The 101,536-nt window shown below is 38.1% G+C and overlaps 1 protein-coding gene across 1 annotated transcript; it reads left to right on the top strand.

Moving 5' to 3' along the window:
• The first annotated feature begins 2,806 nt into the window (after positions 1-2,806).
• On the top strand, positions 2,807-100,995 carry CTDP1 (CTD phosphatase subunit 1). The gene is made up of 13 exons (XM_030235430.2): positions 2,807-3,277; positions 16,232-16,315; positions 19,538-19,631; positions 21,075-21,203; positions 22,526-22,676; positions 27,889-27,979; positions 29,104-29,270; positions 30,586-31,671; positions 38,939-39,080; positions 41,221-41,451; positions 47,269-47,434; positions 69,704-69,882; positions 99,959-100,995. Exons 1-13 carry the CDS (start codon positions 2,940-2,942, stop codon positions 100,098-100,100), a joined length of 3,000 nt encoding a protein of 999 aa, XP_030091290.2. The 5' UTR covers positions 2,807-2,939; the 3' UTR covers positions 100,101-100,995.
• The last annotated feature ends 541 nt before the right edge of the window (positions 100,996-101,536 follow it).

Below are 101,536 nucleotides of genomic sequence, written 5' to 3'. Positions count from 1 at the left end.
CTCACTGAGGGTTCAAAGTTCAGTTTTTATGTGCAAGAGGACAATGGCATATTGCTCCAGTGCTGATTATTTTTATTTTCATTTTAGATTTTCAGATTTTATTTATTTCAGATTATGAAAGAGCAAATAAAGCAACACAAGTAGTAGAGAGATGGAATACTATGCAAAAAGTACCTTTTATGAAGTAGCTTTACCACGTGTAGGACAGCATGAAAAGAACTTTAAGAATAATACACAATACAATATGCCATTGTGTCTGCGTACAAGGAGCTGATAATAGAGGCATAGCAACTTTCACTCCAAAATTTCCCAGTCTCTGGTTGTTGGTGATGGTGGCTGCCTCACAACCCAAGGTCATAATGATGCTCATAGCAATGTCTTGCAGGTCCACTTCCCAACCAGTCCACACTGGTCTTGTTTTAAGGTCTCTCTTAACTAATGTTAAGAGAGAAAAACTTAGGAGTATCTACTGTTTGGAGACTGCCTGTAGACTGCATGCTGACAGGCTTCTCCCTGCTAAGGAAACTTCCCTGTCTGACCATCCAGCAGCCACTCTGGCAACACCTAATCTGGGACCAAGGCTTCTTTGGCAGCTACATGCCCCATACTCCCAGTCAGACCAGGTTTCCTTATGGGCTCAACCCCAGGTTTCCTTCAGCAGAATCTCAGGCATCCTGATCCTTAAAATAATTTAATCATGGTGCAATATCAAAATAACAGCTTGAAGTGGGTGCCTCTAAGGAGCAACAAAGGAAACCCTGGGCTTTTATGCCCTCAAAGTTCAAGTATGGAAAAGTCTGGAGTCACCAGCTCCTCCTGTGTCTCTGGGTTGCCCAAGTCCCCTGGGTGCATCACAGGTCCCCAGGCCCTTTGTTATGCAAAGGGTTGGCAGGTCATGGCCCCTCGCCTTGGGCTCAGGTTCAGGTTCCTGCCCCTCCAGTGCTCCACCTGCAGCTCACACTGCACCAGGAAACACCAATGAGATAAGAAGATTTGGTGCACTTGCTAAACAAGAACTAGAGATGCTGAGGTAGTTGAGCATTCCCATGGAAGCTCAGAGAATTTCACTGCTCCATAGCAGGCTGCTCAAGGCTTGGCACATGGCACGAGGCCTCCATACTTGGTGGGTAGTCGAAGAGATAAAAGTACCCTGCCACATGGCTGCCATGGGTGGGAAGCATGTCCATGGCACCTTTTGGTGGAGAACACATGCCCTTAGGGACATCTCTGACCTCAGCTCCAGTCAGCCCTGCTGGCCTTGTTAGGCTGTGCCTCTTCTGGGCCATGTCCATGTCCAAGCTCCTCCGTGGATACGTCCACATCCAAGGTCCTCCCTGCCAGACATCCCTATTTCTCCTCCCTGCCCTGCCAGTGTCCTGCGGTGTGGGGCCAGTGCCACGGGGAGCTGGCTGCTCTGCCAGGCAAGGGCACTCTCCTCTTCCACCTGCCCCCCGAGTCAGGGGAGACCCGGAGAGTGCTGCAGAGCTTCCACAGGCTCCTCAGGGTCCAGGCCTCGGGCAGCACCAGCACAGAGCAGTGAGGTGGCTGTCCAAATGTGTTCTGCAAAGGTGCAGCCTCATCTCGGCTGCTGTGTGCAGTTTTGGGCAACACAATATAAAAAACATATAAAGCTCTTATAGAGTGTCCAAAGGAAGTCCACAAGAATGGTGAAGGGTCTTGAGGGGAAGCTATATGAGGAGCAGCTGAGGTCACTTGGTCTGTTCAGAATAGAGGAGACAGAGGGGGGACTCAGCCCATAGCTTCCTCTCAACACAAAAAGGAGAGGCAGGCATTAATCTCCTCTCTGTGGTGACCAGTGACAGGACTCAAGGGAATGGCCTGAAGCTGTGTCAGGGCAGGTTTAGATTGGTGCTCTGGATTTTACTAGGGTAGAGTTGACTTCATTCACAGAGGCTGGAATGCGACTGTATTTTGGATTTGTGCTGAGCATAGGTTTGATAATTTAGAGATGTTTTTGTTATTGCTGAGCAGGACTTGCACAGAGACAAGGCCTTTTCTGTTTCCATACTGCCACACTGTCAATGAATGTGGGGGTGCTTGGGAAGAGACCCAGCCAGGACAGGTGAAGTGACCCCAGCTGACCAGAGGGATATTCCAGACCACACCACATCATGGTCAGTAAATAGAGTGGAGGGAGGAATGAGGAAGGGGGGACATCTGGAGTGATGGTGCTTGTATTCCCAACTTGTTACATGTGATGGAGCCCTGCTCTCCTGGGGATGGCTGAACACCTGCCTGCCCATGGGAAGCACTGAATCAATTCCTTGTTTTGCTTTGTTTGCGCACATGGCTTTTGGTTTTCCTGGTAAACTGTCTTCATTTTAACCCATGAGTTTTCCAGTTTTTACCCTTCCAAGTCTCTCCCAGTTCTGCTGGAAGGACAGTGAGAAAGTGGCTGCGTAGGGTATGGGTGCTGGCTGGGGCTAAACCAAGACAGTCGGATAACAGGAAAATAAAAGGGTCTTCACCCAGAGGACGGCTGAGCACTGCAACAGGCTCCCAGGGAAGTGGTCACACCACCAGGCCTGACAGAGCTCAAGAAAGGCTCGGACAACGCTCTCAAGCACATGATGTGACTCCGGGGGTGTTCTGTGCAGGGCCACGAGTCGGACCCGACGATCCCCGCGGGTCCGAACTCGGGATATTCCCCAAGTCCGGTTCTGCGACGCCGCTCGGGGCCGGCGGGCGGGGCGCGGGGGCTGCCGGGAGCCGTAGTTCCTCCCCGCGCCGCCCGCGCCTGTGCCTTTAAACGCGGCCGGACGCACGGTGCGGCGCCTGCGCAGAGTCGCCGTGACCCCGCCGCCGTCGGCGCCACCGGTGACTGTCGGGGCGTCCCGAAGCCCCCCCGGCGGCGGCAGCGCCAGGTCCGGTCCCACTGCTGGGCACCCCCGACTCACCCTACGCCCCCGGCTGGGGCGATGGAGGAGCGGCCGGAGCGGGGCGACGGGCCCGGCACGGACGGGCCGGCGTCGGTGGCGGAGATCCGCGCTCCCGGCCCGCGGCCGCTGCGTCTGCTGGAGTGGAAGGTGTCGGTGGGGGCGGCGGTGCAGATCGGGTCGGTGCTGGCGCTCTGTGCCCCGCTGCCGCCGCCGCCCGCCCCGCGCCCCGCCGGCCCCGCCGCCGCCCCGCTGCCGCCCGCCGCCAGCGGCGCCTCCGCCCGCCCGCAGCGCGGCGGCCCCGAGCGCAGGCTGCGCGCGGAGCGGCCCGGCGTGGTGCGCGAGCTCTGCGCGCGGCCCGGCCAGGTGATCGCGCCCGGGTGAGTGCGGGCCGGGGGCGGGCGGGCGGGCGGCCTTGGCGGGACGCGGCTTTCGCGCTTCTTCCGAGGGGCCGGGCCCGGCTCTGCTCACAAAGCAAAGGCCCTTCCTCCGGGGCTGTGCGCAGGGAAGCTGCTGTGCGAGGAGGAGGAGGAAGCGGCCGGAGGTGCCGAGGGTTCGCGCTGCACTCCCGTGTTTCAGAGCTGAGCCCTTCGCTGTGAGCTCTGTCTCAGGCAGCGGTGCGTCCCTCCTGCTGTGTCGGGGTTCTGTAAACACTGCGCTTACTGGAAGCACTACTTGGAAATAACAGAATGGGTTAGGTTGAACGGGACCACAGTGGGTCATCTGGTCTAACATCGCTGCTCATGCAGGGTCTCCCTACGGCGTGTTGAACAGGATTGCATCCAGATGGTTCTGGGATATCTGCAGTGAGGGAGGCCCCACAGTCTGGGAAACCTCTTCTAGAAGTTGTTCCCCGTGTTCAGGTGGAACTTCCCGCGCATCAGTCTCTGCCTACTGCCTCCTCTCCTAATATACTCTTCTTAGTTTGGCGGTTAGGTTGGTGAAAACTCGGGCAAACGGATCGTTTTGTGCTCCATAGAAGGAATTTTAATGGGAAGCAACAGTGCAGCAAGGCATTTTTAAATTATTAAGTTCCTTGCACGTAATATTGGCAGTCTGTCTTTTTAATACTGTCGATGTTTTTATGTATGAGACTTCACAAATACACCCAAGATTTTATCTTTCAGAAGAACAAGGAACTAAAAAATACTTTTTTTCCCCTATAGTTTAGCAATGGGTTTTGTCTTGATAAGGCTGTGAATGTTCATTGACTTTTAAATTCTTAAATACCTGCTAGTGGGGCACTCAGATTTCTAGGTTGAGTTGGGCGAATAGCCTGCTACCCTGTACTTTAAGCAGATTTATTTTTTCTCAGCAGGAAACTACTTAAGCAATCTACTTCTTCTGTTTTATGACAGCAAGCTATTTACTTTGATTGCAGTTCTCTTGATTTTTAGGGAGCAGCCAGGCCTAAACTTTCTTGATTGAAATTCTCTAGTATATGCAAAACATCTGTGTGTGGGAGTGCCCTGAAGGGTTCAAGAAGAAAACAGTCTGATGCATTTTTATATCAGTCAGTAATATAATGTGCCACTGAGGAAGTGCAACCTGTGTGTTTCTTGCTATAGAGATATCTCTTTCTGAGATAAGACAGTGGCTTTCCTTTTGTGCTGCACCAGCATTCTGCTATTGCCCATGCTGCACCAGATGCAATCTTTAATACCTGATGTAGGGCAAAGGTACTGTAAATGCTAGGTCAGACTAAAAAAGATCTTAAAAATACAGACTGAGATTTTAAAATGCCGTATGCATAATGAAATTCATGTTGCTAGCACTGAATAAAAGGGGAGATAATTTTACTGGTTTTTTTCATTGTGTTAGCTAAGCACTTGGAAGAAAAACCAAACTAAAAATATTGTAAGTGAAAAGTATAATCGATTTAAAGTAGTCTGGGTCTGCTGCTGATTTAGCAGCATTTTAGTTTTAGCTTTGCTCATTGTTAATTTCATGGACTGGAATGCACCAATTTTTATACATTGTTCTTACTGAATTTGTCTAGTCATGAGTCACTTGATTATAATTAGCAATTCCTTGCTTTAAGACAATTTGAAAATAAACGGTGTTCTTTATTACCGTTGTTCTTGGCTTCTGGAATATTTGTATCTTACACAACTGAAAGATTGTAGTTAATATTGACCATTGCTAGGTGTTGTGCTTCTGGAATTCTGACTGTTCAGTCAGGTTCCTCTGTTGCTTGTTGCTGTGGTATTTACTGGGTGAGTGCAAGGGAAAAGTTCAAGTGAAGAGGTAGAATAAGCATAAGAATAAGACCTAAGGGTAGTAAAACTGTTCAGCAATTGAAGACATAATTGCATTTCTTTGGTCACTTAAAAGTTTGTTTTGGCAAACATTTAATCTCTTGCCTGTGGCTTCCCATTTTGTGGCATTGAAATAATAACATTTCACTAACAGTATTTCAATATGTGTTAAGATTTTGCATTATTAAAACACAGATGTGATTAAAGTAAATAACAGCTGAAATTAATTCGTCATCTGCAGAAGATGCCCTTTTTTTAATCCAAACTATCCAGAATGGTAGGTGCCATGCTGCCTTTAGAAAAATTAACTTGGCTGATTTAGCACTGTATTCTCTTTGAACCAAAGATACTTGCAAGTATTTGAGACCCTTAAACACTGTAGAAGTCATGTTTCTATTCAAAATATTTTTCCTTTTCATTAGAACATGAGAACATAAGTTGATTAAACCTTTTTATTTGAGGATAAACAATATGAGTGGCTGAATTTTCTTCTTTGTCAGATCATAATATTTCTGGAAATAAAGACATCATTTAGCAGAAGTCTCTCCCAATTAAGAAGACACATTTCTAACTTTTGATTATTTTTCTTTCATATCAAGCATGAGATGGAATCTTTGGCTGCGTGAAAGTAATTTTGCACATTTGCAGCGCTTAATTTTTTTGTAGCGTTGACAGGGGTGCAAGCTTTTCCCAGGGAAGAGCCCAGGGCATGCAGGCAGTAGCTAACTTTTGCTTATTCTGGCAGAGGTAGGCTTGCCCCACATGTCAGACTGGAACTTGAGAGAGAAAGGTGTCTAACCTTTTAGGACTGTAAATAACAGGGAGTACAGGAAGCAGTTAATGAAAGGCCTTTGATGTTAATGAAGCATAATTTTGATGGGTAGCAGGAGCAACAAATAAAATGCCAAAAATCCTGCACTGCTCTATGTATTATTAGTGCCAGTTAGCCATCAGGGTTAATCATTCTGAAGGTGCTACAGGGATGGCAGGATTCTGGGTTGGGTCAGTATTAATGCTTTATGCAAATTTTACATAAGCATTTCTAATATAAAATGATTGCCCTGCTGATGGGACAGACTATTGCAAGTGTCTTGTTTGGTTCACATTAGAAGGGTCTTCTGAAATATTTATTACCTGTATATTTAATTTGGGTATCTTTGTGTCCTACCGCATACATTTATTAGCAAAAATTCACATTCTTTTACAGAGTACATTTGTATTGTAATAAAAATCTTGTTTAAACTATCTGAATCCTAGTGAAGCAATACTTGTTGGTTTTGGTTTTGGAGAAGACAGCAGGAAAGAGGTGGGGATTTGTTCTCTAAAATTCTAGATTTTTGTGTCATTGGTTGGTTTTTTTTGTGCCACAAACCTGATTATATTTTTTAAAATAATATCTTCTTTTGGTTATCTAATGTCACATAGGCTCAGGGCCTAATTTACTGTTCACTTAAGGCCAGACCCCAGTATCAAATATCTTAGTCTTCCAAGGGGGAAAAAATGCTAATGAATTGCAGTTTATTTTGAAGTGGTGACACTTTTAATAAACTACATGAAAATGCACCTTGCTGTTTGTTAGACACAAATGTTTTTGTAATATCCTGGCAAATATTTAAGCTATGAGTCTAAAAAACCCCTCAGTGCCAAACATTGAGGATTGTTGAATAATACTTAACAATCCTAACTTACTGTATCTCTTGTCTAATTACTTTTTATGCCTGAATTCATCCCATTATTTTTATAGTAAGTTTCAGCATGCATCTTTCTGACTTCAGTCTCTTTTATTTTCCCCTGCTTCTTTCTGCCATGTACTGTGATACCAAGAAACATTAAGAGAAGGCTCTCTGATGTTTGGTTGAACTGGATATTGAAAAAGATGCAAGTTCTAAATGAGGCCTTTTGTCTTTCATTGCCTTCTCTTTTGCCTATTCCTAGACACTTAACAAGTTGGAAGCCCACAGGATAGTTCATTGCTGTCTAGTTTCTTTGGGGTATTTTTGAGCTTTACTTTAATACTAGAGTTGTTTAGAAAACCAGTCTTTTTCAAAGGCAAGTGTGCATGTTGTTTCTTCTCAACAACTGAAATGTGATTTTCTGTAGTTTTTCTCTTCTGAGGAGAAAATGTATAAAAATAAAAATTAAAATAAAAATTCTCATGGGGGGACTGCAATGAGACCTTTAATTTTTATGTTGATCAGTACACAGATGTTTGGCCTGGGAAGGGTTGGAAAAGTTTGGGGAAGGAAGAGAGCAATAAGACTTCAGCTTTGAATTGTTCTGAAAGTTTGTCTTGACATACTAGCCTCAAGGTTCAGTAAAGGGCTACTAGCCATTAATTTTTGGGACCTCTTTTGGAAAATGATAATAGACAATTCATTGTAAGTTGTCACTTCTAAAGTATTCTTATGGTAATCTATTTTGTGTAGTTAAAAAACCAAAGGTTAAGTTTAAGTCTTCTGCTATATATGGATAGCTGAATTGGCTGTAGTTGCCTTTTGAAGCAAATAGGGGAGCATGAAATTACTTCCTGGAGAGCAAGTAATGCATTACAGGTTACAGTTTAAGGATCTTGATTATACATTTTATCTAAGTTTGGTTATGCTGAAGTTAGACCTATGGAACTGGAAGTAGGGGAAGGATAGAACTGTCACCAGCAGGAGAGACTGCTGGTCTTTAAAAGGCTTTGGAAGATAGAAAGGCTCCCCTGGTTTTCTTTAACACAGTGTTGCTATGTTAAAGGAAATGCTTCCTTTTTGAAGACAAGAGTTGGGATATTGCCAGGTCACTATTGCACTAATATCTTAAAAAAAAAAAAAACCAAATGGCTTTTCTACAACTGTTCTAAGAAACAGTGTAGCATAAGGCAGTGCTTTTGATACAGTAGAATTTAATAACGCCTATTTGTTTGCTTTCTAGTGTTTTCTAGTTTGAAAATGGCATCTAAGACTTTGCAGTATTTGAAAAGGTGTGAAAGGCAAATGGTCTTGTTCCAAGCTTAGTGGAATGAATGCTGTGGATTCTCATTCACAGAAGGGCCATGGAGGGGCAAGTGGCCTTAAGCAAGGAAGGCATTGCTCAAGAAGAGAACTTCATCAACTTTACCGCTATTTATCATACTTACCTTTAATAAGCTGAGCAGCTTTCTAAGTTGTCCTCTGCTTTCAGAGTGTCTTGAGTTTCTGGGTTCACGTGATGCTGTTGTCATATGGTTGTTGTCAAATGTGGAGCTGCTGCTCCTTGTTTGAACACTGTGGTGTAACTTAGGACAGTTTGGTTCATAACTGCTCTTAAGGATGGTAAAAGTTGTTAATTTTTCCTATGTAACTTTGTTGATCTGGTTTAGCAGCAAGTCCCAGAGGAGAGCATGCAGGATATAGCATCCAGCTCAGTTTGCCACAGGATCTATTAAAGGAAAGGATGGGAGGAAGCTGTTAGACTTGAGGATCGTGCATTCTGCAGTAAGCCTCTTCCCATTTTATTTGCTGTTTGGAAGTAACAGGCAAAGGGACTGTGATTGCCTAAGTGTGTGGTTTTAGTGGGAAAAGTGATAAAATGTTTGGAGAAGGTGTAATATTCTGTTAATAGATGCAGCTTTCCAAGGCAGAGGGGGAGCGATCACAGGATCCTCACAGGTTTCTTTGCACAGGAAGAAGTAAAGCCCGTGTTTATAGCTTTGGTGTCAGCTCTGTGTGTGTTTGTGCTTGAAACTCTCAGTCACCTTTCTCTGCTTTGGTGTCTAGGCTGTGTTGGTGTTCATCTGTTAATCTTTGTCTAGATGTGAACCTACAGGTGCAGGTGGCAAACCAGATTTGTTCTGGTAATTACAGGTGATCTTGACAGGGTGTAGGAGGAATGCAGTGGTTAGTTGGTCTGAGATAAGGGGAAATTATGCCTTTATCTGAGAGAGAGTTGTATGCCTAAAAAAAAAACCCCAACAATTAGCCAGTAGTGGAATCAGTCCAAGACTGTTCTCTGGATTTGCAGCAGCTCATCTGCAAGTACCATCTTTAGTAACTGATGTGAATGTTCAAGTGTGGTTTGAGAAAACTGCAGCTTTAGTTTCGTTGTTGTTCTGCCAATTAGAAGGCTATATGGTCAGTACTCAGTCAGTTCAAATTTTTGAGTAAGTGCCACTTAGATTGCCAGGGTTCATCGCATAGATTTGGATTCATCCTGCTGTCAGATGGATGTTCCTCGACTCCCAGGTGGAGTTTTGCAGCAGGTATTTGAGAACTGCTGCATGACTAATACTGCAGTCAGAGAGAAGTGGCAATAGAAAAGCAAATTCATAAAGGTAATGTCAGCATTTGACAACAGTAATGGGGGAGTGGGCTGCAGAACTGTTTATTTCTTAAATGAATTACTGAGATATGACAGCCTGTTTTCTTCTGTGATTATTCAAAGTACTTATTGCTAGAGATAAAAGTTACAGAATTACAGGCTTGCATCTTTCTACTTCTGAATTAATTCTGTGTGAGTTTGATTATTTTGAAGAGATTCTGTGTAAAAGCATTGAGAACTGTATTCTTACCTTCTCCCTTTAAAAATAAACTAGTCTTGAATTCTCATAAGTAATAATACTTCTGACTTAAAATGTTCTAAATAAAAAACATCATAAATAATATTTGAAAGATGTACTAGATCTAATGTAAAGATTATACATTGTTAACTCTTAGAAGTGGCTTTTTGAAATGTGCAACTGTTCACAGATGTCTGCATAGAAGGTGAAAGAGTATTACCTCTTTGCTTGTGATGCAAACTCTTCTCCAGAAGTAAATGGAAATACTTAAAGCTTTGTAAATCGAGGAAGTAGATTTACTTCAAGCTTAAGATATATTTTGGATTATAAATAAAACCCAGAAACTCCAGGCCTGTGTTTTTCTTGGCATTTATGACCTTAGTCTCAACCTGAATAGGTATTTTGCCTGAAAAGTAAAAGAAAAAAATTCACCAACACATTAACTCCTAGTTGTGAATAGTCTGTATTCAACAGAGGAAAAATCATCTCAAGACCGCTAATTTCCCCATTAGCTTTGGAGAACTGGGATGATGCCTTCAAGTGTGAACTGTGCTTTCTGTGAGATACTGCTCACAGCAGTTGTTACCTAGTTATCTTGGCTAGGGTGTGGGGGTTTTGTTTAGGTTTTGGGGGATTTTGGGGCCTGACTTGCTTAGGTGAGGTGTTTGGAATTCATGCATATTTGAAATGCAGCTCTGTGTGTTTGCTGTCCTTGAGTGTAAGTCAAGTGGCTGCTGTAGTGGACATTTCCTCCAACAGCTTGAAGAGGCTGTAGGCCGTGTGTTGCCTGGAGCAATAAGGGCCATTTGTCTTTGTGAATCCTTGGTATTTTTAATCAATTATTCAAGGACTCTCTCCTTCCTCACAGATATCAATGGGAGTCAGACATATAAATCCAATTGTTAAATACTCTTATATGGTGAGACTAAGGTGTTTCAGGCTTTGGAAATATCGTTGCTACAAAACTGGAGTCCTATGTAACAAAGGCTGTAGTTTGATGTAAATTGGTCACAAGGGCCCTTAGTAGGGGTTCTAAATGCTGCAGACACACACACTTCCTGATACCAGAACAAGATACTGTTCTGGTATCAGCAAACAAAAATGTCAGTGTTTCAGAAATCTGATTAATGAAACTGTAGAAGCAGGCTTTAGGTTGATTCTAACTAATCTGACAACTAAAGGATTTTGTGCTCATATTTGTTCTAGATCAGTTTGCTGATTCAGTAATGGTTGGTATTAATAATCATTAATCTGAAGATGTATTCATTTGGTATTTTTACCCCTTCACAGTTTGCCATTAAGATCCCCTTGAGCGTTCTGACAAATCAGGGCAGTGACTTCTGTTCACTTGCACACCAGCATTTCCTTTTGCTGCACTAGTACTCTTGGACATCTTCTAAGGCAAAGTGGAAGGGCATATGGCATCAGTTTGAGGGCAGCAGCTTTAAGGGATCACGGTCACAGCTTGGTCTGTGTGTTTCTTGTGGTATTTGAGTCTCTCTTTATACCAAACAGACCTGAGGAAACCCAGCAATTACTTGGCTGCCAGCACTCACATGGGATATGAGTCAGTGCAGGGCAGTACCTTCATCTTGTAAATTTGCACTATATTTGCAATGCCAGTGCATGGTACCTTGAAGCAGACTTTAAGATAATAAATAAAACTTAGGTTTCCATGACTTGGAGTTGTCCAAGCTAGTCTTTACAGACAGGCAAGATAAATGCTAACAAAGTGGCCTGGTTGCTATGGAGAGAAAATGTGAGTTGTTCAGACTGTGTCTTGCCTTGTTTGTGAAACATTTGCAGCTTTGATCGGTCACCCTTGCTGGACTGGTTCTACCAGCTGCTTGACCCTAAAACCAGCAGAAAACTTGGTTAGGACTGGTGAGTTCTACCTTGCAGGGTACTGAAATTGTCTTTTGTGGTAGTGCCAGAGGAGGAGGTGGGCTTTCAGAGGAAACACGAGGGTGGGGAGTAAAGAAAGTAGGCCATTGCCTTTCTCTGGCAGCATGACATTGGAGCTGTTGCCTCTGGAAGTGAAGCTAAGCTGTAATAGAAGGCAGTGGTTAATGTACAGTCAGGTTAGACTCGTTCTGAGTAACAGAGGGAACCAACCTCTCTATTCCTGTGTTATGCTGAGTATCCTTAAAATACAGAGCTTTACTGAAGACAACTAGGAAGGCATCTTGTGGCCATTGTACTCATGTGCTGTAGCTGGCCAGCCCCTCCTGATGCAGATAATAAACTTATTATGGAAAAAAATCTCAAGTTCTTGTTTCTATTCTTCTTTAACTCCTGCACCTGCTGCTGGAAGTGTTATATCATGCTGAAAAAAAATGACCAACCAACAAAAGAAAATTTAAGCAATAATAAAATGTTTAAGGTAATGCTTTTTGTTTGCAGTGGGTTCCCTTGATCCAGTAAACTGGTTGCTACAACTGAGGTGTAGCACAAATGGAGGAACTCTGTTTTGGCTTTCCAGTGTCAATCAGTTACCATGATCCAGTGCCCTGGTTATGCTTGATACAAAGTTCTTCTGTTTGGTGTCAACAATAATTACCAGGCCTTAGGAATAGCATGAGCATTGACTTCCTTTGTTAATAAAAGCAAAACCTTCATGTTGGATTTCATAAAATCTTTCCCCCTTGTTTTTTTTTTTTTTCTTTACCACGCTGCCTACTTAAAGCAGATATTATTAAAAGACTTGGTTTAGAAATAGGGTATGTGTAAGTACTGGGAGAACAGTGATGAGCTTATGATCAGTTGCATCCTGAGGTTGTTGGTAAATATCTGTTCCTATTCATGGTTGTGGCCACAAAACGTAAAATTTTACCTTAATGGCACACCTAATTTCTATGTTGTTTACAAGTACATCTGGAAGGAATGTGAGTGAGGGCCCAGACTGGGTTTCCTTATTTACTAGTTCAAGTTTCATTGTACTAAGGACACCATGTGGGTAGTTCGTGGTTCTGTGGCAGTCATTGAGCTATCAGACTGGGTATTGGAATGATCTACTACCTCCATGGTTGCTCAGAAAAAAGAGTTTGCTTGTCACAGTGCAGTGGTTCTTACCCAGTTGCTTCACCCAGCTCATCTGCACAGTCGGGACAGTTTGTAAAACTAGAATAAGATTTTGCATCTTTTGTGGCGATTTCCTTGGAATGCTATTGTTGAAGTAGCCAATTAGCTCTGCTTATCCCTGTGTGTATGCTGAAGAAGATGAAGATGCTGTTAATGTTGTCAGCAGTAAAGTGTGCCCTAGTTCCTCTTATTTGGAGGGAGTGGGAGGGGAAATCTGTTTTATCTTTGTAGTAATGGAATAGGGAAAAGCTTTGTTCTTCTGAGTGGGTTTCACTTACAACCCAGAGAAGAGAACAGGCAGAAACCTGACCCTGTGTTTGGTGTATGCAGCCATTTAAAACCAGACATGCACACTTTGATTCAGCTCACTTTTGTCTGATAATTGGCTTTGATCTTGGCTATTACATTTTGAAAATCCCTCACTTCAACAGTAAAAGGAGAGCTTCCAGGTGTGAAATTAAAAATAGTCATTCTACTTAAGGTCAGTGTTTGTTCCTTTTTAGTAATTAAAACACATGTGCTAAAACTTAAATATGCCTATGCCTTAGCAGAGTTCAGGCTTTCTTTCTGCAACACTATGTAGTGTTGAGCTTTTTCCCTGAGAGAAGTCTGCCTAAGATCCTGACAGTTGTAATTGAAACTTGACCCTTTGGTTATATGTTGCTTAGAAGTTTATCAGGGCTCTGGAGTTCTTCCTGTGTCCTTTGGATTAAGCATCACAGAGAACAATATGACAGAGGACTTTGTATCGTGTGCTTTTTGTTTTATCTCCAGCACACGTGGCCAGGAGTTCTGGTTATGTTTAGATTTTGCAGGAGCAAAACTGCTATTTAGTGGTCATGCTTGGTATGAGATAAGGTACAGAGGTTGTTTAGGAACAGTATCAATGAATAACGTAGAACTCTAATTTTTATATAAAAATCATGGCTCTTGCATGTCCAATTTTGAATCACATCTCGGTACAGGAGTATGCCAGCTTCTCCTGTTGCATTCCTGGAATGTGAGGTTACCTTCACTGTGAAGTAGAGAATGTCTAGGGATATTGTGGCTTCTAAGCTGGCACTGAAAGGCTTTCTTTCTTCTCAGCTATTGAAAACCAATTCACTTGGGGTATATACTCAGGCACTGTGAACTCTTAAGCATGTTTCTGTACCTTGTACCATGAGGAACATTTTTTGGCCTTCTAGGTGTGTCTGTAATTTCTGATTCATACACTGAACATATGGTGAGGATGAAAAATTCTGATATGGCCATTGGTGTGCATTGGTAGCCTAAAAAGGAGCTTAGTAGTGAATCAAGGTACAAGACAGAAAGACAGAGATATTGTCAAAGGGAGTGGGGAGAAGAGTCAAACGAAATAATACAAACATGGAGGGATGAGAGGAGACCAAAATTCTGTGAAATCTGTGAAATAATCACGCAGTGAATTGCCACTAGTGAAGGGCCACTAAAATACTTTGTCTTGTGCTGTTCTTTTAAAAAGCCAAGCAAATTGGCTTTGTTTTCTGTTTTTCATTGTTTTCTGGCAGTTTGTCTTCTGTGAAATACATACCATGTTTAAAAAAAAAAAAGGAGATCTAAGATGCCTACGCAGGAAGAGAAGGTGTAATTTCTAAGCAGAAAATGGCTGCCAGTGAGAAGGGCATAGATCTGCATGTTTCTAAATGGGAATACTGGTAATATGATGGCTTGTGAAGACTTCTTTTGAAATAAACCTGACCTGAATCTAGTTCTTGCTCTCAAAGAGTGAAATAATCCTCACTGTGGGCATGAACTGCAGTTTTTTTAGAAGAGTCATCATTCTTCTGGTTGTTGAAGAACAAGGGTCATGCTGCAAGTGAGCAGGTGCAGGTATTATTATAATTTCTGCTTAAAATTCCCAAATGTTTAGTAGTCAGATATATGAATGAGAGATTTGGGCATGCAAAACAGTTTTCTTCATGTTGCAGTCTGCTTATTGCAGTACAGGTTTCAAGCCACACTTCAAACACTGCACTCATTTATGAAAGAGCTCAGATTTTGTTTATTTTTTTGCTTTTTGGTTGGATTTTTTTTAGCTGCTTGACCTTTAATTTTTTTTTTTAAACATTAGGGAGATGCTGTAGCTCATTGTCACAGAGCAGGTGAAATTTTGTAGTAGCTGAACTACTGCTATCTACTTCTTAGAATTTTTTAAAAATAGAAAGTCTGAAAGATCAGTTTCTCCATCTGTAATGAAGGAAACAAGTCTCTTATAGTGACTGCTAAGTGTTTGAGATAAAATAAATAAAGATATTTTCATGACCAGGAATTTTGATAACTGGTTGAGGACTGCTTTAGTTTGACAACTCAACTGAAAAGTAGAGTTTGTCTTCTAAAGAATTTGTAGTAGTGAATGTCACACTTCTCTGTTTCCAGCTCTAATTTTTGGTTTGGTTTAGCCATTGTTTAAAAGAAAGAATAAAATATCAGCTCCTATGTCTTTATTTTAAGATGTGGTGAGTCAAGGCTTAAGGATCAGAAATTAAAATATTTTTATGAGAAGATTGAAGCGATATATGTCTACCATGAAAATAATAAGATTAAATTGGTATAGAACTTGTCTGCCCCTGTGTTCGGCACTGGTGAGGCTACATCTCAAATTCTGGGTTAAATTTTGGACTTCTCAGTACAGAAAGGACATTGAAGTCCTGGAGCATGTCCAGAGAAGGGCAGTGAAGCTGGTAAAGAATCTAGAGTACATGTCTGATGAGGAGCAGCTGAGGGAGCTGGGGGTGTTTAGTCTGGAGAAAAGTCAGTTCAAAGGAGAACCTTATCACTGTCTGCAACTGCCTGAAAGGAGGCTGTAGCCAGATGGGAGTTGCTTCTTCCAAATATCAAGCAATAGGAGGAGAGGAAATTACCTCAAGTTGTGCTAGGGGTGCTTTATACTGGATATGAGGAGACATTTCTTCACAGGAAGGGTTGTCAAGCAGTGGAATGGGCTGTCCAGAGAAGGGGTCAAGACACCATCCCTGGATTAATTTAAGACATGCAGATGTGGTGCTTAGGGATGTGGTTTAGTGGTGGGCTTGGCTGTGTTAGGTTAATGGCTGGATTCAGTGATTTTAAAAGAGAACTGAGCTGTTCTGTGGTGTTGAAGTTTCTGCATTTGGTTTTCATTACTGTGTAGCTCAGTAAGGTATTAATGGGGAGTTGTATGTAAGTGAATGTAAATTGTTTCTGGACAAACAATACTTGTTCTCATTGAACTTCCTTGCTAAACCATGGTTAGAAACTGACCTTAGTATATAATTCAGTGACTTCTAAAGTTGTGAAAATTAATAATTTGAAAGATGATAGTATTTTTGCCATGTTGTGGCAGAAGCATGTATCTTAAGGTTATGATACTCAAGTAATAACCAGAATTTATTCCTTGAATTAATTCAATCTGTGGGTTACTAATCTACATGTCTGCAATCTGCCTTCTATAAATGGAATGCGTACATCTTTTTCAGGACTGTCTTGGTGAGACTGGAAGGTTGCAGCCATCCTGTTGTTATGAAAGGCTTGTGTGCAGAATGTGGCCAGGATTTAACTCAGTAAGTATTGTCAGCTTTTTTTTTCCAACTTCTCCTTGCTTCTGATTAGGATATCAAGGTCTTCCTTTTCTTATCTAATAGAGTCATAAAATATTCTGGGCTGGAAGGGACTTGGAGATCATCTAGTTCCAACCTGCTTGCCATGAGGAGGGATATACCTGCCACTCAACAAAGTTGCTCATGATCCCATCCAGTCTGGCATTTAACAGGGATGGGACCATCCACAGCTTCTCTGAGCAAGCTGTTCCTTTGCCTCATCACCCTCACAGAGAACAATTTCATTCTTACAGCTAATGAGATGTACCCTTTTTTGTTTAAAGCCATTCCCCCTTCTCCTGTTTCTACACATCCTTGTAGATAGTTCCTCTCCAGGAGCCTTCAGGTTGCTAAAGGATGTAAAGAGAAGGCTGCTCTGAGGTTTCCACTCATTTAGGATTTAAGAACTGTGCATGCTCTTTTTTCATTGAGGTAGTATAGGGTGGCTTAGGTAGAAAATATCAGGAGCATGTGTAGAGAGGTAAATTCTCAGAACACTGTTTTTCCATGTGCTCACCAGAGACTGAGAGTTGTGTGGTGTGTCAAGAGTGGCTTGCTTAATAAACCTGAGAGCTTTGTCTGTGCAGGTGCAAATAGCTGAGAGGTAATAGCAGTCTCATTCATAGGACCTTGCTTCATTTGTATTGTGTCTGAATGGGAGCTAGCTTGTCTCCAGTGCTTTCAATTTAAGGCTTCTTAACTGTTTTCAATTTTTTGTGAAATGTTATGCCATGGAACTAAAGGAATTTAAGCCTTAGGCAAAAAAAGAAAGCAAATTCAAAAGATTATTGTATTTCTCCTTTGCTGTGTCTCATTGCTTGGAAAAGAGTATGTTTCTTATGCATAGCAAGTTACTACTTCAACAGCTGTTCCAAAACAAGCTGTATAGTTGCCTGGATTTTATAAATTATTGTTACATACTCATTTCATTTGGCTGGAAATACTTAGGTTTCATTTTAATTCATACTCATTGTTAAGAATTATTTTGTGAACATTATCCTACAAACCAGTACAAGTGAACTGAATATTGAGAGTTGAAGAAAAAGCCTGGTTAATGTTTGGATATAACTTTTTATTTAGAGATAAATATAAATATTTTGTGAACAAGTATTATTTGGTAAACCTAGCAAAGTTAGGATAATCATGAATAGGGCTTTGTCTGTCCTGAATGAATACTTGATTTGAGGTTTGGATACAGTCACATCTAAATATTGCTCTACTGTTATTGTTTCATATAATAAATCCAGACAAATTCAAGGTATCCAGCAAATTAAGTTTTATTCACTTATTAATTCTTACTATGTCTTATGTCTGTGTCTTCATTTTACACAAAATAGCTTATGGCTTGTCTGAAATACTGTGGTATGGCTGCTGAGCCTGCATCAGAAGACAATTCAAAAGCATTGATGCTTTTCTTGCTTGGAGAAAAGCCAGTACAGTGTTCTTAGTAGTCCTGCAACTAATGGTCTGAAAACAGTCAGTAATTTTTAAAGGCTCATTTAAAATGCCATTTAAAGATTAATTTTTCTGAACTCTGAAGCAAAGGATGTAAGATGCTAAAATGTACAGACTTAAGACCAAATAAATAGTTTTGTATTATTTTGTACTGGACATCAATGCTGCCATACACTATGGTATGGGGAAGGATACTTCTCTGTGGTTGTGTCTGCCTCAACTCAGCTCAGTAGAGTTGATCCTGAGCAGTTTGCTTGTCACAAAGTGAAATCTGGTTTAACTCTTGTTGTAGATCTGATACTAAATCTTGTCCTTGATGGGACTGGTACATGGGAGAATTAAAATATGTGCATGTGTCACCTAAGTCAAAATTTCTATGGCAGATTTTTTTAATTTAGGGAGCAATTAGATGTCAGAATTCACAATAAATTGATTGATGTAAGCTAGTGAAAGGGATCCTATACAGGGTTATTTTCTGAGTTTTCAAGCAATTTTTTACTTGTGTGTGCAGTCACACACACTCTGTCTCACATACATGTATGCACACAAGGGTAGCACCTATTCTGTGTTGATATCTATATCTGCACACATAATTTTTTTCCAATGGTATTTTTGAAGCAGCAGTCACCTGTAAGTCAGTCTGTGTGCAGAGAGTAACTTTGCCCATCCTTTGCTTATATTTTTCATATTCTGGCTTGGAAAACAAGGAGATAATTGCATGCCGGGTGATTGCAAAAAAGAAAAAAAAAGAAACTGAGTAGTTTTAAATTTGAGTGGTTTAGTAGTTTTCCCTTGTTTATAGCTTGTTTTTAGATGCAAATCAATACATAGCTCTGTTTCATCTTAGTGAAAACATGTGTTAGGAAACAATTGTATGGAAGTATAACTTTGAACAGTGACTTTTTGCACAGTTTTTTCTGGTGAACTTCTTTGATCTCAATCCATTTTGTCTAGTAACTTGCTGTCTTGGTTCAGGGCAAATTTGGGAGAGAACCTCCCAAAGGGTCTCCTCTAGGAAAGCAGATTCAATCGGCCCCTCCTCCCAGCTGGTCTGGGAGAAAATATCTCCTTGGAGAAAAGTAGAAAAAAACCTTTTAATTAAACAATCAAACCCCTTGCTGCTCAAAAAGAGATGACAAACCCAGAAAGTCCCCTCCCCGGGTTGCAGTTCAGCTCACTCAGTCTTTTATCAGTCCCTCCCCTGCTGGAAATGCCACGGCCCAGGCCTGGCCCGGTGCTCCTCTGGGTGTTCAGTCCAGAGCAGGTTTAGACAGGCCCAAGAAAAGGGAAAGAAAAAAAAAAAAAAACAGGGTCCAGGGAACTTCTTTGCCTCAGCTAGCTAAACTAACTAAAAGCAAAAAAGAGCTCTGTCCTGCTGTCTGTCCATCTGCAGATAACACAGTCCAGGAGCAGGAATGTGGAGGAATGAGTGCAGTGTCTGAGAACAAACTGCACGCTTCTTCTCTCCCTTGTTCACTCTCTGGAACAAGTCTTAAAGGTGCAAAACTTGTTATTCAGAATAAACAGAACAGACAACTGGGGATAAAAGCATCATATAGTCAACCTAGGACACTTGCATTAGCAAGAATTTGAAAAGTTGTGTTAGTTAAAATAGCTCTTTTTAATCATTTTTTTGGTGGTGATTAGTTTGAGGCTACAGCTTTTAGTCTGTTTAACATTTCACTAAACTTGTATTCTCTCATGTGATGGTTCTTTTCCCTATGTGATTAGGATACGAAGCAAAAATGGAAAACAGAACGTGCCATTATCCACAGCAACTGTATCAATGGTTCACAGTGTCCCAGAACTGAAAGTTAGCTCTGAGGTAAGTACCATCATGCTTTTCTTTGTTCACACCTTTCACAGTAGCTCCACAGTTGAGAAACTTAATTACAGTGATTTTTTAAATGTTGTATGTACTTGATACAGGAAGTTTGGCGTCCCTTTGAAGAGGAATTTGGGGTTGAACATTAGTGGCCCCAGGGTTTTGTGAGTTTATCTTAGCGTAGATTGATTTTTCTCATGGTTTATACTGGTGTTTCTTAGAGCTGTATACTGCAAAGATGTCAACTTGACAGCAGCCTGTAAACTTAATTGTTGAACATTTTTGTCACCAAGAGTGAACAGTTAGTGAAAAGCTTCATTAGCTGACATCTGTTCAAAGCTTGCAATGTCTCTCAAACCTAGCTTTAACCTTCACCTTGAAATTGACCCACTAGATATAGTGATGCTAGTTTGCTGCAACTTACCTGGATGGTAAAATTCTTTCATTATTTTTCGAACACTCCCAAGTATTCCGAATCCATTAATAGTTAAAACATTCATCTGAGTTATCAAAATATGCTTGTTTATCCCTCAGTTTGTGTAGGGGGAAGGAGCGTGTTTATTTTAAAGATGAACATTCTGTTTATCTTCTTTACCAACCTGGTGTCTTTTTAGTTTTTTATATTACTACTTGATTTTTTTTTTTTTCTGGTAATTCAAAGAACACCAGTGAGGGGAACTCTGAAGATGTAGGCAGCTAGAGGTGTCCCCATCACAGAGGAGTGTTTCAAAGGGCAGTTTGCACTTGATCCTTGCTGCTTTGTAGTGCTCTGACTTTAAAGTTCAGCTGTCTTGAGGGTAACACTGCAACTTGCTATCAGAAGTTAGTCAATGAATACAGAGCTTCACGTGGTACTTGGAAAGTTTGTAAATATGTGCAGGAGGAGTAAATAGTGACTGGATTATGAGGTCTTAATGTGAGTGCCTGTGTGGCACTGCATAATCTTAGCTTTTTATGTCTGAAGGCATACATTCTGTAGTTTGAAGTTCACAGGTATCATTTTGGTCACCAGGAGTGTCAGCTTTATACTTAGTGTGGGGTTTTCAGACATATTTTACTTAATAATGCAAAATTGCTGGACACAGCAGTGAAAAGTTCTCACACCTACTGATGAGTTTTCCTTTATGTTCAAAGCTACTGCTATTTCCTATCAGGACACTGGGCCTTAAATCAGTGGTTACTTATTTGTTGCATTTGAAAGTTTTGTCTTGAGTCTTTGAATTTTAGGAGTTAATAGTGTCACAAAGATCTGAGAGTAGACTTTGAGAGCATTTTTTTTCTGTAAAAAAATAGTTCCACAGCTGCAGTTGCTACAATTATGTTGAGGCATCATTTCTTGTGCAGTTAGTTTGTAGCAGAAGGGCTCCTTAAGTGTACACAAAAGGCGATCCAGCTAATGTATTTCTATGCAGCTAAGCTTAGCAATGAATATTTCTGTTACAGCAAGCTGAACAGCTGGGAAGAGAAGATCAGCAGCGACTACATCGAAATAGAAAACTGGTGCTCATGGTAGATTTGGACCAGACATTGATCCATACTACAGAACAGCACTGCCAGCAAATGTCCAATAAGGTATCTGGGGTTACCTTTCAATCCAGTATAACAACAGAAGTGTTTCTAACAATATTTAAATGATGGATCTTTTACAGAACATTCTGTGGTTAGGTAAAATTGTAGTTGAAGAATAAAAGAAAATGAGAAGCATGTCTTCTGTAATATGTTCCTTTTTCTCTACATTTAAATGGTCATTTTTCTTCCATTCATGCATTCCTGCACTTTTCCTTTGTAATTATTTTGAGAGATGTTTCAGGTAGCTAATTTTAATCTCTGCTTTCCTTCCTCTGCAATTCACAAGCTGAGTACTCAGTAATGAGACTACCAAGTCTGAGGCAGATACAGTGAATTACTGTTCAAACTCCCTTTTTCAGCAATCCTGAGTGTTCCTTTTTCAGTCATTCCAGGAGTATGTGTAGGGATTTTTTTTAAATCTTTTTTGGGGGAGTGAGGAGGGGAGAGGTTGTGTTTAATTTCTTCATGAAACACTTGTTATTGAACTGACAAACGGTATTGGCTTGTAGCATTTCTAATTTGGAAGCTCTAAAACAAGAAACATGTTGAAATGCATACAGTGTCTGGAACAAGAGGCTACAAACTCAAACATCAATATCATGCAAACTCTGATTGCTTAGTTCTTTTCTTTCCTCTTGCCATTCTTGCGTGTCCAGTAGGCTAAGCATATGTTCTCAATTGCTAGGAAAAAGCGAACTAGAAATGTACATTGCAATTAAGAGAAAAGGGAACCATGAGTATTCAACTTAAGGATTCGAAAATCTTGTGTGTCTGAAAAGCTGTGCCTCTATTGGTATAAATTCATGGTTTGGAGAAAATGATTTTTTTTTAATATTGTAAGGTTTTTTTTCCTGGGATCTTCATCTGTAACCTTCCTTCCTGGTTTGCTCTCTGTTGCTATGTTTCCATAGGCATATTTTGTTGGATGAAGAAAATATTTTATCTGAGCTCAATGCATATTGAAATGAGACTGTCAGAAGTTCACTGTGAGGTATTGATTGTAGTGCCATACTGAACTTCTGTGAAATGAGCACATTGAGAAGTTTCTCAGATTGGTTTGCCATAAGTAAAGATTTGAATGAAAGCCACTTGCATCATAAATTTTTCAGCAATACCGTTTCCTGCATTTGAATGCATTATTGTTGGACTGCCTGGCACAGAGCAAAAACGTGCTTTGGATTTTATTTATCTACATAATCTTGTGGCCAAAACCCACTTTGATCTAGTAGGACCAAATAAAGTTGAAGTGAGGGAAGAGGGTAGCTCTGGAATACTGACATTTTTGTTTGCTATTTTGATAATATTCAACATGGTTTTTCTTCTAGGGAATATTTCATTTCCAGTTAGGTCGAGGTGAGCCTATGTTGCACACACGTTTGCGTCCTCATTGTAAGGAATTCCTGGAAAAAATTGCCAAGCTCTATGAATTACATGTTTTTACTTTTGGCAGCAGACTGTATGCACATACAATTGCAGGTGAGTAGTATGTTGCATTTAACAATATTTACCTACCCTGCCTTCATACTCATATAACTAATTTTCTTTATGCAATTGTTCTCAAGTATTTGTTCTTTGTTTTGTGCAAAGCCACCTCCTAAACAGTCCTGTGGGTAGAATTCTTAGCTCGTGTACAAGGCAGTGCCTGTATAGCCTGTAATTTTAGAAATAATCCCTTTTTTTCCCCCATCAGATCTGCTTTGTTTCACTGATGGTTAGAGAATCAGATTGTTAACTAGTGCCTTCTTATTAAGTAAGAAATTATGTTGATGGACCCTAACAATGATCTGCAACTTCACTTGTCTTACAAATCTAATGTAACTGTTCTGTAAAATTCAGCAATGTGGCATCATTTCATCCTGTGAGGAACAGCACCACTGTATGGTTTGCTTTCACCAAAGGAAGTTCTGCTGCTATAAATCTGTTTACAGCAGTTCTCTTTGTGTCCTGGAGCTGAGAGACACTTACTTCATGAAAAACAGAAATCTAGCAATATTTTCACATCTTTCTCTCAAGAACTTAAAAATGTTTTCTCCAAGTGAAAACTTTTATTTGAATTACAACAATAGTAGTCTACTGTGTGGGTCACTGGCTCTAGCTGAAATGTGGTTTTCTTTGAGAAGCATAAAAGAAACCTGCCCTGGTTATGCGAATGTATGGGTCTGAATCATGTTAGCAGGGACACCATGAGTTTTAAACTATCAAGATGGGATAAAAGTCAATTTTAGTCTTCTCTGTCAGAAGAGCATTTTCTCCTCAAACTTCCTTTTATCAAATCTGTTGGTCTGAGATGATATAATTAACGCTATTTTAGATTATAACTCTGTCAAACTATCCATACTGCTGTTCCATGTCTCCTAGGTTTTTTTTAAGTTGTCTTTCACTTTTTTTTTTTTTTGTCATATCGTCAGGAGTGCTTTGATCAATAATGTCCCAGTAATCCCACTTCTTGGCAAGAAGGGATGATTCCAAAATAGTTGGAGAGCTAGCTATCCTAGTTAGCTCTAAAATACTTTAGAAAAAAAAAAGTAATCAAACAATTCTTTATGCGTGTTAAATACCATACAAGACACTTGTAATGACAATTGTAAGAGACTTCTGCCTGACAACATATAATATTTCTGTCATCAAAATGTGGTGTTTATTTGTGGTCTCCAGCTAATACTCATTGAAAAGTTTAAGGCATGTCCTCTCCTGCCAATCCAAGTGAATGTTTCTGTCGCTCAGTCTTTGATCATAGTTTGAAGAATCTTCCTAAAGCTTTGTCAGTCTTGCTGTTGGATTAAGTGTTGAGTACTGCTAATGCATGGACAATTCTGTGCCTTTCTGTCCTTCTTAGAATGTGTTTTTATTTTCTGTGGCAAAAGAGGAATAGTTTTCTTAGCACTAGGTTTAAATACAAGTGAGAGGACAGTCTTCCTCACTTGGATCTGTGTGACAAGATCTAGCCTAAGGTCAGAAGATGTATTGCAAATGGCATTGAGAGCCAGGGAGGAGTTGCAGAGGTAGTTAACTCAGGATGTCTAAGTGCTTTCCCTGTCTTCTCTCAATGTGTGATTTGGTCCTCTGCCCATTTTAGTCTCTGGGCTCCAATATGGATTACCATGCAGTGCCTGTGCTGCCACACTGCATGGTAATCCTCACTGGGGCTCAGAGACTAAAATGGGCTGACAATTATTGAGGTCATCATGCTCAAACTACCCCGTTTATTCCATAGAGGGAATAGCCACCAAATTAGGGTATTGCTGCTTCCTGTCACCCACAGACTTCTGGATTTCTGCCTGAAGCTGTCTAACCTCATCAAAAGCACTCAAATTGCAAGTTAATTATTTGTGCAGTGCTGGGGATCGTTTCAGCTGAAGCCTGTGGACAAGCACTGGGTGCAGCCTTTGGTCCACCTATGCAGCCAAGGTGCAGTACTAGGGAAATACATAGATGATACATATAGAGAACACTTGATGGCAGTATTGGTCAATTGGTTTCTCACAGAGCTGTCAGTTTGATACTTTGTTATCCCTTTGTTACATAAGGAAAGAACTTGTTATAAAATGTTGGGGATATTTTTCATAAGAAAAAGGTTGTTTGCTTAAGTCCTCTGTAGACATCCTATATATCTTTGTGAATTCTGATCTCTGAGCTGCTTCTTTCATGTCCTAGAGGGCTTTTGAAAAGAGATGACATCTTGTCAGTCCTTTTCTCTCATCTCAGCTGATTCCTGCTAGCTGTTAACTGGGATTAGATGGTATTTGTAAACACTATTTATATCTGCTGAAATAATTTATATTAAACCCTTTTTTAGTTTGACATGTTTACAAAGTGCTATCTGGTAGTATGTTTATGAAGATGAGCTTTGGATTTTATTATCTAGAGCTCCCTGGAGTATTTCTCTGCTAAATAATTTTTTGAGCAATTGTTACTTAATTTCTTTTTCTGCTTTCTATAGGAGAAGTTTGATATATTTAAAACAGATGTCAGCTTAAAAGCTAGCTGTAAAATGCCACAGAGAATTTTAAGTTCAGAAGCTGTTAAGCAACAATAAAGCAATGTGAAATCACTCCAGATTTAGATCAAATTTAGGAAGGAGGACCAAGTTGAGAGCATTCATATGTATGATTTGTTACAGCAAGTATATTACAGGATGTATACAGTGTGTGTGTATAATCACCAGTGTCTGAAATTGTCCCAGCTTTTGAAAGATTGGGTCAACAGCTCTTTCCAGGTTGTAAAGTAGAATCTCAAGTAGAACTGAAAGTAACCTGATTCTTCAGAAATTCTATTTTAGTTTTATTTTTATAAAAGGACTTATTCAAATTCATGTTGGTTCTAACTGTTATATAACTTCTCCTGGGAACTCCTGTTTAACACAATCTTTCTCTAAGATTTGAGACATCCCCAATATGAGTTAGTTCTCAACATTGTATCTTCTGATGGTTTTAACTTAGTTTTTACTTATTTTCGAATTTTATCTTTTAAGAGAGCAGGCAATAGGATTTAGTAAGTCTGTGTGCAAAGAGCCAGTCTGAGATGGGAAACAAGTGGGGCAATAATCTGCTACATGAGTCCTCTGGATAGTCCTTCCTAGTGTGGCAAAGGATAATTATAGTGTCTTCAGTTTGTTCAAGAAACTTGGGGGCATAGCTTGCACAGTGTCTAATTTGTGAGACTAAATGGAAGCTCAGTTTGTCCCAATCTGTCTTGGTCCCTATCTTAACCCACAAACCCTTCATTGTATTTTGTCTCCCCTGTCCCGCTGTAGAGGAGAGTGAGGGAGTGGCTTTGGTGGGTGCAGGTGTGTTGAAGAAAACAAATTATGAAATTAGGGAAATGTTACCTGCCCTTTCCCTGAGATGTGAAAACATCAAATTGTTCATGTTGATTTAGTTGACTAGGAAACATATAAAAGAAACCAGTTTGACTTGGAAAGAACTTTTTTAAAAGAGACCACTGCTGTTTTCTGTGTTGTTACTCAGGTAGCTTAACCTTGGACTCTCTTAAGGTGGGCTTGTATCTTTGCAGATGGGTCTTTGATGAGCTCTATCCTCAGTGTATTTTTAGTTTAGTGGTAAACTATTACTGGGAAGCTTAAGGAATGCTACCTTATCTCTAATCTCTGGCAGCCAGGCTTTCTGCATTTTGGACTTTTTTAGTTCAGCTTCATTTTTCTTACAGTTTTAGTTCGACAACATTGCAGCTGAGTGCCTCACTGAAGTTTTTCCATGTAATCATTGCACTTCTGTCTAATTCAGTGTAGAGAGTTCCTGTCTATTCAGACAATTAGCAGAGTAGAATTTTGTTGGGGAGAACAGAAACTTGTGTGACAGCTTTTGTAGTTTGTCAAAGTATATGTGTGTACAGCAATAAATCTTTGTAGCTAATTCTCTCAATTCATTATGCCTAGGTACTGCAAGGGTCTCACTACAGGGGATGATTCTACGAGTTTGCAGCAATTCTTAAGCATAGTCGGGTGAGTTAAGGTTGAACCTCTGTCCTTAACTCAGAATTTTCTTGCTTTTATGGGTTTTAAGTTATTCCAATTACACATCAATATTAATTACATACAGGATCAACTTTCAGAAGTGATGACTGATTTTTAGGGTTTTTTAAACTTTGTTTTTGAAGTCCCAACTTAAGGTACTCTTGGGAGCTAGACTGTTAAAAGGAGTTGAACATATGTTCTGTGCAAATCTGAGCTCCTTGAAAGAACATTAAAGTTGGTCCATAGAGGAACTACGTAGTCATTTTGAATTCTGTTTCTGGTTATAATATGGCCATCAATAAAGTAAAAGACAGTAAAACTTGAAAAGATGGTTCCCAAGTAAGTATTGACTGCTTTGTATTATTCATAAAAATAATGAGAAGTTGGTACTAGTTTCAGTACGAATTCAGTAAAACAAAAGTACAGGTTAGCATGTAATATGCCAGTTTCTTTCTAAGCAATTATGTGGCTGTGATCTGCTCATGAAGGTGAACTTCATTACTGGAGACTAGGTTCAGAAGCATGTGCATGTGTGTTTGTACACCCAAGTCAACATTTTCCTAAATAATAGCACTTTATTGAAGATCAGCTAGCACAGCTTCTGTTTTGGTTTTGGGTTTTTTTTGTTTGTTCATTTGCTTTTTTAAAGAGTGCAGTCAGAAAAGTTACTACAACTGGGCCTAAATTTCTAGAAGTCCTGGCATATATTCATTATGTGTAAATGTATTGAAGTAGTTGTTAGAGGTACAACTTAAAACCTACAAATGCAAGAGCTCCGGCTGGAACTGTCTCTTAACTTCCCACTGTGCTTAAATATTGCAGCACATTGCCGACTCTTGTGAGACTTCTCTGCAGTCCCTAGGCATAATGAGCTGAGGAGAGCATTTAGCTTTAAAGAACCAACTATAGAGAGATAAATGTAAGTTGTAAAAATCGTGTGTCTATCACCTGCTATATCTCTTTCAGCCTTATTTATTTGGTTGTCACAAATTCAGCTTTGTTGCCATCTTGAAAGAAAATTAGGTGGAATTTTTAAAATTAGTCTCGCTGAATTAGCTACAAATACTTGATCCACTGTATTTTCTCCCATCTGATCTCCTGCCTTAAAATTGTCAGTTAAACTGCTGTTGCACAAATAAAATAGCAGAAGTATATAAAATATAAGCAAGGACCAAACATCTTGAACATTAACTTTTTAATTTCTTTTTCCAAAAGGATTTTTGGACCCTGAAAAGAAGCTTTTTTCCCATCGGATATTGTCAAGGGATGAATGTATTGATCCATTTTCTAAAACTGGGAACCTTAGGTATGTATGTAGATCTTAGACATTATACAAAACACAACAACAAACAGAGAAGATATGCTAAATAAAATAAAAATGACTCCCTCTGCATTTAATGTGTTCATATCCTTCTTTGTCTGTGTCTTAAATATCAGCACCATCTCAGTAAAACTGAGGTGTTGGGCATTGCAGCATTTCCGCTACTTAATGGGTTCTGTGGTAGCAGAACAGTAAGTGTAATGCCATGGAATCATGTTTTCACTTACACTTCTTATTCTTGTAATAACAACCATATTTCCACTTTGTCTTGTGATCTTGCATAATGACTTTTATGTTGTGGGTTTTTAAATTAAACCAGAATTCTCAGTTGGAGTTTAATTCATAATTGAATACCTAGTATTCTGGCTTTCAAATGTGCTAAAAGCACCTTCTGTTCCTAGTGTTTCTTGAAATTAGGTCATCTAGAGCCTTGAATTCATATTCTAGTCTAAATTCACATTCTGATCTTTTTCAGAGTATTCTTTCTTTTTTCAGAGTATAAAGCCAAGATTTTTTTCTAAGACAGATCTGTTTAATGCAACTTTATGAAAAACTAGAAGTTATTGCCCTTCCATACCTGACTGTAGCAAATGAGAGGCTTTTTTTCTTGATGTTTTTTATATGCATTTTAAGTACTCTACCTCTTCTTCCTCCTAGGTGATGGGTGATATTAGTAATTCTGTTTCCTTTATCTTGGATTGAATGAATCTACTCTTTGAAAACTCTTGTGTCTTTTACCTGTCTATATATAGGTAGTGTATTGACGTTGTGAAAGTTGACTTTGGGCTATTGGTTGACAAAAACCAAAGAAAACCAGACTGAAATGTTGCAGTGGTTTGTTCTTACAGGTGTTTCTTGTTTTCTGCTTTTAGCCTTTGGAACACAGATTTTAAAAGAGCTGTTTCCCTTTTATCCACTAACTTTAATTTGTTCAAAACTTGTGGTTTGAATTCCATAATTTTAATATTGTTGGCTTTTTGTAAGTTTCTTTTGTAAGTTCCATGTTCTGCAGACATGCTCATAATAAACCAGGGCATCCATAGAAATTGATTCCATTGCTATATAAATTTCTAAAACTGGCTTAATTTATCAACTCTTTTGTCTCTTAGAGATCTCTTTCCTTGTGGAGATTCCATGGTTTGCATCATTGATGATAGAGAGGATGTTTGGAAGTTTGCACCCAATTTGATAACTGTGAAGAAATATGTATACTTTCAGGGGATAGGAGATATTAATGCACCTCCTGGATCAAGAGAAATGCAAATGAAGAAGAAAGGTAATTAGATTGAAAAGTGGACAAAGTTATAAACATGGTTTAAAAACAAACATGATAGATGTAAGTCATTGAGATGGTCTTAGTAATACTGCAGTTGTGCTCAGATGGGCAATCTCAGACTATTGAAGTTGACAGTACTAATGTGAGTAGCTTGGTAACACTGGACTGTTCTTACTGAGAGCATTCCTTCTGGCATCAACCATAGTAGAAGTGAAGCAGTAATAAGTGTTGTGGCTGAGACCTGATGTGGAAATACACCAAACTCTTGAAGAACATGTAGAGGGGGACTCTTTCTCCCTCGCACCCCATGTAAAACAAACTTTTTCTTCTCTATAGGTTTCACCTCTTCAGTCCCCTTCCTTGCCCTTGGGACTTGGAGGAATAGGTAATAAACTCTGGCCTCGACACACTGCTGAAAATGAATGTTGAAATCTGCTTGCCTCTCAGTCTAAATCATGCTAATAAAACTAGTGTGAATTTTCAGCACCTAGTGAACATGGTGTTCTGGCATTTGACACAAGAATCCTGTGTTCGCCAGGCTCAGCAGTGTAATACACATAATGGATTAGAAAGTACACGTTGGTAATTATTTAGGGGCAAAATGTATTTGAAACACAATGTCATAAGAAACAATTGTCAGGCTTTTTCCAGTTTAGCCAAGGGTATGGGTTTTTTTTTAATTGAGTACTTGTGACATTGCTCTCTTTCCCTTGTTGATAGAAGTGTCCCATACAATAGAAATAGTATCATCAACCTGAATCAGGTCACTGTGATGTGAGACCTCTACACTTGACTCCTATCATTACTTGCAGGGCAGGAACATGCACACAAAAGGGAGACAAAGTAGCGTGATTTCACAGTGTTCCCAGTGAATTTTTGTGACCAAAAATTTGGAAGTCTGCAGTTTCTTTAATTGTCTCTCTACTTCTGCAGACATCTGTGGACACATCCTAAAAATACTCTTCTGCTTTTGACTCTATTACCCTTTTACTTGCATTCCATCAGTCTTAAATTAAGCTTGAATGGCATCTTTGTGTTGCTAAAATATGTATGTCTTCTCAAGGACTAAAGTTCAGTTATTTTGTTATGAAAATTAGGTAATATGAAAGACATGGCTGTTTATTTATAAAGTTCTTGTACTGTAGTTCTGGATTAGGACTTTATGAAGAAACTTCTACCCATCTGCCCCCAATTGTTTATTTTCATTGCTCTAAGTTGTAATTGTAAAATTTACACTACAAGATAAATCCTTCAATGCTTGCAGAGTTAACAAATAATTACTTATGACCTGTGATCTTTCTTGACCATGTCTTAGCAAACCACTCTGCAAAACCTGAGGCATTGGATTCGGGAGTGATTTCAGCAAAAGATGTTGAAGAAATAAAGAATGTTATATGTGTAGAAGAGCACAGTAATGGTCTCAAGAAAACTGCAAAGGACACTTGCACTGCAAATGGGAGTACTTCTGTAAGCAGTGAAACATCTGATGGGGATGTGAACTCTCATGATAAAGTTAATGCCCAGGACTCCTTAAGTGATAGCACTGGTCACAAAATGGACAGTGAGGTCACTGATGATTTGGCAAATACAAAAGAATCTCAGATTTTTTCAGAACAAGTTGATACAACAGTTATAGAGAAGCAGCAAACCCAAGAGAAGATAACAAATGACTTGGACTTTGAACTGTCTAGTGACAGTGAGAGTGACGATGGATTGGATACCAAAAAGTCATCCACTTCTGTATCAGATAGTGAGAATGAGGAAAAGAGAAGTTGGAAGAAGTCCAAACAACCTCTGCAGGATGAAAATTTGGAGCAAGAGAGTTGCACTGATGTGAGTGAGAAAAAGGATGATCTGGTGAACCATTCTGGGGACACACAGTCTTTACCTAATGAAAATATCCAGGACAAAATTGATCATGAAGCACAAGAGGAAAGTGAACAGGAAAGCCTTTGTGATTTAGGAAATGGGTCTGGAGACAAGAAAGAAGCTGAAACAGAATCTCAGATTAGTGAACAGTCTGGAATTACAATGGGTGAGTCCTTAGACCAGAGCATGGAGGAGGAAGAGGAGGAAGATGATACAGATGATGACGACCATTTGATATACCTTGAGGAGATCCTTGTGCGAGTTCACACTGATTATTACACAAAGTATGATAAATACCTGAAAAAAGAGATTGAGGAAATTCCAGACATCAGAAAAATAGTACCAGAACTAAAAAGTAAAGTCTTGGCAGACGTAACCATAATATTTAGCGGACTTTACCCAACAAACTTCCCTATTGAAAAGACACGGGAACACTATCATGCCACAGCACTTGGAGCTAAAATTGTGAAGAATCTCGTACTTAGTGCCGATGATCCTGATAAAGCAACGCATCTCATTGCAGCAAGGACAGGTAGGTATTTGAGCAGCTTTTAGTCTGTTAAGAGTTCATGCCTAGAGCTCTTTTGTATAATCTACAGACTTTAATGTAACTGAGATTGGAATCAAAATGAAAGATTCTTCCTAAAACAATTTAGCAGCCTTTTTTTAAAACGATCTTTTTCTTCTTTTTACTCAAATGTGACTTGTAATTGTTAAAAGTAGGACCCACTAAATACCCTCTGATGCAACGTGTTGTCTCAGTTTTTTGTTAAGAATTGGTGATACTAATAGTCAGAGACTTAGAGTTGTTGAATAGAAACCTCTAATATTTGTGTCAAAGAAATGTTTCTGATCATCTTGCTACAAATGTTTCTGATCATCTTGCTCTCTTTCTCAGTTTCTCAAATTCACCTCTCATGGTTCAATTTCAGTTGGAATTCAAACAAATTATTTTAAGAGACTGCTAATACCCTGTCACTGCACTGTGCTTTAACTGTATTATTTTGTCAAAGGAAATGTAAGCGTTTAGGATAACTTTCAGGTTGTCTTTGACAAAGCTGCCTGGTTTTTTATAGCTGTAATGGATAGCAATGTACCATTGGTATCTGCCATAGAGGAGCTACCAGTCAGCAGCTCTAGCTTCTAGCACACTGGTTTTTATGGGTGCAGCCTGAGGCTTGGCTCCATCATTGCTGGCCTTTTGAAATTACATGGAACCCAAATATCTGATAGTCAAATCCATGAAATCCAAAAGTAAAACTGCATGTTTTAAATCATCTAAAATTTATAGGTACTTTTAGGACACACAGACATCATAAACAAAGAAATACATTATCTGCCACCTATTGGATTTTTTTTTTTTTTACTGCTATTCATGTGGGGTTTTAGTACATCAGAAGCAGCTTGGTTTCATTGTTTTGTATTTTAAAAGTCTGTATGTCAAGAGGCATTTAAGTATTAAACACGTATGATAAATGGAGATAGACACTTTAGTAGTAAAATGACCTCAAACTCAGGAGATGGAATTAGATGCATTGAGATGAGCTGGGATTCTGGGTTGTGAAGTTGTGATAATTGCAACAGTGAATGTGAAGTTTTGAAATCAATGGATGCATCAGTTTGGGACTCCATTGTTTTACTACTATTGCTGAACAGCTGTTTTAAAACTTAATAAATAGGAGTAATTATTTCAGCAAGGAATTATGCAAGTTTGTCATACTTCATTGAAGACATAATAGCCATCAGTATAAGAGATGATTTTCCAATTTCAGATCTTAAAATGTTTCATTTCAAAAATTGCTTTGTTTATCTTAAACTAGAGGACTTCTGAATGTAGTTAGACATCAGATGCATCTGCTGTGTGATGGGGTGAAATTGATAGGATAAATGTAAATAAGACTCTCCCAAACATATGCATTTCTCTAGAATGAAGTGTTGAAAAATCCATCAAGGTACACATCATGTGATAATAAGAAGCAGTTGACTTTTTTATTTGGGTTTTTTTTTAATGTACTGTTTGAGGGTTGTGTGTTTATGTAGATGCATCTATACGTCCTTGTGTTCTATTTTTATAAATAAATTATTTGCCACCTGTACATTCTTAGTGAATCATACTAAAGTACATCTGAATATGAAAAACTGTTTTAACTTTGTTTTTTGATTAAATTGCATATTGCACTAATTGTAGTTGAGGTAAATTGGCAGTCATTTCTGCCTAATGGGCAATAAATGGGCAAAATAAAATGTTGTCATTTTTCATCATCACTTAATAATTATTTCTGTAACAATGGCAATGAAATAGAGGGGTTTAGAGTGAATAAAACAGTATTATCCAATAACCCTTTGTAAGATCCTTGTGGATTAACTGGTTCTGGTTTTGTAATGGGGTTTGGGGTTTTTTTTTCAACTGGAGACTATTATTCTCTCCTCTGGAAGGTGGGAGTAGTTAGGCTGCATTGTTCTAATTTCATGAAGGGAATTTCTTAAGCAGGGATTTTAAGGGTATAAATTTTGTCCTGTCACAGCTGGATTTGTGATAATTCATCTGTCAATGTGATTTTCATAGTGATTCTGTTATGGTTAGAGAGCAAATTATTACAAGCCCCTTGCTGACAGTAAGCCATACAAATATTGCATCTTTGGCTCCTGTGGCAAACATCTGAAGCACTGCTTGATGTCTAATTGCTGGTGAAAAGGGGAAACAAAAGCATGTCCCTTCTTGAGTTTTTTTCAGAAGTCCATGATGTGAGACCAGGCCACATTGTTATCTATACTTTTATCTTTTTGTCTTCTTTTGACATGTTTATGAAAAGTGATTCTGAAATACCTTTTAGTTCAGTCTTCTGGGTGACACCACTAACAGCAGACTTGGGACTCTGACAAGCAGCTGAATGTGTATGTTTACTTTTTACTAGCTGAGATGTAAAGAAGGCATATGCTTAATCTGCAGCAGTATTTGGAGGTAAATACTATTAGCTTTGTCATTTTGAAGGCAAAGGAAGAATTTGGCAGAGGACGTAAAAGGGAAGAAGTCAGTGTAAAAACAGAGTTACCCCTTAGGTCTTGAATTGATGGGGTTTCCCCTGTGAAGTGACTTCATCATACTTGGTGCATTGAAATGAACAGCTACTGTAAAACATTTTAGGTTGTTTTTACAGCATTTTTCCCAGCCTATTAGGGTAAATAATTTAATTTTTTTATTCTTTATATATACTTGTCTCTCTGCAGACAGGCTGTTTGTTTCCGTGTAGATGCAGTTACTCTGAATTCTGAAATTAATTAAATCCTTGTTCTTGAAAAAAATAGGGCTTCTTTCATAACATAGGGCAGAAATTACTGCCTGAATTACTGTAAAATACAGGATCTTTGCATCATCTAATCAGCTTTCATAAATCTGAGTGACTGACAAAAGGCTGTCCTATAGTCCTTTCCACTTATCTATGGGCTGCAGCTTCAGTTTTTGAAACATCTGCTGTTTGCTTTATGCATCAGTAAACTGCACTGTAGGATGAGTTTTTATAGCTGTGTACACACTTGACTAAGCAGTTATCACAGTATTTTATAAACCTTGTTAGGTTCCTTCCTGAACAGATGAAAGACACCGTAGTTGATTCTTGTACTGAGTTTCTGCTGGTGAAGCAGATAGAGCTGTTCAGATCTCTCAAAAATTATTGTAGTGTGGTAAGAATGGAAATACATCAGTTTAGGCCCTGAATTTTTCTTTTGTTTTTCAAAATACATTTGAGTCCATGCCATTTCCTACTCCTGTGATGTCTCAACAGCAATTTTTCCTGAAAAATACGTTCGGGGGCTGTGTCTTAAAATAATCAGGTTAAGCATTGCTCTAAACTTGGCCACTGACCAGATGAGCCTGTTGGTTTTACAGTGCAGAGTTAAACCTGAATTTTAGGCATAGCTTCAGAACAGCACATCTGTCACTTGTTTTAGGTCAGTGTTCTTGCAGAAGAGGGTTTGATTATAGATCAAGATCTATATATAAAAATTATCTGAAGAGAAATAAATTTGTAGTGATGAGATTTTCTGAGCAGTGTCTGGCAAAATGCCATAAGGATATGTTGATTTTGGTGTGTTGGAATCAGGAGAAAGTTCTGCAAGTGCTGCTGGTGATCTCTCCCCATTGTGTGCTTTGGTTAGTCCTGACACAGCCTTGAGCACTCACACTGAGTTCTGCATGGGTGAGATGAATCAGAGGCTATAGTTGGCTGGGCACTGTTTTCAACAAGTTCAGAAGTAGAATTGATGAGTTTTGAAAAATAACATTTTCTGATACTATCTGCGTCAGACTGTATCCATCAGAGAGTAGATATGATAAATTTGGCCCCCAGTTGCTTCATGTGGAAAACCTTTGGTGCCTTTTTAACTTTTTGGAACAATTTTAGAATTTGAAGTAGGGGAAGGTAATTAGATGACAATAATGTGAGAAAGTAGTCTGGAAGATCAGTTTTTCTCTAAGTGAATTTCAGCTCAGCTGGGTAATTCAGATGTTTTTAGCTGCATCAGAAATACTGTTGCTTGGATAGATTAAAATCTTTTTGCTGTTTGTCTTAATAAGTGTAATTCAGAAAGGAGAAGTTTCACTGAAGAAAGGAAGAGGAGACAGCAAACATATTATTACAGTGCTATTTCTTCTCCTAGTTAAACTTGGTGTTTCACCAAATGTTGCTTAAAGTAGATTATACATGTGAAATCTTGATTTGTGACGATGTCAGCTAGAAATAGGAAGCCCTCTCCAAGAGGACACATTTGTGTTCCCTCATGCAGTTTTCAGTATGCTGGAGTGTCCCATAGGCCACTGCACTTTAGAAATGGGGAGGAGGCAGAAAGCCTTGCTGTTGTGGAGGTGAGAAAGGTAAGACTTTTGACTCTTGGGAGGTGGGTTTGGTTACAACAAGGCTGTGTCACCACCTTTCTCAGAATCCTAGAACATTTTTAAGGTCCCTGACAACCTAAACCATCTAGTTCCATTAGCAACTTCATACAAAATTGTGCTGTTTTGGCTTTCATGTTTAAGTTTTCTGTCACAGTCTTGTCGACTAGAAGAATTTGCATGGCTCCTCAGCATACATCCAGTATGAAACAATCAGATGTGTGTGAATGCAGAATGAGGGGCTGGGGAGGAAGTAGCAGCAAGATGAAACACCTGACATTAGTGCAGAAACATGAGCTTGAAAAGCAGTTGGAGAAAGCCATCTCCTCATGTAACTTCACAGATTTAACATGAGGTGAAGGTGCAATTTTACAGTTTTGTCCATGTTTCCCCCTGATGAAGTCCAGAAGGAGCAACATAGTCCTGTCTATCCAATAGCATCACCAGCTCTGGTTAGCTGTTGTGTGTGCTTACTAGTGAAACCACTGCTACTGCATGTGGTATTCAGTCAGCTCCAGAGCTGTTATGTGCAGGACAGTATTGCCAGCTTTGTCTGATATTTGATGCAGTATTTGATAACAGGCACAGATAACTAAACTTTTGCCAGACTTCTTGCTCTTGTTGCTTTTTTTGCTCTGAAACTCTTATGCTTATGAACCTGATTTTAGCATCCTGTTTATAACAGCTGTCTTCTTGCTGATTTGTTTTTCTGATGTTTTCGTTCCCTTTCTCCTTTATTCTCAAAAGAAAGCAATGTCCAAGCTAAAGAAAGCAATGTCCAAGCTAAACTTCTACAGTCCTTTTTCTCCCAGATCTCCTAAACTGATTCTCTTTTAGAACCTTTGCTTTATTTCTTATGAAATATACCGTGTGTATAAATTAAATACAGGTTTATACATAACTATTTCTAACTGCAGGTATTTCTACAATTCCTATTGAGGTTAATTAAATATTAATATCTCCAGTCAAATCTCCTTCTGGCACTGTAAACTGGCTCATTTCCAGCAACTGTTGCATGAAATTTCTCTCAATTGCTTTTGTAACTGATAATTAATTGGAGAACAGATTTCTTAAATCAGGGCATGTACGATTTCAGGGAGTACATTGACCTCCCTTATTAGGGTTTTATGTTTTAGCCAGTTAAAACCTCTTGAACTGCGGAGGTGTGCTAGGGTTTAACACAGTTGCAGTTTTAAAATTGTTTTCACTGAATCTTTGTTGGACAGTGGTTTTATTTTTATTACATGGCAAAAATTAAAATATGTCATCCAAGTCATTAGAGGTTTGGACAGGACTGTGTCTTGAAGTACTTTTTTTTGTGTTTGTCTTGGGTTCTTAGGTTAACTTTTTTTTTTTCCAATGATACTGGTGTGGAGAAAGCTTTATATATACAGCTCTTACATCCTGAACTGTGCAACTGGTTGCATTTACACCTGAAGAGATAAGAAATATATTTGTGCACACAACATTGTTTTCTGCTAATCTTAAATCCAAGGAAAAAAGTATGTGTATCTAGAGCAAAATGTAGCCCTGTTCCTGTATTCCATTGGGTTTGGGGTATGAAAGGTAGGGAAACAGGCTTTCAGGAGTTTCATAAAGGACAATTATCTCTTGCCCTTTCTGTTTAGTCATTTAATCATACAGATATCTTAAACTGAGCTGTCTAACCAGCTAGTTACATCAATCCTCAAGTGTGTTTCAGTTCATCTGTCTATCCCAGTGGATTGTAGTTCAGGTTGTACAAAGGGTATTAAATATTTGAGGTTAGCTGCTTTGTCTCATCTTCAAATTATGTGAAGAAGCATGGGTACTTCAAGATTTTCATCTAAATTGAAATAAGTAAAATTGTATTGTTAAATGACAATCATGAAGATGAAACTCCAGGGAACTGTGATGAAAAAAAAATCAAATTAATTTACTGTTCTTGCTTGCTTGTCAGAATTGTTCTGAAACTTTTTTTTTTTTGGAGGCTTCACTGCTTCATTTCTCTCACGTGTGTGAAAACAGACAAGGGCTCATATTATTAGTATTATTATATTTTACTTTGTTTCATTAGCTGTTGTTAGGTGACTAGTGTTGTTTTTTCCCTGATTCTCCTCCCCATCGCACTGGCGTGGTTGGAGGAGTTTACAAGTGGCTGGGATTAAACCACAGTGCTGATTTTGGTGCTTTTTGGCAGATTCATAGTAACTTTACCGAGTTTCTCTGTTCTGGCGTGCCCAGAGAGTAGAATTTGAGATCACCTGCTACTTGCAAGATGCACTGTTGTTGGTCTCATGTGGACTGCATGATGGTTTCACCTGGGCTGCAGGCTAGCCTGCCTTGTTTAGCTACACATTCTTTGTTCCTGTTTCAGCACAAAGGAATTCTGTTTAGCTTCACATTCTTTGTTCCTGATTCAGCACAAAGGAATTCTATCAGCTTTGCCTCCATCTCTGGTAGATGGAGGCTGGGTGAGTGACAGCCTGTTAAAAGGTAGCATGCTCTATGAACAGAGGGGTGTGTGTAAAAAGTAAGTACAATAAGTTAGGCTTCAACAGCATTGAAAAGCTGCTTTTTCTTGGACTACTAACAAATACAAGGGAAGGAGATGTTATACAAAAGTGCACTTGTGTTGTTTGTTGGGCTAACATGCTGAGAAGATTCAGAGATTTTCTGTGTAAATCTTAGTGGGCTACTTGCATGATGCCAGTTCTTCAGAAAGTTACCCTCACCCAGCTTGAGTCTGAGGTACTGCATCTTAGTCAGATTCTCACTTTTATTAGCTGTGATTGTTTTGTTGGACTGGGGAGGAGTGGTGCTTTTTTTTTTCTGTACAACTGATGACAAAATGTTCTTAGTTTTAACTATACACTGGTTTATCTTCTGTGTTTCTGGGAACACTGTTATGTTGTGTTTGACTCTGTAACAGGCACAGAGAAGGTACGGCAAGCTCAGGACTGCAAGGATCTCCATGTTGTAAACCCTGATTGGCTGTGGAGCTGCCTGGAGCGCTGGGACAAGGTTGAGGAACAGCTCTTTCCCTTAAAGGATGACTACATCAAAACACACAGGTAAGTGCTGTTCCTTGAGGGAATAGGGGCCGTGAAAGCAGGTTATTCTGATTTGTTGATAAATTGGTTTCTCATAAGTTCAGGTGCATATGGATTCCATGGAAGAACTCCTGGTTTTGTCCATTTCTCTTTTGCTTAAACTGACGACTGTCAAGGGATCAGGAGGCAGTTCAGTAACTAGTACAGTCAGGAGAAAACTCATGGTAACTTTACTTTCTTTGCAGTTACTGTTGTTAGCTCTTTTAATTTGTAGAAGTTGCCCTTTTTAGTTCATCCATAAGCCACCAAATGGAGGGAATGCCACCAAAGCATAGGATCATTCATGCCAAAAAATGTACATAGACTACATGAGGAACTAGTAATGTATGGCATTTTTTGGTGAAATTTGGTAGTGATGGGAAAGAAAGAAACAGGAAAATACAATAGAAAATTCTAAGAAGAATTGGAAGGCATGAAGACAGGAGCAAAAACTGGAAGAAAGGAACTAGTGAGAGGCGGTTTTGGTAACAGTCCCCTGCAGGATAGTGGCATGGTTAAAGTAATTCATGACAAGGTACTGTCAAGCCAGCTTCTGTTTCTTGACTCACCTGTCTGGGTTGACCCACATCTTACAAGTGTAATTGAGGATCTTCCCTTCCATGTTTAGACAGGAAGGAGCTCAGCATAATGAGATTTCTGTATTAAACTGATACTGGTGTGATTGACTATGCTAGAGATTTACTTTCTACTTACAAGATGCCCTTTGAGGGCAGAACATGGTGTGTTAGGCTTTGAAGACACCAAAAGAAGAAACATGGGGCAGTGAGGGCATTTATCAAATGCAACACTAAGTTGAGACACACTAAGTTGGGAAAAACATGTAGCCTGCTAATGGCTTGATTAGGATAATTAATATTTAAAAACAACTGTCTGATGGTTTTAAATCAAACTTTGGAATATTTGCATGGGGTGCTTAATTTGACACTGCTAAGTTTGCAGTAGTAACTTGGACAGTAGCTTGTGAACATTTTTTTTTGATGCCTAGATGAATGTTAGTGTTCCTCCCTCTATTAATTCACTTTTCCGTTTTACTGAAACATGATAATTTTTCCTGCTTCTGTGTTTTCAAATACAATACCTCTTAACTTCACACTTCCCCCCCACACAAGCTTCAGTCAGTAAGATATCCATCTTAATGCAAATACCTTTGCTTTAACCCAATATGTGCAGCTACTTTGAAAAAGATTTTCACTTGAATGAAGCTGCTTGAAATAGCGATTACAGGTCCAAAGCACATACAAAATAGGGGAGAGGAGAGGCCTGAGAAAACATTTGCATGTAAAATGAACTTAAGATAGCAAGAAAATAATAGGTAAACTTGGAATTGGTTTACTCTGTTATTGCTACAAGACTACTTGAGAAACGTCCTTAAATGCATCTGGTAAAAACTCCAGTTTTGTGTCACTTCTAGTATTTGTTACAAATTAATTGAATCTTTTTTTAACATAGTATTGCTTTCATGGAGCATAACATGCTGTTTAAGTTGATGCTTTTTTAAAAATTATTCAATCTGCTTGCCTTTTTTTTTGTGATACTTCATCACAATTGGATAGTATGCCATAATGGTGATTCCTGCAAACTGATCTTTGAATGTTTCTGCTGACACTTCTAAAGTTATGTTTTTAAAATGCATCAGGGTGATCGTAGGTAGTTTAGTATTTTAAAAAATCAGTTAGGATGACTTGCAAGTTAATACTACGTGTTTATTTTCTTTCAGAGAAAATTTGGAGAGCAAATAGAAAGATGGATACAATGGCCTGCTTTTCTCTTTGTTCCATATATGCAGATTATCATGCTTTGCTAATTGTGCTGTTGTTACTACCTGCAAATAATTTCAGTAACTTTGTGTTTAGACAATTTCTAAGGCACACTTATTAATATTTCAGCAATTTAAACATGACATTATCTTGTATTTGCAGTTTTCTGTTTTAAATTCAGTGGGACTTAATGAGGTGGAGGGAAGGAAATGTTTCTTTAGAGATTTTCCAAACCATTCCCTTTTCTTCTAAAGCAGAAGAGGGAAATGCTCATTTTTTATGTTCTGGCTGGATAGCCCATTAAAATTTCTAATGCAATTTTTTTTCTGAACTCCATCTAACAGAGAAAATAGCCCTGCCACGTTTCCTGATACACCCAGCACATTTCAGACTGCTCTGTTTCACCCAACACCCATCCATCCGAAGTCTCAGCCTGGTCCTGAAGTTCGAATTTATGATCCTAACACTGGAAAGCTGATCAGGAAAGGCACACAAACATCTGGGCAGTCATTGTACCTCCAGTCTCCAGCTCCTCCCATCACTTTGCCAGTCCACGGTGAACACTCCTCCTTCAGGTACCTAAAGCATAGCTAAGAGTCACACTGTCTACATTTTTAGATTCTGTAGTAAGTCTTACTCTCATTATCCTTGCATTAAATTGGTATTTTTGCTTTACTTTGTTTGCTTTCTAAAAAGCCAAGAAAATAAGCACAAGGAAATAATCAGCTGAAGTGAAGTCAGGATGCTACAATTCCAGAGGCTTTTTGTGCCTCACTGAAGTGGAACTGGAAACCTCAAGCCAAATAAATTCAGTGTGTAGTTTGTGTAGTCTGAAGAATGTTATGGTAACTGATAGCCTAAGTGAGGCAGCTTGATGTTTCTTAATGGGTCTTGGAATACTAGACTGGTTTTTGTTAATAAAATATGCCTGATAGCCTTTAGTTCTTGTTTATAAAATTTTTCTTTTCACCTAATTCCTTCAAATGGGTCAATAACTTTGTTTTTGAGGAATATCAGAAGTGATGGAAGAGGTGTGTAGCTGTCTGAGCATTGTGAAATAAGGCCATATGGCTGAGTGCTGTTACTAATCCTTAGACCATTAAGTCAAGACACTAATTGTGGAGGAGGAAGAGGCAGTCTGCTTTTTGAAGTACAAAGGCTAGTATGTATCTGAATTTTGTCAAAATTTGTATAAAGCTGCAAAACCACCTTTTGTCTCTTAAGGATGTGTGAAATATCTAGAACTGATCCCCAATTATCTAAATGAAAGATCTGACTTGTGGAATTGTAGCAAGCTCAGGAAGCCTCTCCACTGGTAAAGACTACCCAGTTAAAGACAAAGCTTTTCTTTGTAAAGTGTTATCTGTTTGTAGCCTTTTTCTTACTTCAGCTTTCCTCTTCTTGTCAACACAGGTTTTTTGAGTCTCTCTTGTTTGTGAAGATGTCCTGTTTTCAGTTCCTTTTTAACTGTGTCTTTCAAAGTCTGTTTTAGTTTACTGTGACATGGTAAATGAGCATTAGAATTTTTAAATAATCAACACAGCATGTATCCAGAGAGGAGCTGAAAAATTTTTGGGTTTTTTGGTTAGTTATTGTGGAAAGGATTTTTTCTAGAAATGAAGCTGGGAAGGTTTTTACCTGTATGTAATTGTCATGACACTTGTAAGGTGCTTCGGTATGATGGGTTATGTTGATATTAATACATCATTGAATGCTTTCAAAAGAATAGATTTTAATGGTTTCCCTGCCTTTGTCAGCAACTTGATGAAGAGTTTGTCCACACCTAAGCCTATTTTTCCATAATGCTGAGGTGGTTCTTCACATGAGGATCATATTGAAAAGGAAGAAATATACTTTAGGTGTCCTTTGAGTTTCATAGAGCTTCTGACAGATTTTGAGGGTGGAGTGAGGCTGTGTGTCCTTTCTACTCCTGTCTTTTATTACAATTCAGTGGGGTTTTTTTGTGACTGTCAGTGCTCAGAATTGAGATGTTTTAATCTGACTGTGAATCCAATTACTCCGTGCTGCAACTTTACCCACAACTAAGCAGATGGAAGAAAAGAGATGAGCATAAGGTCTATGCTGAGAAAAATTATTTTCAGTCACGTTTCCTGTTGATTTTGTTCTAGTGGTGAAGTTGGTGACCTGTAAACGCTAATCTCTTAATTGGGACACATCTCTGTTTCTCAGGGCAGTTCCACCTTCTTGAGATCCTGAGGAGTGTTTTGGAAAGTGTAGGAGAAAAGCAAGGCTGTTTAAATACTACAGTGCAGACAGAGCAGGAAGGCTGTGAAGTAACAAAAAGCTGAATAGAAGCAGCACTGCTGTGTCTTGATTCTGGAAGAGCTGAGGCAGTAGTGTGAGCTTTATCTTAATGCATATGTCAATGATAGCTTTTTAGAAAAGCTTCACATCTGCTTTAAAATTTCATATAATACTTGTCTTAAGAAAAAACTACATTAGTGCAGCAATTTATTGGTAGAGGACTATATTTTTTTGTCCTGACAGGTTTAATGTGCTCTCTCGTTCACATTCTACAGAAAGAGGGGAATATTTGTAACTAAACCATTGATTTTAAAAAGAGTTAAAGTTGGCACTCACAACTGCTCCTGTTGTGGGTGGGTGTAGTCGAAGCCTCCAATAATTTTCTTTGATAGTTTCTCAAATCTTCATCTGATTCTGAATTTCAGATAGTGAGAAACAAAATTGCACAGCTGTGAGTGGAAGCCCTTGGGGACTTGGTACCTGCACATGGCACAGCAATGGTTCTTGGTGTCTCAGTCTAAGAAGAGACCTCCTTGTGCTTAGGAGAGAGCCTCTTCCTTGCAGGGCAGATTATTGCAAAGGGCTTCAAGTTATCTGAATACCATTTCATAAGAGCAGTTTCAGTTCTCACTGTCTTGGTTTTCAACATTTTTAGTTTCTTTCTGGAATTCAACTTGAAACATAATTTAAAATTGGATATAATTAGTTGAAATTTATACATGCAATTTGCAGGGAAACTGTCACCAGTGAGTTACAGATGGTTCAGTCAATGTGGTTAACATTTCAAGCAACAGGTCTTGCCATTGTGCTCAGCTCTGAGACTTGAGCACCTGCTATTTTAACATGGCTGTTGCAGCCCATGCGGAAGAGTGAAAAAAGTTCGCAGCTGTAGTAGAAGGAAAGGGAATGCAGTGCTGCTCAGGAGCTGCTGGTAGCCACTAGCTCTTCTTTGTCTGAGCACAGGAAGGATTCCTCTCTAAAAATAACCTGCATGTCAGAACTTTGACATGCCTTTTGTATCTCAGCTATTTTCATACAGAAACAGTATTCTGCAAACACTGCAGTAAACACTAAAGTTGTAACAGATCATGAGACCTGTAATGTAGTGTTGTTCAAAGTAATGTAAAAGCTAATGGCAGCTTGGACTAGAATAAAGAAAAAGTTATATTGCAAGTTACATTTTAGTGAACACTAGTAATATGCTAACAGATGAGGCAAGGCTTAAAATATGGGTGTCATTTACATGTGAGAAGTTAAAAGTGGCACCCTGGTTTAAAATAATGCTAAGAGGCACCGAATGCTTGGTTTGAAGAGGTGTGTCAAGCAGATGTTAGTGGCTTAAGACATACTTGAAGATTTGTATAAATTAATTTCACTTACAACATTTTTGTCTGAGTTTATGTGTTCATAATTACTATTTTTCCTACTTAATGTTATCAATGTTATTATGACAGCAAAAATATGAAGTGCCAAATTGAACATGTGACTGGAATTTAAGTACTTTTAACACTTCTGTGATGATAATGTTATTTTAGGTTTTACCCTGATGTATCAAAAAAGGTGCATGTTGCTTCCACAAATGTTGGCCCCACTCTGCATACATGTCCTTGTGTGTGTAAGACTGTCAAGTACCAATGAACCTCTGCAGAATTAAAGATGGTATTATTTTTTTTAAAAGTATTTATGAGTCACATTTAATTAGAAATAAATGTAAATTCCTGCATTTTCATGTCATTAGTTCTTATTCAACTTAAAGGCAGCTGAAAATGTAGAAGCCTAAAAGATGTTTTGACAGAATAAAAATGTCTTAAAAACCTTTAAGAAGACTTTATTTCACATCGCTTTTGGAATAATTTCATGAGAAGGCCCAGTGTTTATTATCTAGTAGCAGTGGGAAAATACTGGAAAAAAACATCTGACAGAAGCCTTTAGAAGCTATTAATACAATTATTTTACAGCTAATATTTGTGTGTAATTCAGTCAAGTATGATCTTGCACTCTATTCTACAAAAGGAGTTCTCATCAACCATATGACAATGTGTTCTTAAAAATGTGCTGGATTTATTTAGATTTATTTCTAGTCTAAGAAAATCTGCTTGGCTGTCATGCTACATATAACTTCTCTGCAATTCTAGGAATTGTCAAGCTTGTCATATTTTTATTAGAGTTCTGTAAGATGCCTATAGCTTTTGTTTTGCCATTCTCTCTTTTGCTAAGAATATTAATGGCATCTCCACCTTTTCTGCCTAGGTTATATATTAAAAAGGCAAGGAGAAATCATACTTTAAAAGAAACTTTTGGAAAATATAGTGGAATGCAGTATTATTTTTGTCATCTACCTATGAAAATTACTGTCTGAGAGCAATTTAAAAGCAAGAGAAAACAGTGATCTTTAAAATAGAAAACATAACAGAGGGGAGATAAAAACACCCAACCCAAAAACTGGTAGCAGTAGTGAGAAACTAGCAAAAAAAACCAGTCTGCTTAGTTCATTTTGGCAGCATCCAAATTGTTTAAGCTTCACAAGAAATTCCACAGTACAGGAATAAGAGGCTACAAAGGGGCATGTGTCTGCTGTGCTGCTGGGGCTCCTCTGCAGCAGATAGTGCAGATCTGGGTAGCATGGCACTGGCTCAGCTCTTTTCCCTCACAACCTCCCATTCAAAGCAAGATTTCAAATTTCCTGCACCTGTCCATGGGATCTGAGAAGAGAGATGTGAGTTTGCTAAATACAAGCTGTCAAAATGAGCAGAATCGACAGCTTTGTATGGCTTTCAGATTTCATACATTCTGGAATTTAGGTACTGAGGTAAAAAAAAACCCTTGATATTTAGATAACCTTTTCAAGTGGTGGTCAAGTTCACCAATGGAGAAATAATTTGTAGGACCTTACCTATGGCTGACTAGATTTGTGTAAGTTAGTAATGGCTTTTTTTAATGGGGGACTGTTGGTCTAAAGCTGATTCTTGCAAATCCTGGCTTGATGAGAATTAGTCATTCTGCATAAAAACTCTTGTCTGCAGAGACTATACTGTACATTTTTTCAGTCACAGTCATTCTCAAAAACAGTTTGATGGTCTCACCTGGTTGCATCTTGAAACTGTGATTTCAAATACAGTCACTTTTATACCTGCTTTTGGTAGTCATTCTCCAAATACAATACACAGTCTTATGGCTAACATAAATAATTTGTGACCCATGAGCTTTATGACCTATGAATCGTTTTCTGGGTGGTGCTGAGCTGCTGTCATTTGTTCCAGGAGATTATTATGACTGACCAGTACTGGTAGTTAATCTGTATGGTATAGTAATTTTAGCTTCTAGAAGTCTTTAGTACTTAAAGTAATAGTCACAGAAGAATTTATCCAAGGAAAGGTTGAAGTCTCCTGCTGTTGTTGTACATGTAGTCTTTCTTTTTATTGCTATCATAAAGCAACTCCCATGAAGCTATGATTATTTTACCCATTTTAATGAAGATTTTGATATTCCTTTTTGTTTAAATTAAGTACAGTAATTAACAATGTAATAAAATACAGACTAAAAGAAAAAGCTACTGTATTTCAATACACTAACCAAAAAGAAATATTGGCTGTTTTGCATCTTATCCAGGCTTAGCGTGTGGGAAAGGTCTGAAGACTGACACTGCAGAAGTGCTTTTTACATACAGAACTCTTGTCTTTGAGGTTGAGAAATATTTGAAGGGTATACTTAGAGACTCAAAATTAAAAGCCTAGCATAGATCAGGAAAAATGCATTAGAATGTCAGCCTTGCTTTTGTAATAATAAATTTGTCAAGTGATGGAGAAACTCCACTTGTGCAGAAATACTAATGTATTTTAGGGGCAACGCATCTGCAACTGCTGGAACTCTTGGCAACAAGAAAGGTTTGGTGGTTATGTAAAAGAACAATGCAAAGGCAGGAGAGTGAGTACCGTGTCAAAGGTAAAATAAAAGCTTTAGCTGTCAGACTGAAATTAATCAGGAGACTTGACTGACCTGTTGATGAATGCAGAGCTTTTATTAAGTGAAGTTGTAGATATGTGGCAGTCATAAATTGTTTATACGATTTTATTTGTAGCTCTGAACCAAGTAAATCTATCTTATGTGATACCCCTGAATTTTTTCAGAGTTGTTCAGCCACATCAACAGCAGATGTTTGAAGAAGATGACCTGCCAGTGAGTGAAAATGAAGAGCAGCCTGGTCCATCTAAGAGGAAACGGCAGCCGAGTATGTCTGAAACAATGCCTCTGTACACGCTGTGTAAAGAGGATTTAGAGAGTATGGATAAAGAGGTGAGCTTAAATTTTTTACATGACATAAGTTCTGACTTTTATTAAATTATGCATCTATGTGAACTGACCTTGTATGCCACTACAGTAACTTTAAGTAAAAGGCACAGCAGACAAAAGTACGGCTCAGGCTAAAATGCAGTTATGTTCTGCAAAGCAAAACAGAATACTGTGGTGTGTAAGTAGACCTTTAAAACAGAACTTCTTTTAAGAATAGTTTCTTCACATTAAACATGTTATCAAATTTGCTCTGTGGATAGCTATGTCATGGGGCCTCATTATCTGCAGACATGTAATTGCATTGTTGTTAAGTCATAGCTATAATTGTTTTGCAGGTGAAGGGAGCTTTCTGTTCCTGAGTGAGCTGCATGTATTTCATACAAAAGCACATTATTTGAAATTCACTGTGAACCTCTAGTTGCTCACTTTTCACTTAATAGTCTATGCATTTTTTCAAATGAGCCACCGTCTTGCATAATATTAGGTGGTTTTTCTTCTGTGTATCATTTATCGTTTGCACCATGTTTTCATTAATTTATCCTCTATGTGACTTTAGTATAAAATCTTGTGACCCTGGAGCTTGAATTCATCTTCAGGCTTAGATAGTTCATTGGGGTGGGGACAGGAGCATATAACTTGCCATGTTCTTGGCAGTAAGTTCATTCCAAGGTTCTGGCTATAAAAGGCTTTGAGCTATCTTCAGAAAATTTAATAAAAATATGAGAAGGGAACTGCATATTCCACCAACAAAAGGAAGGGACTTTATATATACAGTACAGGGTAAATTCGAGATGGACTTTTGGAAGAACTTTAAGCTGGTATTCTGGGGAAATGCCCCATAACTTTCAACTGCTGTGATGATCTCCTCTAAATTTTAGGTGACTTCAGGCTTTTAACTTTACCTGGTAAACTTTACCTTGGAGTTAACAACTTTTGATTTCTGTTGCTTTTTGTTCTGAAGTATTTTGCCAATTTTATCTCAGACTTTCCCAGAAACAATATTTCTCCTTGTCATGATACCAGTCCCTGAATCCATCTGTGCCTTCCATCTGTATTGTCAGTAATACTTAAAGACAATTGATATTATGGGTCGCCTTTATGATTTTATATACTTACATTTTTTTCTAATCATGTGGCTTTTGAAAAATATTAATAAATTACTAATGCAGTGTGTGCACTGAGTCAAAAGGAAGTGTGTATGTTTTTCAGACTCACTGCATAAAGTATTTATTGTTCTGTTTTTAAAGATACTATTTAGGAACCTTATAAAAAGTCTGAATCTTTTGGCACGGTTGGTTTTGTGATTGATTGCTCTCTGCTGCTACATTTATGACTAAAGAAATTAAAGTTTTTCTACTTCTCCTACAACTATAAACATCTTAAATTACAATGATTTGTTCTTAAATTATGCTTTTGCTTAAGCAGCATATTATGCTTGGAAACTAGACTACATGAACTTCAGAAGAAAGGAAGCCTAAATGCCAGTGACTCTTTTTCTCATAGTTGGATTAGCTTTGGTTCCAAGAGTATGATTTGAGGTAAAAGTTGCTGCCAAAATTTTTCTCTTGCTACAAGTCTCTGTTCCTTGGGCAGCTGAACCACTAGGGAGGTGTGTTTGGGATTTGTTTGGTGCAGAAGCAGGATGGGATTTTTCTGGTATTTTAGCTTCCCAGTATGATTTTGTCAAGGATCAAATATTAGCACTGAGGAAGGGTGCACACAGAGCATGTTATCAGGGAGGTTGAACTGTGTGTGCATGGTAGTGCCAGCAGATCATTGTCTCCTGGAAGGTGACTATAAAAGGCAAGGAAAACTTGGGACTCCTAGCATCACCTTAGTAAAGGTGTTGGGTTCACATGGGAGAAATGTAACACAAGCAATTAAGCAGGATTTTATGGCATTGTGTAGGAGTACACTTAGGAAACAGATGACATGTTTTAACGTAGTCTGTAAAATATAAAAGTTTAGTGGAGTGTACACAGTGGAGTCTATTGTCAGGAACATTATCAAATTAAGTGAAAATAAGCTCAATAAGCTTTGCTAGTGGGGACCCAGTTCTCTTTGGTCACCCTGTGACTGCTTTAACTTCCAGAGAAGGGTGTTTGCCCTTACTTCAGCCTTTATCAAAACATGTTACAAGGTAAGAACCTTTTTCAGATTGTCACTAAGAGATGTGAAATTTCTGCTTTTGCCACAGAAATGCTTTTGCTTCATTTGTGTGCATTCAAGTGGCAGCCACAAGAACTGCAGCTGACTGCAGACTACCTGGGCAAAGAGAGGGAGTCTGTTCCAGTCACAGCAGGGATTTCTTGCTCCACTTCTCGGGTGCTCATGCTGAGGCTCTTTGGGTTAGGAGTATGTGGTCCAAGGACAGGGAAAGTAAGCTCCAGTGGGACTTTGCTGCAGTGTAAGCCACTGCAGGCTCAACTGCTGTGTCTCTGCCCTTAGCCACTGTTAGTAATCATGGGACCCTATGGCAAGCCAGCTCAGGGAGCTGGTTGGGACAAAAAAGACCATTTTCAGATTAATCTTCATCATTTCCAGCTTCCAGAAATAACCCACTGTTGCTGCTGCATGAGTGCTAGTGCCAGGAACAGGCAGAAGATGGGAAGATCTAGGAATAAGAGTGAAGGCAGAACTGCATTTAAAGCTTTAAAAATGCATCCTCAGTATTTTTATTGAATTCCCTCACAAATTCAGATAAGATCAAAAGGAGTCTTTTAGCTTTAGGGACTGGGATTTTTTAAAATTAAATAGGAAATGCAGGCATTCATATATACTGTTTCTATGGGTATAACTAGCAATAAATAACTCCTTTTCAGTTACCATCTAAAGAAAATCTTGCTTTTTCTCTGCAAAAATCTGAGAAAGGCCACAGAGCCCCACATAGTTTATATGTGGGAGAATTTTGGTGGAAGTATAAAAATGGAACTGATAAAGAGAATTTAATTATGATATATTCCCAAATTAAATCCCTTTCCTTCCCTAACCTATTTGAAAGTGTGTTTGTTGCTTTTCCTAGTAAAAAAGCTGTAGATCTTGTACTGTTCTGTTGGGAAGAACCACTCTGGATAAGCATCTCTTCAAATTTGATCTTAAATGCATTTTTTATCTTCTTCTATTCTTTCAGTGGCAGTTGTTTTATGCATACCAAGTAAATCAAAGGAAATGAATAGCATTTCAGCTATTGGGTTGCAGTTTAAGGTCACTTAGCCTTTTGTATCTTTTTCAGTGCCAAAGATCTGGGAGATCAGATCCAAAGGTAGCTTCCCTTCCCTCTGACATGAAGGACTGTTAGAATTTTAGAAAAATGGAAGCACAAAAGTCTTAAGTGTAATAGAATTGCCGTTCAAAGGGCGATTGCCAAATCAGAGTAAGTGCATAAGGAATCTATCCCTACTTGGGAAATGTGCAGCCTCCTGTTGCTGCTGCCTCACAGTCGAAAGAATGTTTTCCCCTTTTCTGTACTAGGCTGACAGAGGTGCTTTCCAACTGATTGCTGCTGTTTGTCTCCATTATGGGATGGTAAAGGCAGCAGAATTAAATGCTGCCAGTCAAATTAGCTTGTTTATAGTTACTTTTACAAGACTGGATAATTTTTTACTTCTAAATAACTGGTGATCTCCTACATAACCTGCAAAAGGTCATTCCATAAAAATGCTATTTATGTAGAATTGTATCTAGTATGCTGTAATCTTCACCAAAGAAAAATCTTTAAAGAAATGGTTTCCAATCAATGAAATGCAGTCAGTAACTTAACTAGAAGCCTCTTGTCCCTAATAGTTGTTCCAGGATGACTTTTGTTTTCTCAGGATCAATTCTATCACTTGACAGGGAAGTTATCTACCTTTGCTTTCAGTGTTCTGTAGCAGAAACCTGTAGGGAGAAGAAACTGGGCTGTCTGCAGCTCTTCTTTTCCCCCCATTTCAGCAGGAATGGACTTGCTCACCTGTAGGAGCCTTTGTTGCTTGTTTGGCGTGGGACTATGTGGCATTGTCATCCTTTGCCAGGGATAGGTGGAAGCTCCTGACCTACCAGTCACTACAATGTTGTGTGGATCTGCTGTAGTTTACTGAGAAAAAAACAGAAAGTGGAATCCAGGCTTCAAATGACTCTTATTTGTTTCCAGAAATAAGATCCATTAGCTAAAGCAAGTTGTGCAAAGGAAGGGAATGACATGCAAACCACGTGAGGACATACACACGTCTTCCCTTTCTTAACTGATTGTGTCTGTACAGGATGCCACGTAGCTCTCGTTCCCAGAGGTTACTCATGGATCATCTTGTGAGCCTATTTCCTCAGAACTGATTGCTAGTTCCTTTTTATAAGGGATCATTTTCTTCTAAACTTGTATTCCTAAATTATGTTTGGAGAGAACCTTACAACTGGGATAGCACCATGCACAGTTACTTAGGAAGTTGATCTAATCCTAACAGTGTTATGTCCTATGCGTTATAAATAAGCTGTTGGTTTTTACATACTGTTGCTTCCTGATGGATGTTGACTTTGCTTGTCTGTAAAATGCCTTCTTTCTTCATGAGTATTTGTTACAGACACAAAAGGTGATTTTTTGCCTTGTGCATCATGCTAGCTTCTTTTAAAAATTGAGTCAGCTTTATATAAAGATTTTCCCTTTTTAATAAATGTCCCTTTCATAATTACGTTGACGTTCTTGTCTATGATAAATTACTTGACCATGAAATAAGTAAACAAGGTCAAGAGTTTTCATTCCTCTCTTTCTTTTGCCTACAAATTGTTCTCATCTGTTCCTTCTAGAGCAATGAATGTCAGTACAGTTCCCTTATGTTATTTTTCAGGTCCTTTCTAATTCACCAGTCCATGTAAATAGTAGAAATGCATAGCAAGAATCTAAGATGCTCCATTTATAAAATGTCAGTGATAAAGAAAAAAGAAATTACCCTGAGCTGAGCTCAAGATCCTGCTCTCAATTGCTCACATCTCAGCTGCTGCCACAGCCATGATAACAGAAGGCAGACAGCCATAGCTCCTCATATGTGTCAATACTTTCAGGACCAGTCCTCGACAGATGCCAGTAGGGGTTTCACCAGGAAGGAAGTTGAAAAGGGATTTCCAGTAAGCTAGTAAGATTAAACAAGTTCAGTAAGGCAGAAAGATTTCTGTTTGTTTTGCAGTACCTTCCCATCTGGGATGGCCCAGGATTACTAATGTCCTGGAACAGCTGTGCACACATAGTTTACTAGCTGTACGCTGCTTAGGCTTTTGTGTTTGTTGCTGTGGTTTGGTCATGGTGTTTGAGAGTAGCATCTGTGTCTTGTCAAGTGTCATCATCTCTGCCATCTAAGGTAAAATATTTTGCTGGTTTAAATTTCTCTCAGTTTGGGACTTGGGACAGGGGAAGAGAGGGAGTGAATCTGATATCAATCCGACCTCTAGCTTTCCCATCTCTCAGTTCAGTTAGTGGAGCTGCAGAGATTCCTACCATCTGGTTGGGACATGTGGTCAGCAGCTGCCAAGTGACCACATTGCAAAGGTATGTTCTGTGCACAAGTGCATTTAAGTATTAAGATTTTTCTTGAGTGGGAATTGCCTAATGAGCTACTTTTGCATTAACATGGTTCTGTTGGTTTGGGACATATTCTGCACATTCTTTTCCTTTAACTGAGCTGTAATTTATATGTCGTATACAAAGACTGAAATTGCAACATTCTGCTCTTACATAAGGCCACTTATGCTCTTACATTTTGTCACTCTGCATTTTGCTTTTATCTGAGCAAATTTATCCCTTAATTTCTGTTTTTTATTTCACGTTAGTGACTGTACCATGCAGTGAATTAGGAGGGAGTGTTTTTCTCCTTCAAATTGTTGAAAACCATTATCTCAGTAAGTGGTTAGCCTCTTGGTTAGTTAAAAAGTACTAATTTGGTGTGGAGGATGTGGTCTCTAGAACAAATAATAGCTGCCTAGGCTCCCTTGGACAATTACCTTCCACATTAATGGTTCTTTGAATTTCCACAACTACGTTTCTCATACAGATTTTCTTGTTTGACACCTTAGCATGTACTGTGTCATAAATTGTACAGATGCTAAATTTGGTTAGCTTCTTATAAATTGTACCTTTTTTTGAAGGAAAAAGAATAAGCCTGTGTGTATGCTTGATGTTGTTAGTGATTCTCATTCCAATGGACAATCACTAACTTGGAAGTGATGAGGTCTTGCTTTGCAGTTGTCACGCAGCTTTCACTTTAACTGGAATTATAGAAACAATTAAAAACTGTTAGTGAAAGTAAATGTGCTGCTCTTCATCGAGACAGTAAAAGAGACTGTTGTGAAAAGGATTTGCTAAAGCATCTTCTGATATAAGCAGACCTGAGGAGACTCAGATTGGCTGGTCTCAGTCCATTGGTGCTTCCTCATGTTGTTTCCTTACTGACAGCCGTCTTGTCCCCTTCCTTCACGTGCTGGCTCTCACATCCCCGCTGGCTGCCATGCTCTCAACAGATTTTTGTTTTCTCTGTGGAGTGCTTATTACCAAATGGCTTAACCCAGCAAGACTACATGTGCTGCTTGCTTCTTTTACTGGGAGATGAATTTTCTGCAGGGAAATGGTGAGGGTGCAATGCTAGGAATCAGGTTGCTGGTTTGCCTTCATGAGCAGGTGATGGCTGGCTGATGCACCAAGAAATGTGATGTGGTTTTTTAAAGAACACAGCTTAAAGCAGTTGTATAAGAAGGAAAGTATATTTACTGCTGCTCCCCCATTTTACAATTTTGACATCCACTGCTCTCTGATATGGTTAAATAATACAGAAGTAAATGAGCATTAATGTTAAAGCAATTATTTCACCCATATCTCATCTGATTAGTAGAGAAAACTGAGTAAAGTTTTCCAATACTATTTTTAATAGTTTGACAGTGAGAATCAGCAGGATAGGGTTAAGATACTGGTGTACAGTGCATTGGAGAGAAAGAAGATGAGCACTTAAAAGAAGCTGGCCATGAGTAGTTTTTCTGCCTTTGTTTTGCTTTGATGAATTCATTTTCTACCAGAAAATGGAAACTACTCTGAAAAGCGGCTATGCTTTCTTCTTTTGTTTTCTAGTTTCAGAAGACATCAACTTTTTTTTTTTTAGAAAATTGGTATTGCTCATGCCTAAATTGTAAATTATCCTGACAAGAAACATTGACACGCTGATTGTTTTTCACCTAACAGAAGGAACACTAAAATAGATGTAGTGTAGATAAGGCTAGTGAGATTCAAATGCTTTATCAAAATGTGAAACATACATTTGCCTATTTTTTCGGTCTGATATTTCTCTACAGACCATTAGTTTATGCACTAATTGCATAGAGCTGATTGGCTGCTAGTTTTAAGAGGGCATCATGGTTCAAGCTTGTTTAGCACTTTTTAGAAGTGTTTGGAAAGAGGCTTTTTTATGTAATACTGTGTTTTACAAGGAGACAACTCATTACCAAAATAGGAAAAGGATTTTTATCGAAGTTGATATTATCTCAAGTAGGCAATCAGTTGTGGATCACTTCTGTTTTTCTGCACAGGTTGCTTAGAAAATACTATTTAAACACAGGTTTTTTATGTACTTGGATGTCTTATTTTCATTATAGAGTTATTTTTTTGATTTTGTGTGTCATGAGGAGATATGGGAAACATTCTGTAACTTTTTGGCATTCAGATGACACATGGTATAAATATCTGCATTTTGTAGATAAAAATGGAGACTGCCTAAGAATAAGTTTAATGGCAATCATGACAAGTTGTTAATTAAAATATGATATAAGACTTCTGAGCAAAATGAACATGATCAGTCAAGTTCTCGGCTGGTCAGGCTGTTAAAGGGAAAATAAAAGAAAACGTATCACAGATTAGGCTGAGTAGGAAAGGACCCACAAGGATCATCAAGTCCAGCTCCTGGTCCTGCACAGCGTCGTCCCCAGGAGTCACACCATGTACTCAAGAGTGTTGTGCAAACACTCCTTGAACTCTATCAAGCTTGGTGCTGTGACTACTTTCCTGTAGAGACTGTTCCAGTGTCCAACCACCCTTTGGGGTGAAGAACCCTTTTCTGATATCCAACCCAAACCTCCCCTGACATGACTTCAGGCCATTCCCTTTTTTATTGAGACTTCACTTCTATTATGCCTACTTTATTCATAAGCTAAGTACAAATATTTGTGCTACAATATCTATTTATAGATATTAGTAATGGGCTACACCAAGTGGACATCAGCTAAAGTAGCCATGCTTGCTTCAGCACTATGTTCTTTCTGAGGAATCTGATAAAATTCAAGGTAATCAGATTGATGGATTGTCAATAGAAAAATAGGGAAATCCAGGCAAAACTTAGTTAGCCCAAGATTGGTCTGATGTACTTGCCAGCAAAGATGCTTCTGCCATCTTAACATAGTCTTCATACTTTCCTGATTTAATCAACAGTTGATTCAGATCCTCTGCCATTCTCCCAAAGGTGTTTACAACATTATTTCATTGTAAGCTTAGGTTTTTAGGAGAGTTGCTTCTTTTTCCATGTTGCTATCATTCTGATAAGCATAAAATAAAAATTATTATGCAAATAAGGATAAATCCTGAGCTCTGTGATTACTGCAGATATTAACAACTTCTGACTTTTAAACTATGTCTGATTTTACAGCAGATGTGTTATTCTAATGTTACTCCATATGAAATGGAAAGTAGTTCTATAAAGCTTCCACCTCTAGAATTTATATAACAAGGTATTGGTTTATTCTATAGGGAAGAAGGCTTTTCCATCCATTCTGTGAAGGTTTTTCAACCAACTCTGCTAGTACATAATGTCTCTGCCTGGCCTTAGCAGGGAGAAGCTGAAAGCCTTTTTCAGCTGTTCGTTTACTCAACAAAGTGGGGCAAAACCTCTTTAATAAGGTTCAATAACCTTATTTTAACATACACATCTACCTCCATATGCTAAATGAAATGCAGCTAGGCTGTCAACACTAATTGGCCACAGTTAAAAATGAGTTGCATGAGCCATGTTAAACAGTTTGCAAGCTGATACCTCACATAATTCTGAGCAGCTGCATAGAGGGCCTGATTGAGCCTCATCACGAGTCTAACATGTTTTTACATTTAAATTTGAGCTGTTACTCTCCATGAGGGATATTTAAAGGTATCTGCTCAAGTCCCAGTCTAAGTCTGAACTGGTTTTTTTATAACTTTTTTTTTGTTTTATCAAGATCTTCTGATACTTGGATGTCAACATAAAAAGAAATTTAGAAATGCGCTATAGCATGATTCATGTTAAGTGCTGTGAAGAATCTTTGCAAACATTTTCATAAAGCTAGTCTGCTAGCAAACTTAATTTGTGGTTGAAATTCTGGGGTCACAGAAATGCAAGTCCATTTTGGTAGCGCAAAGGCAGGGTTATTTCATCATACAGCATTGAAGGACGGTTCAGTTTGTACCATTACTTTTTGATCAGCTGATCTTGATCAGCTATCATAAGGTGATTTACTGTTAAATTTAACTTCTGCGTAATTGCATTTGCTTCCTTCAGAGACATTTTCAAGGGAAAATATGTCTGCTTTGGTCGGTTTTTTCCTTTCAGGCACCAGCTTCAGGCACACTGAATACAGCTACACTGGATGATAGTCCTTCAGCTCCAAGTGTTCTAGCTCCTGTGTCAGCACCACTATTTCCATTCCATGTACAACTTTAACAGAGGTTAGGAAAAGCTGCCAAACCAGAGCCCCCTACTGATGTACAAAACTCTCTGCAGCGATGAGTTGTGAAACAAACAATTACCCGAATGGCTGTGCTGCAGTAACTTTGTCATGTCTACAGTAGTGGCATTAATTTGAGATCTTGAGAGAACACTGTTGTTACTCTGTGTTGTTATAGGGTTTGTATATGAGCTTGCACTTTCTAATTGCCATGTGTCACAGTCAGCTCTGGACAATATTGCCTGTTACTCCTTGTAGTGGTGATACTGCTTTCTCAGAGATGAGCACAGACAGCTGCCTATCCCAGATATTTCAGTGCTCCAACATCAAACTTGCTTCATCCCAGAGGTATTGAGGACTGGATATAGCTATCATACCATGATACAGAGATCATATCAGAACCTGCATGGTATTCAATCACCTTAATATTGAGCTTGTTGTAGAAACAGACCACTCTTCAGCTGCTGGGCTTATCTTTCACTGTATTATGGATTGCTTCTTTTCTTTTTCCTTAACTTACTCCATGCCTTATTCTTGCTGTTGAGTAGGCTTGCTATGCAGGATGCTTCCACATTCACAATGCTCATATTTCAGCACTACTTCACTTAAAAGCTACATGCTTGTCTGTACAGAGTCAAGCAGTCCAATTGCCCAGTTCAGCAGAAACTGTTTCAAAACTTCTCTGTCTTCGCTGTCATCCTTAAATTTCTCATAAAACCAGAAATGGTTTTCTCCAGTGCTTATTATTTGAGGTGGTTTTGTTATCTTGAGCACATTGATAACTATCTCTTGGTTCTTGTAATAATAAAACCAAGCTAACCAGGCTTATTGAAGAGGGAAGTTCACTGACAAATAGTGCTTCATGAACTCAGCTGATGTCTGCCAATGCTAAGTTAAATTTAGCAAGTCAAGGCAGATCCAAGCTGGCTTTCCCATCTTAGGGGTGGGTTTGTTCATAGTATGTGTGAATAAATCTATACTGAATACAGCATATCAGTGTTTTTATAGCAGTGGTTTTGAGCTAGTAAGCCCTACTGTATCCCAGTTGCTCTACAAATCAATAGTTTGAGTTCCTTTGTAGCTGTGATAATTGCAGAAAGCTTGTGCATGTAGGTAAATGAAAGCAGTTTTTTGTCTGTCTTTTGTTCTCACCGTAATGTTTTCAGTTTCACTTAGACTGTGACTTCTGAACAGCTTTATGTCCTGCTGAAAAAGAAGTAAATGAGTTCAACCTCTAAAAACAAAACAAAAAAAACCCTTATTTTTCTCTGAAATATGTATGTAGTGGTGAATATTCAGTCTCTCTAAGCAAAAGGTATGCTTTCAGTTAACCTTGGGATGGTGAAATCCAGCACTGTGCTAAGAGAGAATATTGTTAAAACATGTGATAACAAGGATTCATTGAGGGAAAGCCTTAAAAGTTGAGATGCAAAAAATAGGAGGGTGATGTGCATATTGTATCAGCAACTCTTTTTATGCTTTTATCTATCTACTTTTTAGGGTGAGGATTGCTTTGGGTTCTTGTATCTTCTGAAGTAAAGTCCATATTTATGGCCTTTGTTCTTTAACATTTTCTGATCATGACTGTGTAATAAGAGTGCATTTCTTGTTGCAGCATTTCAGAAGTTTAGCATTTGCCTCTGAGCTGAAGCAAGTTAGTGCCTCAGAGGTAGTTTAAATAATCTGTAATTCAGGTTGAAGCGTTTGGAAATTAGTTCAAATCAAGTTTCCTCCCACTCTTTGTTTTCTCATTGTAATTGCATAACCAAATGGGTTAAGCCCTAAATGCTTCTCTGCAGTTTTCCAGGATAATAAGCTAAGTGTATTTGCAGGTTGGCTATGCTATTAACTAATGCCTTTGAGGATGACTTGAAAGACAATATGTAGATTAGTGTCCTAGTACTTCTTTCATAAAAGCTGAGATTTTCTGGTTAGAAAAGCAGGATGCAAAAACCTGGATCACATTTCATATTAGGAAAAAAATTACCATTTTGAACTCCATCCACCAGTTCAGCAGGTATTTACAGATAAAATAGTGAGTATATGTTGAGAACTGTCCCATTCTCTTTCAAAAACCATTTGGGCAGTCATCAGGTTGCATTGATGGAGGAAACCTGTCCATACCTGTTCAGAGCTGCCTCTCTGCATCAGAAAGAAACTTATCAGCTGGGCCAGAGTGCAAGTGAGTTTTAGCAGTAGATGACTCTTCATCCTGGCTAGGTGCCTAGGAATCCCATTGCTCACTAGGCTCAGGCCCTCAGTGTGCTGTTCTCTGCAAAATGCTCATGGAAGGGGATCACTGCACTAGATGTGTTTAGCATCCAGAGCTTCTCCTGTGTTTTTAAGTGAAACTACATGAGAGCAGATAGTGTCAAGAGGTCAAGGAGATGGTGTTTTGGTGTACTAAGTATTTTTGTGCTAAATTAATATTACTCAAATGTCTAAGTTTTTATATAACCTAAATAATTGAAAACCAGGTTAGGAGCTCAGAAATTGTATAATTCCTTGATAGTAACATACTGCTATCATGTTGCCCTCAGCATTTCATTAGCAGCTTCCTACTGATGTTTCCCCTTGGCAGTGAAGTGTCAGAAAAGATCACTCAGAGTCTAGGCTCTGTGCCCTCTTAAATTGCCATGTGTCATTTTTAATAGAATGTTAGGATTTCTAACCTAGTATGTCAGTGGTATTTTGTGACTGTATTTAAACAACTTGTGCAAGTGTTCTTTCATTAGCAAATTAGATTAATTTCTTTTTAAAGAAATCTAGATTGTGCATGTGTCTTGCTAAGTCTGTAGGAATAAGAAGAAAGTTATGACAACTTCTAGCAAAACTGTTCTTCAGTTAATAGCCAGACTGACAGTTCTGAGAGTCTTGCAAAATTATAAGACAAAGTTGTTCTTTGCTGTGTATCAGCAAAGCATACTTTCCACCTTAAAGAAAGGGTAGCTTTGAGAATAAAAACTGTCATACTGTCTTGTTTTAAAAACAGGTGAGCAGTACAGCTGTAGGCTGTTACAGCTTTTTAACCTGTTGCTATAAAGTTTTGCAAGAGCTATAGGGACACACGCATGAAGCGAGCTGAAATCCCTGAAATGTCCACCTGTGTTAAACAAAAAGGGAACAGGTATGGATACTTTTAGTCTTTATCAGGCCTTTTTTGTTGGCTGGGAAAATACTGCAGTGATGTTAGTCTTTGTACATATTGCAGACTTGATAGTTTCTGTGAATTAAAATATACCAAAGATGCGTTTTTATAAGAATTTTCTCCTTGTTCCTTTCTCTTCCCTCTAGGAGTTTCTGTACATTAGTATTCTGTTTGTGTAGTATCAACAGAATCCCTGGGTATTCCAGGCTCTGGATATTTAGATAGTGCTTAGTTCTACAAAAAGACTCAAACAGAATTTGAGTGCAGCAGATTATCACCTGGGGACTCGCTCGCTGCCTCATTTTTTTAAGGTGAAGGTTTGCCTAAAGTGAAATCAGGACACTGAGTAATATGTGGCCCTTGAGCTTGAGCATGCAGCTTGAGTTTCTGTTCTGTTGCAGGTTTCTTTTATTTTAAGACTTGCAGGTAGAGGTAAACTTGAAAGATGGCCCAGTGACACAAATTTTACTCTTCTGGAGATAATTTGCTGATAGTACCAATAAGCTTCAGTAGTAGTGGATGGTTCAGTTCATCAGATTATGAATTCCTATGTTGGTCACAAAAGAGCATATGGCAATACTTTAACATAACTTCTCCAGGCCATTGGTCTGTTGCAGTCTTCTGCTACTCAGGCTGTGGCTACACATTTAATAGAGATCCTTCTCCAAAGTCTCTTTGCAGCTGCTTTTTCTTGCTGTGATGTACTGTTACTGATTGTGTGTTAGTGTAGACATGAAATGAAGAGGGACAGGGAAGTGATGTAGCTAAGCAGTAACCCAGCTTAAGAAAGCAGTTGAAGGTCACTAAGCTGCTGCTGTCTGAGATGTCACACAACAAGCAAGGAGATAAATGTATAGCTTTTTCTGACCAGTTTTGGTTTCAGCAAGATGCATTTTAATTTGCATGTAGTCATCCAGGACATAAAAGTCAATGTCTAAATTAATTATATGGGAAATAAATCTCATAAAAGTTTTTTTCTAAGGTTTGGTAGTATTCCTTAAACTGTTTAGAGCAATTGTTTCTCAGTCTACCAAAGTAGATATAATAACACTGCCAGCTTTGATATTCTAACCTGAAGAATGCCTTTATCAAAATCAAGATAGGACAACAGTGTATGGAGATTTAAATAGAGGAAGAGTGTTTCTTCTGTTTAATCATGAACAAGACTAGTCACTTCTGATATTCCTGATTCGTCACCTGCTCTGATAAGCCAGTGGTAATTGTGGTAGAGAACAGTGAAATCTGCCTTGGAAGTGTTTGAGACAAAGGAGTATTGGACACTTGCATAAATACATTGTGTGACTGTAAAAATTGAATCAGAAATTTGAAAGGAGAAAAAAGTGCCCTAATGCTAAAGAAAAAAAAAGCAGATGAAACAGAATGTGAAAGACAAGTTCTTCTGAGGTTACTCAGAAGGAATGAGCCTGAGTTACATCACACATTCTCCCTTAAATTTTATGTACTGAGGGACAACTTAACCTAATTCAGACAGCTTGTCCTTCCAGTGACATCTTTGTAATAAGAAAACTTTTTGTTTCATAGCGATTTAAATTCAGTCCAAATCTCTTAATTCACTCTGTGTCTATTGTAGGAAAGTTTAATTGTTCACATGTACTATGCCCTAATATCACCTCTCAAAAGCATGCTGAAATACTTGCTAGCTTTTTTGGAGACATGGATGGTGATATCTTGCTCCTCAGTTAAACCTGAACCTAAACATTTGGCTGGTAGGAATAAAAATTTAAAAAAAAGCTTTTCAGTTTACTGAGGAAAAAAGTGAAATGAAAAGCTTTCATTTAGAGAAGAAAATATTAAGATCAAAACTAAGTTAAAAATTATTAGACTTTTCCAAATTTGGAAAAAAATTGTGATGTCAAACTAAGTGGATTCTTTTATGTGCAGTAAAGTCTTGGTGCAAGCCACAGTTGCTTATAGCTATGAGAGTGACCTGAAAGGTCATTTGCTGCTGAGGAGGCACTGTTCTGTTCCCCATGTCAGCAGACGATTGCTTCCCTGCAAAGAACCCCAGGACAAACCTCTTCCAACTACTTGCTTTTTTGCCTTACCTAAGGCCAGAACTTTTCATAAATAATGGTCAGTAACAGACTAAAAACACATTCTTTCTCTGAAGGGTAGCTGTAGATCATGCTCTTACTCACTGGCCCTTAACTTATGTTGTTGGAGCCTTTCTGGAATCTTGGCATGGATATTTTCAGCAGTCTAAATTGAAGAATCATTGCATTTACCTGCCACAGAGCTCTTATGTATGCTGGGTCATTGTTTTAGAAGTGCTGCAACCAGAGGAACAGAGGGCTCCACACTTGCTGCCTCCAGTGGGCTCAAGCTGTCTCCTCTCCATCCCAGCCATGAGCTGATGGGCAGGGAAGGTGGAGTTGAAATGCTGTTCTTGTTTTCAAGTGGTTCCTGTTGAGTCTGTCCTCCTGGATAGGTGAATAACTGTATTCTGGTCACACAGGTATTATTAATTTTTTTTTAATCTTATACTTCACCCTTTGAAAAAAATTACTGTGAAGATTTACAGGCCTATTGCTATTTAACAATCTGTTGGCAAAAGATTTCTTTTGAAAACAGAATAAAGGAAAGGAAGATTAGCGTTATGGATGGCTGTATAATCAGAAAAAGCCATAGCTTCCAGGCTCCAGTGATGTCCCTGACTCAGAAAGGCTTTCCATAAATGATTGTATTATCTCCCTTGAAACATTTTCTCTTTAGAGTCTTTGAATTAAAAAATTGTTAATATAAAATCAGTAACTTCTAGTCCATGTGAATTTAATTTAAATTTCACAAATTATTAATTTGTTAGGAATGGGCTTTTTCCTCTTTCCAGCACCAGTGAAGTGTTACCAATTTAATGAAAGAAAGCAATTTTCGTTATACTAATAATCAGAGAACCATATAATGATTTGGATTGGAAGGGATCATCTTGTTCCAGCTTCCCTGCCATGGCCAGGAGCACCTTCCACTAGGTCAGGTTGTGCTGAGCCCCATCCAGCCTGGCCTTGAGCACTTCCAGGGGTATGGCATCCACAGCTTCTCTGGGCTGTTCCAGTGATTCACCATCCTCACAGGGAAGAATTCCTCCTGATATTTAATCTGAATCTATCCTATTTCAGCTGAAAGCCATTCCCCTTGTTCTATAACAAAATGTATGTTTTAGAAAGACTTTGGAATCCTTAAGTCAGCACTTGAGGCACCCTAATTATCAAGGAAGGATTGCACCTTATGCTTCTTTTGGCAGTTTCACGTATTTCTTTCAGGCATCTAAGAATGTTTCCACTCAAATCTAGCATTGCTCTCCAGGTGGGAAATTCAAAATTTTAAATGGCATTATTTGAATAATTTATCCCATTCAATCATAAGCAAGGATACAGGATTGTTATCAGTGCTTTGTAATAACAATATTGGTATGCAATCTCTATGTGACATTTTATTTCATTCTAAAGTATTAATTGCAGTGGTAAAGCTCAAATATAGTGAATTGTGCAGCTGTAGTTGCAGTTACCTTGCCTTTTCATTTGCAGAGGTTAAGTGGTCATATTATCAGAGGCAGTGGGTTTTGGTTTTCTCCCTTCAAATCTGCCTTTTAGGAGCACAGTCTGTTGCCCAGGGCTGCAGTTAAAACTTGTGATGGCTTTGTAGCCAGTGCTGTCAGCAGCATTGGGAACTCCAGCTGTTGGGGCTGCACTGCCACTTCATTTCCCATCAGGGTCCCTGTGCAGCCTCCAGGGATTGCAGTGGGGCTCCTTGTAAGTAAATTCCACATGGTGTTTTTAAATTGCTGGTTTTCAAGTTTGAGCCTAGCAACTCTACTCAGTATTGAGCCAAAGCTTTTTCTTCTCACATAATTGCTTTTCATCCTGAAACTGGAAGGTTATTACCAGGAGCTGCTAATATTTCTATGTGCAGTTTGATAACAGTAGGTGAAAATAATTCCAGACCACAAGTGCCAGGAAGCACAAGTTACAGGTTTGGTTTTGCTCTCATTCTAAAGGTCTGACTTTGAATATAAATGAGAAATCTGTTTGCTGCCTAAACTAAAAAAAGCTACCCAAGGTTAGTGCCCCTTCATAGGGGAAAAAGGCAATCACCTCCCACTCAAAAATATACCATAAAGTATTTAGAAAAGCAAAATTTATTTTAAATGATACTTTTGAGCTTGAAGATCTCTTATTCTGGAACTCCAGCTGCTGAGGAACAAAGCAGTAATGTCTTTAATTAATACTTTTCTATTACAAAAAGACAGTAAAATGTTGTAGTGTTTCTTTAATTGCAAATGAAGCTGCTGGTAAATATCATTGGGGATGTCTTTTTGTTGAAAGGCAGCTACAAAAATTATTATTAATATAAATACAGTAAGTGATAAAAATTACAAAGAAAAACACTTATTTTGAAAAATCACTTATTTTGAAACTATTTGGACATTCTGAAAACTTATCATAAAACCATTTTACACCATTAAAACCAGATTCTTAGTTCAATTTATTCACAGAGTAAATAACTGCTGATCTGTGATCATTAATACAAATTCACTTGACTTCAGGTATTTTTTCTTATTCTGGGAAAGGTTTGTTCTGTTTTGGAATTTCAGTTTAACTCTAAGTACTACTATAATTCTTTACACTTTGGTTTTGCTTTTTTGCTGTTTGGCTTCACTAGAAATAAGGAATATTTTATAGATATATTGCTGAAGTCAGCCATTTTTATCAAGGATACAATGGAACACATATACATAAAAATTAGATTAATGCCATGTTCAGTAGAAGATAGCATTCAGATAGGCAGCTTTCACAGAAACTTTACTCTGACCTATAAAGTTGCATAATTAGCACCTGATCTTGCTTAAGTTCCACATGTGGCTAACATCTGTATTATGCTGTTTAGCACAGAACCCAGTGGAATTTGAAATTATGAGACTGCCTGTGAAAGTTAAGTGAACCAGCACTTCACATTCTGCCTCCTGCTCGTGCAGGGGCTCTGCCAGTCCTGTCCTGGCCTTTCACTCCTCATTGCCATATTGTGCTTCTTTTGTGTCGAGCAGCTAAACTTTCCAAGTCAATTGCACAAATATCAGTTCTTCTGTCCCTCTCTAGATAAACCTTTCCTTTCTTTACCAAATGCCTGGTGTACACTTTGAGGAGCTTGAGGAAAGAGAGGACAAGCATTTGTGATTGTGCCACAAGAATGATTTGTCAAGTGATCATGTGCGCTGTCTAGAGAGCACTGTTGGGTGACCTCTTGCAAGCTGAGTTATGGGAATATAACTGCACCTGCTTTAGAGTTATCAGTGCTGTATTCATTCCTGCAAATTACTTTATAGTGTGGAGGTAATAAACTTCTGCAGTATTATTTACATTTGTTTTGCTGCAGACAGAGCAGTTCTGGTTTCACAACTCTGCACTGAAAGGTTTGCAAGTTCAGTGCACAGCTCCAGAAACATGGAGCCACCACTCTCTCTAGTTTGATTTACAATCTAATACCACCATTCACTGTTAATTTCACATGCTCAGAAGTGCTGCTTGGTTCATAATTTTCAGTGTCCCTTTCCTCCCTCTGTCTTCTCATTTTGCTGCTCTTTTAAAGTTTCCAAAATAGTCGGCTGGTTTCTGTACTAAAAAGCAATAGTTCGGGACAAAGCAGAAGGGAGTGTTGGAAGAGAGCCAGGGGTAAAGATTATAGGATCATTTTAGAGTTATTTTTTAACTTTATATACCACGGGGGGAATAGAAGGTATACACTGAAACCTTTTAACACATTCAAATGGCAGATTATATTATTTTTTTGCCAGTCCTAAAATAAAATACATTCAACACAATCTCAAATAAATGCTCAGGACACACAGGTTTTATGCTGAAATGGAGTTGGGTTTTAGCTGTACTTACTGTCAATACTAATTTCTTGCATTGCTTGCACTGAACAGATGTTTTTGTGGCAGTAGAAATAGACTTAAAGAACTCCTTGTAAATGCTTGGTAGGTTTTTTTCTATTTCTCCCTTAACTTACACAATCAGTTGGAGCAAAAGTCTTTTTTGGAAAGACGGGTGGGGAGGGGCAGAAATGGGTATCCTCTGTGCAGTACAGGAGCACAAAATTTACTGCTTTTTATCAAACCTATTCTTTTTGTAGATTTTTTTCCATACCAGCAAGGAGGTGTTTCAGACAATTGTACCACTTTTAAGAGATCTTTTAAGCAGTTGCAAGTGTTGTCCTGTTGGCTGTCTAAGGTGGCTTCTCAATTCTATTAAAACTTAAATCCCAAAGCACTTGCTAGTTGAAAAACAAGAATTAAAGTTTATTCATTTTAATTAAGCTCCTTTTTGTTTTTAAATATGTAGTTTGCATTACTGTGTATGTAGTTGTTACTTCCAAAAAATGTATCATGCTAGTTCTCTGTCATATCCATAAAGCTGTATCAAAACATTTCCTTAACTTAAGGAAAAATTGAGGTTGCTCATAGCAGTTTTTTTTGGTTTGTGTTTTTTTTTTTTTTTTTTTTTTTTTTTTTTTTTTTTTTGGGTTTTTTTTGGTGTTTTTCTTGCAGTCTTAATTCATTTTGAATGTGTAAACTCAACTTCTGGAGTAAAAACATTTTCAGCTGATCTGGCTAGTTAGTACTACAGAAGGCTTTGACTTCCCTTTTAGCAAAGCTTCATGTACTTTTCAGCTCTTAATTGGACAGTGAGACTAAAAATCTCATTGCTTTTTGGTCTTTATACTTTGCATGAGTGTATGCTCTGCTCCTCCTAAATGACAAATAAAATAGCTTTGTCACATGAGGACTTTTACTGGCTTTTATAATTAAATGTTTAAGAGTTGCCAGGCTTTTGATTCTCTTGCTGAATTAAACAACTTCATTGTTGAAGGGATGAATCATTTTTCTTTTTCAATGTTAATCATTGTTGCTGGGTTATAAAGTATTTCAAAGGTAGCTGCTATGGGTACTAAAGCAGTAACCATCCCTTCACTGTATCCTACCAGTAATATTTGGAATTAGCTGGCATTTTCTTCTGAAGTGTTACATGTTCCATTTATATTAATCATATAAAATCCAATCACATAAGCTGGAGCTATAGTTGGTTCTTCATACATCTGTGTCTGTCATGTTCTGAATCAGATTAAAAGTTTCCTCTGTTCCTTGAACTTTCTTATTTATTCAAAATTCAGGTGTATGTGTGTATATATATATATATATACACATATATATACACATATAGAAAGATAGTTGGTGTTTAGATACCAATGAAGTTTTTTTGCCTATTAACTTGTTCAAGTGTCATGGGCTGAAATCTTACTGCCTCAATGAAAATATTATTTGTTTTCCATTTCTTTTGAGAATTGTGGAAGATAGTGATGTAGCACTTATATTTTTCAGCACATTTGCAATTTAGCCAATAATTAAGCAGGAATTCATGTTTTGGGTGCCTTTCTAGTTAGAGACTTGTAGGGACTATCCCACATCATTTTCATATGCAATGATTTTTTAAATTTGATGTATTTCTGTCATTTATACATGCAGTTTATATGGCCTTTCAGAGAAATGGCATATATTTGTGTACAACTAATTCTAGTAATTCTAATATTAAATGGCATTTCAGACTTCAAACAAATAATGTTATCATTGTAGGGGATGAAAGAAAAACAGATATGGCAATAACTAGACTGCTAGTCTGTTAAAACTATTCACACAAAGTATATTTTAAAATACTGTCAAACTTCAGTTTGAAAGAGGCATCTGTAATACTGAATGTCTGTTAGCCTAACATTATCCTTTGAAAACCTTAACATATTTGGTAGTGAGAACATAGTTTTAAACATGAGACTTTCTGGAAAAGTATTGCTTTTGGAATGAAGGACTGTAATTTTAAATGTTAAAGACTTGCAGGAAAGTTGTTAGAGCTGTGGATCTGTGCTGTCAATTACTGGCCATGTCAGCTATGTGGAGTGTCTTCTACCAAATCTGTACAGGCAGGCTCTTCCTGACATCCCATCCCAAGCTGTAACACTGAAAACACTTGACTTTCAAGTGTTCTGTACATAAAAATCCCCATCCTGTGTACTTCACATTCTTCTCCTTGGTTCACCATTGCCTTACCTCTAGCAGTGCTTTCAGTCTCCATGACCTTTAATTGCATTCCATGATTCTTATTTGCCATGCATACAACAACTTCTGGTCACAGGAAAAATGGTTTTGGACTAATACTATTGGATTTGACCCAGCAATTCCTACAGGTTATGCCTGAAACTGCCATCTGGATTTAGATGTGCTGAACTGGTTTGCAGTTGCTTTTAATGAACTAAACAAAAGAAATTAAAGGTCCATTTATGAATGACCAAATATAAATTACTTTCTACAGCTTTCTTTTAGCTTTTGGGATTATTTTTGGGATTAAAAGCAGCAAATAAACAGCGTGAATTTTTTTTGTCCATTTTCATATGCAGATATTTTTCTTCTTGATAAAGCTGGTGTGGATTAGTGAGAACACGGAGTAGTAGTGAAGCATATTTTAATTTATGTTGAGATAAGGTACTTTTGGGAAAAATTCTTAAATATCCATAGAGAAATGCTCACACATGGCTTATTTCCATGTCTTCTGCCAGTCACAGAAATTGAGAGACTGGGGGAATCTTCACCTATATTTTTTTATGTTTTCATCTGTTTATGAAGGTTGAATGCTAACTCAAAGAGATTATAATCTTATGAAGCTCTAAAGGGTGGCTCATGAGTATGATCTGCTTTTAGTGATGGTTTAAGCAGATCCAGACCTGTCACAGCAAATTCATAGGTTTTTAGCAGATTATCAGATGCTATGGTAACTTTTTAAAAGTAAAAGACAATTATTTAACAAAATATGTAAGCCTTTTGATAGATTTGTCCTCATTAATTAGCACAGTCAGGGAGTCGGGTTAAAATGGGGTTTGTACATTCTGTTTCATTCATACTGTATTATTTACAGTTATAGATGTGTCAAGGGATACCTGTAAATATAAGAATTCTTACTAGAGATTTTAATATGCCTTGCCCAAGTGATTCTATATGTTATAATAATATGAAATATATCTAGTAGAAAGTATGCATCAGTTTGCTACAATAGTATAAATCATCTATCCCTCTAATTTCAGAAGACAGCACTCTTTTTATAATAGTTTCTTGTGTGACTATCATGTATGTGAGTATATGTATATCTACCTTAAGCTAAGCATAGAATAAATACACTTTATTGGAATAAAATGTTGCTGGAGTTGTTGCAGAAGCTGTGTTCAAGACACTGGGGTTTAATTTAAATTTTGACAGAGAAGGCCAAGGAAACTTGAAGCATATTCTTAATAATGGCTTAAGAATGATGTAATTATTATAAAAGATTAATACAGAGTAGTCTGCTGGAAGATAAACTGACTTCTCCACTCTTTGGCAGGTGGATGATATCTTAGGAGAAGGCAGTGATGAAAGTGATACTGAAAAAAAAAAGCCAGAAGAGGAAGGTGAAAAACCTCAGACTAGTGCAACAGAGACTCTAGGAAGGAAAGCAGATCAGAGACCTGGATCATCATCATCATCATCAAGTGAAAGAAGTTTAACATGCAGTGTACCCAGGTATGAATTTTTCAAATGTAAGAAGTGTTCATGATGTTTCATTGTGTTTGTGCTATTCAGCATGCTTTCTTACAATCTGGTATTTGCCATCTGATGTTAAAACTTTTTCTTGTAAGTCTGTGAAGTTGTCATGCTTGTCTCTGCAATGTTTTGGGATTTATTTAAGGAAGTGGTCTTAGTAAATGTCTTCTTGAGAACCAGGGTATCACCTGTTCAGAAAGAACTGAAGGCAACTGAACTGCACTTCTTATTAAGTTGTCTCAATCCTGTGTCAGATAGAGGCCCATGTCCTCTGCAGTGTTACTTTAGGTAAAATAAAGCATGGTTTGTAAAGCTATGCTTTTTTTGTCCTGACTTTTTGAGATAATTTTATGTTGGTCATTGATAACAATGAGGTTGTTAGGATGCTTTTCTACTTAAAAATTTAAACTTGCTGGTCTCTTCTTCAAAATTGATTTTAGTGTTCCAGCAGTGTCTGTTGGATAATGACTATCAACCAAGTTGCTAGTATACTAGAACTTAATAAAATAAGTGCTTATGTTAAATATGTTAATGAATGGTTCTCAATTTGCAGCCTGTTAATACTTTTTAAGCTTAACAATTAAAAGCAAGCAATATAAGATTTTAATTTAGAATTGCAAGGGTTATCATCTTGTACTATAGGGTGCTGAAAGTGAAAACATGACTCAGATGTGTGTTGTAGTTCCTTTCTGCTCTCTAACCAAACTCAATTCCTAGCCATAAGACTTTAAACTCTAACACTTTTTCCTTAATGAGGATAATATAAGTAGTAGGTCTTAAGCAACTGACTTACATTATTTCACCTTTTCTTAGCTTTGTTCTAGCACACAAGAAGGTAGGAGAGAAACTGCAAAAACTGCCACAGAATGTATATAAATGTATATATAAATGTTGCTGGATAGGTTTTGATTGGGGTAGTAATGTTGCTGTATGTTGGCTTTATTGTAGAAAGAGCTACAGGAGAAGCTTGCGTGACCTTTTAGTTTATCATGGGTATTTCTAATCATTGAACTTCTTCAGAAAAAGGTCTGCAAGTTATGAGAATTTGAATGGATAGAAAAAAAATTTCTCCCAAATGAAGTTTGAAAGAGGAAAGACAAGCAGATGATGAATGTTTTAGAACACAGTTTGAAGCAGCAAGGCATGTCACAGTTAAGTTATCCTAATCCTATGATGATTCCTTGTGTGGAAGACGTACCATTTTTGGAAACCAAAAGGAAGAAAGAGTCACATTAAGGAATATTGCTAAATAACTATTCCCCAAGTATGGTGTAAAAAGATAGAGCAAGTGCATTTGTAATTATGTTTTATTCCATATACAGAGAGGTTTTTATAAAAGCTTGGCAATACTTCTTCACTCAGAAACTATATATACATTGTAGTGTTCTTACTGGGATAAAGTCTTTGAGCAGCTTCTTAAATAACTTTTCTATTCTCTCGACCTCTTAAGAGTTTTCTTGTCAGTTTGCTGAATTGTATTCAGTATTGAGCTTGATAGGCATGCTGGAAAACAGACTCACAAAGTGCTGGTTCAGATGCTGACCCAGTGTCTACTAGGCAGGAAATTCTGCTTGATAAGAAAGGAGCCTGTCATTCCAATTACATTTTAAGTTTGAAGCTTTAAATTGATGTTTTCATGTTCAGTAAGTATTTTATGTGCTAAAAAGGTGCTGTATAAGAGGGGAAATGTTTTTCTGAAAAACAGAAGATGAACAAGAAGCAGTCCCCATATGATCCAGTACTCCTATGATCTGGCTCAGCTCATTCCTATTAAAAATGAGGCCTACAGAGACTGTAGGTTTTGCTGCTCCTCTACACTTTTCCAGTAGTTACTGACACTGGAGCCATAGCACTTAAAAAAAACCTAGCACTTAAATTTAATGTTAGTCTTCAGTCTTGAAACTTACAGAATACCATGATCATTCTCTGATTGGTCCCACTTCTGAAATTCTCAAGCATGGAGGAAAAAAATAATCTTTGAGAAAACTGATAGCTCCTTCTGGAGGGGAAATGCAGCCTTTCTCCTGGGTCCATTGCTAATTCATAATCAAGGAAAACTGAGCTCAGAGCCTCAGAAATCTCACAACTCTGTTTTCTGTGCCCATTTACTAGAACTTTAAAAGGAACACTCATATTTTGATTCCTAAGTGTTTTCTTTCAAATATAATAGTACTTCCTTACAACAGCCACTCTTCTAGAAGACAGAAATTATAGTTTTCCTTTCTTTCTTACTGACAGAAAAGACTGCTGCAAACTCCGGTGCAAAAATTTTTTGGTGACATCTTTTGTCTCAGTTGAATGAATATATTCATTGTCACTGTAACTTTATTCCAGTTCCCAGACTTGAGACACTCTACTTTGAGAATCTTGGGACCTAAGTTTTTTTACAGCTCAGTGATTCCCAAGCTGTCAGACTCAGATTTATTGTAGTTTGGGATAGTTTTCATAAACAATTTCAGTGACAAACCATTCAAAACATATTAAGGAACTATCTGGTATGTGGTCAAAGTCTTCTTTAAAGTACCCTTAATAGCCAGCAGCACATCTTAAATATGGCTGACAAAATAATTGTAGAAATTCAACTGTTTTGCCAAAGAATGATGGTTCCTCTGTTTTCTTACCCAGGCAGATAATTGCATTGTTTCACTAGTAAAGTTGTGATGTTATTACACTGAACAGTCTTCCAAAACTCCTTTCTAGATGATGGGAGTGTGCTGTTGATTTGATTTTTACAGTATAGAAAAACGGTAAGGTCTGAATTTATTGGTGATTTGAAGTCATCATTTCCTGCCTCCTGGATAATTTGTTGCATTAGCACAGCTCACTTAATCATCAGACAATCTGTTAAAGAGCTTCTGTGTAAGGTCACCCTAGAAAAAAATACATGTTGTGAAGATAATTTTAAGAACTAAAGATTTCATTATCTCCTTTCCCTTAGAATAGATTTTATTTAAGGGGACACTCAGTGATGTCTAACTGCAAAAGGAAAGGAGATCAAAAGTTCTGTATGTGGTCAGTGTTTGGATGTTCAAGAAAACATTTAACCTTAAGTCTGGAGTGAGCAAATCCCAAAGTAAACAATTGCTTGTGTTTGCAGGTAATTGGAAAGTGTTGTTTTTCTGAAGAAAATTTAAATTCATTTTGTTCTTATTGGTAGAGCTTCTCCCACATAATTGTTTCACACTTGTAATCTGAATTCTGTGGTGTGTCAGTATTCTAAACTACTTACATTTCTGGAGCTACTAAAGTCTTCCATGCATAATAGTGAGGTCCTTCTGAAAATCTCTTGTTCAGACTCCCTCTGTAAGAACCAGAGTTCATTATTGGAATTGGCCAGAACTAGAGGATCAGTTCATTTCTAAAACTGCACCGTGGTTTTGGCTGTGGGCCTGCTGTGTCAGTGGCCATGGGATTACAGAGGAACATGTCTCATTTTAAAGACTGTTTCCTCAAAGCTTATTCCTTCTATCTTTGTGTTGCAGAGGCAGCACTTCAGTTAAGTGTTGATGAATGAGGTTGAATCTTGCAGATTGTTCAGGGGGATTAAGATCTCTGCATAGAATTAAGATTGCTGGAAGACTACAGAAAGCAAATACAGCCTGTTTATTGATTTAGGGAATGAGATAATGAATCCCAAATCAATCAAAGTATGTTGGATAGGAGCAGCAGCTCATTGCTGTTCCTTGATGTAATTTGGTAAATAAATGCAGTTTTCCTACTTGAGTGTATTCAATGCATTTTAATGAACATCTCACTATATTTTAGAGAGATCCATGTCTCCTTAACAAAGCAGGAAACCCACTCAGCCTTTAAAGAGAATGTATAATCATTAAGTAGGGGAAAAAAGCCAGTCCCAAACTCTGCAAAGAGATCCTTGACAGGCAACCACCTCCTCTCCCAGTTGTGGGAAAGACTGATTTGCTTTAAGAATTTGCAGTGATAGGTGGCATTTGTCAGTTGGAAGGTGCTTCCCTGGAAATGCTTCTCTTAAGATGAAGCAAGTTAAGGAAGTTCAATGTGAAAAATGCATATTTTATGATTGGCTTTTCGCAAAAATGTGTTGTGTTAGAAAGTAATGCTGGATTAATTTTCTTGAGTAGTGTGGTAAATATAGTTTTAGGTTATAACATAATGTTAAAATAGAAACTATGCTATGTAAGATACTTTTTTTAAAGAACTTGCAGTGAGATAGTAGCCACAGGACACCTAAATCTTTCAGAGAAAGAGAATTTATTGCTCCCTTATCAGAAGAAACAAACTTTTTCCTGTGCCTCAAAGGCACTGTTAGGATTCAGAAGAAGAAGCTGACAATGACCAGACAGAATCCGGTGTTGGAATGGAACTCATGCATCATGTATGAGATGTATGAATATGCAACAGGCTATAGTTTTTAAGGATTAATCCTCTGTTAACGTGTGTCCTTTTTCAGGCTTGTGCTGCCCAGAAAAAGGTACCCGGACATCTGTAACTCTTTGTTTCTATTGTCTCATCTTGTCCTAATTCAAATTGTCCAAATTATTATTACTCTAATTGTATTACTGTATTTATAACCATTTTATTACTGTTAAACTTTTAAAATTTTAAAAGCAAGTGATTGGCCTTTTTCACATTCAACATAGATGATGTGATGGCTCCAGTTTTATAGATTATTACTCTTTAAAAGTTTCAAATTTTGTTTGAGTGTTTCACAGAAAACAGGCAGAATTTGTCTCCCACAAATAATTTCCTGTAAGTTCAGCATTCTAAATTAAGCATCTGGGAGAAGAAAGCATCCTTCAGGTAATAAGACAATGTGATGAATATTTTTATACCTCACCAAATTCTGACTGATTTTTGCAAGGTTGTTCCAGGTACTTTTTTCTTGGGTTTAAAACTTAACTTATATGGGTAATACAACACCTGGATTGGCCAGCATGTTCCAAGTCTGTACAGTACTCTTGTAAATAAATGGCTATTCAGAGGGATGTTTTGAGATGTTAGGAGCTGAAACTTTCACCAATTTAATTTTTCCCAAAACTATTGTTTGCATTCAACCTCAGAAGTAGAAATTTTTCTTGATTCCTTTTGGTACACTTTTTTCCCTTGGCATAACAATTGTTCACATAGTTACTGCAAGCTGAGAGTTGTTTAAATGACTGAATTCCCTTATATTTCTAACAGTTTGGAAGTAAACAGACTCTTTGATTCAGTCCACATAAGCAATTAAAAAATTACTGCAGTTTCAGTGAGGTTTTTTTTCCAAGAAGCAATGGTGAAACACTCCAGAGTAATCCCGGATCAGCTTCTAAGGAGAAGTGCTTCTGTTGGCAGCACATCTTGCTGTTTTCACATGAGCCAGCTGTTCTACAAAATTTTAATGTCATTCCTGTTTGGAAATGATTTTGATGAAGACTCTAAAATGGAAGAGGATTCTGGGCATACAAAGCATAGTTTGCTTCTGTATTTATATATTAAAAATAAGTTTTCATATAGGATTGTTTTTATTTGAAAAATCTCTTGTTACCCGAAATTTCCACATGAGAAAAATAATACTGAGGTAATAACAGCTTTTTGAAGCTATTTTAATTAACTTTTTTTTTTCCCCTCCAAAGGTAGGGGTTTTTTTTCAAGTGTGTGTAGTCCTAAGTATTCTACCCTCTGCTACATTAAATCAACTTACTTTCAGTTTGCCTGCTAGAAACTTGTAAGTCCAGGTTCTGGAGGACTGAATAAATGGAAGCAAGTGCTGATTCTCAGTTGAAATTGCTGTATCAAGGGTGTGCCTTTTTCAGGCCCTCTTGAAAATTGTCCAAATGTCCTGAAAACCAGGAGTCCTTCAGCTGTCTGATCTTTGTCTGATAGGGTTAAGATCTGATTAGTGGCTACCTCCAAAGCTTCATTAGGGCTGCTTTAGGCAACTGAGGTGCTTCCCCTTTGAACCACATTCTTTGGGTTTATTAAGACATTGGTTTTTTGACAGTTGGTACTTTAGTTTTATGTGTTCTGCTTAGGTTGATTCTCAGTGGATTTTGTCTGTCTCACATATTTGTGGTAAAATTGACCTTCCCTAATTTGTATTTCTGAACCAGTCATTCTATCCCCTCCTGTTCTCAGTGAAGAAGTAGTTTGGAGATAGGTTGTTTTGCTGACTTGAACTTTCTGCATCTGTTAAGTTAAATCCCATCCTTTGGTTCTTACCTTTGTTACAAAGCACAAAAGATGGTTTTAAGAGCAAGCTGTGCCAAGGATGTTTGTGCTTGAAAAGCGTAGTTACAGACCATGCTTTGTTTCATCTGTGTTGCTTTTCTTCATGAAAAGTAAATTTGATTGAAGTGGTGTCCAAGTTCTTAAATGGTTCCTTCCCTATAGAAATCTTTTTCATAAACCTTCAGTAAATACTGGGGAGTTATTCTGAGTGTGTCTTTACTCATTGATCTGTGGAGCTTTAGCTGAAACCTGAAAATTAAGGGTTTTTTAAATCAGAAAAGTTCAGCAGTATTAGAATGTAATTGCAGATATCTAGAGAAGTCACTGACAAATTCAAGTGTTCCAATACCATATTGAATACATCTTATAATTACCAGTGGAAAATTTAAAAATGCTGTAGGAGGAATTGGGAACTGGACATGTTACTATTCAAACTGCGTGCCAACATGTTTTTTGTTTATCACCCCAGTTATTATCTTTAGATCCCTTTTTTTTAAAGATGCCAATCATATCACTTGGCTGTAAACACACTTCTAAAAATTGTCATTCTTATACTATGGCCTCACAAATATTATATATAATGAGTAGTGCTTTATTTGCAAGTGAAGTAACATAGATTGCTAGGACAGCCTTTCTTTTGAAGGAGTATTTGAAGGCTTTTACAATAGAGAGCACAAGCATTCAGATGGCTGTGATAGAGCAAGTCCTGTAACAGTGCCACCAGAAGACATAGATTTTTCTTCTCACTAATGAGGTTAAGCATCATTGGGTTTTCTTATAAAATGCTGAGTTACTCTGTAATTAATTTAAAACTATTACAGAATATAGTTTTTAAGCTCTCTGATAAGAGAAACTGCTTGCTTTTTTTCTTCTTATTAGATAGAGCAAGAAGAGGGATCCAGCCTGACTTCTGCCCTGAGGAAGCTGTCAGCTGCAGGCAGTGCTTGTCTGTGTGTTTTTTCAGACCGAAGGGCAGGGCAAAAAGTCAAGTTTTTTCCACCATGTGAAATAATTTTTTAAGAGGAAAACTACTTTTTATGTCTGCAGCAAGCAGATGAACTGTGAGGCCTGTTTGTTACTCATGGCTCAAAAAGCAAGTTACTATGCTGGCCACTTGCTTTGTAACTTGGCTGGTAACTTCTCCTCACATAAGAAGTTACCAGCCATTTTATATTCAAGAGCAGAATTGTGGGCAAGTGACTTTGTCAAGTGAGGGGAAAGGAGTGCATCCTGTGGAGGGGGAATGCAGAATTCTTTCTTTTTCAGCTTAATGTGCCAGTGTTTCTCCACTGGGGAGATCCCTGCCTTCTAAAACAGCTATGAAACAGTTTATCTGCGTCTTAACATTTGCTCTCCAGTGAGGTTTGCCAGACTCACAGAGTTAACAGCATGAAGGATCCCTAACTCCTTAGGTGTCTTCCAGCTGGTCAGACAGTATTCAGCCTTCAGCTATTTATAGAGTATTGTTCACTTCTGTTTAAAGTCTGCTGTTGTTCTGGAGGTTTTTCCTTCTGTGATCAGAAAGGAATACAAGGAACACACAGCTTTGTTCAAAGTCACAAGGGATTCTTTCTTTAGGTCTATATTTCAGGTCATTTCAGGTTTTAAATATTTTCCATTCTGTTTCTGAGCTACTGCACCAATTGTCTTTCCTTAACATTTCAAGGAATCTTTTTGAATTTAAGATTGAATCATCCAACTCTTATATACACAATATTTGAAATAATGACATTTGCAAAATGGCAGTAATATTCTACTCGTTTACTGTGTCTGAACTGGATAATATGTCTTTGTTGGATGCATTGCAGGAGTTTGCTCAGTTGCATGTTGCTGGATGCTTCTTTAATAGCTTTTCACAAAGGATTCAAAATTCCATTGCCGTGAAAGGATTATAAGAAATTTGCTCTGCTTCTTAGGAAGTCTTTACTAATGGAAAGGTCTCTGTAGATTTTTCTCTGCTAAAAATGTGATTTTTCAAGCTTTTTTTTTCAATATTAAGTTTAATTAAATCTGCATTCTGCTATCATGAATGTGCTGTAAAATAAGGGCTTGTGTTTTTTCCTCCTTCTCCAAAAGTATAAGGTGTATCTATGGCACATTAAGCCTGGAAGCCAAACTTTAAATCATATGGGAATAACTGGGTTGAAAAATGCATGTATGAGTTATTTCATGGTTTTGTAGCATTGGTGTCAGGAGAAGGTGAAGATGCAGAGGGATGTTCTACACCCTGGTAAATGCACAGTAGGGTAGAAGGATGCTGGAAGTTACTGGCAGGTAGGTGTGCTCTAAGGAAAATAAATGTGTGGTGCTAGTTTCAAGACACTATTTTATTTGATAGTAGAGAGGAAAAAAATGACTGACACCCTTAACCCCTTAACTAAACTGATAGTTTAGGGGAATATTACATTTCTGTTTTAAAACAAGGAAAAAATAATTGATTTCTACAAATAAAAGAGTATCTGGGAGATCTATCACAAGAGGGAGCGCTGTTAGAAAGGGAGGTTGGCACTACTTCTCAAACACAAGTAAAAAAACCCTCTGAGTTTGTGAAAAATGTTTTTCTTCTTCATTTGATATTCTGTGCTATCTGATAGAGTGGACTGTTCCCATGGTGGGTTTTGAGATAAAATCTATATAAGTTTGTTAGGTTTTTGATGAGAAATTTTTTTTCATTTATGTCTTAAAACTTCCACATCTGTTCTGTGTGTCCTTTACTTTTAGATTTTGTGTTTAGTTTTCTTCTGTTGCTGTAGTAGAGGAGCTTTTTGTTTTATTCTTCATTGAAATGAATTAGGCTTTATTATCTCATATAGAAAAATTCATATGGACAAGTCTGAAAGCTTATAAATCATATAGTATAGTTAGAACTACTCTGGCTGTTCAGGAAACAATTAGCAAAAGCATAAAATGAATGGATATATTATTTATTTCAGATTTCCTCAGAGGTTAATCAGAGAGGAAACTATAGGATATTTAATGGCAAATGTTTGAAAGCAGTTGTGAGAGATGGAGTTTCTGTGTACAAAGTAAGTAGTACTCAGCCAAGAAGCAAATGGTAGCAGTGAGGGTGCCTGTGGTACTTGGAGGTTGTATCTCCTGCAGTTTTTTAGCCCAGGTGAGGAGTGTGCCTTTGAAGAAGTGCTTTGGTGTGGCTCCCAAAGGGATCTCAGGGTTCACCATTTCCTTTAGGTCTCTGTAATCTGGGGTTTCACTCCAAGAGCTTGCTGGGAGCCAGCCACTAATGCACCTTCAGTCCAGAGAATGAGCTGAGAGGTTGTCCAGAGTAAAACCCTGTTAGTGCCTCAATCAGCTGTAAGGCCCTCATGCATGAATGCAAATGAATCGTCTCAGTGCATACAGGGTAAACAGGACAAAAGTTTAAAAGTCACTGGAATTACTCTGTTTAAACTTTTATATGCTTACAGAGTTGGATTCCTTTTTTTACCTCTTTTGATATTCCTACATCTAGACAGTGAACACAATTTTGCAGTTATTTCTTGATCGTTTAAATGTTGGGACATTTCAATACGCTATTTTAAAATTTCAAGTGGTTAAATTACTTAAATTATAAGCATGACACTGATAAATGGTAAAAACAGCTGTATAAGCATATGAATGCATGGCTCAGTTTCTTTATGAAACCACTTAAGTAGATGAGTCATTCATATCTTCAAGCTTGTTAATGATTTTAATGGCCTGAAGTTTCAAACTGTTACTGAAAATATACCTACTACAGCTTCAGTTAAGTTGCAGACTGAATTACATTTGTGTTTCCAGCTGCTGATTAGTCTTGTTGGTAAACAGAGTGCATCCAGTTGTTAAGAAGACTAAGAAAAATACTTGAGAAAAGGAATCTGAATATTCAGTATGTAGGGGAAAGTTTCCCTCCTGTTTTTTTCAGAGAAGTCTTCTCTGCAATTTTTTAGTTAGCCTTACTCCTGTAATGTTGTCTGTAACACTCTACTGTCATCCAGTTACACTGAAAAATTATAATTTATACTGGAAAGTCTTTTCTTTACTACATATATAAATTGCATTTGCAACCTGCAAGACTTAGAAGTGACAAGTCCTTTCTTCTGCTTAGGAAGACTTACCTAGGAAAGTAAGCAGCTCAACAGCTTAATTATCTGTAATGTGTACAAGCAATTTCTTACACACTCAGGGAAGAGCCTAATAGGCACATGGTACTATCTTCAGCTTTAGATATATGAGCTGCTGCTGCATTGAGAAAATTAGAAAATTGTATGTGATTCATGTATTCACTCTGTTCTTAGTAGTGTCTTACTCATGAATTACCATAATCTCAGTGTTTTCAATGGTCATGTGGTGGTGTGTTCTTGCTTGAAATTGTGTTTTATCCACATACAGAAAGGCAGGCACAAAACCAGATACATTCAGATGAACTGAAGGAAGTTGAAGAAAGCAAGCCTCTGGAATTCTGTAGTTTTTTTCCAGAAACCTTGAGTAGCCCCTGAGAAGTTATTGCTTTTGCAGAATTTTGCAAGGAACCCTCTTCCCAAATTCATAATGAGATAGATGACACTCTGGAAACTTCCAGCCACAGAAATCCGTTCCTATTTTCTGTTTTTTCCACTGTTTTCTGGTATCATGATAGTCCAGGGAGAAGGAACTCAAATTTTGAGCAGATTTGCAGAGATAGATCACTTAATGTCTTGTTTTTTTAATGTGTAGCCTGGGTTTGTTTGGCTATGGCCCTTTTTTCCCTGGGACCTAATGTGTCAGTAAGTAAAACACTGGAGTAAAACACCTGGGAAGCAGTGGATTGGGTTTGAGGCAATGGAGAATGAAAAAAATGGGAAGGTAGATCTCATTATATCAGGTCTGCCCATCTCTGTGTTCTAGTGCTGTGGTGGTGGAGGCAGGACCAGCTTGCTGCTGGGTTTTTTTCTAAAAGTTTTGGAACATATTTGGATGAAAGATGGGGGGAGAGCTGGCAAGATTAATGGAGTACCAGATGTGTCTCCAAGTTCTTCTGGCCCTCAGATGGATGCCTAGGTGTTCAGCACTGGAAGCAGCTGCCATAACAGAGAAGATGAATAATTTCATGTAACTGCAAACCTAATCTATCATTTGTTCTGCATCAGGTTCTTCATGTGATTGCAGTTTCCAGTGTTTGATGACTTCTCTGGTGTTGGAGAAGCATGTGCTACTTGAGAAAGACAGGAGTTCTTAAAAGAGCTGGAGAGGCAGGGCAGTAGTGCTGCAGGTTTTAGTATCTCCAAGGATGAAGCCTCAACAACCTCTCTGGATAAGCTGTGCCAGTGCTTAATCACCATCACAGTGAGAAACTATTCCCTGATGTTTAGAGAGAACTTACATATTTCAGTTTGTGCCTGTTGCCTCTTGTCCTGTCACTGGACACCACTGAGAAGAATTTGGCTCCATTTTCTTTACATTATCCAGTCAGGATTTTGTACATGTTCATTAGATCCACACTCCTCTCCTACATCAAGAGTCTCTGAGGATCCTGAGACACATAAACAAAGGCCTTAGTGAAGTACCCTCTGCTTTTCCCTCATTTATCAAGGCTGTCATGTAATTGTAGAAGTGTATCAGGTTGGTCAGTCAGTTTCCCCTTGATGAACCTGTGTTCAGCACTGCTGATCACTTTGTCCCTCATGTGACTAGAAATGGTTTCTTGGATCAGTTGCTCTTTCACCTTCCTATGGACTGAGGTGAGGCTGACCTTCCTTCAGTCCAGCTCCTGTTCAAGGTAGGAGTGATATTTGCATTCCTCCAGGCATCAGGCACATTTCTCTACCACCCTAATCTCTTAAAGACTGAGAGTGGCCTCACAATGACATCACCCACCTCTCTTGGCACTCGTGGGTGCATCCCATCAGGGGCCATGGAGTCAGGTGTGACCCATTTGCTTAAGAGTCCTTCCCTGTGCTGTTCCTTGCTGGAGTCTTTCACCATCTTCTCTGGCCCCTGAAGGTTTATGGTGCTAGTGAAGAAAGACTGAGGCAAAAGAGACACTGTTACCTCAGCCTTTTCTGTGTCTGTGTCACTGGCTCCCCTGCCCCATTCAGCAGCAGGCTCATATTTTCCCATTTCCACATTTTTCCATTTCATACTTATAGTACAAGACCTTCGTGTTGTCTTTGACAAAATCATCATCTCATGGTCATTGCAGCTAAGGCTGCCTTCAGCCTTCCCAGCCCCAAGCCTCTGCCTCATTTATGCCTGAGATCCAGCAGAACAGTCCTCCCTGGCTTCTCTGTTGCTTGGGATCAGCACTGTGCAGGGCTGTGACAGAAAGGCTGAGGCCATACTGTGCACTGAAGGAGTGGAAATACCTGAGCAATGTAACTAAGAGCTGGATACATACTCATGGACATGGAAATGCTGGAGTTGAGCTTGTACAAATTCAGGTCCAGCACCTCCAAGTGGCACAACTTCCAGAACAGCAGCTTCTTTTGAATAGCTTATAAACCCTCCAGAACTAAGGATGGGATGCTTCCAGTGTGCTATTTCTAAAGGGCTTGGTTTGAGTGTATTTTCCATTATTCCACTGCTTTTGCATCCATCTGGGAACATTATGTGGAGTTGCAGTACATAAATCTGGGTCTTGCAGTGCCTTAGCTTCTATCAGTGGGTCTAAATTTTGCTTGCAGTCTCCTGCAATGTGCTCATGTTGCACCTGATAATACTCAGGTTATTTGAGTTTTCTGTTGTCAGGAATAACCCAGCTTATCCTGTGATTACTGACCTGATCTTTGTACATCTTGCTGGGAAGAAAGGGAGGGAAATGATCCTCCCCACAAAGTCTTGTTGCCCCTCTTTTGTACAGGTGTGAAAACTAAGGAGCATTTTTTTGTAAGAATAGTTTTCTGTAAAAATATTTGATACAAAGCTAGCTATTAAAAGCTGTTCTCACTAAAAATAGCTTTCTCTGGATACTATTGACACATTGTATCAAAGTATGGAAGAAGGAAGGAAAAATACCGTGTTCTCAGTGGAAAGGCTCGTCTTCCAAAAGAAATCAACAATAGTAGACATAAAGTCTAACAGGTCTTGAAAGTTCTCCTTCACTGTACCAATTAAAACAGCTTTGATAATTGGTGTCATCTCCTGCAGAGTTTTAGCATTGTTAAATCTTTTTACATTAAAAAGAACCCTTCAAATTGTTCTATTGCCTGTGTTTGTGAAGTTCTCCTTTCAGCTTTTCACGGATTTAACCTCTTTCACTGTTCATAAAGGAAAATATATGAGCTTTAAGGTGATGCTTTATAGCAGGAGCTTAGAGCACAAGTATAAGATGAATACTAGAATGTGATAGCTATGACATTTATATTGCTTATCCAGGGAATGTCTTTTTTTCCAGCAAAACACTTTGCAATTTTTTTGAGTTAAAGAACCCTGCTCCATTTCATCACTTTTCAATTTTTACATGGCTGGATGTCTTAGGAAAAAGGCAAGTTTTTCTTGTGAGTATGAGGGAGAATTTGAATTAAGGAAGGTAGAAATTTTAGAAAAACTAATAGAAAAGGTGTTAAATGTCAGGGATGATACCTTGACATAAGGAACTGGAAAATTCTGGGGGATCAGAGCAAAGACAACCCAGCTAAATCAAATCCTAAAGACAGTAGAGAGGAAAATATGCTCTTGTAAATCAAAATTGGGTGCTTTGGGTGTAAAGCACCACATACCTTGCATGGCAGAGTCATCACTGGAGTTTCTTGCTGCTGTGGTGCACCCTTTCTGTGAACAGTACAACCCTTTCAGGGATAATGGAATGATTGCATTTTCTTTCAGGTATGTCTTTCAGTGGCTCCCAGTCTGGAGGAAGAGAATTTTCTGAATCACACTATTGAATGTTTAAAGAGTTATGGTAAAGGAGTGCCTGTTGTAGATATTCTGTCAGTTACTCCTGCTGGTAGTGTTTTACAGCTCTGTAATTGGTTAGACTTCTCATTATCTGAAGCCACTCTTCTAAATGAATATGCCATAGTGTCTTTCTATAAATGAAAATGTGAATTAATAATTCCCATGGGCTGGCTGAGGCTTTTATAGTACCCTTGAATGCTTATTCAACATCATCTCTCTTCTCTCGTCACTCTCTTCAACATCATCTGTCTTCTTTTTTTCCTTAGGCTTCAAAAAGTTGTCATCGGTTTCCATTACATAAAAGCTTTTAAATAGTCTTAAGATTTCTGAAAGGACAATTGATAAAAACCTATCTTGATTTTAAAAGGGGACTGTCACATCTATTATGCCCTTCAGATGGCTTCCTCTTCGAAATCAGAGTTCTTACTGCACATGTGTATGTTTACATATGTATCAACTGTCCTTCCTGTCTGGGGATCATAAAATACCATAAGACAAACACTGAAACTCATCATTTCTTGGGCAGCAGGGACAGAATGCTGTGTTCCACAAGCAAAAAAAATCAAATTACAATCTCTATGAGAAGAAATTTTAAGTGGTTGCTGTCTCATACATGTTTTGAAGATAAAGCATTTTAAAAGCAATAGTTTTCATACTGGAACTTACATATATGGATCTAAAGAGATCAGCTTTTAATCAGATAAATATTCATTGCTTCTTTTATAAGTAACTTACACAGTTACTTATAAAAATTAAAAAGGGGATGGAAATGGGCAATTCTCCCCAAAACCTTGGCATCAGTTCTGAGGGATAAGCCTGTGTGCAATGGAAAGATCTCTGCAGTTCAACCTGGGCAGTTTTGCCCTGAAGACTCCTCAGGGAATCTTGTAGGAAAATGATTGTGCATTCTTATTAAAATATATTTTATTTGCTTCTCTGGAATATAGTGTTGTATATTTTTGTACACTTATCTAATGCTTTAGGAAAATATTATGAATATTATTAAAATCGGGAGATGTAAGAAAGGTATGCTGTGTGATTCAGCAAGCTTTATGCTTGCAGCTCCATTTGGGTAGCTTGCACTGCTTCAGTTTTCTTTATTCTCATTTTTGATGGTGACATTTATGAGATTGAACAACAATGTTGACAGCCTGTAGCCTTAGGTTTCTTTAGAAATTTTATGATTCTGTGAGGGAAATTAAAGCTATAAGAAATTGCTTTAGGAAAAATCACAGAAGGACATTGTTCACTTCATTGCTGCTTCTGACACGTTCAGAAATACTTGGGGTTACTGCGAAGGTCTCATATAATATCTGTTAAAGAGGAACAGGCATTTTGGAAAGCCTCAGATCATTAACTGGATAAGGAAAAAAAAAATCACAGGAGAGAACTGAGAGTGTGAACTTTCACACATCTAGACTATTAACTGCAGCTAAAATTAACCAAAGTGCTGGTTCACATTTCGATCATGAGACTTCAGTCTTGGTCTTGTATTTCTCTATATTTCCTACAAGGAGCAAATGCACAGCTTGTGCATGTTTGCTCGAAGTGTCAAGCTGCTAAATTTCCATTGCAGGGGTTTTTTTCCTTTTTAACAAATGGAGATTCTTATTCTCCTAAAAGCTTTTAGAAAGTGAACTGCACAGTCTAAAAGTTCTCAGGTTCAACCAAGCAAATCTTGGCACAGAATCAATGTGCACTGTGAGAGCCTGGGTTGATCCCAAGGTGTCTCTTTAAGGTATAGCTGGGTCTTTCCCACAGTCCTAAAATGACCAGTGTTGTAGGTATGCCTATTATCTCGATGTCAGCTGTCCTGAGAGAGCTGGCTCTGCTCACAGCTGCAGCAGCAGAATGGAACACATCCAGTGTGCTGCTGACTTGTTACCTGGTCAGGTGGTGCTGATCTTGTCCTTGATAATTATCACAATATTATCACAAATACCTGGGGTTTTTTCAAAAGCTTACAAAGCAGGCGCCATAGCTGAAGTTCAGTAGGACTGAATGACTTTTGCTAATTTCTCCTAGGATAAGTCTTTTTTGGAAAGAATATCTGAGCTATTTTTCTTGTGCAGTGTTCCTAAACAACTTGAATAAATTTTTTCTCAGTAACATTTATATCCACAGAACATAAGATTTTTTTCACATCAGGCCTATCAAATATAAACAGCAGTTGAATTTTTTTTAACTTTCCTTTTTGTAAGAGATTTTTTCCAAAGCCTTTCTGTATGGATATATGTTGCTTCTTCTGGCAGGTATCTTCAGCATTTCGTGGTATGAGTGAGGTGTTCACCACTTAAACTGTTACCTAAATTTATTAAGCTTTATGTTAAGAATAATGTAAGTTGTTACAATAGTTCTAAGATTTTTTTCGTTGTTCACCAAAAAGCTAAACAGTGGTTCTTTGAACTTGTTCAAGATACTTTTATATAATTCTGTGGTATCTGTGTTTCCCTCCACAATATGTAAATTGCCAAAGGACATACAAACTGCCCAAGACTACTTTTCTCATAAAGTGGTGGGTTATAATGCTTGTGCTTGTGTTAGACCATATCAGATGGGAAGCTTGAAAATGCTTTGAAGTACAGCGTGGTTAGAGTGAGCATCTGCCTTTAGCCTCTTTTACTGTATAACTGAAAATACCTAGAAGTTGTTCAGGTGCAATAATACAATATTATTCAGTCCATCTGTGTCTTTGTCCGCAGTCATTACTTGGCTTACACTGATACTATGGTTATACCTGTTAGTTAATATATCAATTATGCAACTGAGATAAGGAAAAGACGTGTCTTTGAAAAAGTGAAAAATGGCATAAAGCTCTCTTTTACTGCTTTCAGTGTTGGATTTGAAAGCTAGTCTGTATTAGTATGTTTTTAATCAAACTTTCTATACACTAAGTCATTAATACCATTTTTGGACTTGGGTTTTCCTATTTCAATAGTATGTAGATTAACTGTGCAGGTCTACATGATGCTAAGTTCTAACAGTTCTCGTACTTCAGGGGAAGGTTACACAAGCAATTAAAAGTCTCTGTGTTACTTGTATGTGAGAAGACTTAGGAAAATGCTGTTAAAATATATCCTTATTTTTCTCAATTCACTTTAGGACTAAATAGGTTTCACTTGTGCTTTTCAATAACTGTGTGATGGTATCTGTAAAAAGAACTGGGGAATCTAAGGTACCATTTTTTCTAGAGGGACAGAAATTAGGAATCATAATATAGGTGATCAAGCAGGAGAGTATTTTCCTTGTTCTCCTTGACTCCTTAAATGTGTTAATAAATGCTAAAGTATGTTCGGGAATTGCTGTTATTCTTACATTTCTCTGTTCTAACTTTTACTGTCTATAATGATTCAGTGACTCTGTCTAAAAGTTAAGAGTTCTGAGTGAATAATGAGATTGATTTCTCAGTAATGCCGCAATGTATTTGAAGTAGAAGTCTTTCTGCAGTCATTGCCTTTTATCACTGCAGAGCCATTAACTAATAGCTTCCATCCTGGGACAATGGAGTGACTAGAGCCTGAGGGAAAATAATTTTCTCTCATACATCTGTAAGAAGCACCAGTCTACAAGAGCTGGATTTTTGTAGAAGCAGACTTCAGAAATCATTTGTTACAATCATTTTGGGAAGAGTGAGGGCTGAAAAATGATGAGAGGCATTCACATAATCAGAGAGAAAGAACAGAGAAAAGAGACGTGCTTTCTAGCAGAGAATTCTTGTTTAACTGTGAGGCCTGCTGAAGAAGAAAGTACAAAGCAATGAAAAACAACACTTCAGCTTGGAGAAGAGGCCATATGTGGCAGGGACAGCCCTGGCACCCTTCCAGGACCCCAGACTTGGGCTTAAGCAGTGATATCAAGACTAGTGAGAAGAAAATAGGTCAACATGTTTGTTTTTTCATCTAGCTCTGTTTTTCTTGTGCTTGTGCAGTAGCGATGAGTTTGTCTCAGGATCAAGAATGAGTGTTGCATTAATTAGTATATCACAGTTAATAGATCTGTAAAATCCACATTGCTGAGATCAAAGATGAAAGAAAGTGTGTGGATTAACTACCTGGGAGTTAGAATAGCCCTGAGCAAGTCCTGGGAGCCAACAGCAGAGTTAGGTGCTTGTGGTGAAGAAGGAAGAGAGCTTGTGTTGATGAGACTCCAGTCTAAACCTAACCAGGGGTACTAGGAGCTGTCTGACCCCGTATGAGAAGCTTCCAGACAAAGAGAACTCTTGATAATATAATGCTACCCCTTGAGCTTCTAGGTTGTGGAAGTGAAGTTTTCAGAACAACTCACAGTTGTTCACAAACTGCCAGGTAACAGGCAGTAACCTGATGCTGGTTCCTCTAGCCCAGCTGAGAGAGATGCTATTGTGTGAAACACTTCATTTAGATATTCCTAAATCAAAAAAATGCCAAAAGAACCATTTATGCTGGAATAAATGAAGGCTGCAAAAAACTAGGATAATGGGAAAAGAATTTGGAAGTTACTGACTTGATCTGCTTAATGGTCTTCCAGCTGGAAGAATGAGCAACCCTAGCTTGGTTCATGTGATTGCCAGGGCAAGAGGGTGAGAACTAGAACCCTGAGTGAGTTTAAAAACCTGAGCTCCTAGTGTTCACTCACAAAGGGAGGAGTAGGAAAACCATTTCGTTCTGTCTTCAACTTCAGAGCACTTGTGACACACAGAGGGACAGTTCCTTTCTCTTATGAAATCTGAGTTCCAGATTGTTTTGTATGTATTTCTGTTCCTGCACAGGAATAATTAATTACACCAGTTTCCAGTATCCTGCTTCCATTCACATAACAGTTCCCCCAGCACCACTAGCCCATTCCAGCAGTCTGTAGATATTAATGTTGTTCTGCATCTGTGGCTAATGGTGTGGGATAAGAAAGATGTAAAGCAGAAGTTCAGAGTGAGGCAAGCCTGTAATGTACTGCTTTAGTTTGTGTGTTGGTGAAAGAGCTGCACTGGGAACTGAAGAATAGCAGGGGGTTGCCCCTCAGGTAATTTAGGCAGCGTTTTTTCCTTTACTCAGGCCAAACTCTTCACTGCAATTTATGAGCTATTAAACAATTTTTTTTTTCCTTAGTAAGATATGTGGATATCTAAAAATCTCTTGAGATTAAGGAAACTAAGAAGTATATTAAGATGTGGCAGTGAAGGTTTTCAGTCCTTATTGTGTTGAGACCTAGGACATTTGTGGGAAACTGTAAGGTAACATTGTTTCGACCAAGAAAAATAGCTCTAGTTTCCCTAATGAATTCTAAAAGTACTTTAAATTCCACATAATAACTAATGTGCATTAATCTTGATCACTGCAAGTCTTTAATGGCTGCTAAACAGCAGTGTGTTTCTTCAATTAAAATGCCAGCTTGAAGCATGTGCTAAAAATGTTGGTAGAAGAGAAGCAGTACTGCTTCTTAAAGGAAGGGGAGGAAATGTAGGAATCAAAATGGATAGATATTCACATTTCCAAGTAGTTTATTAATCACTCCTAGTAGGTTCTTCCATTGGGAAGAACAAAGCCAGATATTTTAGAAACCTTGGACTTGCTTCAGAAGATTGTTGTATCTGTATCAAGCCACTTGTGGAGATCTGTCCCTGTGTTGTTGTCAGCCATGCATTTGAAAAGCAGAACAGGGATGTTTTGATTCCCCACACCATTGTAGATGTCAAAGCAGCAAACATGTCCTGTACTGTGTGACCCAGGCATATTGCCACTGCATTGCACAGAAGAGGTCCCTGTTTGCTGAGGGAAAAGTCTCCTCTTCAGAGCCTCCTTTTGCGTCTCTCAGACTACCACTGTGGCTTGACTGTGCCTTTAGCTATCCCAGTGAATATGTACTGGAGAACACAATTGAATACATGGCAGTATATGTTTTGCCAGTTGCAGTGAAATAACCCATCAGACAAACCACATCATGTTAAATGTTCTTGTGAAGTATGTTCCTGCTAGGTAGAGAACCTGTAAAACTTGCAGATTAACACAAAAAAAGGAGTGTCTCAGCTGATGTTGCTGTTTGCTTCAGACCACTGCATGGTACTACCAGCAAGATTTTAGTGTCCCAGGTATTAGCAAGGGTGGATCAACAGCATTTGAGCAGTGGGGCCTGAACTGCCTGCAAGATCCTGGTGTGTGGCCGGGCTTCTCTCTGCCAGGGCTGCGCACAGGCACTACCCTCACCCCTGAGGGTCACCTGTGCAGGCTGAGGAGGAGACAGGGATATCTGACTGAGGTCAGCTGTGAAATGTGTTCCAGCAGTCTGGGAGAGGGCTTCTCGAGTGCTTTTATTCCTAAAGGCAAACAGAGAAGTGTCTCATCCTCTGCCTGACATTTCAGACCTTGCTCCTGTCCCTGCATCCCTGTGGCTGTCTCATTTTCAGCCAGTAGAAGGAGAACAACTTGTTGCAGTCTCAGTTGTTGTTACATGTCTGAAGTGCCGTGCCTGTGTAGTCATTTGGGACCTGGAGAAACAGCTTTTCACATTTCCCTCTTGTGCACATCCATATATCCAGGTAAATTGATAACTGTACTTTATCAGAGCCTATGGCCAGTACCATTACATGGATAGGACAGAGCTGTCTGGTTTAATTCCAGATACTAAGAACCACACAACCACTTGCTCACTTCCCCCTGCCCTGTGTGGTGGAGAACCAGGAAAAAAATAAACCTATGGCTTGAAATAAGAACAGTTTAATAACTGAAACAAAATGAAACATTAGAATAGCATCATAATAATTGTAATGAGGAGATAGGTTTAATTTTTCTATGGGAAACAAGTGATGTGCGATACAAGTGCTCACCATCTTGCTGCTTCTCCCTCAGCAATCAGCCCCTCCTGTCCAATGACCCCCAGTTTGTGTGCTGGGCATGACATTCTGTGCTCTGGAATATCCCTTTGGCCAGTTTGGGTCAGCTGTTCTGGCCATGCGTCCTCCCAGGTCCTTGTGCAGCTCCTCACTGGCAGAGCACAGGATCCTGAAAAGCCCCTGGCTCAGGCTAAGCCCTGCTGAACAGCTGAGCCATTGGTGTGCTATCAACATCAGTCTCACACTGAATTCAAAACATCACACTGTTCTGGCTCGTGGAAAGAAAATTACCTCTCCATGACACAGGCTCAGTAGCTGCCTTTTACTCTGGACTGATAAAAGATAATGAGTTGCTTCTCCTTCAGATGCCTTCTTCATTAGTAGTATGGGGGAGACTACAGCTGAATAATACCTTGAATCTAGGTTTTGGACAGCACCATCATAAAAAATTGCAGCTTTGCACCAGAAAGTACAGATCAAGTATAAACTGCCTTTGCTAGTTCAAATTAATTCCAGAAATTTCGCCGGAAATATTGTAGAGCAGACTGTAGAGGGGCCCAAGACTGTGAGCCAGGAGAGCTGCGATCTGCTGCACTGGGTCGTTTGTCACATCGTAGCTGGTGTGAAAACAACAGGTACGGGGAATTCTCAGGGGTGTCGTTCCATTTGGCACAGAGGCTGGGGGCTGGCACATGCCTTTGGATCCAGATTGAATTGGTGATGCTCACTGACCCAGTATTGTAGAGATCCAAATTTAATGAATGCAGGCCCACTTTTTAGGGACTTTGTTGGAATTGCACAATAAAAAAAGATGGCTGGCATTCTGTTTCGAATGTATTGCATGTATTTTTATGCTGTATATTTAATTTATGCTAACCTTATAATATTGATGTAAAAGTCAAGTGGTTCTGGCAGATACTTTTACAATCTCAATTCAGATTTTTCATGTTTATAAACCAAGCCTTGACACTACTTTGCTCTGTTTCTAATGGAAGCCTAGCGAATGTCTAACAAATTTTTAACAATTTATTTTACTAGGAAGTGACTTCCTGCCTTGATGTCTTTTCATTTTGTAACTTACTAGCTTTTCTAAAACATCCTGTAGCAAAATGGACTGTCTGAAAACAAGTGTTGTCCTTTAAATGCTGATAAATTTTTTTCTAGGTTCTCTGTAGCTTTGTATTATAATGCAGTTATGTCTCCAAAACAGTCTTCCAAAACCTGTTTTAATGCATGAAAAAATATTTATTGTGTACAGTTTCAATAAATAAATAAAGAAAAATATAAGTTGTCAGGGCTAGGAATTAGAGGAAGGAAGAAGTGAGGATGGCCAAGATGACATATCTTGCCATTGGGATAAAGAAATAAGTAGTAGAGAAATGTAATATTGCAGGAAGATGCTGTATGATAGAAAGAAATCTTGCAGCAATCTCAGTCCCAGGTACTATGGTATAACCCACAGCCTCACAGCAGCTCCAATTCCCCAACTGCTTTGCAGTAAATACTCATTGCCAGCTGACTACAGAGATGGTGGACTACTGGTTTACCAGACTGTGAGGTGGGCAGCAGAGTCAATAAACTAGGGGATTATCCAGTTAAATCCCATGGCAGTGTGAGGAGGATGAAGCTCTGACTGTTTTTGGCAGGAGTGACCTAGTGAATTTCATGAAAGGATATATACCTGTGTTGAAAGGGAGTATGTATTTTGGTCCATAGAACACAACATTTTAAAGGAATTTGAAGTCTGTTTTTTGTGCCTCAGTGGCAATGACAGTACTACCAGTATCCATATAGAGTCAGTGATGTGTTTTGTCTTATTTTCAATATTTTGTGATGAAGCAGAGATGTTCTTAGTTAATTTTCTTGTGAGCAAAGCAGTGACTGAACATCGTAGAAGGTTGTTTGGTTTAGTTATTTGGAATTTAATCTCAATTATTTATTGAAAACAAGGACAAAGTAAGAGATGAGTTAGTAAAAATCAGAGTTGAAGGCTTTGACTAAAAATGAAAAATCATCTTTCTCTATAACTTGGTGTAGTCCATAACCTACAGATTAAGATAATCTATGGATATCTTATTTTAAAAGCCACCCTAAACCAAATCCTACTTCCAACCTCCTTGATTAGCACAGTCAGTGTGTTGTCAGCTAAATTCCATCTTGACAATATAAGAAGCCAAATAATGCATTTTGAAGAGTATTCTCAGTGCTTGTAAGTGATGCTGGCAAGTCCAATCAGGATTTCAAGTGTTACTTTGCAGTGTTGGAGGTCTTCAAACTGGAGCTGGTTCTCCCTTATATTGGCACAGGGGTACCTCCACATACACATTGTGCTTCTGGGAGAAAAATGAAGGCAGTTTTACTTTTCTCAGATAAATCAGATGATGTTTCTTTTCCAACGTCTTGTTTTGGTGTATGGTTTTGAATTTTCTAAATTGCCTGTACATCCTAGTTTTTTTTCCTACTTTTCATCTTAATTTTTTATTACATACAACCATTCTTTAAAAAAATGACTCATATTTAGATCCCTAAGGAGGGCATTATTCTTCATCACTATCTGAGACTATTGCCATCCTATACAGAAATTAGTTTGAGGAATTATTCCATTTTCAAAAGACTTTTTTCAAACCAAATCCTGGTAGAGTTGCTGTACAATGCCCACCCAGGTGCTGGAAGGGCATTGTACAGCAACTCGCTTCTGAGCCTTGGTATTACAGCCTCCCAGGGTTACCCAGAATCTGTACAGAGCTACAGAACTACTGTCTAACTTTTATTGTCAGAATAGGTAATATTTGTAAACTAGAAGAAGCTGGAAAGAGAATTGATGCAAACAACCAAGGCCTGGTTTAGCTTTCAAATGGGATTAAGAAGTGATACGCTAGAGTGCTTCTGTGCATTTTCCCTGGTGAAAGTGTCAGGTAACAGCCTGGCATTCCACACAGTGAAAAGTATATTTAATTTTCTGCTGTCTTCTGTATGTCAATGACAAGATTATTTGTTGTCTGATACAAAACTGCCACTGTCACCTTCGCCTTTTGAAGAAATAATTATATTGCATGTTGTATATATCTTCTAAGTATATGGATTATTTTTATACAACTTGAAGTTAATAACAAGTAATATTTTAGGGACACAGTTTCTATTTCTGGGATTTAATTACAGAAGCAAAATTGTAGGTTCAACTTTTCAGTTTTCCATTATCCGATTTAATTGTTATCTGTATCTTAATTAGTTCACTGCAGAGAAAAATCACACAGCGTTTAATTTTAAAGTTTTATTGCTACACTGTTTGGTTTTGGAATATCCCAATGTTTAACTATTAAGAAATCACCATTTTCTTCAAGAAAACAATATTTTTAAGAAACCACTGTTGTACTGATTTTCTTGTTATTAAACTTTCCCCTTGATCTGAATATTAAGAAGAGACAGACTCATCAATGCGACAATTTTAGCAAAATGTACCAGCTATCCTTGTTAAAACCAGAAATTACTACAGGGTGTTATTTTAAATTTTCTGTGACTTCCTGACTTAAAATACTCTAAATTTAGATGTACATTGAATGTTTAGTTCAGAGAACTACTTATAAAGCTGTTGTAGGATGTTTTCAGTTTCCAGAATAGTTTCTCACCATTGGAATTGTGCACAGGTGTGCTAAATGTGAAGGCAGAAAGGCACTGAATCGGTACAGAATTTAATTAGCTATCACTTTACTGTTGTGTTAGTTAAAATACTCTTTGGAGATGTCAGTTGGAATTGGTGGGTGCCTGGAAGAGGTTTTTGTGAGGAGTGTTGAAAGCACACTGTTCCTCCAACTGCAGGGGCTCTCTCTGCAAGGAACATTCTCAGTGCATAATTTTTCTACATATTAGATTTCTGGGTCACCCTGTAATCCTGCAGACAGCGTTGGATGAGTTCTTGAGGAAATGTATGAGGTGTCTGGCATTGGTTCCTGTGGTGCTGAATAGTATCCTGTTTGTCCCAGCAGGAGCAGAAAGTGAAAGCACATACTGCCACTTACCAGTAGTGCTGGGGTGCTGCTGTTCGTGCTGCCATGGCTTTGTGCCTGGCAGTGCACTGTGCTAGTGCCAGAGGAGCATGGGGACAGGAAATCCAGTGTCCCTGCACAGATGTTCCAGGGAAATTGCCAGAGGGTAGACACCTGAGTTACAGGCAGGCTGTGGACAATTGCTCACTCTTGTACCAAGTGTACTGAAAGGGCATAGAATCAGAGTGGTTTGACTTGGGAGGGACCTTAAAGATATTGCTATGTATCCCATGTTAAAAAAACATAACCACAAGACTTGGAACATCTCTCTGAAAATTTAACCATCTTGTCTGTCTGTCCCATGTAACATATTAATGCTCACAACATTGACTTTTAGTTTGTGTGTTCTCAGAGCTCAAGGCATTGAAACTTGTTATCCAAGTACTGGACTGGCATCTTCAGAATGGGTTGAAGAAGAGTTTTACTGGATAACCAACCCTAATTCTTCATAACTGAAGAATATTGCCAGAGAACTAGTTTGTCTGAATACGTTGTTCCCACAGTCAAATTCCTGTGGAAGGAAGTCACATTCTAGTTGCATTACCAAATGTCACATCACCTTCTTTCCATTGTGGAAGAAGTTTACAGAAAGCTGTGGTCTAGGTATGGAATCCAGGACAGACCTTCCACACGAAGCTTTGGAGGCATGCCAGGGGCCGTGTAGGTTGTGTTGCAGGGCTGTGATGATGTTAGAAGGCAGCAGGCAGTTCCAAAGTGCCCTTTCCAAACTACTTATGGCTGCTGTGTGAGTGTTCTCATTAGAGAGAAACTTGGCTGTATTTGGTAGCAAATTGAAGTCCTAATTTATAATGTCAGTGCTGTAAGCTGATTGCTTGTAAAAGACTAAACACATTTAGTCTGCAAATTCTGCTTTGTTATTGTAGTGATTTTATGAGGTATTGAAAAAAGTCAGGTCAACTTGCAAAAAATAAAGGGTTTACTCATTATCAGAATAGTGATGGAGATTGTGGATACTTGGAGTTTAAAGGATATGTGAACATGTATTTAAATACTTTCTGTAGTTTTCATTTACAAGTCTAAAATAAGGTTTGGAATTTAAGTTTGCTTTGTTTAAAGCAAGGGTTATGTTGCCCTTTGAGTTCCTTTGCTAATTAGATGTTTCTATTTTAATGTAGCTCTGTGTTTCTTAAAGGGGTACCGTTGGGATGCAAAAAACCCAGAGACAATCTGCTTTTCAGTTAAGAAGAATGTTTTTCCAACATTGTTTTCAGACAATTATAAATTAAAACCTTAAGATAATAGAAGCAAGAAATACTGGACTTCTTTCACTTTGTTCCCTATGGCTCTCTTAGTGAACTAAATTTAAAGTGAATTCTTGAGAATGGAGTTTTTATTTGACCTGTACATTGTAATCAGATTTTAGTGCTAATTTTAACAGATCAAGAGCTAAATAAATTTTCATTTTCAGTTAATTTTTCTGTGCTGTTTTTATAGGTATACACCTTGAGCTATTGCAAGTCTGTAAACCTGTCTCTTCATTTGGAATATCACTATTTCTTATTAGCATTCTGTGGATGAAATTTTCCTAAAAATTACATTTATATGTATATAATTACAAATAGTTTTTTTCTTTTTATTTTTAATGTCATTGTGAATTACACTTGTAGTTTATTTAAATCTCTTTGACAATTCTTTTAAATACATGAGATTTTATAAAATGTAGTTCTCTTTTGAAAGGATTTTTCCAGCATGTGAACTGGGCCTCCTAGTACTGGGTATTACAAAGGAAAAATACTTAACACAAAGGAGAAGGAAATCTGGATCGTAGAAGTTTTTTCACAGAGATATTTAAAGTTCTGCATTCAGTGTTTTGGCAGTTGTTCATATCGGAGGTTAAAGATACTCGGCTATTATTGACGAGTTTGGCTTTTAATAACAGTCGAGCAAAATTTGTTATAAAAATGCAAATCAGGCTAATGGAAGTCTGCAACGCTGCTGAATCATTTTCTCTAAATAGTAAGAAGGAATTCTGTATGAGCTTAACTTTTCCACTCAAAAGTGCTACGCACTATGGCTCTGAAACTGGAAATGACAAAGAATGGGCACAAAACGGTGAGGAACATATTAAATAATTTGTTATGTTAATAGATACCCCTCTGTGGGGATATACTGCTTTTTCTCTGAAGACAGAAATTATGAACAGAGTGTTATCTCTCTTTTCTGAATTTGCAGAGAAAAAATGCAGCTCTGTCTTCCTGATGTCCTTTCTCTATACTTCTCTGAGGGTTAGCTTTTTATTTGATATCATAATACCCATTTAAATGTTTTTTGAATATCTCTGAAGCTGCAGTTTACAATACACAAATACTGAAAGAATATTTATATAATAATAAAAAATGCTAACATTTAGGAGGTTTGTTTGATTTTTCTATGGAGAACTAATACTTACCTGTGTTTTCTTTTTTGGTTTTTTTTCATGGCTTTTTCCTCCCCATAAGTGACATAATTTCATATTGAGATTGAACAGAGCTGTCATTCTAGCCTTGCTGGTATAACAAGAACTGACAAAACAGATAATGGTCAGGCTTTTGGATTTCCAAAGATACTGTTTAATACAACTGAATGAGGGATGAAATATGGGAGAGGCATCCATTAAGGTTTCTGGAAGGTCTTTTTGTGGGCTGGAGCTCCATTCTTTAATTAATTAGTCACACTGAGCATTTCAGATCTGTATTTAGTTGATTGTCCTCACCAAAATTTAGTTGCTGTGAAGTACATCGAAATTTTAAGTTATTTTCTTGCACGAAGTAATAATTTAGCTAGTTATTGCTGTTATTATTTAGTAAATTAACTGTTCTGCACTTTCAAGAAATAATGAACTGGCAGTGAGGTATTATTTCGGTGAGCTGTTATTTCTTGTATTTCTTCACAGACCCTTTTGTTTCTTTTCTATGAGATCTGTGCTATTGATTCATGTCCCAGTAAATTACAGTATTTGGGCTCTAAAAGCCTGCTTGTCCTGACACATCCTTTAATACAGTATCTGCAGTTGTGTGTACATTTCATATGTGTAAATGACAGTTGTCAGATTGCTAATTTCATTTTTCAGTGGACAAATACCATCAGATTCCATGGATGCAGTCTTACAAACAGATGAATACAAATGTTTTCAGCTGTGAGCATTGTGGTATAGATTCCCTTCATGACTTTATATTTATTTCTCAGTTAGCACTGCTTGTGTACTTCTTATCCTCTACTTGTTAAAGATGCACGACTCATTTCTTCTTTTGCTGAGTAAGACTTTCAGTTCTCTTTAATTCCCAATTAGCTTTTCTTTGCTAATAGTATCATTAATGCCTGAAATAGCACTGTAGTTCTGAAGGCTGAAATCATCACTAAGCAAGTGTTGCTAAGGCTCCACACATTTGTATAGCTTTTAATGAAAATGTGCTGAGACTTCTTCCAACTGGGCATTTTAAGCATGGGAGCTTCCTTTTCTTAACTACATGCTGATAGAGGCTGTGTGGAAATAATCACTGTTATGCCTGAGAAATTGCTTTTTATTGTGAATTGGGCTACATTTAGTACCCTGAAATTGCTTCAGCACACCACATTTGAGTTTCAGTAGCAAAGTATTCAGGTAACTTCATCCCATTCAGGTTTACTACATCCCATTTTTCCTTGTTAGGGATTTAGAGCCCAGAGTGTATCCCAGGGTTTCAGCCTGCCTCCCAGGAATATTACTTCTACCACTCTGTGCTCAACAGGAAAACCCACCTGACATCAGTGGGAGGAAGTGCTCTGTAAAGCAGCCAGCAGTGTCTCTTTTTATCCCACAGCTGCAGCAGAAAGGGAAGATGGAACATAGTACTCTTCACTTCCTATTTTGATTTGGACTTCCCTTCTGACTTCCCACCACACCTTATCCATGTCCCTGAAAAGTGAAAGGGCAGGTCAGGTGTCAGTCAACTAGCCCACAAACCAAGGAGTTTGGGCTAATGAGCTTTCCTCTTTCTTGGAAAACAGCAATCAAAGTGTTTGTGTAAATAAAAATTGCTTTGTATTTCAGCATTGCTTACAAACTCACAAGTTTGACTCTTGATCTTTGCCTTCATTTCTTCTGGATATGTATAATTCACGTCAGTATTTATCAAATGTCTTTCTTTCTTGCTTTATGCTATTTCTCTGTGCTCTCAGAAGTAACAGGATTATTGTTAAATCACTGCTATTAGCTGAAATAGGTAGATCATTTTATGAGTTTTTCATGACTGCAAGTGGGTGCATTCTCTTCTTAATGAAGCCCCACCCAGCAGGGAAAGGTATTTGAGAGATGCCTGCCCCTCTGCATGTATTTTTCTGCTTGAAAATTGAACAAATTATCCAGAAGGATTTTGAAGGTGCTTCTACATCTCATTATGAATTCTGTGCAATGCAAAAATCTCAACTTTTATTTTTGTCTTAGAAGTACACGTCTGATATAGAATTCCCTTTGGCAAGGAAAAGATATTTTATGATTCCACAAATCCAAATTCTTTTGCTTATGGCTGTGTCCCAGTTGAAGCGTTAAGATTTTCCTTGGAGATCTTTCAGAACCAGGAACATGATTCTTTCAGCAGGGTATGGTGCACATCAGTTTCCTGTTTAAACTGGTTCATTCTCCAGAGATGTGAAGAAATGTGTTGTTCAGCCTGGCAGGACTAATCCAAAGAGACACAAAAGGGAAGGATGGGACCCCAAAGTTTGGAAGCATGAAAGTGTACATGCTGGTGCAGTGAGATTATGTTTGTCAGTTATGGTTTTATTTTGATAAAAAAAGCAGAAACTTGAATATTTCAAAATCATACAACAACATTTGTATTTTGGTAATATCTCCTTCACACAATGGCTTTCTTCTTTCTTTTGGGATGCAAGAGGAATATAAATCTACTCATTATTTTCAGACAGTCTCATACTTTCTTCAGAAGAATGGAAGAAACAAATTAACACTACTTTGTTCTTTGCACCTACCGCTGACAGTACATAACAGCAATTAAAAAACGAATTGTGTGAACTGGCTACTGTTAGTTCATGTAAAAGCAAGGGCCATACTTTTTGTCTAGGCCTGAAAAAAGATGAGTCCTTTAGCCTCACTTTTTCTCATGTGGAATATGAGTCTCTCAGTAAGCGCTGAGACACCTCCTTTCATGGGCCTTGTCTCTGTCTGTCCTTCCAGGGGTCACAAGCGCAAACTGGATGAAGATGATGCTGCCAGTGAATCCAGTAAAGAATCCAGCAATGAAGATGAGGAAGGAAGCAGTTCTGAAGCCGATGAAATGGCAGCAGCACTTGAAGCTGAACTGAACGACTTCATGTGAGATTCATGCAGAAGACAGAATTTGTAATTATATTTACTTCTCATAAACAGATTGGACTTCAGATGAGTCCCTCATGTCAGTACTCAATGTTTTTCCAAAATGTGTGTGTATATTTTGCAAAGCATCTCAAGAGGTGATACGTTATTTTACAAAATCAGAAATAGATGTTTTTAAGTTGTTTTACTAAATGAAATATACTTTTTTAAGCAAAAAAAATAAAAGTATTAAATGGGACATGGTGTGCTATGCCAAAGACATGTTAGGAGCTCTGCAGAACCTTCATGTATGGGACAGTGGTACAAAGACTTGTGATTAAACATACATCAAGTTTCTAAAAATATTGCAGGCTGTGGTTTATGGGTTACAATCTTCAAAAAAAGGAGGAGATAAAGGAGATGGAATTGTCTGGGTAGTATAGCAGGAACCTGATGAGCTGGTCATCCTTTTCCACAAATAAAGCTATCAAATATAAAAGGATTTTTGAAATAAAAAAGAACTATTTATATTTGTATAGAAACAGACAACGTGATATGCAAGCTTTGTGAACTCTGCACTTGACCCACCTGTCATCTGCTTGTAAGAGAATACATAGTGGTCAACATTCAACATTTTTAGGTTACTTTGTTGAATAGTTGAGTTCTTTAGAGACATCATTTAGATTTTTAACTTTTCTTCTTTGTAACCAGAAATTTAGCACAGCAGTCTGTGTGGTCCTGTACTGCCACAAAATGCATATTCACCCATTCGTGTTGACTTGGAAAGAAAAAGTGCTACTTCAGTCTAGATAGAATTTAATTTCTTTGACAAGAGATCTAATGTAAAGTTTTTGTATATTCTATTTCATATTTGACCCACAAAACAGATTTTCTTTCATTTAATAAAGGTTCATTTTGTATGCTTTGTTTCTCTTTCCTGTTCATTTCCTTCCATCAAACATAAGGCGCTTTTCTGTATTATCTTTTCCTTTATTCTGCATGAAAAGAATGAAAATAATGAAAAATATTGAAAGCAGGTGCAAATTTGTAGATTCAGGTGGGTAGCTAAAAGACAGAAGAGGAACATTGGCTCAGAAGATTCATGAACTCTAACATCTGACTTTTCTCAGGTCTCTTTGACTGGCCTCTGAAATTACCATAAGAGTTGTTGCTCTGGTATTGAATTTCTATGGCTAGGACCATGGTTTATTCTCAATTGTTAGCAACTGGAGATCAAATCCTTTTAACAATATGTTTGCAAAAGAAGACTTGTTCGTTTGTATGTCATGGTTAAAAGGAATACTGGTGCAGAAATACTTCATTTTTCCACTTAGCAGTAAAACAGAACATTTCAGTAGAATCTCAGCTGCTTTACAAATAGCACTCTAATTTTAAAGCATCATAATGACAATAAAAGGAAGACTGAGAAAATACAAGAGCCATTTCAGATTAATACTGTTT

This window comes from Serinus canaria, chromosome 2, assembly GCF_022539315.1.
Source record: "Serinus canaria isolate serCan28SL12 chromosome 2, serCan2020, whole genome shotgun sequence".
NCBI lineage: Eukaryota > Metazoa > Chordata > Aves > Passeriformes > Fringillidae > Serinus > Serinus canaria.
Note: the sequence above shows the minus strand (reverse complement) of the source record. Positions and strands in the feature narration are given on the sequence as shown.

Coding starts and splice junctions, on each gene's coding strand:
- CTDP1 (XM_030235430.2), top strand. CDS start 2,940: ATGGAGGAGCGGCCGGAGCGGGGCGACGGGCCCGGCACGGACGGGCCG. Junction 3,278..16,231: donor GGCCAGGTGATCGCGCCCGG/GTGAGTGCGGGC, acceptor CATCTTTTTCAG/GACTGTCTTGGTGAGACTGG. Junction 21,204..22,525: donor GCCAGCAAATGTCCAATAAG/GTATCTGGGGTT, acceptor TTTTTCTTCTAG/GGAATATTTCATTTCCAGTT.